Source organism: Coregonus clupeaformis, unplaced genomic scaffold (assembly GCF_020615455.1).
Source record: "Coregonus clupeaformis isolate EN_2021a unplaced genomic scaffold, ASM2061545v1 scaf0358, whole genome shotgun sequence".
Taxonomy (NCBI): Eukaryota; Metazoa; Chordata; class Actinopteri; order Salmoniformes; family Salmonidae; genus Coregonus; species Coregonus clupeaformis.
Window position 1 is genome coordinate 165,325 of NW_025533813.1, and position 144,179 is coordinate 309,503.

Below are 144,179 nucleotides of genomic sequence, written 5' to 3' on the forward strand. Positions count from 1 at the left end.
ATGGCCCCCCAGTTACCCAATCTGACAATTGCCACGTCTACTCCCGCTCCCCCTCTCCGACGGTCGACGTCGCCGGTCTACTAACCACCGGTCCTGGCAACCCATCATTATGCACACCTGGCAACCTTCATTACGTACACCTGCGCCTCATCATTAGGCACACCTGGACTTCATCACTTCCCTGATTACTCCCTCTTTATTTAGCCCCTGTTGTCATCAGTCCTTAGGTGTTATTGGTTTTCCTCTCACGTTCAGTACACATTCCATGTTTGTACTTTTGTATCTGTTCAGTATTAAAACTCACTTTCTGCACCTGATTTCTGACTCCCGGTGTATACGTTACAGAATAACACCTCCCAATATGGAAGCAGCAGAAGATTCAACCCTCTTCCAGACAGTTAACGAACAAGGTCATCTACTCCATCAACACCACGACCAGCTGGCAAGACTGGGTACGGCCATGGAGGAGGTCCTCCGCGTTCTCCACCGCCGAGGTTCTCCATACCCCTATCAGAGGTCCTCCAACCACAGGTTGTCACAGTGAGCCAGCCCCCCAGACTACCCAGCCGTCCACCCAGGTCAGCGATGCCCGACTGTCCCTTCCGGAGAAATATGCCACTACTCCATCGAAATGCTGTGGCGTCCTACTCCAGTGCTCCCTCTATTTCGTCTATCAGATGGGAGTCCCCACCACCGAGGGGTCCAAGGTTGCCACAGTCATTTCCCTGCTGACCGGAGGGGCGTTGGAGTGGGCTACTGCCGTCTGGGAGAGAAGAGGAGCCGGGTTCGTATTAGAGGTTAATGTATCTGTTCAGGGCGGTCTTCGACCATCCTCCTGAGGGCAGAGAGGGAGGTGAGTGACTTTTCCAGCTCCGGCAGGGTGCCCAGACCGCTGTGGAGTACGCCCTCACCACACTGTGGCGGCCTCCAGCGGATGGAATGAGCCGGCGCTCCGCACTCTATTCCGCAAGAATGGTCTGCGCAAGAAGGTCCAGACGGAGTTGGCATGTCGGGATGACAACATTTCCTTGGATGCTCTCATCTCGATGGCCATCTGTCTGGATAATCTTCTCTGGGAGGTTAGAAGTTTATGTCGCCACTCGCCTCCCTCCTTTGGCTGTCCTGAGGCAGAGCTTGAACCAATGGAGGTAGGGGCCACACACCTCTCCGCGTCGCTGGAGACAGCTGGGGCTCTGTTCCTATTGCGGCCAGGAGGGGCACCAGCTTCAGAGGTGTCCGGTGCGCCCTAACCCAGGGTCCACTAGAGCAGAGGGGCGGCCCGGTAACCTCCCGCTCCGCCTGCCCTGCCGGAAGCTGAGCCCCCGGTTTGTGGGGCCATTCAAAGTCCTAAGGGGGATCAATGAGGCTACTTACCGATTACAGCTCCCCACTAACTGCTGTATCTCAACCTCTTTTCACGTTTCCCTCCTCAGGCCGGTGGTTCCTGGTCCCCTGGCTGATGCCGTCCCCCTCTGCCTCCCCTGGACATCGAGGGAAGCCCCGCCTAAGCAGTCAGATCCCTCCTGGACTCCCGACGTCATGGGGGTTGGCTCCAGTACCTAGTGGACTGTGAGGGGTACGGTCCGGAGGAGCGGTTTAGGTTCCGGTAGACGACATTAAAGATCACAACATCATCCCAGTTCCGGACCGGCCCGCTCCTCACCCTCGGGGCCATCCTTCTGGCCGGCGTTGTCCTGTGGCTGGAGAGGGGGGGATACTGTCAAGTCTACTCCCGCTCCCCATCTCCGACGCTGGTTGGTTTCTTTATTTTGGGATATTAAAACAACAAAAAAGTTACTGTAAAAAATGACATCACTGCACCATAATAAAACAGTAGAATATGGACTGCACAGTTTTGCATATACTTTTATTTAAAGGGATAGTTCAAGACAAAATCTAAGTAATTCTAATTGAGTAATTATAGTATTTTCAAAAAGCATATTTATTATTTTTTTATATTACATTAAAAGCTGCAGTGCCTATTACCCATGATTGGATTAAATCCCGCCCAATGTCTATTGAGCAGCACTGGGGCTGTTGAATTTCACAGTAGCGTATTGGAAATCCTGGTCCTGTTTCTGGGGCTAAGACGGTGGGACGGTGGAGTACAGAGGCACTTCCTGGTTTCTGTGTTGGATGCTGGCGTAGGTAACGTCATCCTGCTCGTCTGTGATCGGTCTCTGTGCTGCAGTAGGGGCCATGGCCATGCCTGAGACGTTGGCATACACTGGATTATAGTCTCTCTGATGGGGAGAGAGGACAGACAACATGAGGGGTGAAGAATATATATTACCACAGTCATTGAGTCCATCTATACACAGATCACTGTAGTTCTCAGTCAGCTGATTCCAACAGACTCACCTGTCCATTCTCTACTGTGTCTCTCCTGTCTTGTGTGTCAAACGTGGATAATGGAGGCCTTCTTCATGTTTTGTGAATGAATTAATGAATTAATAAATCAATCAACAATCAATCAAGCAATATAAATATTTTCATTGATTATAAAACAGTATGTGAAAAAGGGTAAATTCTTCTCACTCACCTGAACCACATGAACCCAAGGAGACAGATTATGAGAATTAGAACAACAACTATGATTCCTACAATTGGATTCTTCAAAGACTTTGGTTCCCCAACAAATGTAACAGGAGAACGGAGATTCTCGTAGCCTTTTACAGCATACGAGTAGCTGCCTGCATCCTCACTGCTGATTTGGTCTAGGGAGAGGTAGTTATCTTGGGTGTTTGGGTTGGTGAGACGTTGTCTGTTCTTGTACCAGATGTAGGTGGGGTTGGAGTTGTCAGTTAGCGTACAGGTGGTGCTACAGGTCAGTGTCACCTTCCCTTCCTCTGTGGCAGGAGTCTCCTTCACCTGCAAGTCTGAAAAGGGCTAAATGAAGACAAAAGAGCACAATCATCTTCATTTCCACCAATAATATAATGATTTAGACTAGATTATATAATACTGTAATGGCAGAATTACCTGTGACATTCAGAGTTATTCCAGGGAAGCTGTATCTCATTTTACCTCAGTTGTTGTAAATCTAAACTTGTATTCAGCAAAGTCACTCTCTCTCTCAGGTCTGTGATTCTCAGGGTGGAGTTTTAGTCTGTAGTTGGATGGTACTTCAAACGACCTGCATACTCTGGGTCCTGGCTTAGATCAGCAGTAACTCCAGAATCCCATTTGTTGAACCAGGATACTTCTGTGACGTTATGCCAGCTGGGATGTCTATAAGTGCAGGTAACGTCCACTGTTGACCCCTTCAAGGAACAGATACTCTGATGGGTGTAAGTCACATTCAAACAGCTCTGATCATGAACACCTGAAAAAAAAAACGTATCTATCTGATCAATTCCTGAAACGATAATGACACTATTTTCAAGTGTTTTAGATGTATTGGACTGGTTCATTTAAAATGAATAAAGTATATAGACACATACAATGCATTCGGAAAGTATTCAGACCCTTTGACTTTTCCCACATTTTGTTACAGCCTCATTCTAAAATGGATAAAAAAATATATAATCATAAACGGTATAACAAGATAACATACCATCAGCCATTTTCTACCTTTTATATTATACCGTATAATTTCTACTAGTGTTACTATCCAAGAGTTCACAGATTTGTCTGTTTTTCCCCACATGTTCTACTATTGGTCCACAGGCCTTAATGGTTGATACTTAAGATGATTATTATAGGTGAGTCCAGACTACACTGTAGGAGCGAGAAAATCCTCATGGTCTTTTACAGTACAGGAGAAACTGTCTGCAGAGTAACGCCAGACCACTAGAGTATTACAGGAGTATTGTTGGGAAGTAGGGTCATGGAGATGTTGTCCGTTCTTGTAACAGATGTAGGTGGGGTTGGGGTTGTCGGTCAGAAGACAGGTGGTGCTACAGGTCAGTGTTCTCTACTTTTCCTCTGTGGAGGAAGACACCTTCACCTGCAGGTCTAATTGATTCTAATGAATTATTAGAATTAGATATTATATATTACCTGTGACAGTCAGAGTTGTTCCAGGAAGCTGTAACACCATTCTGAATACTGTGTTTTAAATCTGAACTTGTAGTCAGCTGATTCGCTCTCTCTCAGGTCTGTGATTCTCAGGGTGCAGTCTTTCTCTTTAGTCCCAAGGTACTCAGCACGACCTGCATACTCTGGCACTGAGCCCAGGATTTTAGGCGCCTCATTACATTTACATTACATTTTAGTCATTTAGCAGACGCTCTTATCCAGAGCGACTTACATGAGCAATTAGGGTTAAGTGCCTTGCTTAAGGGCACAGACAGATTTTTCACCTAGTCGGCTCGGGGATTAGAACCAGCGACCTTTCGGTTACTGGCACAACGCTCTTCCCACTAAGCTACCTGCCGCCCCATTACATTTATTTTAGATTTACCAGTTTGATTCTGAGACTACATGATTACTTGGATGTTGATATGTGCAGGGCAGTTCCACTGTTGAGCCCTTCATAGCACAGAAACTCTGATGGGCGTAAGTCACGTTGAAACAGTTCTGACACAGAACACCTAAAACAGTAGTAAGCGCATTACTTTATTCAATTAGGTTCTTCAATTATTATTGCACTAAACAAAAATAAACGCAACATACATCAATTTCTACGATTTTACTGAGTTACAGTTCATGTAAAAAAAATCTGTCAATTGAAATAAATGAATTAGGCCCTAATCTATGGATTTCACATGATTGGGAATACAAATATGCATCTGTTGGTCATAGATACCTTTAAAAAAAAGATAGTATCTGGTGTGATACAGCTCCGAACACCCCCACCCACCTCAACATACACCCCCACCCACCTCAACATACACCCCTGAATGATTTGGGTGCATCCCTAGAATATCTCATTTTTCCTCAAATGTTCAATCGTTCATTACTTACCACAAATCTAAGAGCATTGGATTGGTGGAGGCATGGGCTAGATTCCACCATATTTCTTATACCAGTCATTTCCTTTCAAACAGCGAGGAAGAGGCGAAGCAAGAGGGTTAACTGGGCCCAAAATCAGGCTTCTGGCTTATTTTTCAGAATACACATTTTATAACGATTAGCTTGATTGGAGTGTATTTGTAAAAGTAGAACACGTGACATCCCGGCAACTTTGGAAGCAAAAAAAAACACTATATGGGAGTAGTGCCTGGACGTCACAAGTTACCGCAAACGAAGTCATAAATCACGCCCATTTCTACCATTAGTCTTATTAAAATTAGATTTTAACCCTAACCACACTTCTAACTTTATGCCTAACCCTAAATAAATAAAAACACGATATAGACGTTTGACTTCGTGGCTGTGGTAACTAGTTGAAACACGCATATCTGCCCTCTCATTGGCTATAATGGTCCCACCTGATCTTGCCTCTTCCTGATTGCCTTCCATTCTAGAAGACATTTGTTTTCTTTGTTAGAGCGGCCACTTAAGTATCTTTGTCAAAGCGACTTACAGTCATGCGTGCATACATTTTTTTGTGTATGGGTGGTCCCGGGGATCGAACCCACTACCTTGGCGTTACAAGCGCCGTGCTCTACCAGCTGAGCTACAGAGGACTACAAATAATGTATCATGTGTTCGAAATCAGTTAAGGAATGTGAACACTTTGGGAGGAAGAAGAGATAATTAGGTCATAGGCACAGATTCCTAAACATTATATAGTAGTAGGCTACTTTGCTGAAGAAAAAAAAAATCCCAACAAGTTTTACAGTCAATTTTTCTTTTGTCCAGCCGTTTAAACCGAACACAGGAATGTGGAGGTTCAAAGATGATGAAAACTAGGCCTAGACATTTTATACAACACAGCAGGCCTATACTGTTAAAAACAGACTTACCCGATCCATTGTGGAAGCCATTGTTTCTTTGTATGACATGAAATGTTGTAGGCTACAGTACAGTTAGACTACATTGTTGTAGTGTTCAGATAATGACCAGGGAGTTGCCGAGAGAAAAATCGATCAAGGCTCCAATTGATGCGCCCTTAGACCAGAGCAATCAAACATCTATTTAAATATCAAAACATAATTAAGTTAGGACAAATAAACGTCTCATATAGCCTAATATTACTTCATAAAGTTCCTGGATAACATTTTACGTGATCTGTAAAAGTCGAGTAATGTCAAGAAAACGTTCAACAACACCCCATTTCACTAAGAATCCTGTTGTCTGCTATCGTCTACTTTAACCTGACAGCCACTTGGAACACATGCGCAAAAAATTGAGAATCTCAACAGCCTTATCTCTCTGGGAATTACTGGTTCCGGTCTTTCGCTGCTGCTATTATGGCAGCTGTTTTAGACTACCAGCGCGGATAGGACAAAGAGCTATTTATGCAAGTCTTTGCAATGGTTGCAGAAGTAATTCTCCGGTCAAAAAATAAACGTAAATCCAGTGGTGGACAAAGTACCCAATTGTCATACTTGAGTATAAGTAAAGATACCATAATAGAAAATGACTCAAGTAAAAGTGAAAGCCACCTAGTAAAATGTTACTTGAGTAAAAGTCTAAAAGTATTTGGTTTTAAATATACTTAAGTATCAAAAGTAAATGTAATTGCTCAAATATACTTAATTATTAAAAGTAAAAGTATGAATAATTAAAATGTCTTTATACTAAACAAATGTACGGATAGGCAGGGGCACACTCCAACACTAAGACATCATGTACAAACAAAACATTTGTGTTTAGTGAGTCCGCCAGATTAGAGGCAGTAGGGATGACTAGGGATATTCTCTTGATAAGTGTGTGAATTGAAACATTTTCTATCCTGCTAAGCATTCAAAATGTAACGAGTACTTTTGGGTGTCAGGGAAAATGTATGGAGTAAAAAGTACATCATTTTATTTAGGAATGTAGTGAAGTAAAAGTAAAAGTTGTCAAATATATAAATAGTTAAGTAAAGAACAGATACACAAAAAAAACTACTTAAGTCGTACTTTAAAGTATTTTTATTTAAGTACTTTACAACACTGCGTAAGTCTTTCTTCTAAACTAAACTACAGCCAAATATACTGTATTTATAACTAACCCCCTTCTGTCTATGTATATAACTTGTATACCATAAAATATAGATGTTATTTCAAAATAACAGTAAACATAATGCTTTATAGCTCCAATATAGCTAACGTTAGCTAGCTAATGACAAGCTCATCTCTGCTGCCTGGATGCTTTCACCTTTCTCTCATCTGGGTTTCTTGCTGCTAGCTACCACATGGACAAGCAGTAGCCTACTCCAGTAGTCAGACTACACCAATTACCAACATTTTATTTTTACACTACACAAATATTTGAGAACAGTCAGCCCTTGATTGCTAGCTAACGAACGTTGGTTAATCGTAACATTGACACTGTCTGTGTGCTGACTACAGGTTTAACTAACGTTAAAATGCAAATCAATTTATAAAAAAATTTAAATGCGTTTTTCTGGATTTTTTTGTTGTTATTCTGTCTCTCACTGTTCAAATAAACCTACCATTACAATTATAGACTGATCATTTCTTTGTCAGTGGGCAAACGTACAAAATCAGCAGGGGATCAAATACTTTTTCCCTCACTGTATACTGTTAAAAGGAAACCAGATTTACCGGATCCATCGTGGTAGCTATTGTTTCTTCAGCGTTTCTTACAAAGACAAGAAATGTGTAGGCTACAGTACGTTTACTTTGTTTTCACAGCATTCAGATAAGGATTAGGGGGTTGCCGGGTGAGAATTCCAGTTTCAAGGTGCAACTGATGCACCCCTAGACCAGAGCAATCAAACATCTATTTAAATATCAAAACTCAATTACATTATGACAACATAACATCTCACATCTCATGTAGGCTAATCCTATTTCAGAAAGTTCCTGGATAAGATTTGACCTGATCTATAAAAGTTGAGTAAAGTCAACAAAACGTTCAACAACACCCCTTTCACTAAGAATCCTTTTGTCTGCTATCTTCTACTTTTACCTGACAGCAACTTGGAACAGAGTTCTATTTTAGTCCAGATGTTCTCAAGGCTATTGTTGCATCTCCCTCCCTTCAGCCTTAGAAACATAAAGATACAAAACAACAAACACACTTTATAACTGGTGAAAAACTACATCTGATACTTCAATTAAGCAGGAAAAAAGCACTTATTAGAACAGATGTGTAGCACTGTAAGACACGTGTTTCTCTGTTGATTGTTTTAAACCTGTTTTATTCTCAGGACCATGACTATAACATTGAGTGTTGAGACACAGGGCAACAACATATCCTGGTCTCTTCTACATAATACAACTAAACACTTAAAAATGACATATATTTAAAAATGAATATGCAATCAGCAATGTAAAACAAAACAAGAAAACATGAAACCACATTCCAGATGTATGTTTTACAATGACATTTACATGCAAGCATGCGTTCGTCGTACCAAATCACCAATAAAAAAAGTAGAATGGTAAGGTATAAGATATTATCAAGTGTATTTCCAGAGTGAAGAGAGAGAAGTTTGGTAGGAGACCTTACTGGCCGTGAGAAAACAGAAGAGTGTGAGGTCTGTGGTTGACATGACCTATAAGTACTGATGGGCAGAGCTGGCTTCCTGCCCCCATGATGCCTCTTCCTGACAACCAACACATCATTCGCTTCACAATAAAAATGTGTGAACATCTTGTTGGAGCACACTTAATATACAATAAGGAAAGTTGAAAGATATTCCTATTAAAATACGTTAAAATAAATGCAACAACCTAATTTGACCACTCTAATAGGCTATTGGCTTCTGTACTTCCGTATGCACCATCACCTACACTAAAACCTGGTGAAGGGATTTACAATAAATATGTGAACATATCTTAGGAGAAAACTAATTATACAAGAGGCCTATGCTCCTTATAAAAAATAGATTATTATTATAGATTTAAAAAACAGAATTCATGTGATAATTAGCCGTTGTTGAGCAGATAATGGATTGAATTGATTGATCTATTGAATACACATAGTATTGTTGAAACATTATTCTACATTATACAATTATTTAATGGATAATAGGAGTTAATTAAATAAGATACAGCTCTGAATACCCCACACCCCACCACACACATACACACAGCACTCCTACTAAGAGACACTTGATACAAATGGATCCAGAGCTGCATATTATGCTACACAGGTTACCATGGTAATCAGACTTAGAAAACTGTTACATTTTCTATTGAAACTTTATTTAGGGATCTGGAACCGGTGCAGGAGAGGAGGGTGATAAAAGATGACATGTTTGTGCTTTCTGGTGTTTTTTCAGTGACCCTGAATGAGCAAAGATCTTTCCACATAGACAGGAGTAAGGTTTCTCTCCAGTGTGTGTGAGCTGGTGTGTAGTCAGGGTGAAATCTATCCACATCTATGTTGGTGTGTTGTCAGGTCTCCTGAATTCCTGAAACTCTTCCCACACTGATCACAGCTATAAGGCTTCTCTCCTGTGTGTATGCGTTGGTGTGCAGTCAGGGATCCTGAATGATTGAAGCTCTTCCCACACTGAACACAGCTATAAGGCTTCTCTCCTGTGTGTATGCGTTGGTGTGTAGTCAGTTCTCCTGAACGATTGAAGCTCTTCCCACACTGATCACAGCTATAAGGCTTCTCTCCTGTGTGTATGCGTTTGTGTATAGTCAGGGCTCCTGATTGATTGAAGCTCTTCCCACACTGAACACAGCTATAAGGCTTCTCTCCTGTGTGTATGCGTTGGTGTTTAATCAGGGATCCTGAATGACTGAAGCTCTTCCCACACTGATCACAGTTATAAGGCTTCTCTCCTGTGTGTATGCGTTGGTGTGTAGTCAGGGATCCTGAATGATTGAAGCTCTTCCCACACTGATCACAGCTATAAGGCTTCTCTCCTGTGTGTATGCATTGGTGTATATTCAGGTGTACTGATTGATTGAAACTCTTCCCACACTGATCACAGTTATAAGGCTTCTCTCCTGTGTGTATGTATTGGTGTGTAGTCAGGGATCCAGAATGATTGAAGCGCTTCCCACACTGATCACAGCTATAAGGCTTCTCTCCTGTGTGTATGCGTTTGTGTATAGTCAGGGCTCCTGATTGATTGAAGCTCTTCCCACACTGATCACAGTTATATGGCTTCTCTCCTGTGTGTATGCGTTGGTGTGTAGTCAGGTACAGTGAACGATTGAAGCTCTTCCCACACTGATCACAGCTATAAGGCTTCTCTCCTGTGTGTATGCGTTGGTGTGTAGTCAGGGATAGTGAACGATTGAAGCTCTTCCCACACTGAACACAGCTATAAGGCTTCTCTCCTGTGTGTATGCGTTGGTGTGCAGTCAGGGATCCTGAATGTTTGAAGCTCTTCCCACAATGATCACAGCTATACGGCTTCTCTCCTGTGTGTATGCGTTGGTGTGTAGTCAGGTCTCCTGAACGATTGAAGCTCTTCCCACACTGATCACAGCTATAAGGCTTCTCTCCTGTATGTATGCGCTGGTGTACAGTCAGGTTTCCTGATTTCCTGAAGCCCTTCCCACACTGATCACAGCTATAAGGCTTCTCTCCTGTGTGAATGAGTTGGTGTGTAGTCAGGGATCCTGATTGAGTGAAGCTCTTTCCACACTGATCACAGCTATAAGGCTTCTCTTCTGGGTGTATGCGTTGGTGTGTAATCAGGGATCCTGAATGGTTGAAGCTCTTCCCACACTGATCACAGCTATAAGGCTTCTCTCCTGTGTGTATGCGCTGGTGTGTAATCAGGGATCCTGATTGATTGAAGCTCTTCCCACACTGATCACAGCTATAAGGCTTCTCTCCTGTGTGTATGCGTTGGTGTATAATCAGGTTTCCTGAATGATGGAAGCTCTTCCCACACTGATCACAGCTATAAGGCTTCTCTCCTGTGTGTATGCGCTGGTGTGTCGTCAGGGATCCTGAACAATTGAAGCTCTTCCCACACTGATCACAGCGATAAGGCTTCTCTCCTGTGTGTATGCGTTGGTGTGTTCTCAGGGCTCCTGATTGATTGAAGCTCTTCCCACACTGATCACAGCTATAAGGCTTCTCTCCTGTGTGTATGCGTTGGTGTGTAATCAGGGATCCTGAATGATTGAAGCTCTTCCCACACTGATCACAGCTATAAGGTTTATTTTCTGTGTGTGTGAGTTGGTGTGTAGTCAGGTGTCCTGAGTTCCTGAAGCTCTTCCCACACTGATCACAGCTATAAGGCTTCTCTCCTGTGTGTATGCGTTGGTGTATAATCAGGTTTCCTGAATGATGGAAGCTCTTCCCACACTGATCACAGCTATAAGGCTTCTCTCCTGTGTGTATGCGCTGGTGTGTCGTCAGGGATCCTGAACAATTGAAGCTCTTCCCACACTGATCACAGCGATAAGGCTTCTCTCCTGTGTGTATGCGTTGGTGTGTTCTCAGGGCTCCTGATTGATTGAAGCTCTTCCCACACTGATCACAGCTATAAGGCTTCTCTCCTGTGTGAATCCGCTCGTGAATCATCAATTCCGTCTGTTTAGAAAAACTCTTCCCACAGCCAGAGCAGCGGTGGGGAGGTTTCTTCCCTATACGTCTCTGCTTGTGTTTAGTGAGACGTTCTGATCTGGAGTGACTCTTCTGGAGAGACGTCTTGTCAGAATCATGTTGTTGTTGAGCCTCCCGAGATGATAAGCCCTTCCCACTGAGAGAGCAATGGTTAGGGCTGTCCCCTGTGAAACAAAGATAATGAATAGCATGGACATCTGAAATCAGGCTACTTGATGGGACTTTGATAAATGCTGAAAATTGCCAATCAAAATAAACGTACTACCACAGCGACCACATTATTTTTGAGAAGCATATTTGTTTCCGAATTCGGACATGTCAACTATTTATAAGATGCATACTTTCACTTTTTCCAAACTCACTGCACTCGTGCTAGCACATGCACAGATTAAATATGCCTACATGAATCTGATTAAGGCGTTTACGTGTCCTAATAATTCTAAAGATTGCTCAGAAAACCAGGTGTTTTTAACAGCGTTGCTTGGATTGTCACCTTAAGCCAATTAAGATAAGCAGAGTAAGGTGTTTACATGACTAATAACATACTCAGCCTACTGCCATAACTAGTTTAATGTCCAATTATGAGTGTGCATGTAAACATACTCATTGTTGCTTTGACAGTCATTTCTGAAGATTATTATGAATGTGATTAATAATGAATTTACATCTGTCCCTCATTTTAAAGGTCAACCCCGTTACATGAACTGAACTCTCGTTTTAATATGTTGAAATTATTCCTTAAAAAATATGTTTGCAAAATAAACATTGAACATCTAATAGTCAAATCATAGAGTAAAAGCAGGTCAGCTGGTCCTAATCTTTGTCAATTTTATTCTGTTTTGTGGTGGAAAACTGTGCAAGTAAACCCTTTCACCCATACATAGACAATCTAGAAATGTTTTAACAAGTAAAACATTTTTGGAAGATTGCATTCAAAACAACCTTCCATTCCCTCTGTCACAAGCGGTTTTATGGCTGATTTAAAGGACTATTTCACCCATGTAATGCACTGGCTTTGTTGTTTTCAGCAGTCCCCTGTTACGTTCAACCATGTCACTTTATTTGGCACATAGCACTTAGTATAGTAATAGTTTTATTCAATGTCTTGAGATTGGAAAACATGTTTATGAAGTTGAACATGTGCTATTTATGGCCAAATGTTAATTAGGTGAACAACATTTGTATTTCTTTTACCATTTTACACTTTAAAAAATGGGTGGAACGACCCAGATATTTTCATCAATATATACAGTGGGGGAAAAAAGTATTTAGTCAGCCACCAATTGTGCAAGTTCTCCCACTTAAAAAGATGAGAGAGGCCTGTAATTTTTTTGCAGAAAATCACATTGTAGGATTTTTTATGAATTTATTTGCAAATTATGGTGGAAAATAAGTATTTGGTCACCTACAAACAAGCAAGATTTCTGGCTCTCACAGACCTGTAACTTCTTCTTTAAGAGGCTCCTCTGTCCTCCACTCGTTACCTGTATTAATGGCACCTGTTTGAACTTGTTATCAGTATAAAAGACACCTGTCCACAACCTCAAACAGTCACACTCCAAATTCCACTATGGCCAAGACCAAAGAGCTGTCAAAGGACACCAGAAACAAAATTGTAGACCTGCACCAGGCTGGGAAGACTGAATCTGCAATAGGTAAGCAGCTTGGTTTGAAGAAATCAACTGTTGGAGCAAATATTAGGAAATGGAAGACATACAAGACCACTGATAATCTCCCTCGATCTGGGGCTCCACTTAAGATCTCACCCTGTGGGGGTCAAAATGATCACAAGAACGGTGAGCAAAAATCCCAGAACCACACGGGGGGACCTAGTGAATGACCTGCAGAGAGCTGGGACCAAAGTAACAAAGCCTACCATCAGTAACACACTACGCCGCCAGGGACTCAAATCCTGCAGTGCCAGACGTGTCCCCCTGCTTAAGCCAGTACATGTCCAGGCCCGTCTGAAGTTTGCTAGAGTGCATTTGGATGATCCAGAAGAGGATTGGGAGAATGTCATATGGTCAGATGAAACCAAAATATAACTTTTTGGTAAAAACTAAACTCGTCGTGTTTGGAGGACAAAGAATGCTGAGTTGCATCCAAAGAACACCATACCTACTGTGAAGCATGGGGGTGGAAACATCATGCTTTGGGGCTGTTTTTCTGCAAAGGGACCAGGACGACTGATCCGTGTAAAGGAAAGAATGAATGGGACCATGTATCGTGAGATTTTGAGTGAAAACCTCCTTCCATCAGCAAGGGCATTGAAGATGAAACGTGGCTGGGTCTTTCAGCATGACAATGATCCCAAACACACCGCCCGGGCAACGAAGGAGTGGCTTCGTAAGAAGCATTTCAAGGTCCTGGAATGGCCTAGCCAGTCTCCCGATCTCAACCCAATAGAACATCTTTGGAGGGAGTTGAAAGTCCGTGTTGCCCAGCGACAGCCCCAAAACATCACTGCTCTAGAGGAGATCTGCATGGAGGAATGGGCCAAAATATCAGCAACAGTGTGTGAAAACCTTGTGAAGACTTACAGAAAACATTTGACCTGTGTCATTGCCAACAAAGGGTATATAACAAAGTATTGAGAAACATTTGTTATTGACCAAATACTTATTTTCGACCATAATTTGCAAATAAGCTCATTAAAAATCCTACAATGTGATTTTCTGGATTTGTTTTTCTCATTTTGTCTGTCATAGTTGACGTGTACCTATGATGAAAATTACAGGCCTCTCATCTTTTTAAGTGGGAGAACAACACAATCAAATCAAATCAAATTTTATTGGTCACATGCGCCGAATACAACAGGTGCAGACATTACAGTGAAATGCTTCCTTACAGCCCTTAACCAACAGTGCATTTATTTTAAACAAAAAAAGTAAGGATAAAACAACAACAAAAAAGTGTTGAGAAAAAAAGAGCAGAAGTAAAAATAAAGTGACAGTAGGGAGGCTATATATACAGGGGGGTACCGTTGCAGAGTCAATGTGCGGGGGCACCGGCTAGTTGAGGTAGTTGAGGTAGTATGTACATGTGGGTAGAGTTAAAGTGACTATGCATAAATACTTAGCAGAGTAGCAGCAGCGTAAAAAGGATGGGGTGGGGGGGCAGTGCAAATAGTCCGGGTAGCCATGATTAGCTGTTCAGGAGTCTTATGGCTTGGGGGTAGAAGCTGTTGAGAAGTCTTTTGGACCTAGACTTGGCACTCCGGTACCGCTTGCCGTGCGGTAGCAGAGAGAACAGTCTATGACTAGGGTGGCTGACTAAATACTTTTTTTCCCCACTGTATATTAAACCCTATAATGTAATTAATCAATGAATGACTAAAGCGCATAAAGATGGCAGACTTCTGATATGAAGTCATTGTTTTAGCACGAGTTTTGAAACTACGGTGCGCGACATTGTTCAATGTGGCAATAAATCAACACAATCTACTTTTTCGGTTTTTCAAACTGCTGTTGTCTTGAAGCTAAAATTGGGATCATGTTTACTGTGCTAATGACTAAACCAAAAAAACAGTAAAGGAGAGCAATGTACAATACAGTGAATTTAGCAAAATTAGGAATTTGTGGTAAGTACATGCGGGCCGCCATCTTTATGCACCTCCACTATTGTTACAGAAGCAGACTGTAGTGTAATCTACACACCATGGTTCTTACTTAATGAAATCAAATCTCCATCTTCCTTCTCTTCTCCTCCTCCTCTCTCACTTCCACTCTGCCCCGGTGTTTTCCTGCAGTCGACCAGACCCAGCAGTAAAGTGGTACCGGGAGGTGTTTGACCTGGGGACTCCTGGAGGTTGGAGGGGAACGGGCTACCTTTGTCCTGTTGGCCACAATAAACATTAAACAGTTTATCATTAAACCAAATATTTGATTAATTTAGTCTACACCTCTGATTGATTTGGGTGCATCCCTAGAATATCAAATTTTTCCTAAAATGTTCAATCGTTCACTACTTCCCACAAATCTAATAGCATTGGGTTGGTGGAGGCATGGGCTAGTCAGAGTTTCCACCATATTTCTTATACCAGTCATTTCCTTTCAAAACAGAGAGGAAGAGGCGACTTGTGGCTTATTTGATCGAATATAGGTTTCATAATGATTAGGTTGTTATGAGTGTACTGATAAAAGTAGGTCACGTGACATGCTGGAAACTTAACCCCCCCCCCAAAAAAAAATGTAATTTGAAACCTAACCTTAACCACACACCACAGTTCTAACCTTATGCCTGACCCTAACTTAAAATAAAAAAAGCACATTTTTGTTTTCATGAATTTCTACGATATACATTTTTGACTTTGTGTTTGTGGTAACTAGTGGAAACCGTTGTGCCTGTTGTTCACATGCGTGTCTGCCCTCTCATTGGCTAGAATGGTCCCACCTGATCTTGCCTCCTCCCAACTGCCTTTCATTTTTTAAGACATATATTTCATTGCCGTTACATATTAGAAAGCAATTAATTATTGGAACATGGGTTGTCTCACCCCACAAAAGGGGTTCTACAGAAAAGTTGGGAGCATGAACGTAGACAGAATAAAACCTTTAGATGGGTGGGTGATAAGCAGGCGAGGCAGATGGGATTGTATGGCAGGGACTTTAGCCCCACGGTACCTATCCCTGTGAGTCCACCATGGCTACTCCCACCTCCAGTAGTTGATTTACAAGTGTTGGAGAGAGCACGGAACGACAGGGATGGTGTTGATCCATGAGAGTTCTTTAAAAGGTGCCTGGAAACTGTAAAATCAAAAAAAATTGCCCATATATACAGATGGATCAAAAGACCCAAAGACAGGATCAGCCTTTGTTGAACAGAAAAGTGGGGTGGCTGTCAGGAGACGTATTACATTCCATTTCAAGGTCCTGGAGTGGCCTAGCCAGTCTCCAGATCTCAACCCCATAGAAAATCTTTGGAGGGAGTTGAAAGTCTGTGTTGCCCAGCGACAGCCCCAAAACATCACTGCTCTAGAGGAGATCTGCATGGAGGAATGGGCCAAAATACCAGCAACAGTGTGTGAAAACCTTGTGAAGACTTACAGAAAACGTTTGACCTGTGTCATTGCCAACAAAGGGTATATAACAAAGTATTGAGAAACTTTTGTTATTGACCAAATACTTATTTTCCACCATAATTTGCAAATAAATTCATAAAAATCCTACAATGTGATTTTCTGGATTTTTTTTCTCATTTTGTCTGTCATAGTTGACGTGTACCTATGATGAAAATTACAGGCCTCTCACATCTTTTTAAGTGGGAGAACTTGCACAATTGGTGGCTGACTAAATACTTTTTTCCCCCACTGTATATATTTTAAAGGCCTAGTTTCACCACATTAAAACGAGAGTTCAGTTCATGTAACAGGGTTGTGTTGTGGAAATTCTACCCATTAAGGAGAGATTTTTTTATTTCTTCAAACAATTATACTTTATTTACCAATTAATTACTGCAATAATGGAGCTGGTCGGACATGCACTTCTAAGGTGTACGCCAGAGAGCTGGAATGACACGAGGAGTACAGAAACCTTATCTAGGCAAGTCACCTTATGCAAGCATGTACAAAACTTGTGATCTTGGTGTGTGTATGTGCTGGACAATGAGACGAAACTGGGGTGCAGACTAACTGTGAAAAAGGTTGTCAAAACAACAGGAAATCTCCCCAGACATAGTTCCTCAATAGTAGATTAATGGCCCCTTGACCCGAGCAAGAAAGCGTCTTTCGCTGTCTGCCTAGATGATGTGGGGCTTGACACCCACACACACCAAGTTTGAACCTTTTGCTCAGCAACAGGCCTTAGCCAGGACAACAGCTTTATCATTAGAGCGCAGGATTTAACACTTTGCTCTGGTTTCAGTAGATTGAGAGGAACCGGTTCTTTCCCTTCTGACTAGCAGGAAAGCATAGGTCTCGCCTGTCAGCTCTTGGCTGTGCGCCCAGACATCATGTCCATACTTCCCTAAAACTAGGTTCCTATGCTACACATCCACAGAACAGTTAGAAACAGGCCCATACCCCTGCACACACAATCCCATCTCATATGATCTAGTTATATCAATCATCTCAGAATTAAGGCAGAAGCAATTAAGTTTAAAGAAAAAGCATGATAAAGGTTTAACATTCCCATCACAGTTTACCTTTGATACTACGTGTTACATAGGATTTGAGGATGAGTACATTCCATTTATTTATGTCACTGATGCGTGCCAGTAAGTCTGGGTGCCAAGAATTCTGGGGGGCCACTGCTGTTAATCTTAGAATGAGTACGTGATAGAATGTCCTGACTGGGGTGCAAACTGATACCATCGGGGTTGGGAGTGACACCCAATGATGGTTGGCAACTGTTTGTTAGAACTTGTTTACACTCAAGTATATAAACAGAGATCTCTGGGTCTATCATTCGGACAGCAAGACGCAACTTACTTGTATCTTGTTGTGTTGAATCCGGCACCGTATTATTAAATACCTTGTATCAAATCTCCATCTAAGTGTTTAGTTATATTAGTGCATCCTGAATTCCTTAATACCACAGAAACTCATCATATCAACCTTAAAATGAGGGACAGACGTAAATGAATTACTAATAACATTCATAATAATGTTCAGAAATGACTTTGTCAAAGCAACAAAATAACTAGTGCTTTACAATGAGTATGTTTACATACACACTCATAATTGGACATTAAACTGATTATGGCAGTAGGCTGAGTATGGCATTAGTCATGTAAACACCTTACTCTGCTTATCTTAATTGGCTTAAGGTGACAATCCAAGTAGCAGTTAAAAACACCTGCTTTTCTGAGCAATCTTTAGAATGATTAGGACATGTAAACTCTTTAATCAGAGTTATAGTGGTGTATTTAATCTGTACATGTGCTAGCATTAGCGGCGCAAGCGAACTTCTTTTGATCGAGTGCAGTGAGTTCAGAAAAACTGAAAGTATGCAGCTTAGAAATAGTTCTCACATACAAACTTTATATGTCCGAATTCTGAATTAAATATGCTTCTCAAAAATAATATGCCATTTAGCAGACGCTTTTATCCAAAGCGACTTACAGTCATGCGTGCATAATTATATATTTTTTGTGTATGGGTTGTCCCGGGGATCAAACCCACTACCTTGCCGTTTCTACCAGCTGAGCTACAGAGGACCAGAGGACTTCAACTGTATATGGAGTTACTAAAAGTAAATAACATAATCATTGACATTACAAATAACATGGTCCCTGCGGTAGTACGTTTATTTTGATTGTCAATGTTCTGCATTTATCAAAGTCCCATCAGGTAGCCTGATTTCAGATGTCCATGCTATTCAATATCTTTGTTTCACAGGGGACAGCCCTAACCGTTGCTATCTCAGTGAGAGGGGCTTATCATCTGGGGAGCCTCAACAACAACATGATGCTGACAAGACAGAGAAGAGTCTCCCCAGATCAGAACACCTCAAGAAACACCAGCAGAGACATATAGGGAAGAAACCTCACCACTGCTGCTTTGACTGTGGGAAGGGATTTGCTAAACAGAAGGAATTGATAATTCACCAGCGGATTCACACTGGAGAGAAACCATACTGCTGCTCTCTGTGTGGGAAGCGTTCCGCTGCACCTAAAACCTTAACTCTCAGAGAATTCATACAGGGGAGAAGCCTTACCCCTGCTTTAATTGTGGGAAGAGCTTCAGTCAATCAGGAGCCCTTACTGCACACCAACGCATACACACAGGAGAGAAGCCTTATAGCTGTGATCAGTGTGGGAAGAGCTTCAGGAGGTCAGGACACCTGACTACACACCAACTTATACACAGGAGAGAATACTTATAGCTGTGATCAGTGTGGGAAGAGCTTCAGGAAGTCAGGACACCTGACCACACACCAACGTATACCCACAGGTGAGAACCCTTATAGCTGTGTTCAGTGTGGAAATAGTTTTGCTCGAGATTCCACCCTGACAGCACACCAATGCATACACACTGGAGAGAAGACTTATAGCTGTCTATGTGGAAAGAGCTTTGCTCGTTCAGGGTCACTGATAAAACACCAGAAAGCACAAACCTGTATTCTTTCATCTCCCCCCTCTCAAGCACCGGTTCCAGATCCCTAAATAAACTTTCAAAAGAAAACATTTTGAAAAGAGTCATCTATCTCCCAACAGTTTACTAAGTCTGATTACCATGGTAACCTGTGTAGCATAATATGCAGCTCTGGATCTATATGTATCAAGCATCTCGGAGTAGGAGTGCTGTGTGTGTGTGGTGGGGTGGGGGTGTTCAGAGCTGTATCTAATTTCATTAACTCCTATTATCCATTAAATAATTGTATAATGTTTCAATAATACTAGGTGTGTATTCATGTATTCAACAGATCAATAAATTCAATCCATTATCTGCTCAACAACATCTGCTTATCACTTTAGTTATGTTTTTTTAAATCTATAATAATAATACATTTTTTATAAGGATCATAGGCCTCTTGTATAATTAGTTTGGTCCTAAAAGATGTTCACATATTTCTTGTAAATCCCTTCACCAGGTTTTAGTGTAGCTGATGGGACATACGGAAGTACAGAAGCCATAGGACTATTAGTGTGGTCAAATTATGATGTTGCATTTATTTGTAAATATATTAATTGGGATATCTTTCAACTTTCCTTATTGTATATTAAGTGTGCTCCAACAAGATGTTCACACATTTTCATTGTGAAGCGAAGGATGTGTTGGTTGTTAGGAAGAGGCATCATGGGGGCAGGAAGCCAGCTCTGCCCATCAGTACTTATAGGTCATGTCAACCACAGACCTCACACTCTTCTGTTTTCTCACGACTACTAAGGTCTCCTTCCAAACTTCTCTCTCTTCACTCTGGAAATACACTTGATAATATCTTATACCTTACTATTCCACATTTTATTGGTGATTTGTTAGAAGGAACGAATGCTTGCATGTAAATGTCATTGTAAAACATACATCTGGAATGTGGTTTCATGTTGTCTTGTTTTGTTTTACATTGCTGATTGCATATTCATTAGTTGTATTATGTAGAAGAGACCAGGATTTGATATGAATTAATGTATCCATGTGAATCTTATTGTAAAATGTTTTGTTTTGCATTGTTACTATTGTTATGAGTGGAGATCCCACCTACTGCTACTTTGTAGTTGATTGATGGATTACCTGCCAATCAGATGAGAGCAAAAACTCAACACTATATTTGTTTTGTTCTAGCATGTAATAAGAACATTTAATATATATATTTTTATGTTAATAACATGATACTGAGTTGCAGAAGTCCAGACGGGAGATGAGAAACGCCTGGATTAGGATCTGCTCCGCTTCCTGTGTGAAGTTGGATTGTACTTGTTATGACGAGTTTCTCTGGTATCGAGTACTTCAGGATGTAAGAGAATAGTTGAACACTTTAGATGGAGAGTTGATTCATGTTTATTTGATTGTTACAGTACTGGATTCAATGACAAGCGGTACGGGCGTAGCCTCTTGTCATCTGAATGACTTCCATAGAAAATCCCTCAGTTTATGATGCTCTCCAATCTACTTCTGTCCAACAGTTGCCAACCATTATTGAGTGTCCTACTACAATAGGATCCCCCTACATGGTATCATGTGGCATCCTAGCCAGGCCATTCCATCACGTACTCCTCCTAAGATTAGCAACAGTGGCCCCCAATCTATCTTGGCACACCGACCTTCTGGCCCCCCATCCGTGACCGACACAACACATGGCGTGTCCTTGTCCTCTGTCACTCACATACAGCTCATGATTTTACAGACATTAAGAAATCCTGTATCAAAAGTCGGGCTCCCGAGTGGCGCAGCGATCTAAGGCACTGCATCTCAGTGCTTGAGGTGTCACTACAGACCCCCTGGTTCGATTCCAGGCTGTATCACAACCGGCTGTGATTGGGAGTCCCATAGGGCGGCGCAAAATTGGCCCAGCGTCGTCCGGGTTTGGACGGTGTAGGCCGTCATTGTAAATAAGAATTTGTTCTTAACTGACTTGACTAGTTAAAATAAAGGTAAAATAAAAATATCAGTACTCTATGGAGCGAGTCACTGTTGAATTAATATTATGACCACACTGCTAACCTTATGCTTGACCCTAACATTAAAATCCAAAAAGCACATTTCTGTTTACATGAATTTCTACGATCTATATTTTTGACTTTGTGGTTGTGGTAACGACTGCCTTCCTTTTTTGAAGACATTTATTTTCATTGCCATTACATATTAAAAGGCAATCGCTGGCAAATAATTATTGGGTTAACTTACAGGAACATGGGGTGTGTCACCCCACAAAAAGGGTTCTACAGAAAAGTTGGGAGCATGAACATGGACAGAATAAAACCTTTGGATGGGTGGGTGATAAGCAGGCGAGGCAGATGGGATTGTATGGTAGGGACTTTAGCCCCACGGTACCTATCCCTGTGAGTCCACCATGGCTATTCCCACCTCCAGTAGTTGATTTACAAGTGCTAGAGTGAGTACGGAAAGACAGGGAGGGGGTTGATCCATGCGACTTCTTTAAAAAAACGACTGGAAATGGTAAATCTGTATTTTTTGGACATATATACAGATGGATCAAAAGACCCATGGACAGGTCGGACTGGATCAGCCTTTGTTAAACAGGAAAGTGGGGTGGCTGTCAGGAGACGTATTACATTCTACCTGTCTGTGTACATGGAAGAGCTGATGGCCGTACTGTTGGCCTTGCAGTGGGTGGAGGAAGTCAAGCCAGACAGTAGTTACAGTGGGGAGAACAAGTATTTGATACACTGCCGATTTTGCAGGTTTTCCTACTTACAAAGCATGTAGAGGTCTGTAATTTTTATCATACTGTGAGAGACGGAATCTAAAACAAAAATCCAGAAAATCACATTGTATAATTTTTAAGTAATTAATTTGCATTTTATTGCATGACATAAGTATTTGATCACCTACCAACCAGTAAGAATTCCGGCTCTCACAGACCTGTTAGTTTTTCTTTAAGAAGCCCTCCTGTTCTCCACTCATTACCTGTATTAACTGCACGTGTTTGAACTTGTTACCTGTATAAAAGACACCTGTCCACACACTCAATCAACCTCTCCACAATGGCCAAGACCAGAGAGCTGTGTAAGGGATAAATTTGTAGACCTGCACAAGGCTGTGATGGGCTACAGGACAATAGGCAAGCAGCTTGGTGAGAAGGCAACAACTGTTGGCGCAATTATTAGAAAATGGAAGAAGTTCAAGATGACGGTCAATCACCCTCGGTCTGGGGCTCCATGCAAGATCTCACCTCGTGGGGCATCAATGATCATGAGGAAGGTGAGGGATCAGCCCAGAACTACACGGCAGGACCTGGTCAATGACCTGAAAAGAGCTGGGACCACAGTCTCAAAGAAAACAATTTGTAACACACTACGCCGTCATGGATTAAAATCCTGCAGCGCACGCAAGGTCCCCCTGCTCAAGCCAGCGCATGTCCAGGCCCGTCTGAAGTTTGCCAATGACCATCTGGATGATCCAGAGGAGGAATGGGAGAAGGTCATGTGGTCTGATGAGACAAAAATATAGCTTTTTGGTCTAAACTCCACTCGCCGTGTTTGGAGGAAGAAGAAGGATGAGTACAACCCCAAGAACACCATCCCAACCGTGAAGCATGGAGGTGGAAACATCATTCTTTGGGGATGCTTTTCTGCAAAGAGGACAGGACGACTGCACCGTATTGAGGGGAGGATGGATGGGGCCATGTATCGCGAGATCTTGGCCAACAACCTCCTTCCCTCAGTAAGAGCATTGAAGATGGGTCGTGGCTGGGTCTTCCAGCATGACAACGACCCGAAACACACAGCCAGGGCAACTAAGGAGTGGCTCCGTAAGAAGCATCTCAAGGTCCTGGAGTGGCCTAGCCAGTCTCCAGACCTGAACCCAATAGAAAATCTTTGGAGGGAGCTGAAAGTCCGTATTGCCCAGCGACAGCCCCGAAACCTGAAGGATCTGGAGAAGGTCTGTATGGAGGAGTGGGCCAAAATCCCTGCTACAGTGTGTGCAAACCTGGTCAAGACCTACAGGAAACGTATGATCTCTGTAATTGCAAACAAAGGTTTCTGTACCAAATATTAAGTTCTGCTTTTCTGATGTATCAAATACTTACAGTGGGGTAAAAAAGTATTTAGTCAGCCACCAATTGTGCAAGTTCTCCCACTTAAAAAGATGAGAGAGGCCTGTAATTTTCATCATAGGTACACGTCAACTATGACAGACAAATTGAGAGAAAAAAATCCAGAAAATCACATTGTAGGATTTTTAATGAATTTATTTGCAAATGATGGTGGAAAATAAGTATTTGGTCACCTACAAACAAGCAAGATTTCTGGCTCTCACAGACCTGTAACTTCTTCTTTAAGAGGCTCCTCTGTCCTCCACTCGTTACCTGTATTAATGGCACCTGTTTGAACTTGTAATCAGTATAAAAGACACCTGTCCACAACCTCAAACAGTCACACTCCAAACTCCACTATGGCCAAGACCAAAGAGCTGTCAAAGGACACCAGAAACAAAATTGTAGACCTGCACCAGGCTGGGAAGACTGAATCTGCAATAGGTAAATCTGCAATTTGAATCTGCAGTTTTTGTGTTTTTCCTCTCCTTCTGCCCTAATCACAGGTGTCCTGTATGTTCCTGATTGGTGGTCGTTGGGGTGTCTGCTGATTGCTAAGGTGGACCAATCAGTGAACATTCCTCTGCATTGCACCACCTGTTTCTGGTTTTTCAATCACACATCCCATTGTTTAAAAGCCGGTCAGTTGTGTTTGTTAGGAGAGACTATTTCCTTATGTGAGTATGGATACTGTGGTGTTTTGTGTACTCACTCATTTGCTGGTTACTCTGTTTGGTAACTTTGTTTCTGGGAAAAGGGGAATTTAAGCAAGTTGCCCTTGGGTGTACATTACCCGTAGGAAGAAAACTGTCTAAAAACACTAGTTAGACCTGAGCGGACCACCCACTGTATTTTTGTATGATTAGCAGTAGCTTAGCGGTTCTTGAGGCAGGCAAGATCAGTTTAGTTTTTTTTTACACTATTGTTTCATTTCTTGGGTCCTGCTCAGCCCTTTTTCCCAAACCTTTACCGTGTGTTCAAAAATAAACCTTTTATGTTTGACGGTAGTTTATGGTTGTCGTGTAGTTTTAGTTTTCACTGTTCCATGTCACGCTTCTAATTCGCATGAATTATGTTACGGGTCTCATGTCCATCCACCCTAGACGTTTAAAGCCACGGGGTTCGTAACAGACCAAATACTTATTTTCCACCATAATTTGCAAATAAATTCATTAAAAATCTTACAATGTGATTTTCTGGAAAAAAAATTCTCATTTTGTCTGTCATAGTTGACGTGTACCTATGATAAATTACAGGCCTCTCATCTTTTTAAGTGGGAGAACTTGAAAAATTGGTGGCTGACTAAATACTTTTTTTCCCCACTGTATGTCATGCAATAAAATGAAAATCAATTACTTAAAAATCATACAATGTGATTTTCTGGATTTTTTTATAAAAATTACAGACCTCTACATGCTTTGTAAGTAGGAAAACCTGCCAAATCGTCAGTGTATCAAATACTTGTTCTCCCCACTGTATATGTTCTGACTCATGTACTGTGTTGATAAGCCTGCAATCATTTAGCTCACATAGCAGACAAGGCCTGCTATATGAGGGAATTTAAATTCATGCCCAGATGAGACAGCTGGGTGTCCATATAAGCTTTGCTTGGGTCCCGGCCCATGTGGGGGTGAAAGGGAATGAGGAAGTAGATATGCTAGCTAAACAGGCCCTTAGGATACAGGAGGTAGAGGTGCCAATGAGCAAGGCAGAGACTAAGGGAATGATATGGGCAGCGGTGGTGCAGAGATGGCAGGAACAGTGAAAGTGACACTAAGGGCAGGCATCTATTCATTGTTTACATTTTAGTCATTTAGCAGGCAATGTTATCTAGAGCGACTTACGGGAGCAATTAGGGTTAAGTTACTCAAAGGCACATTGATAGATTTTTCACCTAGTCGGCTCGGGTTACTGGCCCAACGCTCTAAACCGCTAGGCTACCTGCCGCCCCTATTCCAGGTACAGAGTAAAGTTGGGGAGGATGGTAGGAATGGACAGAAGAGAGAAGGCCATCCTTACAAGGCTAAGGGTGGGACACAGCCAGCTGAATAAGTCATTAAATGTGATAGGAAATCATCCAACAGGAATGTGTGATTACTGCCAGGAAACAGAGACAGTGGAGCATGTACTGATACAGTGTGGGCAGTATGATAGGGAAAGAGAGAGACTGATACAGTATGAGGGAGAAGGGGGTACAGGAATTGAGTTTGATGAGCATACTGAGTAGAACATCGTTACATACAGTCTCAAATATTTATATTTTTAAAGAGAAACGGGGATGTCATATAGGATTTTGTTCCTCGATCCCTGTCGCTGGCCCACACTCCAGTACAGTAGGTGGCATAATGCACCATAACGTTGGATGACAACCGCCGATAAACCCCACAGAAGATGTATTTTCATTGTGAGTGGCCACTTCCGAGTATCTGGTCATATAAAGGATAATCTGATTTTCAAATCAGTGGAGGTGAACAAGTGAACACTTTGGGAGGAAGGAGAGAGCATTAAGTTCTAGACACAGATTCCTACGCATGATATAGTAGTAGGTTACCTTGCTGAAGGAAAACAAATCCCAAGTTTTACAGTCTTTTTATTTTTTTTGTCCAGCCATTAACACGGAACAGAGGAATGTGGAGGTTCAAATATGAGAAAAACTAGGCATAGACATTTTATACAGCAGGCCTATACTGTTAGAAGGAAACCAGACTTACCGGATCCATTGGGGAATCCACATTTTCTTCAGCGTTTTTTCATCAGACATTCTGGCTCACACTGGCCATGCAGTAGCAAAATACACAGCTATCTCGATTTAAGAGCTCATTGCAGAGATATTAGAGAAAGGAGGATCTAGGAATCTCATTCGGCAATGAATGGAGGAACGTATAACGCCTCACCCAGTAGACTGTCGGACATTCGCGTTCACGTTGTCATGTTGGGTCACGCGGGTGCCAAACGAATCGTCACGCAATCCCTTCTCAGAGTCTGGGTATGAGTCTAGAAACCTGCATCTTTTCCTCCACACTAGATAATGTCACGATTCCAAAGCTATACGATATTACAGAGAACAAGTAAATTATCTCACATATCGGAAAATATTTGCAATGACAAACTCGTCTCCTTCTTCTTCTTCTTCAGTGGACATTAATGGTGGTTGGCATCCAATATCTTGCTTTACTGCCCCCAGCTGGACTATAGTATAAATACATGATTCTTTAGGGCCAGGCAGAAATTAACGCAATTACTGTATTTCCCGGGGGATTGCGTCATGCTTTTTCAAATTCAGTCAGGGGGAGAGTTTAGTTTTTTTTTTATTCCAGGGGAGGGTCATGTAATTTGTAATTGATTAAATGTCAGTATTTGTCACCGTTTTGGAAATTACGTTTTGAATTACCATCTTACAACTCTCTCTCTCTCTCAATTAAATTCAAGGGGCTTTATTGGCATGGGAAACATATGTTAACATTGCCAAAGCAAGTGAAATAGATAATTAACTAAAGTGAAATAAACAACAAAAATTAACAGTAAACACTCACAAAAGTTCAAAAAGATTAAAGATATTTCAAATGTCATATGTATATATACAGTGTTGTAACGATGTGCAAATGGTTAAAGCACAAAAGGGAAAATAAATAAACATAAATATGGGTTCTATATCGTGGAGCTCCGCCCCATAGGGGAGCTCTGCTCCTATTGGTTTACCCACTGTCCTAAGGCAGCATCAGCCTGAGACAAAATTATGCACACACCTGCAGCCAATAGGAGTACAGGTGTCCCTATAAGAGGGAATGCCTCCCCTCAATCAGCCCTCCCTTTATCTTCAGTGACTGGACTGGACTGAAGAAGCCACGAAGAGACGAAACGTCGTAGATTTCCAGTTCATCGACGTCGTCCTACAATGAGCACACCAGGAGATTTTCCACCCACAAAAGCTATTTTCAGAGCTCAATGCCGATGCTTCTCCATGGAGGCTGTGGACTCCCACGACTTATGTTTCGTGTGTTTGGGTTCACAGCACGCCAAGGAGGGCATCAGCAATCCCCCTAATTGCGCCTCCTGCGCCCTCCTTTCTTTAAAGGAGAGGAAGCAGCGCTGGCTGTTTTTTAGGGAGGATTTTCCTCTAGAGGACGTGCTGTCGGTGCTAGCCTCTGCTTCAGAGGCATCATCAGATGGCGCCGACTCAGGAGATTATGGGGAGGAGGCGGATATTCCGATGGAACAATACGACCCTCTGACCCACACGTTCAAGCCCCCCTTTCCCTGGGAGAGTGAGAGGGCTTGCAGTTCCCTAGGCGATGACGACACGGGCTCTGAGAGATCAGAAGCCCTGTCCTTCGCTGCAGCCTCTGCGTTCGGATTTTCCCGGACTCATTGAGAGGGCTGCCCGATGTTTGGAAATAGCGCTGCCCCCTATTCCCTCTGCACCGGAGGTGGATATGATGGAGGGCGGCCCCTATTCCCGGCCAAGGAGAGCGGCAGAGCCATTGGCTCCAGCAATGCCCTCACTGGCAAAATACGTTGAGGGCTCATGGGAGGCACCTTTGGCGGCGCGTTCGCCGGCCTAATCGTACCTCCCATTCACCGTCTCTCGTACCGGGTTCGAGTCCCTGGCCCTCTTCTAAGAAAGCCACCTTTGCCCGACGCAGAAGGACCGTCTCACAGCGCAGCTGTTAGAGAAGTCTTTTACGTTGGGAGCCCAAGCTGTAGCAGCAGCTAATAATATTGCCCCCCTAGCGGCCGCTCTGTCCCGTTTAACCACGGGTAAGACCGAGCTGGACTGGGAGGAGGTGGAGGAGGCGTCCAGAATTTCTGGCGCTATTCTCCACCTAACTCAGGCTTCGGCTGTCTGCGTGGGGAGGTCCATGGCCACTTCGGTGGTTGCGGAACGACACCTCTGGTTGTCATTGACGACCATGAAGGAAGCAAACAGGACGTCGCTTTTGAATGCCCCCCTCGCTGACGACGGACTCTTCGGAGTCGCCGTCAAGGAGGCGACGGAGCATTTTCAAAATGCGACGAGGAGAGGAAGCAGCTGGCCAGACACCTGCCACTGGCAGGGAGGTTAGGCCCTGCGCCCCAGAAGCCGTCCACCTCCACCGCCAGAGTAGACAAGGGTCTACTACGTGTCTGGCGCCAGACGGCGGCTACAGGCAGCAGGAGAGCGGGCCCCGCCCCCCCAGCAGCCACGGTGGCCCCGATGACGCAGTCGGCAAGGGAGGTTGTCAAGACGCCGACCTGGCAGCCTAAGGATGGCCACAAGAGACGGCGCACATGACGGGACGTGGGGGAGTGGATAGAAGACGGCGCAACGACAGTGTGGAACGTGCCCGCTATTCCCCCCCACCCTTCGGTTGAGGGGATGGGTGAAAATGTTGTTGTTGATGTGATATGTAATAAAGAGTTGGCTCCACCTGACTTTGTCAAAAAAGAGCCCCTTTTCCATAATACATCCGAGAGCGTTCGCCCTACCTCACTCTCTCTCTCTTACCACTCTGAGTGCCGCTCAGGAGTGTCTCACATAGCAGGCTGCAGCCTCAGTCAGATAATGACAGTATGACGCAACCGCCATTCGGGGATGGCTCAGACTAAGGCCAGTGCAGTTCAGACCCATGCTGTGTTCACGGAGGGCCGGAATACTACGGTTACGGGCGTAACCAACGTATCGGCGCCCCCGTTTCTCTCAGAACGCGCTGATGCTCACCACGCTGAGTGTAGTTCAGCCCACCAAGGGTGCAGAGCTGAGCACACACAGAAGGTGAATGTTAAGAAGGTATCAAGGCGCCGCCTTGGGTTACCTCATTGAGACCTCACATTACAGACTCCTAGGAGTACTGTAGTGAAGGGCACTCATAGCGAACTGCAGTCACAGCCAGATTCTGGAATGATGACGCAATCGCTTTCTGGGGATGGTGCTCTGTCGCAGGCTATAGCCTCGGTCAGTGCAGTTCAGACCCGCGCTGCGTTCACGGAGGGCCGGAATACTACGGTTACGGGTTTAACCAACGTATTGGCGCCCCCGTTTCTCTCAGAACGCGCTGATGTTTCCTCTCCCTTTCACGGGAGGCCCGCCTTGGGCTGTTCCACCACCTCAGTGCTGGGGAACAGCGGCGGCAAGGGCCATCGAGGAATACAGGTCCTTCCTACTGAATGTACCACAGCTTCGCGCTCACGCTTTCTCTGCATTGCTGGGAGTGGCGGCGAAGCTGTACCCTCTCACGCTGGCTACACCAGACGTTGGGTTATGCCATCCAATTCCATCGGACCCCGCCCCCATTCAGGGGAGTGGTGGAGACTGTGATGAAAACGCCCAAAAACGTGGCCGCTCTGGTGTCAGAGATTACGTAACCTTTGGTGAAGGAGGTGGTCACAGTAGTTCCCCAGGAGCAAAGGAACAAAGGGCTATATTCGCCCTACTTCCTGGTGCCCAAAAAGACAGGGGGAATGAGGCCGATATTGGATTCACGCATTCTCAACGAGAGCGTAACCAAACGGCCCTTCCGAATGCTCACGACAAAACGTCTACTGGAATGTGTCCAGAAAGGAGACTTTTGAACAAGCATAGACCTAAAGGACAAGTACTTTCATGTGCCGGTGCAACCGCGTCACAGAAAGTTTCTGCGATTCACCTTTTCAAGGGGTGGCGTACGAATACACGAGGATGCCATTCGGGTACGCCCTGGCACCTCGCACGTTTTCCAAGTGTGTGGAGGCGGCATTGGAACCGTTGCGTCGTCAGGGAATAAGGCTACTAGCCTACCTAGACGACCTACTGGTTCTCGCCCCGTCAGCAGAGCTGGCGTTCACTCACACGACACAGACAGTGATTCATCTCACACGTCTGGGGTTCGCTGTAAATTAGAAAAAGAGCGCGCCGTGGCCCAGTCATCAGATTGTCTACCTGGGGATACAGCTAGACACTGTAATGATGAGGGCTCGAATTTCGGACCCTCGAAGGGTAGCCTTGTTGCTAGCCCTGAGAAAGTGTCATCCGAATCACACGGTAATGGCGCTGTCAGTCATGTCACTCTTGGGTCTCATGTCATCAGCCCATTCCGTGGTTCCGCTGGGACTCCTGCGCATGCGCAGGATGCAGCGATGGTTCGCCCAACTAAGACTAGACCCAGTGCGTCAACATCATCGGTTGGTGGTGGTTCCTCTCTCGCTCAGTGCAGATCTGAACTATTGGAGAGACCCGCGCATTCTCACGCACGGAGTCCCGATAGGCAAAGTGTCCTCCTACATTCCAGTGTTTACAGATGCCGCTCTGACGGGATGGGGAGGGACATGTCAGACCCAAGCGATAGGAGGTGTGTGGCCTCCTTCGAGTCGCCACATCAACCTCTTGGAGTTGGAAACGGTTCGACTGGTTCTGACCCACTTCGCATCTACCCTTCGGGGTCGCGATGTGTTGGTCTGGTCAGACAACTGGACCACAGTAGCCCACATAAATCGCCAGGGAGAAGTCAGGTCTCCTGCTCTCCACCGGTCGGCAGAGGAATTGTGGCTGTGGGCTCATGAGCACCTTCGCTCATTGAGAGCAGCACACATTCCGGGCTACTTGAATGTAGGAGCAGACCTCATGTCTCGAGGGGGTCCTCGAGATGACGAGTGGCGTCTGCATCCGGACATTGTTCTCCAAATTTGGGAACAGTTCGGGAGAGCCGAGGTGGATTTATTCGCGTCACGCGTGAACGCGCATTGTCCCCTATGGTTCTCTCTGAGGGAACAGGACGAACCGCCACTGGGAAGGGACGCATTCGCGCACCACCCGTGGCCGAGAGTTCTTCTGTATGCATTCCCTCCGCTGTCCTGCATTCTCCCACTGTTAGCCATTGTTGGGCCACCTTGGCCAATTCCACATCGACGGAACGCATTGTTTCAGGCCGGGTGCTCGATAGGGCAATTGCCCATAATCGGCCAACCACTGAAGGCTTGGCTCCTGAGAGGGACAGGCTAGAGCGCTGTGGGTTATCTGATTCAGTAATCAGGACCATACAGGGTTCACGTGCCAGTTCCACTTCCAGGGTGTATGTTTTTTCACAGTGGTGCGTCACAGAGAATGTAAGCTGTCAGGTTGAGAGTGTTCTCTCTTTCCTGCAGTCTATGTTTGATAAGCAGCGATCGCACGCCACCATTAAGGTGTTTGCAGCGGCGATTTCAGCTTGTCACGAGGGGTTTGGCAGAGACACTTCTTATTGGGAACGCGGCGGCTTAGGCCAATGCCTAGAGCCACGCTTCCTCAGTGGGATTTGACTTTGGTACTCGAAGCGCTATGTAAGTCCCCGTTCGAGCCATTGAATCAAATACCCCTCAAGATGCTGTCTATGAAGACGGCACTGTTGCTCGCTTTGACTACGGCTAAGCGTGTTAGTGATTTGTGTGCTCTTTCGATGAGACCTGACTGCCTTGCCATTAATGGCGATCTGAGCAGAGCGGTGTTACGTCCTAACCCGGCATTTGTGCCGAAGGTTATTAAGAGCTCATATAGATCACAGACCATGGAGCTGTGGGCTTTTTCTCCCCCTCCTCATGGGGAGAGGAGTGAGGAAAGGCTCCATCGCCTGTGCCCAGTGCGTGCTTTGGCGTGTTACGTTGAGCGCACAGCAGCGATTAGGTCATCGCCTCAGCTGTTTGTGTGTCACGGTGCGGCTGCACTAGGTAGACCACTTTCAAAACAGTGCTTGTCTCATTGGCTTTGCGAAGGCATTGAGACAGCTTATGAGGCAGCGGGGCAACAATTGCCTCAGGGTATAAGAGCCCACTCCACTCGTAGAGTAGCGGCTTCTACTGCCCTTTTCAGAGGAACAGGGGTAGAGGATATCTGTGCAGCGGCGTCGTGGTCATCACCGTCTCCATTTATCCGTTTCTATCTCTTGGATATGTCTTCTAACTCTTTGGCGTCGTCTAGGGTAGGGTAGGGGAGGGAATGGCCGGCGGGGAGGGAATGGCCGGCAGGGAGGTAGCTCAGTTGTTAGAGCATGGCGTTTGCAACGCCAGGGTTGTGGGTTCGATTCCCACGGGGGGCCAGTATAAAAAATAAAATAAAAATGTATGCACTAACTGTAAGTCGCTCTGGATAAGAGCGTCTGCTAAATGACGTAAATGTAAATGTAAATGTCTGTATGTCTCACCAGCTACACTAAAACCTGGTGTTTCCAGTGTACTGTACTACAGCGCTCTCTACTGGCATCTCAACAACACAACAACCATCAATGTGACTCAAAAAGTATATTTTGCAACAGACAGGCACTTCCTGGTTTCTGTGGTGGATGCCGGTGTAGTGAACATTATCCTGTCCGCCTGTGTCCACTCTCTTTGCTGCAGAAGGGGTCTTGGCCTGATGTAGCCAGGTGGTAAACGCACATTGCTGTATTCATTTCTATCCACTGGCTCCAGGTCATCTATAAATCACTGCTAGGCAAATCCCCGCATTATCTTAGCTCATTGGTCACAATAGCAACACCCACCCGTAGTCTGCGCTCCAGCAGGTATATCTCACTGGTCATCCCCAAAGCCAACACCTCCTTTGGCCGCCATTCCTGCTAATAACTGGAACGAACTGCAAAAATCTCTGAAGCTGGAGACACTTATCTCCCTCACTAACTTTAAGCATCAGTTGTCAGAGCACCTTACCGATCACTGCACATGTACACAGCCCATCTGTAATTAGCCCACCGAACTACCTCATCCCCATATTGTTATTTATTTTGCTCATTTGCACCCCAGTATCTCTATTTGCACATCATCTGCACATCTATCACTCCAGTGTTAATACTAAATTGTAATTATTTTGCACTATGGCCTATTTATTGCCTTACCTCCATAACTTACTACATTTGCACACACTGTATATAGATTTTCTATTGTGTTATTGACTGTACGTTTTGTTTATCCCATATGTAACTCTGTGTTGTTGTTTTTTTATCGCACTGCTTTGCTTTATCTTGGCCAGGTCGCAGTTGTAAATGAGAACTTGTTCTCAACTGGCCTACCTGGTTAAATAAAGGTTAAATAATATTTTTATTTTTATGTCCATTTAAGAGATCAGTAAATAATGTGTAGAAGGTGTTATGGGATTGAGCCTGCACATTGTGTAAGAGTGAGAGCAAGCAACTACATTAAAGAGCTGTTGTAATCCATTATGGGTCAAATATTACTTTAGATGTATTACTTTAGGTAAATAATAAATTACTGTTGTACCGAAATATATCATATCTTGCATCATCTGCAATGTATAAGAGTTTGTCTTTTAATATTTATGCCAGATGGTCATGTTATCCTGTTGATAATTTAAGATTGACATGAGGATGTTAGCTTCTTGCTAGCTGAATACCAGTGCTCTCAGAACCACGTTGTGGAGAGATGGGGGTCTGGGTGAGATGAGGATCTACTGTTGCATGTGGGTTTTGGGTATACATTTACATTTTACATTTTAGTCATTTAGCAGACGCTCTTATCCAGAGCGACTTACAGGAGCAATTAGGGTTAAGTGCCTTGCTTAAGGGCACATCGACAGATTTTTCACCTAGTCGGCTCGGGGATTAGAACCAGCGACCTTTCGGTTACTGGCACAACGCTCTTACCCACTAAGCACCTGCCGCCCACGTGGACAGTGTGTTTGTAAGTATTCATATTGTATTTAATGACAATGGATTTTTGTTTTTCATGCACAATGTCATTTTGTTGATGGACATCTTGTACTCAGACATTTGAAACGTTAGAAAGTCTATTCTAACTGAACATTGTGGTCTTTGTATTTTCTTGTATTTTTGTTGTAGAAAGCAGAGCCACTGCCGTTTATGCATTTCACTTTGTACTTATTGTACTCATATTGTTTTTATGCACTTTACTAACAGATTTATTTCACTTGATGGTGATTTAGACTGAACTTTACTTCATGGTGACTTCACCTTGTGGTGATTTCCACCTTACATCATCCTTTCTTTAAATGTAAGCTTTGACAGAATAAACAACCCCAAATTAGTTTTGTGTCCTGTGCTGGGTTTACTTTCACCAGGCTACACAGATGTTGTTATACACAGGACTCAAGTCTCCCTAATGGGAGAGAGTCAAATAAAGTAATACCACAGTCATTAAGTCCATCTACCAGATGTAGGTGGAGTTGGGGTTGTCAGTCAGAGTACAGGTGGTGCTACAGACCACTGCAGTTCTCAGTCAACTGATTCCAGCAAACTCACCTGTCTAGGAGAGTGGAGATATTCAGGTCTTTCTACAGCACAGGAGTAGCTGCCTGCATCCTCACTGCTGACTGGGTCTAGGATCAGGTAGTTATACTAAGTCTTTGAGTTGGTAAAACGTTGTCCGTTCTTGTACCAGATGTAGGTGGTGTTGGGGTTGTCAGTCAGAGTACAGGTGGTGCTACAGGTTAATGCCACGCCCTGTCCCTCTTTCACAGATTTTTTTTAAAATTACGATACCTAGCACACAACATTACTATTCCTTTATTGGTCAAAAAATGTTTTACCCTGACTATAGAATTGAAACATGGGGCTGTCATACCTAGAATAATATGGTTTATGACTAAACAAATCAGCAAAAAATATATTTCAAGATGTCGTCAACCTTACTTACAGAGTGAAGTGAAGGGGGGAAGTCTTGTAGGATAAGTCAACTGACTGGCAGTGCAAGGAAAACACTAAATATATCAAATAAAATAAAATGTTATTTGTCACATGCGCCGAATACAACAGGTGTAGACCTTAACGTGAAATGCTTACTTACAAGCCCTTAACCAACACTGCAGTTCAAGAAATTGAGTGAAGAAAATACTTACTAAATAAACTGAAGTACCAAATAAAAAGTAACACATTAAAATAACGAGGCTATATACAGGGGTACAGGTACCGAGTCACTGTGCGGGGGTACAGGTTAGTCAAGGTAATTTGTACATGTAGGTAGGGGTAAAGTGACTATGCATAGATAATAAACAGCGAGTAGCAGCAGTGTAAACACCAAGAGGGGAAGGGGGGGTGTCAATGTAAATAGACTGGGTAACAAATCACCAATAAAAAGCAGAATGTTAAGGTATAACATATTATCAAGTGTATTTCCAGAGTGAAGAGAGAGAAGTTTGGTAGGAGACCTTACTGGCTGTGAGAAAACAGAAGAGTGTGAGGTCTGTGGTTGACATGACCTATAAGTACTGATGGGCAGAGCTGGCTTCCTGCCCCCATGATGCCTCTTCCTAACAACCAACACATAATTCGCTTCATAATAAAAATGTGTGAACATCTTTTGGAGCACACTTAATATACAATAAGGAAAGTTGAAAGATAGCACTATTAAAATCCTTTAAAATAAATGCAACAACATAATTTGACCACACTAATAGGCTATTGGCTTCTGTACTTCTGTATGTACAATCAGCTGCACTAAAACCTGGTGAAGGGATTTACGATAAATATGTGAACATCTTTTAGGAGCAAACAAATTATACAAGAGGCCTATGCTCCTTATAAAAAAATGATTGTTATAATAGATTTTAAAAATATATAATTGTGATAAGCAGAGGTTGTTGAGCAGAAAATTGATTTAATTTATTGATCAATTGAATGCATGAATACACACTTAGTATTGTTGAAAAATTATTCTACATTATACAATTACTTAATGGATAATAGGAGTTCAAGAAATAAGATACAGCTCTGAACACCCCAACCCCCCCCAAATGCATATTATGCTACACAGGTTACCATGGTAATCAAACTCAGTAAACTGTTAGAGAATGGGAGATGGATGACTCTTTAAAATATGTTTTCTATTGAAACTTTATTTAGGGTTCTTGAACCGTTGCCGGAGAGGAGGGAGATGAAAGAAAACATGTTTGTGCTTTCTGGTGTTTTTTCAGTGACCCTGAATGAGCAAAGCTCTTTCCACATTGACAGGAGAACGGTTTCTCTCCAGTGTGTGAGAGCTGGTGTATATCAGGCTGTGTGTATGCGTTGGTGTGTGCTCAGGGCTCCTGACTTCCTGAAGCTCTTCCCACACTGATCACAACTATAAGGCTTCTCTCCTGTGTGTATACGTTGGTGTGTGCTCAGGGCTCCTGAATTCCTGAAGCTCTTCCCACACTGATCACAACTATAAGGCTTCTCTCCTGTGTGTATACGTTGGTGTGTAATCAGGGACACTGATTGACTGAAGCTCTTCCCACACTGATCACAGCTATAAGGCTTCTCTCCTGTGTGTATACGTTGGTGTGTGCTCAGGGCTCCTGACTTCCTGAAGCTCTTCCCACACTGATCACAACTATAAGGCTTCTCTCCTGTGTGTATACGTTGGTGTGTAATCAGGGACACTGACTGACTGAAGCTCTTCCCACACTGATCACAGCTATAAGGCTTCTCTCCTGTGTGTATGCGCTGGTGTATAATCAGGTCTCCTGAATGATTGAAGCTCTTCCCACACTGATCACAGCTATAAGGCTTCTCTCCTGTGTGTATGCGCTGGTGTGTAGTAAGGTGTCCTGATTGATTGAAGCTCTTCCCACACTGATCACAGCTATAAGGCTTCTTCTCTCCTGTGTGTATGCGTTGGTGTGTAATCAGGGATCCTGAATGATTGAAGCTCATCCCACACTGACCACAGCTATAAGGCTTCTCTCCTGTGTGTATGCGTTGGTGTGTAGTCAGGTTTCCTGACTTCCTGAAACTCGTCCCACACTGATCACAGCTATAAGGCTTCTCTCCTGTGTGTATGCGTTGGTGTGCAGTCAGCGTGGAATCTCGAGCAAAACTCTTCCCACACTGATCACAGCTATAAGGCTTCTCTCCTGTGTGTATGCGTTGGTGTGTAGTCAGGGCTCCTGATTGATTGAAGCTCTTCCCACACTGATCACAGCTATAAGGCTTCTCTCCTGTGTGTATGCGTTGGTGTGTAGTCAGGTGTCCTGACTTCCTGAAGCTCTTCCCACACTGATCACAGCCATAAGGCTTCTCTCCTGTGTGTATGCGTTGGTGTGTAGTCAGGTGTCCTGACCTCCTGAAACTCATCCCACACTGATCACAGCTATAAGGCTTCTCTCTTGTGTGTATTCGTTGGTGTGTAGTCAGGTGTCCTGACATCCTGAAACTCTTCCCACAGTGATCACAGCTATAAGGCTTCTCTCCTGTGTGTATGCATTTGTGTGTAGTCTTGGCTCCTGATTGATTGAAGCATTTCCCACAATCAAAGCAGGGGTAAGGCCTCTCCCCTGTATGAATTATCTGGCGAGATTTTAAGGTTTTAGATGCAGCGAAACGATTCCCACGCGGAGAGCAGTGGTACGGTTTCTCTCCGGTGTGAATCCGCTGGTGAACTATCAATTCCTTCTGCTTAGCAAAACTCTTCCCACAGTCAGAGCAGCAGTGGTGAGGTTTCTTCCCTTTACGTCTCTGCTGATGTTTCTTGAGGTGTTCTGATCTGGAGAGACTGTTCTCTGTCTTGTCAGCATCGTGATGTTGTTGAAGCTCACCAGATGATAAGCCCCTGCCACTGAGAGGGCAACGATTAAGGCTGTCCCCTATGAACCAAAGACATTGAATAGTTAGGTTTTGCAAACATGGGTCCATAAACAGATGGGTCATTCCACAAAATGAATGCCTTTTGCATCCCTTTGATATTCTTTCAGTAGAAATTGTGCACCAATATTCAATTTGAAATCTCTGTTATATTAAATAAAGTGCCCTTTAATACAGAACACATGGAGAATTCAATTAATACGATTTTTTATATGAATAAAGACTTGCTAATGTGACAATTCTGCATTTTGAAAAGTCCCTCCATCAAGCCTGTGTAACTTCTAGAAAGATTTTAACCTACATAATGCAATCATTTCTCCAAGTTTTACCATCATTGAGTACGGTTACAAGTGCATAATAATACGATTAATTTAAATAGTCAATTGGTATAAGAATTTGATTTAAACGTTGACATGCTTTGAATGAAGAACAATTTTCCTAATAATCCTGTTTACATGGACACATCTGAAATCAGGCTACCTGATGGGACTTTGATAAATGCAAAAAATTGCCAATCAAAATAAACGTTCTACCACAGCCACCATGTATTTTTTTTAAGCATATTTAATTCTGAGTTTGGACAAATAAAGTTTGTATGTGAAATCTATTTCGAAGCTGCATATTTTCAGTTTTTCCAAACTCTATGCACTCGATCAAATGAAGGAAGCTTGCGCGGCTTGTGCTAGCACATGCACAGATTAAATACACAGCTATAACTCTGATTAAAGCGTTTACATGTCCTAATAATTCTAAACATTGCTCAGAAAACCAGGTGTCTTTAAGGCGTATGCTTACTTCGGTTATGACCTCACGGCAATTAAGATAAGCAGAGTAAGGTGTTTACATGACTAATGCTATACTCGGCCTACTGCCATAATCAGTTTAATATGAAATGATTAGTGTGCATGTAAAGCCCTAGTTATTTGGTTACTTTGACAGTCATTTCTAAACATTATTTATTTCATGTGATTAGTTATTAATTTACGCCTGTCCCCTCATGTTAAGGTCAACCCTGTTACATGAACTGAACACTTGTTTTAAACTGATCCCAAATTTTTTTTGCAAAATGCTTTTTTATTTAGTTGAACATGTGCTCTTTATGACAGAATGTTAAAATGAAGTGAAATCTTTCTTCTTTTTTACCACGTTACACTTCTCAAAATTGGGTGGAACGACCAGATATTTTCATCAATATATAATGAATCAATGAATTGTTACAGATGCAGACTGTAGTCTAATCCATACACCATGGTTCTTACTTAATGAAATCAAATCTCCATGTTCCTCTTCTCCTTCTCCTCTCTCAGTTCCACTCTGCCCCGGTGTTTTCCTGCAGTCGACTAGACCCAGCAGTAAAGTACCGGGAGACGGTCGACCTGGGGACTCCTGGAGGGTGGAGGGGACGGGCTAGCTTTGTCCTGTTGGCGGCAAGAAGTATTCTACATAGATTAACACTAAACCAAATATTTTATTAATTCAGTCTAAACCTCTGATTTGGGTGCATCCCTCGAATATCTAATTTTTCCGGAAATGTTCAATTGTTCACTACAACCCACAAATCTAAGAGCATTGGATTGGTGGAGGCATGGGCTAGTTTCCACCATATTTCTTATACCAGTCATTTCCTTTCAAACAGCGACTAAGAGGCAAAGCGAGAGGGATAACTGGGCCCAAAATCTGGTTTATGCCTTATTTGATCGAACATAAATTTCGTAACGATTAGGTTGTTAGGAGTGTATTGGTAAAAGTAGGACACCTGACATCCTGGCAACTTTGAGGGAGAAAAAACACGTATATGGGAGTAGTGCCTGGTCGTCACTAGTTACCACAAACAAAGGTATAAACCACGCCCATTACTACAATCTATTTTACTAAAATTAGATTATAACCATAACCTTAACCAAACTTCTAACTTCATGCCTAACACTAAATAAATACAAATACTATATATTCGTGGCTGTGGTAACTAGTGGAAACCCGATTATCTGCCCTCTCATTGGCTCATCTTGCCTCTTCCCCATTCCATTTTTGAAGACATTTATTTTCTTCGTTAGAGAGGCCACTTGAGTATCTGGTCAAATAATGGATAATGTGTTCGAAATCAGTGAAGGAATGTGAACACTTTGGGAGAAAGGAGAGATAATAAGGTCAGAGTCACAGATTCCTAAATATGATATAGTAGTAGGCTACTTTGTTGAAGGAAAAAAAATCCCAACAACCGTCAGGTTTTTTTTGTGCAGCCGTTTAAACCGAACACAGGAATGTGGAGGATCAAATTTGATGAAAACTAGACCTAGACATTTTATACAACACAGCAGGCCTATACTGTTAAAACCAGACTTACCCGATCCATTGTGGGAGCTACTGTTTCTTTGTATGACATTAAATGTTGTAGGCTACAGTACAGTTAGACTACTTTGTTGTAGTGTTCAGATAATGACTAGGTAGTTGCCGAGAGAAAATGACATTCTCAAGGCTGCAACGGATGCGCCCCTAGACTAGAGCAATCAAACATCAAAACTGAATTAAGTTAGGACAAAGAAACGTCTCATGTAGCCTAATCTTACTTCAGAAAGTTCCTGGATAACATTTTACGTGATCTATAAAAGTCGAGTAATGTCAAGAAAACGTTCAACAACACCCCCTTTCACTAAGAATCCTGTTGTCTGCTATCGTCTACTTTAACCTGACAGCTATTTGGAACACATGCACAAAGAGAGAGTATCTCAACAGGCCTATTTCTCCTGAGGGGGTGTCTGGGAATGACTGGTTCCGGTTATTCGCTGCTGCTATAATGGCAGCTGCTGTACACTACCAGTACAGATAGGACAACGAGCTATTTATACAAGTCTTTACAACGGGTGCATCCGTTTATTAATAAGTAATTCTACGGTCAAAAATAAACGTAAGTCTTTCTTCTAAAATAAGCTACAGCCAAATATACTGTATTTATAACTAACCCCCTTCTGTCTATGTATATAACTTGTATACAATAAAATAAAGTTGTTATTTCAAAATAACAGTAAACATAATGCTTTATAGCTACAATATAGCTAACGTTAGCTAGCTAATGACAAGCTCATCTCTGCTGCCTGGATGCTTTCACGTTTCTCTCGTCTGGATGTATTGCTGCTAGCTACCACATGGACAAGCAGTAGCCTACTGCAGTAGTCAGACTACACCAATTACCAATATTTTACTTTTACACTACACAAATATATGAGAACAGTCAGCCCTCGAATGCTAGCTAACTAACGTTAGCATTGACACTGTCTGTGTGCGGACTACAGGTTTGGAGGCCACTCTAAAGATTAACCCTCTATCCTGACACCTCTGGAGCAGTGCTGCAGGTAAAACATGGGTGCATGCAGTGACATGTACATCTTGGTGGGGTCAAAATAAATAACAAAGTGGGATGCATGTCAGCAAAGCCACAACACAACACTAAACAATACATTATTTGCACTATACCTGTGACAAACGGTGCCCACAAACTGTTAGGGCCTGCATAAAGCTGTCCCAACAGCAGAGTCCCAACACCTTACAACTGCTACACCTGGCTATCACGGAGCCTTGTCTGGCAGTGATAACAGTTCATTCAGCCTCATTTTCTGCCTTAAAAAAAACATAGCTGATATGGCCGACTTGACTTGCTTATACAAATGTGGTTTCTACTGACAAATGAGATGTACAAAATATGGCATAAGGGGGACGACAAGCGGATAAGAGGCAATCCGTAATTTTGATTAAGACATTAATGAGCTAGGATGGACGTAGTCAATATAACTATTTGTTCAGCACTTTTGAAATGTACAGTGACAGAATTCAGAACATGGGCCGTTCTTACAGTGTTCTCCCTGTACACAAAGTCAGAACCGTAGGATAAATAAAGAGGGCATATAAGCAGACAATGAAAGCTCTTACAATATTTGATTACATTTCCCAAAAACAGGTTATAGGCTACATGGGCACGCCAAGTCAGATCAGTAGGTGAAAATAGACCAAATTATTAGGGTGAGGCACATGGGCTACTAACAGCTTACTACACAACATACACTTAGTATTACTTTCTTAGCTACAGCATACATATCTCCCTGGCATATTACATCATTTATGCAGCAGCATATAATACATTTTTGGACTCACCTTGTTGTGTTTTGCTCACTTGAACAGGAAGGTGGCGCGGCGGTCCTTCGTGGGATTTTGCAGTTCCGAGTTAAGTTGTTTTGAGAGCGACAACAAATCATGCTTAATTGACAGCATGGCCAATGTTGAATGTTTCTAATCTTAGACTTGGGACCACACAGCCACTCCACTGAATAGCAGGTTAGTGATTGCTTTGCAATGCTTGCAGTTAGCCACTGATTCCTTCCAACTTGTGTAATGTTTATGTCCAATGGCCGATGAGCACCGATACGTTTTATCTATAATTTCTCTTCATTATTTCTCTTTCTATGACAAGGATTAAGAAGGATTTGCCAGTAGATTGTCGACTTGATTCATGATGATGACTGCTAGCTAAGATTTTGAAAGTATGATGTTGACATGATCAGTCCAATCAAAGCCACTGTAGATATAACGTGTTTTGACATCATTTTATCTGTGGCCAATGACCTTGAGCGTTCTTGGATGGGCACTTCTAATGTAACTCTATGGCAGCACCCAAGGGGCTTGAATTTGAGGTCTATGCTTAGACTTGGCGGTGATGTAGTGTCCCCATGAGTGACAGAACACTGAGCCAATCACGGCGCAACACTCCGTATTTTCTGCACTGCCTTACTTAAGAAAACAAAAAAGAGACCATGTTAGTATGCAGCTTTATTAACTCAATTATATATTTTACATTGTTTGCAAACTGATATTTAACACGTATTAATGCCAAAATAACATGCAAAACAGGCAAGCCCCCCCCCCCCCAAAAAAAAAATAAAACGTTTATTTTTGGGGGGGGTTAAAAATGTGGGGCTCAAAACAGGCTCTGCCCCACCTGCCCTGAATGACGGGTCACCACTGGGTGCATGATTAAGTTGTGTTATAATGAATATATATACTCATATGTATAGCAGCTAGAGGAAAGAACATGATAAATGTAAAATATAATTTATTCCTCTTCTTTCTCAACTTCCACTCCATTTCTCTCTCGCTCTCTTTCTCCCTCTAGGATTTGTCGCTCCACCCTCCTGCGTCTGTCTGTGTCTCCTCTCCCTGCTCCAGTACAGTCTGTGATGTCATGAGGGACTCTCTTTTCCATTATCCTCTATTCTCCATGGCCTCTCTCCGAGCTGCACCTCTCCGCCCTGGACCGTCGCCTAGCGACCGTGCTCAGAACTGTGAGCCGTTGCCAGGAAGGACAGTGTAGCCGCCATGGAGGCGAGGATGATGTCACTCATTATACGACCTTCGTTACACCTGTGACACATGCAGGGTACACTCTTAGAAAAAAGGGTTCTTTGGCAGTCCCCATAGGAGAACCCTTTTGGGTTATACATGGAACCCAAGAGGTTCTACCTGAAACCGAAAGGGGTTCTTCAAAGGTTTCTTCTATGGAGAAAGCCGAAGAACCCTTTAAGGTTCTAGATAGCACCATTTTTTTGTAAGAGTGTAGTGTTGCCACGCACACTTCACGACAACACTTCAACCGTCAAAAGAAATTGTCACGATGCATGACTATGTCGATTATGATTTGTGTGACTTCATTGCGTCAGCAATCCACAAGAGTGACACGATGACATTTGGAGTTCCTGGTATCATTTGTTTGGCTTCTAACTGTTAGAGAAGATAGCTGCATCCCAAATGTCAACCAACATTATATAGAGAGTAGGATGCCATTTCAGACAGACTATTTGTAGGTCTATTCTAGTCTGGTGAATGGATGTGATGTTTAAATCATTGTGTACATTTATTGTTAGGCCTCATTAAATAAAGCTGATTATATTGTGTTATTTAATACATGGAGCGTACTTAGTGAAATCAAGCCCAGCATATACTTTTGTTTAAAAAGGGATAGTTTCACCCAAAATCATTCTCATGATAAATATTGCATTTTGCAAAAAAATCTAAACAATTTCTATGTTTAATTGCTAGATGTGTATGAAGGCCAGATTCAGACTTCAGATATGCAGACTTAACACGGACAAGTCAATAAAACATGGACATTAGGCAATACTTTGGGACTTAAGTCGATGTTAAGTTCTCAAGTCTGAATCGTGTCTGACGTGAACAAAAGTGTGGGTTTATAGTCTTGTACATTCATGAAGTTACAGAAATTATTTCCCAGTTTGTTTTGCCATGACCCATCACACTCTACAACATTATGGGCAACAGTTTCCTCTTGCTAAAAACACACACAGAGCTAAAAAACAACCAGCGCAATGACCAGTTTGTAAAATTATCTTGTTCCCTTTGAGATATACAAAGCAAAGCTTTTAGCCACAGCTCAGTCTCAAGCCATGAGCCCGCAACCCATGTAGAAATGTTCCAAGCTCTATAGTATACTATATTAAACCCTATAGTAGACCCTATGGTATACTATATTAAACCTTACTGTAGACCCTATAGTATACTACACTGCTCAAAAAATAAAGGGAACACTTAAACAACACAATGTAACTCCAAGTCAATCACACTTCTGTGAAATCAAACTGTCCACTTAGGAAGCAACACTGATTGACAATACATTTCACATGCTGTTGTGCAAATGGAATAGACAACAGGTGGAAATTATAGGCAATTAGCAAGACACCCCCAATAAAGGACTGGTTTTGCAGGTGGTGACCACAGACCACTTCTCAGTTCCTATGCTTCCTGGCTGATGTTTTGGTCACTTTTGAATGCTGGCGGTGCTTTCACTCTAGTGGTAGCATGAGACGGAGTCTACAACCCACACAAGTGGCTCAGGTAGTGCAGCTCATCCAGGATGGCACATCAATGCGAGCTGTGGCAAGAAGGTTTGCTGTGTCTGTCAGCGTAGTGTCCAGAGCATGGAGGCGCTACCAGGAGACAGGCCAGTACATCAGGAGACGTGGAGGAGGCCGTAGGAGGGCAACAACCCAGCAGCAGGACTGCTACCTCCCATCTTTGTGCAAGGAGGAGCAGGAGGAGCACTGCCAGAGCCCTACAAAATGACCTCCAGCAGGCCACAAATGTGCATGTGTCTGCTCAAACGGTCAGAAACAGACTCCATGAGGGTGGTATGAGGGCCCGACGTCCACAGGTGGGGGTTGTGCTTACAGCCCAACACCGTGCAGGACGTTTGGCATTTGCCAGAGAACACCAAGATTGGCAAATTCGCCACTGGCACCCTGTGCTCTTCACAGATGAAAGCAGGTTCACACTGAGCACGTGACAGACGTGACAGAGTCTGGAGACACCGTGGAGAACGTTCTGCTGCCTGCAACATCCTCCAGCATGACCGGTTTGGCGGTGGGTCAGTCATGGTGTGGGGTGGCATTTCTTTGGGGGGCCGCACAGCCCTCCATGTGCTCGCCAGAGGTAGCCTGACTGCCATTAGGTACCGAGATGAGATCCTCAGACCCCTTGTGAGACCATATGCTGGTGCGGTTGGCCCTGGGTTCCTCCTAATGCAAGACAATGCTAGACCTCATTTGGCTGGAGTGTGTCAGCAGTTCCTGCAAGAGGAAGGCATTGATGCTATGGACTGGCCCGCCCATTCCCCAGACCTGAATCCAATTGAGCACATCTGGAACATCATGTCTCGCTCCATCCACCAACACCACGTTGCACCACAGACTGTCCAGGAGTTGGCGGATGCTTTAGTCCAGGTCTGGGAGGAGATCCCTCAGGAGACCATCCGCCACCTCATCAGGAGCATGCCCAGGCGTTGTAGGGAGGTCATACAGGCACGTGGAGGCCACACACTACTGAGCCTCATTTTGACTTGTTTTAAGGACATTACATCAAAGTTGGATCAGCCTGTAGTGTGGTTTTCCACTTTAATTTTGAGGGTGACTCCAAATCCAGACCTCCATGGGTTGATAAATTTGATTTCCATTGATAATTTTTGTGTGATTTTGTTGTCAGCACATTCAACTATGTAAAGAAAAAAGTATTTAATAAGATTATTTCATTCATTCAGATCTAGGATGTGTTATTTTAGTGTTCCCTTTATTTTTTTGAGCAGTGTACAGTGGGGAAAAAAGGATTTAGTCAGCCACCAATTGTGCAAGTTCTCCCACTTAAAAAGGTGAGAGAGGCCTGTAATTTTCATCATAGGTACACGTCAACTATGACAGACAAAATGAGAAAAAAAATCCAGAAAATCACATTGTAGGAATTTTAATGAATTTATTTGCAAATTATGGTGGAAAATAAGTACTTTTTTCCCCACTGTATATTAAACCCTATAGTATGGTCCCATGTAGCTCAGTTGGTAGAGCATGACGCTTGCAACGCCAGGGTTGTGGGTTCGATTCCCACGGGGGACCAGTATGAATAAAAACGTATGCACTCACTAACTGTAAGTTGCTCTGGATAAGAGCATCTGCTAAATGACTAAAAAAATGTATTAAAAAAATATTAGACCCTAAATTAAACCCTATAGTATACTATATTAAACCCTATATACTATAGTATATTATATTAATATTTTATTAAATATATTATATTAGTGGTAATAATAAAAAGTAAGAATAAAAATATGAAGACTTTTACTTCTATGCTGCCGACAACACAGCTTTTAAAGACAATTTCCCTGATTACAATCACATTCACGGTAAATGCTGCGAATGCCAGCTTAAGTGTTATTGCCTTTAAAATTCAACACCGCACCATAATGCAACTTTGATTGAATCCCAGGCAGAGTCATCTTATGTTCAGGTCTTCTGGTGTTCAGAGTGCATCCATAATGGAACCCTATTCCCTACATAATGCACTAGAGGGAACAAGGTACCATTTGGGATGCAAACAAGATCATCTTCTATTCAGGTCTGGTTGTAGTCTTCTTGGTTCTGGGTTTGTTGACTGTGCTATAGAGCACAGAGGGCTCCTCCTCAGCTTCTTGTGCCTGAGGTCTGTTATGAAAGGAGACGCAACATGTCATCATCAATCTTCACTTCTGGGGTCTCATTTTAAGTCATCATGTAGATGTTAATACATTTAAACCAAACAACTGCTGGTCTGCTTAACATACAAGTGTTGTATGCATTCCTAATTGTCAAGCACAAGTACCATTTCATTTAAAAATTCTCTGAGATGTTGTAATGGCTGGACTTGCTCACCGAGTGGCAGCCCTGGGGCGGTTGAATTTCATAGCATCATACTGGAAATCCTCATCCTCTTTCTGGGGTTGAGGCAGTTGGACAGGGGAGTACAGAGGCACTTCCTGGTTATTGGAGCAATAGAGGTGGACATTGGCGTAGTGAACTTCACCCTGCCCGTCTGTGCTGCATTAGGGGCCATGGACATGCCTGAGACATTGTCATACACTGGACTGAGTCTCCCTGGAGAGGAGAAACGACAGACAATAGAAGCATACCTTGGGACTATTCCATTGGTTCCATTGTGTCAGGCAAGATTAATCGAGCACTGATAAAAAGTTCTGAAATAAAACAAATACTTTTTGACCTAAACGCACCTGTCCATTCCCTGCTGTGTCCCTTGTGTCAGATTTGGAGTCTTTCTTCATGTTAAAAATGAATAAATAATGAATGAATCATAGAAAAACAATCAAGTTAGTAACAAATCAAAATGCGAAAGTGAAAGATGAGTCTTAGAAAGATGCTCACCTGAACCACATGAAGCCAGAGAGACAGAGGATGAGAACCACAACTACAATTCCTAAAGCTGCATTCTTCTGTTCTTCTGTATGTCCCATCAGCTGCACTAAAACCTGGTAAAGGGGTTTACAATAAATATGTCTAGATCTTTTTTGAGCAAATGTATTCTAGAAGAGGCCTCTGGTCCATATAAAAAACAACATATAAATAAAATTAGAAGCAGATGTTGTTGAGCAGATAATGGATTCATTTATTGATCTATTGAATACATTAACACACACCTAGTATTGTTGAAACATTACTCTACATTATACAATTATTTAATGGATAATAAATCACATTTTATTTGTCACATACACGTGTTTAGCAGATGTTATAGCGGGTGTAGCGAAATGCTTGTGCTTCTAGCTCCGACAGTGCAGTAATATCTAACAAGTAATATCGAACAATTTCACAACATATACCCAATACACACGAAACTAGTAAGGAATGGGATTTAGGAATATATACATATATGGACAAGCAATGAGTTAATTAAATAAGATACAGCCTGAATACCCCCCACCCACCTCAACATCCCCCTCTACACACAAAGGCTTCACTATGACATTTTCCATGAGGACATTTGGCCATTTAAACGACACGTGTGTGCTTTCTGGTGTTTTTTCAGTGACCCTGAATGAGCGAATACAGAAGTAAGGTTTCTCTCCAGCGCGTGAGAATGAATTGACTTTAATAAGCATATTGAGTAAAACATCGTTTGATACAGTCGCAAATAGTTATATTTTTTAAGAGAAACGGGGCTGGCTGATAGGATTCAGTTCCTCGATCGCTGTTGCTGCCCAATACTCCAGTACAGTAGGTGGCCTCATGCACCATAACGTTGGATGCCAACCGCCGATAAACCCCACAGAAGATGATCTATTTTCATTGTTAGGGTGGCCACTTGAGTATCTGGTCATATAATGGATAATCCCAACAAGTTTTACCGTCATGTTTTTTTGTCCAGCCATTTAAACCGAACAAAGAAATGTGGAGGAGCAAAAATGATGAAAACTAGGCCTAGACATTTTATACAGCACAGCAGACCTATACTGTTAAAAGGAAACCAGACACACCGGATCCATCGTGGAAGCTATCATTTCTTCAGCTTTTCTTACTCAGACAAGAAATGTGTAGGCTACAGTACAGTTACTATGTTGTCACAGTGTTCAGATAAGTATTAGGGGGTTGCCGGGAAAGCATTTCAGTCTCAAGGCTGCAACTGATGCACCCCTAGACCAGAGCAATCAAACATCTATTTAAATATCCAAGCTCAATTACATTATGACAACATAACGTCTCACATCTCATTTAACTGACTTCAGAAAGTTCCTGGATAAAATTTTACCTGATCTATAAAAGTCGAGTAAAGTCAACAAAACGTTCAACATCAACCCTTTCACTAAGAATCCTGTTGTCTGCTATCTTCTACTTTTACCTGACAGCAACTTGGAACAGAGTTCTATATTAGTCCAGATGTTCTCAAGGCTATTGTTGCATCTCCCCTCCCTTCAGCCTTAGAAACATAAAGATAGACAACAAACACACTTTATAACTGGTGAAAAACTACACCTGATACTTCAATTAAGCAGGAAAAAGCACTTATTATAACAGATGTGTAGCACTGTAAGACACGTGTTTCTCTGTTGATTGTTTTAAACCTGTTTGATCCTCAGGACCATGACTATAACATTGAGTGTTGGGACACAGGGCAACAACATATCCTGGTCTCTTCTACATAATACAATTAAACATTTAAAAAATACATATTTAAAAAATGAATATGCAATAAGCAATGAAAAACAAAACAAGAAAACATGAAACCACATAGCAGATGTGTGTTTTACAATTACATTTACATGCAAGCATTCGTTCCGCGTAACAAATCCCCAATAAAAAGTAGAATAGTAAGGTATAAGATATTATCAAGTGTATTTCCAGAGTGAAGAGAGAGAAGTTTGGTAGGAGACCTTACTGGCTGTGAGAAAACAGAAGAGTGTGAAGTCTGTGGTTGACATGACCTATAAGTACTGATGGGCAGAGCTGGCTTCCTGTCCCCATGATGCCTCTTCCTAACAACCAACACATAATTTGATTCACAATAAAAATGTGTGAACATCTTTTTGGAGAACACTTAATATACAATAAGGAAATTTGAAAGATATCCCAATTAAAATACGTTAAAATAAATGCAACAACATAATTTGACCACACTAATAGTCCTATGGCTTCTGTACTTCCGTATGTCCCATCAGCTACAATAAATGCTGGTGAAGGGATTTACAATAAATGTGTGAACATCTTTTAGGAGCAAACTAATTATACAAGAGGCCTATGCTCCTTAATTTTTTTAAATTATTATTAAAGTTTTTAAAAACGTTGACGTTGTTGAGCAGATAATATATTTAATTGATCGATCTATTGAATACATGAATACACACCTAGTATTGTTGAAACATTATTCTACATTATACAATTATTTAATGGATAATAGGAGTTAATGAAATAAGATACAGCTCTGAACATCCCCACCCCACCACACACACAGCACTCCCTACTCCTAGACGCTTGACACATATCGATCCAGAGCTTCATATTATGCTACAAAGGTTACCGTGGTAATCAAACTTAGTAAACTGTTAGAGAATGGGAGATAAATCACTCTTTACAAAATGTTTTCTATTGAAACTTTATTTAGGGATCAGGAACCGGTGCTGGAGAAGAAGGAGATGAAAGAAAACATGTTTGTGCTTTCTGGTGTGTTTTCAATGACCCTGAATGAGCAAAGCTCTTTCCACATAGACAGGAGTAAGGTTTCTCTCCAGTGTGTGTGAGCTGGTGTGTTGTCAGGTGTCCTGAAATCCTGAAACTCTTCCCACACTGATCACAGCTATAAGGCTTCTCTCCTGTGTGTATGCGCTGGTGTGTAATCAGGTCTCCTGATTGATTGAAGCTCTTCCCACACTGATCACAGCTATAAGGCTTCTCTCCTGTGTGTATGCGCTGGTGTATAGTCAGGTGTGCTGATTGATTGAAGCTCTTCCCACACTGATCACAGCTATAAGGCTTCTCTCCTGTGTGTATGCGTTGGTGTGTAGTCAGGGCTCCTGATTCGTTGAAGCTCTTCCCACACTGATCACAGCTATAAGGCTTCTCTCCTGTGTGTATGCGCTGGTGTTTAGTCAGGGTTCCTGAATGATTGAAGCTCTTCCCACACTGATCACAGCTATAAGGCTCTCTCTCCTGTGTGTATGCGCTGGTGTTTAGTCAGGGTTCCTGAATGATTGAAGCTCTTCCCACACTGATCACAGCTATAAGGCTTCTCTCCTGTGTGTATGCGCTGGTGTGTAATCAGGGCTCCTGATTGATTGAAGCTCTTCCCACACTGATCACAGCTATAAGGCTTCTCTCCTGTGTGTATGCGTTGGTGTTTAGTCAGGGTTCCTGAATGATTGAAGCTCTTCCCACACTGATCACAGCTATAAGGCTTCTCTCCTGTGTGTATGCGTTGGTGTGTAGTCAGGGCTCCTGATTCGTTGAAGCTCTTCCCACACTGATCACAGCTATAAGGCTTCTCTCCTGTGTGTATGCGCTGGTGTACAGTCAGGGCTCCTGAATAATTGAAGCTCTTCCCACACTGATCACAGCTATAAGGCTTCTCTCCTGTGTGTATGCGTTGGTGTGTAGTCAGGGCTCTGATTCGTTGAAGCTCTTCCCACACTGATCACAGCTATAAGGCTTCTCTCCTGTGTGTATGCGCTGGTGTACAGTCAGGGCTCCTGAATAATTGAAGCTTATCCCACACTGATCACAGCTATAAGGCTTCTCTGCAGTGTGAATCCCTCGTGAATCATCAATTCCGTCTGTTTAGAAAAACTCTTCCCACAGCCAGAGCAGCGGTGGGGAGGTTTCTTCCCTATAAGTCTCTGCTTGTGTTTAGTGAGACGTTCTGATCTGGAGAGACTCTTCTGGAGAGACGTCTTGTCAGCATTATGTTGTTGTTGAGGCTCCCCAGATGATAAGCCCCTCCCACTGAGAGAGCAATGGTTAGGGCTGTCCCCTGTGAAACAAAGATAATGAATAGCATGGACATCTGAAATCAGGCTACCTGATGGGACTTTGATAAATGCTGAAAATTGCCAATCAAAATAGACGTACTATCACAGCGACCATGTTATTTTTGATAAGCATATTTGATTCCAATTTCGGACATACAAAGTTTGTATGTGAAAACTATTTCTAAGCTGCATAATTTCAGTTTTTCTGAACTCACTGCACTCTCGCAAAAGAAGGAAGCTTGCGCTGCTCGTGCTAGCACATGAACAGATTAAATATGCCTACATGAATCTGATTAAGGCTGGTTTACGTGTCCTAATAATTCTAAAGATTGCTCAGAAAACCAGGTGTTTTTAACAGCGTTGCTTCGATTGTCACCTTAAGCCAATTAAGATAAGCAGAGTAAGGTGTTTACATGACTAATGCCCTACTCAGCCTACTGCCATAACTAGTTTAATGTCAAATTATGAGTGTGCATGTAAACATACTCATTGTAAAGCACTAGTTATTTTGTTGCTTTGACAAAGTCATTTCTGAAGATTATTATGAATGTGATTAGTAATTAATTTACGTCTGTCCCTCATTTTAAGGTCAACCCCGTTACATGAACTGAACTCTAATTTTAATATGTTGAAACTATTCCTTAAAAAATATGTTTGCAAAGAAACATTGAACATCTAATAGTCAAATCACAGAGTAAAAGCAGGTGAGCTGGTCCTAATCTTTGTCAATTTTATTCTGTTTTGTGGTGTAAAACTGTGCAAGTAAACCCCTTCACCCATACATAGACATGCTAGAAATGTTTTAACAAGTAAAACATTTTTGGAAGATTGCATTCAAAACAACCTTCCATTCCCTCTGTCACAAGCGGTTTTAGGGCTGATTTAAAGGACTATTTCACCCATGTAATGCACTGGCTTTGTTGTTTTCAGCAGTCCCCTGTTATGTTCAACCATGTCACTTTATTTGGCACATAGCACTTAGTATAGTAATAGTTTTATTCAATGTCTTGAGATTGGAAAACATGTTTATGAAGTTGAACATGTGCTATTTATGACCAAATGATAATTAGGTTAATGTTTTTTTTTCTTTTTTCTTTTACCATGTTACACTTTTAAAAATGGGTGGAACTACCCAGATTCTCATTAATATATAATTAATCAATTAATGACTAAAGTGCATAAAGATGGCAGACTTATGACATTAAGTCATTGTTTTAGCACTCTCCATTGAGTTTTGAAACTACGGTGCGCGACATTGTTCAATGTTCCAATAAATCAACACAATCTACTTTTTCAGTTTTCCAAATTGCCAGCGTCTTGAAGCTAAAATTGGGATCATGTTTACTGTGCTAATGACCATACCAAAAAAACTGTAAAGGAGAGCAATGTACAAAACAGTGAACTTAGCAAAAGGAGGAATTTGTGGTAAGTACATGCGGGCCGCCATCTTTATGCACCTCCGCTATTGTTACAGAAGCAGACTGTAGTGTAATCTACACACCATGGTTCTTACTTAATGAAATCAAATCTCCATCTTCCTCTTCTCCTCCTCCTCTCTCAGTTCCACTATGCCCCGGTGTTTTCCTGCAGTCGACCAGACCCAAAGCGGTTCCGGGAGGCGTTTGACCTGGGGACTCCGGGAGGGTGGAGGGGAACGGGCTAGCTTTGTCCTGTTGGCCACAATAAATATTAAACAGTTTATCATTAAACCAAACATTTGATTAATTTAGTCTACACCTCTGACTGATTTGGGAGCATCCCTAGAATATCTAATTCTTCCTGAAATGTTCAATCATTCACTACTTCCCACAAATCTAATAGCATTGGGTTGGTGGAGGCATGGGCTAGTCAAGAGTTTCCACCATATTTCTTATACCAGTCATTTCCTTTCAAAACAGAGAGGAAGAGGCGACTTGTGGCTTATTTGATCAAATATATGTTTCGTAATGATTAGGTTGTTACGAGTGTACTGATAAAAGTAGGTCACGTGACATGCTGGAAACTTTGTTGAACAGGAAAGTGGGGTGGCTGTCAGGAGACGTATTACAGACCACCTGGCTGTGTACATTTACATTTACATTTTAGTCATTTAGCAGACGCTCTTATCCAGAGCGACTTACAGTTAGTGAATATATTATTATTTTTCATACTGGCCCCCCGTGGGAATCGAACCCACAACCCTGACGTTGCAAACGCCATGCTCTATCAACTGAGCTACATCCCTGCCGGCCATTTCCTCCCCTACCCTGGACGACGCTGGGCCAATTGTGCGCCGCCCATGAGTCTCCCGGTCGCGGCCGGCTGCGACAGAGCCTGGATTCGAACCAGGATCTCTAGTGGCACAGCTAGCACTGCGATGCAGTGCCTTAGACCACTGCGCCACTCAGGAGACAAGGCAGAGCTAATGGCCGTACTGTTGGCCTTGCAGTGGGTGGAGGAAGTCAAGCCAGACAGAGTAGTTATATGTTCTGACTCATGTGCTGTGTTGATAAGTCTGCAATCATTTAGCTCACATAGCAGACAAGGCCTGCTAAATGAGGGAATTCAAATTCATGCCCGGGAGAGACAGATGGGTGTCCATATAAGCTTTGCTTGGGTCCCGGCCCATGTGGGGGTGGAAGGGAATGAGGAAGTAGATGTACTAGCTAAACAGGCCCTTAGGACACAGGAGGTGGAAGTGCCAATGAGCAAGGCAGAGGCTAAGGGAATTATATGGGCAGTGGTGGTGCAGGAACAGTGAAACAGTGACACTAAGGGCAGGCATCTATTCATTGTTTACATTTTAGTCATTTAGCAGGCAATGTTATCTAGAGTGACTTACAGGAGCAATTAGGGTTAAGTTGTTCAAAGGCACATTGACAGATTTTTCACCTAGTCGGCTCGGGTTACAGGCCCAACGCTCTAAACCACTAGGCTACCTGCCGCCCCTATTCCAGGTACAGAGTAAAGTAGGGAGGATGGTAGGAATGGACAGAAGAGAGGAGGCTATCCTTACAAGGCTAAGGGTGGGACACAGCCAGCTGAATAAGTCATTAAATGTGGTCCTCTGTAGCTCAGCTGGTAGAGCACGGTGCTTGTAACGCCAAGGTAGTGGGTTCGATCCCCGGGACCACCCATACACAAAAAATTTATGCACGCATGACTGTAAGTCGCTTTGGATAAAAGCATCTGCTAAATGGCATATTATTATTATTATATAGGAAAGCATCCACCAGGAAGGTGTGATTAATGCCAGGAAACAGAGAAAGTGGAGCATGTACTGATACAGTGTGGGCAGTATGATAGGGAGAGACTGAAACTGTATGACGGATATTGGGGTACAGGAATTGAGTTTGATAAGCATTCTGAGTAGAACATCGTTAGCTAGATACATTCTCAAATATTTACATTTTTTAAGAGAAACGGGGCTGTCATATAGGATTTAGTTCCTCGATCCCTGTTGCTGGCCCACACTCCAGTACAGTAGGTGGCATAATGCACCATAACGTTGGATGACAACCGCCGATAAACCCCACAGAAGATGTATTTTGTGGCCACTTCCGAGTATCTGGTCATATAATGGATAATCAGATTTTCAAATCAGTGGAGGTGAACACTTTGGGAGGAAGGAGAGATCATTAAGTACTAGACACAGATTCCTACACATGATATAGTAGTAGGTTACCTTGCTGAAGGTAAAAAAATTCCCTACAAGTTTTACGGTCTTTTTTTTGTTGCCCAGCCATTAACACGGAACAGAGGAATGTGGAGGATCAAATATGATAACAACTTGGCCTAGACATTTTATACAGCAGGCCTATACTGTTAAAAGGAAACCAGACTTACCAGATCCATTGGGGAAGCTATTGTTTCTTCATCAGACATTCTGGCTCACACTGGTCATGCAGTAGCAAAATACACAGCTATCTCGACTTAAGAACTCATTGCAGAGATATTAGAGAAAGGAGGATCTAGGAATCTCATTCGTCAATGAATGGAGGAACGTATAACGCCTCACCCAGTAGACTGTAGAACAATCGCGTTCACGTTGTCATGCTGGTTCACGCGGTTGCCAAACTAATCGTAACGGTTGCTAAGCTAATAGTCACATAATCCCTTCTCAGAGTCTGGGTATGAGTCCAGAAACCTGCATATTTTCCTCCAAACTAGTTACTGTCACGATTCCAAAGCTATACGATATTACAGAAAACAAGTAAATTATCACACATACCAGAAAAGATTTGCAATGACGAAATTCGTAAACTTCTTCTTCTTCAGTGGACGTTAATGGTGGTTGGCATCCAATATCTTGCATTACTGCCTCCAACTGGACTATAGTATAAATCCATCATACTTTAGCGACAGGCAGAAATGTATGCAATTACTGTATTTCCCGGGAAAGGGTCATGCTTTTTCAATTTCAGTCAGGGGGAAAGTTTAGTTGTTTTTTTGTCCAGGGGAGGGTCAAGTCATTTGTAATTGATTAAATGTCAGTATTTGTCACCATTTTGGAATTTACGTTTTGAATTACCATCTTACAACCCCCCTTCTCTCTCTCTCTCTCTCTCTCTCTCTCTCTTTTCTCCCTCTCAATTCAATTCAAGGGGCTTTATTGGCATGGGAAACATGTGTTAACATTTGCAAAGCAAGTGAATTAGATAATAAACAAAAGTGAAATAAACAAAAAAAGAAACAGTAAACATTACACTCACAGAAATTCCAAAAGATTAAAGACATTTCAGATGTCATATTATGTATATATACAGTGTTGTAACGATGTGCAAATGGTTAAAGTCCAAAAGTTCTTCACTGGGAGTTGCCCTTTTCTTGTGGGAACATTTCACAAATCTTGATGCTGTGATGACACACTATGGTATTTCACCCAGTAGATATGGGAGTTCATCAAAAATGGGTTTATTTTCGAATTCTTTGTGGATCTGTGTAATCTGAGGGAAATCTGTGTCTCTAATATGGTCATACATTTGGCAGGAGGTTAGGAAGTGCAGCTCAGTTTCCACCTCATTTTGTGGGCAGTGTGCACATAGCCTGTCTTCTCTTGAGAGCCAGGTCTGCCTACGGCGGCCATTCTCAATAGCAAGGCTATGCTCACTGAGTCTGTACATAGTCAAAGCTTTCCTTAATTTTGGGTCAGTCATAGTGGTCAGGTATTCTGCCACTGTGTATTCTCTGTTTAGGGCCAAATAGCATTCTAGTTTGCTCTGTGTTTTTGTTAATTCTTTCGAATTTGTCAAGTAATTATCTTTTAGTTTTCTCATGATTTGGTTGGGTCTAATTGTGTTGTTGTCCTGGGGCTCTGTGGGGTCTGTTTGTGTTTGTGAACAGAGCCCCAGGGCCAGCTTGCTTAGGGGACTTTTCTCCAGGTTCATGTCTCTGTAGGTGATGGCGTTGTTATGAAAGGTTTGGGAATCGCTTCCTTTTTAGGTGGTTATAGAATTTAACGGCTCTTTTCTGGATTTGGATAATTAGCAGGTATCGGCCTAATTCTGCTCTGCATGCATTATTTGGTGTTTTACATTGTACATGGAGGATATTTTTGCAGAATTCTGCATGCAGAGTCTCAATTTGGTGTTTGCCCCATTTTTGAATTCTTGGTTGGTGAGCAGACTCCAGACCTCACAACCATAAAGGGCAATGGGTTCTATAACTGATTCAAGTATTTTTTGCCAGATCCTAATTGGTATGTCGAATTTTATGTTCCTTTTGATGGCATAGAAGGCCCTTCTTGCCTTGTCTCTCAGATCATTCACAGCTTTGTGGAAGTTACCTGTGGCGCTGATGTTTAGGCCAAGGTATGTATAGTTTTCTGTGTGCTCTAGGGCAATGGTGTCTAGGTGGTATTTTGTATTTGTGGTCCTGGCGACTGGACCTTTTTTGGAACACCTATGCAGAATCTGTGCAGAAGATCTGTGCAGAAGATCTCTCTCTCTCTCTCCAACTCTTCCTCTCAATTAAATGTCAATTCAAAGGGCTTTATTGGTATGGGAAACATATGTTCACATTGCCAAAGCAAGTGAAATAGATAATAAACAAAAGTGAATTAAACATTAAGAAAATGAACAGTAAACATTAAAATTAGAAAAGTTCCAAAATAATAAAGACATTTCAAATGTCATATTATGTACAAAAGGGAAAATAAATCAACATAAATATGGGTTGTATCTTCTGTGCATTTTCTTTAGTTGTTGGTAACCAACTTTAAGGTGCAATACCGCCACCAACTGGACTGGAGTGTGGACCAGAGACAGTGAAGGTCTAAATCCTATCCAATATTCTCATCTCACTAAGGAAACGAAATACATCTTTAAATATTACATCCCCTGAAGATTTCCCAAGCAGTTCACTTAATCCTGACTCTTCAACCCCATTACTCCTCAAAACGAATAACAATCGCTCCCTTTCCCTCACATATTTCTGGCACTGTTCCACTGTCTCCAGCTCCTCCTGACAATGATCACACCTCCCAGTCTGATATTTCCCCACCAGTTTCAATGTACTATTGAGCCTTGTGTGTCCCAGTCTCAGCCTTGTGACTACACCTTCCTCTCTTCTCTCTCGGCCTGAGGACCTCCCTGCCCCCACCTTTTCCTGGATCTTATACACGTGTCTTCCCTTTCTCTCCTTGTTCCACAAGTCTTACCATTTGTTTTTAACCACTGTTCTTATTAACCCCTTGGCTTCTGCTTTACTGATTGATAATTCCATCTCAACATTACACACGTGCTGATTGTCAAGTCACTTTTACCCCCTACCTACATGTACATATTACCACAATTACCTAAACTACCTTGTACCCCTGCACATTGACTCGGTAAATAGCCTCGTTATTGTTATTTTATTGTGTTAATATTTTCCTTAGCTAATTTCTTTCTTACTTTTTAACTCTGCATTGTTGGGAAAGGGCTCGGCAGTTACATTGTATGTGCTTGTGATAAAATGTAAACTTAAATCACAGTTATTTATTTGAAACTATTGGTCCTCTGTGGCTAAATGATGCTCTCTGGTGTATTTTGAACATTGAGAGTGAGCTCCTGTGGTTGGATAAAATCATTTTAAAAAGAGGGAAGAAAATACATACTTTCTATTATATTGTTTTGCCTCTTGTGCTTGGGCCCAGCCCCTGACACACAATTGACCAGACACATTTACTTATTATGCAGTTTATTTGTTTATTTTTTCTTAATCAGTTACCCATCAAGGCATGGCCCCCCAGTTACCCATGTAGGCCTCCTACCTCTTCTCCTCCCCCAATCTGACGATTGCCACGTCTACTTCCGCTCCCCCTCTCCAACGCTCGACGTCGCCGGTCTACTAACCACCGGTCCTGGCAACCCATCATTACGCACACCTGGCAACCCTCATTACGTACACCTGTGCCTCATCATTAGGCACACCTGGACTTCATCACTTCCCTGATTACTTCCTTTTTATTTAGCCCTCTGTTGTCATCAGTCCTTAGGTGTTATTGGTTTTCCTCTCACGTTCAATACGCTTCCCATGTTTGTTCTTTTGTATCGGTTCAGTATTAAAACTCACCGTCTGCACCTGCTTTCTGACTCCCGGTGTATACGTTACAACGATTAGCAAAGCGGCAGCAAGCAGCAGCAGGCTGTTTACAATGAGAGTGGGCTCCTGAGTGCAAAGCTGTCATCCAGGCAAAGGGTGGCTACTTTGAAGAATCTCAAATATAAAATATATTTTGATTTGTTTAACACTTTTTTGGTTATTACATGATTCCATATGTGTTATTTCATAGTTTTGATGTCTTCACTATTATTCCACAATGTAGAAAATAGTTTCAATAAAGAAAAATCCTGGAATTAGTAGGTGTGTCTAAACTTTTGACTAGTACTGTGTATATGTGTAAATAGCTTTATTATTGTACATGTTTTGTTGCCTCTTTGGCCACCCACGGGCCTGGGCCCAGGGGCTTCAGCCCCGGTAAGGCCCTGCATTAATCCTGCCCTGATGGCGTCACACAATTATGCCAGGACCACAGCTCATGAAAAAAATCTATCTTCACAATAATTTAAGGGTTTCTTTGCAGTCTCTGTCCGCTGAAGAGAGTCTAGAGAAGTTAAATGGAATTTTGAAGTCGAAAGGAGATGGTTCCTCAATGTGGAAAAAAGTTAATGGATTAAATCGGGTTTTGGAGTAGTTTCTACCAACAGTCTCCTTTTTCTAGTGTTATGTTTATCCTAGGCTGCCTGTCATTTCATATTGTTAATTATTCCTAATAATTACTCTTTAGCTCTTGGAGTCCTGTCACGCCCTGGCTCTGGGGACTCTGTTATGTTGAGCCAGGGTGTGTAGAGTCTATGGTTTGTGTTTCTATGTTCAGGATCTAGTTCATTGTGTTTCTATGTTGGCCGGGGTGGTTCTCAATCAGAGGCAACGAGAATCAGCTGTTGCTTGTTGTCTCTGATTGGGAACCATACTTAGGCAGCCGTTTGGGCATTTGTGTTTGTGGGATCTTGTTCCGTGTAGGTTTGTGTATGACCGAGGACTTCACGTATCATTTTGTTGTTTTTGTTCGTGTGGTGAATCTAAATAAAAGTATGTTCGCTTATCACGCTGCGCATTGGTCCACTCCTTTCAACGATCGTGACAGAAGATCCCACCATAACTGGACCAAGCAGCGTGTTTTGAGCAAACGCCGGGTAGGGAGCTGGAGAAGTTGGCGATGGGCCAATGGTGGTCCTGGGAGGACATGTTCGAGGGCAGAGGACCATGGGCAAGGGTTAAAGCCCTGGAGAGAGAGGAGGTACGGCGCCAACAGTGTCGTCGTCGGACAGGCGAGAGGCAACCCCAATACATTTTTAGGGGGGCACATGGCATGGGCGACGGGGCTGCTGGAGGCAGATAAAGGGCGAGTTTGTGGACGAGGAGAGAAGGCCACCGGGTTACGGGAGCCATTGGTGATTAGAGGGAGGGAAAGTGTAGAGGCACGGCGAGAGGTACTGAAGTGTGTTGCCAGTCCGGTCCGGCCCGTTCCTGATCCCCGTATAAGGCCAGTGGTGTGTGTTCCCAGTGCGGTCCGGCCTGTTCCTGCCCCTCGCACCAAGCCTGTGATGCGCGTCGCCAGCCCGGTCCGGCCTGTTCCTGCCCCTCGCACCAAGCCTATGGTGCGCGTCGCCAGCCCGACCCGGCCTGTTCCTGCCCCTCGCACCAAGCCAATGGTGCGCGTCGCCAGCCCGACCCGGCCTGTTCCTGCCCCTCGCACCAAGCCAATGGTGCGCGTCGCCAGCCCGGCCCGTCCTGTTCCTGCCCCTCGCAGCAAGCCAATGGTGCGCGTTTCCAGCCCGGCCCGGCCTGTTCCTGCTCCCCGCACCAAGCCTGTGGTGCGCGCGTCGCCAGCCCGGCCCAGCCCATTCCTGCTTCCCGCACCAAGCCTGTGGTGCGCATCGTCAGCCCGGTCCGGCCCGTTCCTGCTCCCCGCACCAAGCCAGGGGTGCGGCGTGCGTCAGCCGGTCCGGCCCATTCCTGCTCCCCGCACCAAGCCTGTGGTGTGCGTCGTCAGCCCGGTCCGGCCCGTTCTGCTCCCCGCACCAAGCCAGGGGTGCGCGTGTCAGCCCGGTCCGGCCCATTCACTGCTTCCGCACCAAGCCTGGGGTGCGTGTCGTCAGTCCGGCACAGCCCGTGCCCGGTTCACCGGTGCCTGGTCAGGTACCGGTCAGCTGCTCCACACCGGAGCCTAAGCAATCCGCTCCACCGATGTCCAGTCCAGCTCCAGCCAGCGGGGCCAGACCAGACCAGGGGCACTACGGGGGGGTTATTAGAGGGTGGTGGTCACGCCCGGAGCCGGATCCACCTCCGAGGAGGAATGCCCACCCGGCCCTCCCCTGTTCGGTTTATGTTTGGCGCGGTCGCAGTCCGCGCCTTTGGGGGGGGGCACTGTCACACCCTGGCTCTGGGGACTCTGTTATGTTGAGCCAGGGTGTGTAGAGTCTATGTTTTGTGTTTCTATGTTCAGGATCTAGTTCATTGTGTTTCTATGTTGGCCGGGGTGGTTCTCAATCAGAGGCAACGAGAATCAGCTGTTGCTTGTTGTCTCTGATTGGGAACCACACTTAGGCAGCCGTTTGGGCATTTGTGTTTGTGGGATCTTGTTCCGTGTAGGTTTGTGTATGACCGAGGACTTCACGTATCGTTTTGTTGTTTTTGTTGTATTTGTAAAGTACCTATTAAAGTATGTACTCATATCACGCTGCGCCTTGGTTCACTCATTATGACAAGTCCCAGGAAAAGCAACACTTATTTTGAGCTTTTTTGTTTACTACTACAGCTTGGTCTTGCTTGCTGAATGTAAAATAAAGAAACCAAAAGAACTGTGGCATATTCATTCCGTTGATTCTGTTGCTAAATGTTTCTTAATCGGAAGCAAATGAGACGGGGAGGAACCTACCTGAATTTGTCCAATAGAAACTCTAATTTTGCTCTGTTTGCTGTTTGGTTATAAACGGTTTCAGTAATAAATAAGCCCCTGGCTGTGAATTTGAAAGGAAAGGGAGAGAGCGCGATGGTGTGATCAAAGTCCACCATATGAGTAGCCTGCAAATGTACCTTTCTGGACCTTGTAAACTGTGGAGAATAGACCCATAACTGATCCAAATGGTTGCATAATCAGGCTAAGGCTGTACGGTACTCCCTGTATAAAGCTCCATCTTGTGTATTTTATTCCTTTTGTGTTACTATTACATTTTCAACTCTTGGCTCATAAGCAAGCATTTCACGGTAACGTCTACACCAGTTGTATTTGGTGCATGTGACGAATACGATTTGATGCAGTTATTTCGTCATGAATTCAAAACAGGATGCTTAAGCAGTTATAGTCATTCTCTTTACCGTAATCCGAGGGCTAATATCAATACTATGCATGCCAGTCTCTCTTGGCTAAAAGTAAAGGAGAGTACAGCTACATGCACTAAATAATGCCATTATTGTGGATATAACAAAATGGCCGCTACTGACCAATCAGCATTCATTTGGGCGTGGTGTGGCAGATATACGCTTATAAATCAGACATGGATATTGATACACATGTTCCAAATACTGTCAAGACTCAACATATCTAAGCACATTCAGATCGACCACACGGTGGCGCTACAACAAGCACATATTTATATCTCTTGATCCGTTTGACTCAGAGTGATGGAATATGGCACACGTTCTCAGGGGTGTAAGTATAGTTACCTGTAGCATATTGTTCTTTTTGACGTAATGGGGCCACCCTCCAGAGGACCCGGGCCTCCCTTGAAGAGACCCAGGACTCCAACCACAATGGATACATGGATACGTGGCTGGCACACAATGTGAGGAACCCGGAGGAGAGGGTACTCCTTTGTCATTCGCAGTCGGGCCATGTAAATATCAGGCAGGAGCTGTGTCCAGTGACGGGATGCTCCACACATTTCAGCAGGCTGGACCGGCACATGGACTCACACATAGAGCTCAACAGAGCACAGAGGAGACAGGCTTTAGATGCGGTTAGGAGACGGCTGACAATGGAGCGGCTGGTAACGTTGAGAGCTTCGATCCCTGTCATCCCACTGGCGACCGACTTGGATATTGTGAAGGTTGCAAGGCAAGAAGAGGAGGAGGACTTTTAGATTCACCTCCTTTGGCAGAGGAAGAGGAGGACGTTGGCTTCAAAGTTTATTCCTGCAACTGCCAAGCGCCGATCCTGAGTGAGACCATCCAATTCATTAGAGGACCACCTGAAGCTGACCTTTGAGATTGCTTTTATACAGCTTTTTTATATTTGTACCTGTCTAAAGGGACTGTATTGTGGTTATTATAGACTAGTATCATCATTAGTCCTGTACCGGTGTATAGGGCCTGTATCGTGGTTATTATAGACTAGTATCATCATTAGTCCTGTACCGGTGTATAGGGCCTGTATAGTGGTTATTATAGACTAGTATCATCATTAGTCCTGTACCGGTGTATAGGGCCTGTATCGTGGTTATTATAGACTAGTATCATCATTAGGCCCGTACCGGTGTATAGGGCCTGTATCGTGGTTATTATAGACTAGTATCATCATTAGTCCTGTACCAGTGTATAGGGCCTGTATCGTGGTTATTATAGACTAGTATCATCATTAGTCCTGTACCGGTGTATAGGGCCTGTATTGTGGTTATTATAGACTAGTATCATCATTAGTCCTGTACCAGTGTATAGGGCCTGTATTGTGGTTATTATAGACTAGTATCATCATTAGTCCTGTACCGGTGTATAGGGCCTGTATCGTGGTTATTATAGTCTAGTATCATCATTAGTCCTGTACCGGTGTATAGGGCCTGTATTGTGGTTATTATAGACTAGTATCATCATTAGTCCTGTACCGGTGTATAGGGTCTGTATCGTGATTATTATAGACTAGTATCATCATTAGTCCTGTACCGGTGTATAGGGCCTGTATCGTGGTTATTATAGACTAGTATCATCATTAGTCCTGTACCGGTGTAAAGGGCCTGTATTGTGGTTATTATAGACTAGTATCATCATTAGTCCTGTACCGGTGTATAGGGTCTGTATTGTGGTTATTATAGACTAGTATCATCATTAGTCCTGTACCAGTGTATAGGGCCTGTATCGTGGTTATTATTACATTTTACATTTTAGTCATTTAGCAGACGCTCTTATCCAGAGCGACTTACAGTTAGTGAATACATTTTTTTTAAATACTGGCCCCCATGGGAAACTAACCCAAAAACCCTGGCGTTGCAAATGCCATGCTCTATCAACTGAGCTACATCCCCTGCCGGCCATTCCCTCCCCTACCTTGGACGACGAGCCAATGTGCGCCGCCCATGAGTCTCCCGGTCGCGGCCGGCTGCGACAGAGCCTGGATTCGAACCAGGATCTAGTGGCACAGTTAGCACTGCGATGCAGTGCCTTAGACCACTGCGCCACTCAGGACTAATATAGGCTAGCGTACCAGGAATGGTGAGGATAACTATGTCATGGTTATTTAGGCTAGCTTACCGGGAATGGTTAGGCTATCTATATTGTGGTTATTTAGGCTAGCGTACCGGGAATGGTTAGGCTAACTATAGCATGGTTATTATAGGCTAGCTTACCGGAAAGGCAGCTATAACTCTGAGGTAGATGCAGACGTCTCGCTCATTCAACTTCCGCATCTAGTTCAACATGCACTCAAGGGCTCCCCCTAGCGGGGCCGCCCAGGTGCGCTATGTGGTCAGTTTTGCAAGGGACGTCTCTGTGAGTGTCATGGCTAGCATTCTAGCTAACCATCCACTAGTGGATAAAAAAACTGTAGTTGTGGTTTTTTTGAGTCAGGTGTAGGGAGACCACTAGTGGATTAATAGACTGTAGTTGTGGTGTTTTGAGTCAGGTGTAGGGAGACCACTTGTGGATTAATGGACTGTAGTTGTGGTGTTTTGAGTCAGGTATGGAGTCTACAAGTGGATTAATAGACTGTAGTTGTGGTGTTTTGAGTCAGGTGTAGGAGACCACTAGTGGATTAATATACTGTAGTTGTGGTGTTTTGAGTCAGGTGTAGGGAGACCACTAGTGGATTAATAGACTGTAGTTGTGGTGTTTTGAGTCAGATGTAGAGAGAGCACTAGTGGATTAATATACTGTAGTTGTGGTGTTTTGAGTCAGGTGTAGGGTGACCACTAGTGGATTAATAGACTGTAGTTGTGGTGTTTTGAGTCAGGTGTAGGGGAGACCACTAGTGGATTAATAGACTGTAGTTGTGGTGTTTTGAGTCAGGTGTTGATTGACCACTAGTGGATTAATAGAATATAGTTGTGGTGTTTTGAGTCAGGTGTAGGGAGACCACTAGTGGATTAATAGACTGTAGTTGAGGTGTTTTGAGTCAGGTGTAGAGAGACCACTAGTGGATTAATAAAATAACTGCAGGATGAAAACAAGCCAACCAGATGACCTTTTCAGTTTTACTGAGTAACCCAGTGTGAATCATGTGTGTGGGGGTGTGTGTCTGTGCATGCACACGCATGTATGTTTGCGTTTGAGCAAACTGTGTTTCCATGTGTGTACTCTGTGTGTGTTAGGTTCAAGCTATGATAACTCACACTCCTCTTCTTTCAAGTGTTCCGACTGAAAATGTTTTGATGATGATGACGACGATGCTGGTTTGCGTGGTGTTGCAATGGTGTGAGTGTGTCCGGAGTGACCCAGCTCAAGCATGTGATGTCCTTTCCTATCTAAGGACAAGCCATGCTGAAACCAATGATATGAGATACTGATCCTTCTCTCTCAGGGTGTTAGGGTACAGGAGGATCCCTCCAGCTGTAGGGAGGTTGGTTGACGTGGTAACAGAGATCAACAACATCACCACAGACCACAAACTGACCTACTTTTATCCTATCCCAGGTATTCCTTAAAGAGGTGGGGTTTCAAGTGTCTCCGGAAGGTAGTGAGTGACTCCGCTGTCCTGGCGTCGTGAGGGAGCTTGTTCCACCATTGGGGGTGCCAGAGCAGCGAACAGTTTTGACTGGGCTGAGCGGGAACTGTGCTTCCGCAGAGGTAGGGGGCCAGCAGGCCAGAGGTGGATGAACGCCTAATGCCCTCGTTTGGGTGTAGGGACTGATCAGAGCCTGAAGGTACGGAGATGCCGTTCCCCTCACAGCCCGTAGGCAAGCACCATGGTCTTGTAGCAGATGCGGGCTTCAACTGGAAGCCAGTGGAGTGTGCGGAGGAGCGGGTTGATAACCATTACTATAAATGCTAAAAATCCAATCTTACTCATACATATATCACTTGTTGGCCTATCTCTCTGTGCTGGTACAGATCTACTACTCTCACCACTCCTCCCCCTTGACCCATCTTCCTCTACTTTCTTCACTGCCTCAGCATATGACAACTTCTGCACTACTCTTACCCTGGAAACCTCAACCTGCCTCTCTCGCACAGGACATTTCTGATCCCCAGCCCCATGGCCACCCCCTACATTTGGCACATAGCACTACTTTCCCCAATGCTCCACATTCCTTTGTCTCATGCCCTTCTGCACACTTCTCACACCTTGGAACCTCCCACCTACACACTGCTGCCACATGCCCATAAGTTTGAAACCTGTAACAACGTAATGTATTCGGCACATAAGCTCGTACAGGATAACTTATACAGTGCCTTGCGAAAGTATTCATCCCCTTGGCGTTTTTCTAAAATTGATTTTTATTTTGAGTTCATGTAATGGACATACACAAAATAGTCAAATTGGGGAAGTTTAATGAAAAAAATAACTTGTTTCAAAACATTCTAAAAAAATACAATACGGAAAAGTGGTGCGTGCATATGTATTCACCCCCTTTGCTATGAAGCCCCTAAATAAGATCTGGTGCAACCAATTACCTTCCGAAGTCACATAATTAGTTAACTAAAGTCCACCTGTGTGCAATCTAAGTGTCACATGATCTGTCACATGATCTCAGTACATATACACACCTGTTCTGAAAGGCCCCCAGAGTCTGCAACACCACTAAGCAAGGGGCACCACCAAGCAAGGCACCATGAAGAGCAAGGAGCTCTCCAAACAGGTCAGGGACAAAGTTGTGAAGAAGTACAGATCAGGGTTGGGTTATAAAAACATATCCGAAACTTTGAACATCCCACGGAGCACCATTAAATCCATTATTAAAAATGGAAAGAATATGGCACCACAACAAACCTGCCAAAACACACGAACCAGTGAATAGTTATGCACGCTCAAGTTTCTTTTTTTTTTTTTTTTTTTGTTTGTTTAACAATAAAAAATATTTTGCATCTTCAAAGTGGTAGGCATGTTGTGTAAATCAAATGATACAAACTCCCCAAAAATCAATTTTAATTCCAGGTTGTAAGGCAACAAAATAGGAAAAATGCCAAGGGGGTGAATTCTTTCCAAGCCACTGTATATCCTAACTTCAGTTTGTCGGGCAAAGACTCAACTTCAAAACTCAAAAGAACAGACAATGACTCTTCTGCTTCCCCACTCTCGCACCCTGTTTGTGTCGCACTCAAACGATGAGCATCACAAACACCGGGAATCTTCCCCTTCAGTTGGTCAACTTTTACATTTACTGCTACCCCAGTAATCACTCCTTTCAATGGTGCCCTTTTCTTGAGAGCGAAACAATTCACATTTCTTGCCCCCATTTGTTTAACTCAGAGCGCCTTCTCCTCTGACCAGCAGAAACACAAACAATTATCACTAGATCACTTCTGATTACCTCACCGATTCCACTGTACCCAAATCTGTTTTCACCCACCCCTGAAACCACAAACTGGATCAGCCAAAAGACAATGGTCCATTTTTTCCAAAAACTTTACTCTACTGTCACAGACTCACTCTTTATCCTGACCCTCGGTGCAAGCCTTGGGATCTGAGTACTTCACCACACCAACCACCTCCGATACTTCACCCTCATTCACTTCCATTTCTCCTCTGTCTTCAGCCCACTTTGCTTACATTTCCTACCATTCTTCTTTAACAAACCTTCTCCCTTTTCCGCCATTTTTAACCCACCAAGCTTACAATCTTCTTCCCTCTCCTCTTAGATCTCCTCTGCCTCTCTTTTTCCCTCCAATATACGTCTCCATGACAATACTGCACTTCTCCTGACATACATCTTGTTCTTGCTTTCTCAAGGGATGCCATTTACGCAGGCTCTCCAATCGAATCTTTGTCTAAAGTTAGCGACGTACTCCTCGCACCAGGGGAGTCTGGACGCTGCCTCAACCATATAGAGTTACTTTGTTGTCACAGTGTTCAGATAAGGATTAGGGGGTTGCCGGGAGAGAATTCCAGTCTCAAGGCTCCAATTGATGCACTCCTAGACCAGAGCAATCAAAAAACATATATTTAAATACCGCAGAATATGCAGACATTTCCTGGATAACATTTAGTGATCTGTAAAAGTCGAATAATGTCAAAATAACGTTAAACAACACCCCCTTTCACTAAGACTCCTGTTGTCTGCTATCATCTACTTTAACCTGACAGCCACTTGGAACAGATGAGCAAAGAGGAGTATCTCAACAGGCCTTTCTCTAGTGAGGGGATGTCTGGGAATTACTGGTTCCGGTTTTTTCACTGCCTATAATGGCAACTGCTGTAGCACTACCAGCACAGATATGACAAAGAGCTATTTATGCAAGTCTTTGCAACTTGTGAATCAAACCTAATTCAAAAGTAATTCCTGGTCAAAAAACTAAACTAAGCTACAGACAAATATACTGTACTTACTAACTAACCCCCTTTTATCAATGTATAGTAACTTGTATACAATAAAATAAACATGTAATTTCAAAATAACAGTAAACATAATGCTTTATAGCTACAATATAGCTAACGTTCGCTAGCTAATGACAAGCTCATCTCTCTGCTGCCTGGATGCTTTCACGTTTCTGTCTGGGTTTCTGCTGTTAGCTACCACATGGACAAGCAGTAGCCCTGCAGTAGTCAGACTACACTAATTACCAACATTTTATTTTTACACTGCACAAATATTTGAGAACAGTCAACCCTCGAATGTTAGCTAACTAACGTTACTTGATTGTAACATTGACACAATGTCTGTGTGCTGACTACAGAGTTTAACTAACGTTTTGGGGGGTTTTTCAGTTTTTCACACAAATGAATGAATAAATCATTTTAATAACTATCAAGTTAGTAACAAATAAAATGATAAAGTGAAAGATAAGTCTTAGAAAAGATGCTCACCTGAACCACATGAAGCCAGAGAGACAGAGGATGAGAACCACAACTACAATTCCTATAGCTGCATTCTTCTGTACTTATGTACAGTGAGGGAAAAAAGTATTTGATCCCTGCTGATTTTATACGTTTTCCCACTGACAAAGACAGATCAGTCTATAATTTTAATGGTAGGGTTTTTTTGAACAGTGAGAGACAGAATAACAACAACAAAATCCAGAAAAACACATGTCAAACATTTTAAAATTGATTTGCATTTTAATGAGGGAAATAAGCTTATTTGACCCCTCTGCAAAATATGACTTAGTACTTGGTGGCAAAACCCTTGTTGGCGTAACAGAGGTCAGACGTTTCTTGTAGTTGACCACCAGGTTTGTACACATCTCAGGAGGGATTTTGTCCCACCCCTCTTTGCAGATCTTCTCCAAGTCATTAAGGTTTCGAGCCTGATGTTTGGTAACTCGAACCTTCAGCTCCTCCACAGATTTTCTATGGGATTAAGGTCTGGAGACACTCCAGGACCCTAATGTGTCTTCTTGAGCCACTCCTTTGTTGCTGGCCGGGTGTTTTGGGTCATTGTCATGCTGGAATACACCATCCACAACCCATTTTCAATGCCCTGGCTGAGGGAAGGAGGCTTCTCACCCAGGTAGATTTGGACGGTATATGGCCCCGTCCATCGTCCCTTTGATGTGGTGAAGTTGTCCTATCTCCCTTAGCAGAAAAAACACCCCCAAAGCATAATGTTTCCACCTCCATGTTTGACGGTGGGGATGGTGTTCTTGGGGTCATATGCATTCCTCCTCCTCCAAACACGGCAAGTTGAGTTGATGCAAGCAAAGAGCTCGAATTTGGTCTCATCTGCACCACAACACTTTCACCCAGTTTTCCTCTGAATCATTCAGATGTTCATTGGAAAACTTCAGACGGGCCGTATGTGCTTTCTTGAGCAGGGGGACCTTCGGCGCTGCAGGATTTCATTCCTTCACGGCGTAGTGTGTTACCAATTGTTTTCTCTGGTGACTATGGTCCCAGCTGCCTTGAGATCATTGAACACAAGATCCTCCCTCTGTAGTTCTGGGCTGATTCTTCACCGTTCTCATGATCATTGCAACTCCACGAGGTGAGATCTTTCATGGAGCCCCAGGCTGGGGGAAATTTACAGGTCTTTGTGTTTCTCCATTTGCGAACAATCGTATCAACTGTTGTCACCTTCTCACCAAGCTGCTTGGCGATGGTCTTGTAGCCCATTCCAGCCGTAGGTCTACAACTTGTCCCTGACATCTTTGGAGAGCTCTTGGTCTTGGCCATGGGTAGAGAGTTTGGAATCTGATTGATTGATTGCTTCTGTGAAGAGTGTCTTATACAGGTAACAAGTGGAGAGTAGAGCACTCCCTTTAAGAGTGTGCTCCTAATATCAGTTCGTTACCTGTATAAATGATACCTTGAGCCAGAAATCTTTCTGATTTAGAAGGGGTCAAATACTTATTTCCCTCATTAAAATGCAAGATCAATTCATAACATTTTTGACATGCGTTTTTCTGGATTTTTTGTTGTTATTCGTATCTCACTGTTCAAATAAATACCCATTAAAATTATTGATTGATCATTTCTTTGTCAGTGGGCAAACGTACAAAATCAGCAGGGGGATCAAAATACCTTTCCCCTCACTGTATGGCCCATCAGCCACTAAAATCGGTAAAGGGTTTTACAATAAATATGTCTAGATCTTTTTGGAGCAAACTTATTCTAGAACAGGTCTCTGGTCCATATAAAAACAACATATTAATGAAGTGACAAACAGATGTTGTTGAGCAGATCATGGATTTCATTTAGTAATCAAATTAATACATCAGTACAACCCTAGTATTGGTGAAACATTGTGCAGTCAGGGCTCCTGACTGGAAGACCTTCCCACAATCAAAGCCGGGGTAAGACCTCTCCTGTAGATATCTCTCGAGATTTTATGGTTTCAGACGCATCGAACTCGTCCCACACTGAGAGCAGCAGTACGGTTTCTCTCCAATGTGTGAATCCACTTGGTAAATGATCAATTCCCTATGTTTAGCAAAACTCTTCGCACAGTCAAAAGAGAAGGTAGGTTTCTTTCCTGTACATCTCTGCTGGTGTTTATTGAAATGTTCCCATCTGGAGAGACTTTCTCTGTCTTGTCAGCATCGATGATGTTGTTGAGGCTCCCAGATGATAAGCCCCTCCCACTGAGAGAGCAACGTTAGGGCTCTCCCCTGTGAAACAAAGATATTGAATAGCATGGACATCCGAAATCAGGCTACCTGATGGGACTTTGATACATGCTGAAAATTGGCAAAAAAAAAACTTACTACCACAGTGACCATGTTATTTTTGAGAAGCATATTTGATTCAGAATTCGAATATAAAGTTTATATCGCGAAAACTTATTTCCCAAACTAACTGCACCTTTTATAGCAAAAGAAGGAAGCTTTGTCGGCTAGCACAGATTAAATAGCTCCATGAATCTTGATCAAGGCATTTAAGTGTCCTAATAATTCTAAAGATTGCTCAGAAAACCAGGTGGTTTAACAGGTTACATTCGATTGTCACCTTAAGTCAATTAAGATAAGTAGAGTAAGATGTTTACATGACTAATGCCATGCTCAACCTACTGCCATAATTGGTTTAATGCTCAAATTATGTGCATGTGTTGGATTCTCTAGGCTTGAAATATACCTATTCATGTTATCATACTAGAACTTATTGATTATGTTCCATTATAAGGAATGTATATGTTGGGATCAAGGAGGGAGGATAGGAACTAAGTGTATGTAAAGTTTCTTAGTGAGACAAGGGGGAGTGCAGAAAGTTTACATTCTGTCAAAACATGTTATTGTTCATTTCATGGCTCCTAAGGAGGGAGGCAAAGAGCAACAGTCTGGTTTCAGTCACTGAAGATTTCATGAATGTGATTTGTGATTCATTTACGTCTGTCCCTCATTCAAGGTCAATCCTATTACATGAACTGAACTCTTTAATATTTGTAACTATTCCTTAAAAAAACATGTTTTCAAAATAAACATTGAGCATATACAGTGGGGGGAAAAAGTATTTAGTCAGCCACCAATTGTGCAAGTTCTCCCACTTAAAAAGATGAGAGAGGCCTGTAATTTTCATCATAGGTACACGTCAACTGTGACAGACAAATGAGAAAAAAAAATCCAGAAAATAGCATTGTAGGATTTTTTATGAATCTTATTTGTAAACTATGGTGGAAAAATAAGTATTTGGTTATCTACAAACAAGCAAGATTTCTGGTCTCACAGACCTGTAACTTCTTCTTTAAGAGGCTCCTCTGTCCTCCACCCGTTACCTGTATTAATGGCACCTGTTTGAACTTGTTATCAGTATAAAAGACACCTGTCCACAACCTCAAACAGTCACACTCCAAACTCCACTATGGCCAAGACAAAAGAGCTGTCAAAGGACACCAGAAACTAAATTGTAGACCTGCACCAGGCTGGGAAGACTGAATCTGCAATAGGTAAGCAGCTTGGTTTGAAGAAATCAACTGTGGGAGCAATACTAGGAAATGGAAGACATACAAGACCACTGATAATCTCCCTCGATCGGGGCTCCACGCGAAGATCTCACTCCGTGGGGTCAAAATGATCAGCAAGAACGGTGAGCAAAAAATCCAGAACCACACAGGGGGGACCTAGTGAATGACCTGCAGAGAGCTGGGACCAAAGTAACAAAGCCTACCATCCGTAACACACTACGCCGCCAGGGACTCAAATCCTGCAGTGCCAGACGTAGTCCCCGTTAAGCCAGTACATGTCCAGGCCCGTCTGAAGTTTGCATAGAGTCGCATTTGGATGATCCAGAAGAGGGATTGGGAGAATGTCATATGGTCAGATGAAACCAAAATAGAACTTTTTGGTAAAAACTCAACTGGGTATTTGGAGGACAAAGAATGCGAGTTGCATCCAAAGAACACATACCTACTGTAAGCATGGGGGGTGGAAACATCATGCTTTGGGGCTGTTATTCTGCAAAGGGACCAGGACGACTGATTAGTGTAAAGGAAAGAATGAATGGGGCCAGATCGTGGAGATTTTTGAGTGAAAACCTCCTTCCATCAGCAAGGGCATTGAAGATGAAACGTGGCTGGGTCTTTCAGCATGACAATGATCCCAAACACACCGCCCATGGCAACGAAGGAGTGGCCTAAGAAGGCATTTCAGGTCCTGGAGTGGCCTAGCCAGTCTCCAGATCTCAACCCATAGAAAATCTCCCTTTGAGGGAGTTGAAAGTCTGTGTTGCCTAGCGACAGCCCCAAAACATCACTGCTCTAGAGGAGATCTGCATGGAGGAATGGGCCAAAATACCAGCAACAGGTGTGAAAACCTTGTGAAGACATACAGAAAACGTTTGACCTGTGTCATTTCCAAACAAAGGGTATATATGTTATATAGTAAGTATTGAGAAACTTTGTTATTGACCAAATACTTATTTTCCACCATAATTTGCAAATAAATTCATTAAAAATCCTACAATGTGATTTTTCCTGGATTTTTTTTCTCATTTTGTCTATCATAGTTGACGTGCTTTCTATGATGAAAATTACAGACCCTCTCATCTTTAAGTGGGAGAACTTGCACAATTGGTGGCTGACTAAATACTTTTTTTCCACTGCTAAGTCAAATCATAGAGTAAAAGCAGGTGAGCTGGATCCATATCTTTTTGTCAATTTACTGCTGTTTTGTGGTGGAAAACTGAGCAAGTCAACCCTTTCACCCATACAGACATGCCAGAAATGTTTTAACAATTACATTTTTGGTGAAGATTGCATTCAATTGCCACTCCCGTATTTCACAAAACAACCCGATTCCCCCTATCACAAGCAGTTTTATGGCTGATTAAAAAAACGATTTTACCCATGTAATCTGATGGTTGTGTTTTCAGTAGTCCCCTGTTATGTTCAACCATGTTACTTTATTTGGCACATAGGCACTTAGCTATAGTAAAAATGTTACTTCAATGTGCCTCGAGATGGGAAGACGTGTTTTTGTATGAAGTTCAACATGTGATTTTATTACAGAATGTTAAAATTACGTTGTTTTTTTTACCAAGTTACATTTTAAAAATGGGTGGAACTACCCAGATATTTTCATCAATATATAATTAATCCAATGAATGACTAAAGTGCATAAAGATGGCAGAATTCGGATGATTGGTTGTGCTTTCTTAAGTGCTTGACGTCACTCTGACCCTTAACAAAACCAAAACATGGCGGGTAATTTATCTTGCTTCAGATCTGAAACCAGTAGTTAACATCAACTTCAATTATAGTTAACATAAAATTAAAACACAAATCTGACATTACTGCTCCGTACAATAACATTGTCACCGAGGATGGCCTGCCAGTAGCTACAGTGTTTGATTCATATAATCTGTGTTTGTCGACGAAACAGCTTAGTTTTAGGAAGCGAAATGCTAATTGCGACGCTAGCTAACCGTCATGTGTTAGCCTAGACTCGGAGCTCATGTGGGGACATAACATAAGCTTCAGGAGTCTGCTTGGGTTGGATGTGATTCCACCATGGACAACAACTAACTGGCTGCTAGTTCATTTTTTCTGACAAATGCCCTTTTTCTTGTGGAAAACAGGTCACAAATCTTGCTGCTGTGATGGCACACTGTGGTATTTTACCCAATATACACTGCTCAAAAAAAAATAAAGGAAACACTTAAACAACACAATGTAACTCCAAGTCAATCACACTTCTGTGAAATCAAACTGTCCACTTAGGAAGCAACACTGATTGACAATACATTCACATGCTGTGTGCAAATGGAATAGACAACAGGGTGGAAATTATAGGCAATTAGCAAGACACCCCGCAAAAGGACTGGGTTTGCAGGTGTGGTGACCACAGACCACTTCTCAGTTCCTATGCTTCCTGGCTGATGTTTTGGTCACTTTTGAATGCTGGCGGTGCTTTCACTCTAGTGGTAGCATGAGACGGAGTCTACAACCCATACAAGTGGCTCAGGTAGTGCAGCTCATCCAGGATGGCACATCAATGCGAGCTGTGGCAAAGAAGGTTTGCTGTGTCTGTCAGCGTAGTGTCCAGAGCATGGAGGGCACTACCAGGAAACAGGCCAGAACATCAGAGACGTGGAGGAGGCCGTAGGAGCGGCAACAACCCAGCAGCAGGACTGCTTTACCTCCGCCTTTGTGCAAGGAGGGAGCAGGAGGAGCACTGCCAGAGCCCCACAAAATGACCTCCAGCAGGCCACAAATGTGCACGTGTCTGCTCAAACGATTAGAAACAGACTCCATGAGGGTGGTATGAGGGCCCGACGTCCCATAGGTGGGGGTTGTGCTTAGCAGCCCAACACCGTGCAGGATATTTGGCTTTTGCCAGAGAACACCAAGATTGGCAAATTCGCCACATTGGCGCCCTGTGCTCTTCACAGATGAAAGCAGGTTCACACGAGAACGTGACAGACGTGACAGAGTCTGGAGACGCGTGGAGAACGTTCTGCTGCCTGCAACATCCTCGCAGCATGACCGGTTTGGCGGTGGGTCAGTCATGGATGTGGGGTGGCATTTCTTTGGGGGGCCGCACAGCCTTCATGTGCTCGCCAGAGGTAGCCTGACTGGCATTAGGTACCGAGATGAGATCCTCAGACCCCCTTGTGAGACCATATGCTGGTCTGGTTGGCCCTGGGTTCCTCCTAATGCAAGACAATGCTAGACTCATGTGGCTGGAGTGTGTCAGCAGTTCCTGCAAGAGGAAGGCATTGATGCTATCAGGAATGGCCCGCCCGTTCCCAGACCTGAATCCAATTGAGCACATCTGGGACATCATATCTCGCTCCATCCACCCAACGCCAAGTATCCACCACAGACTGTCCAGGAGTTGGGATCGCTTTAGTCCAGGTCTGGGAGAAGATCCCTCAGGAGACCATCCGCCACCTCATCAGGAGCATGCCCGGAGGCATTGTAGGGGAGGTCACAGGCACGTGGAGGCCACACACACTACTGAGCCTCATTTTGACTTGTTTTGACATTACATCAAAGTCTGGATCAGCCTCGCAGTGTGGTTTTCCACTTTCTAATTTTTGAGGGTGACTCCAAATCCAGACCTCCATGGGTTGATACATTTGATTTCCATTGATAATTTTTTGTGTGATTTTGTTGTCAGCACATTCAAATATAAAGAAAAAGTATTTAATAAGATTATTTCATTAATTCAGATCTAGGATGTGTTATTTCTAGTAGTTCCCTTAATTTTTTTGAGCAGTGTATATGGAGTTTATCAAAATTGGGTTTGATTTCGATTTCTGTTGTGTGGGTCTGTGTAATCTGAATATGTCTCTCTAATATGGTCATTGCAGCTCAGTTTACACCTCCTTTTGTGGGAGGCATTGTACATAAGCCTGTATACCTCTTGAGAGCCGAGTCTCGCCTGACGGAAGCGGCCTTTCTCAATAGCAAGGCTATGCTCACTGAGTCTGTACATAGTCAAAGCTTTCCTTAAGTTTTGGTCAGTCACAGTGTGTGGTCTGTCTCTCTCTCTATTCTCTCTTCTTTCTTCTTCTCCGTGGATTTTATATGGTGGTTGGCAACCAACTTTAAGGTGCAGTACCACCACCAACTGAACTGGAGTGTGGACCAGAGACAGTAGGTCTAAATCCTGCCCAATATTCTTGTCTCCGTTAGGGAAACGAAATACGTAATCAAATACTATATCCCCAGAAGATTTCCCAGCAGTTCACTTAATCCTGGCTCTTCAACCCCATTACCCCATTTTGTTCCCACCAAAGCCCCATATACACCCACCACTGTGACCTGTACGCTCTTGTTAGCTGGTCCTCACTGTCACATATTGACGCCAAACCCACTGGCTCCAGGTCATCTATAAATCACTGCTAGGCAAATCCCCACCCTTATCTTAGCTCATTTGAGTCGCCATAGCAACACCCCACCCGTAGTATGCGCCCCTCCAGCAGGTATATCCCACTGGTGTCATCTCCAAAGCCAACACCTTTTGGCCGCCATTCTTCCAGTTCTCTTGCCACATGACTGGAACGAACAGCAAAAATCTGCAAGCTGGAGACTCTTATCTCCCCTCACTAACTTTCAGGCATCAGTTGTCAGGGAGCACACGATCACGCACCGCTTTACACAGCCAATCTGAAATTAGCCCACTCAACTCACCTAATCCCCATGTTGTTATTTATTTTGCTCATTTGCACCCCAGTATCTCTATTTGCACATCATCCCTTGCACATCATTATCCCCAGTGTTAATAATAAATTGCAATTATTTTACCTTACTATGCCTATTTATTGCCTTACCTATAACTACATTTGTACAACTGTATATATCTTTTCTGTTGTATTTTTGACTTTATGTTTTGTTTACCCCAGATGAAACTGTGTTGTTGTTTTTTTATCGTTCTTTTGCTTTTTCTTGGCCAGGTCGCAGTTGTAAATGAGAACTTGTTCTCAACTGTTATTCATTCCTCCTCAAAATGAAGTAACACAATCGTTTCCTTTCCCTCACATATTTCTGGACTGTTCCACTGTCTCCAGCTTCTCCTGACAATGATCACACATCCAGTAGGACATGTTTCCCACCAATTGCAATGTACTATTGAGCCATTGTGTGTCCCAGTCTCAATGCCTTGTGACTCACACTTTCCTCCCTTCTCTCTATTCCAGGAGACATATTGTTGGAAAGTAGGGTCATGGAGATGTTGTCCGTTCTTTGAACCAGATGTTGAGTGGGGTTGGGGGTTGTCGGTCAGAAGACAGGGTGGTGCTACAGGTGCAGCGTTCTCTATCTCTCTGTGAGGAAGACACCTTCACCTGCAGGTCTGAATGATTCTAATGAATTACCACAATTAGATATGATATATTACCTGTGACAGTCCAAGTTGTACCAGAAGGCTGTACCCACATTCGCATACTGTGTTTTAAATCTGAACTTGTACTCAGCTGAATCGGCTCTCTCTCAGGCCTGTGATTCTCAGGGTGCAGTCTTTCTCTTTAGTCCCAAGGTACTCTGCATGAACCTGTATTCTCGGCACCAGTCAGGATTTTGAGGGCACCTATTACATTTCTCTTGGATTTACCCAGTTTGTTCTGAGACAACATGAGGTACTTGGATGTTGATATGTGCAGGGCAGTTCCACTGTTGAGCCCTTCATAGCACAGATACTCTGATGGATGTAGTCACGTTGAAACAGTTCTGACACAGAACACCTAAAACAATAGTAGGCCATTCATTTATTCATTAGTTTCTTCAATTATTCTTGCACTCAACAAAAATATAAACACAACATGCAACCATTTCTAAGATTTTACTGAGTTACAGTTCATTCAAAGAAATCAGTCAATTGAAATAAATGAATTAGGCAATAATCTATGGATTTCATACATGATTGGGAAGACAGATAAGCATCATTGGTCACAGATACCTTCAAAAAAAGGTAGTAAGTATCTGGTGGAGACCACCATTTGCATTCATGCAGTGAAGTATCTCCTTCATGTAAGATAATGGATTTAATTTATTTTTGTATTGAATACGTGTCGTGGAAATTACCACCAGGGACTCAAAGCCAAAATTAAATGAATAATTATATATTATCAGCAAGCTGGAGAGGTTCCAACAAACTTCATGTGCACCATAGTAAACGTCAGTTGGGAGCTCTTTAGGCGGTCCCGTTCTAGTTCTCTTATATACTGCTTACAGACAAGATTATATTAGCATGATTTACATTATTTATTTCATTAATAATTAATTCATAATTAACAGTTGGTTTCTTCATATGACTGGCACCATCTCCTATCTTAACTTATAGAACATATTCTGCATTCCCAAAGTTAAGAGGGGTACATGACCGTCTCCCCTCAAATCTTTACCCAGCACCTACAGGAACCAATGATTGTATGGAGATAAGATGCACATTTCAAGGCTATTTTCCTCACACATTAATATACACCACTATTGTTGAAACATTATTCTAACATTATTTAATGGATAATAGGAAGTTAATGAAATTAGATACCGTTTGAAAAACCCCCACCCACCTCAACATCCCCACCCCACAACACTCCTACTCCAAGACTGATACTTGGATCCAGAGCTGCATTATGCTACACAAGTTACTATCATGGTAATCAGACTCAGTAAACTGTTAAGAGAATGGGAGATAGGAAACATATTGCAAAAGAGTCATGTATTTAAACTTTATTTAGGATCTGGAACCTGTGCCGGAGAGAGGGAGTTAAATCACAACACATTTATGCTTTCTGGTGTTTTTTTCAGTGACCCAGAATGACTGCAAAGCTCTTTCCACATAGACAGGAGTAAGGTTTCTCTCCAGTGTGCATGTTCGGTGTGTAATCAGGTAACCTGATTGATTGAAGCTCTTCCCACACTGACCAACAGCTATAAGGCTTCTCTCCTGTGTGTATGCGGTGTGTAGTCAGATGTCCTGAATTCCTGAACCCTCTTCCACACACTGATCACAGCTATAAGGCTACTCTGTGTGTATGCGTTGGGTGTAGTCAGAGTATTCTGATTTCTGAAGCTCTTCCCACAATGATCACAGCTAAGGCTTCTCTCCTGTGTGTGCGTTGGTGTGTAGTCAGGTGTCCTGATTTCTGAAGCTCTTTCCACACTGATCACAGCAATAAGGCTTCTCTCCTGTGGTGGACAAAGATGGTGTGTAGTCAGGTGTCCTGATTTCCTGAAGCTCTTCCCCACACTGATCACAGCTTACTGAGGCTTCTCTCCTGTGTGTATGCGTTGGTGTGTAGTCAGGTGTCCTGATTTCCTGAAGCTCCCCTTCCCACACTGATTACAGCTATAAGGCTTTCTCCTATGTGTATGTGCTTGTGTTTAGTAAAGGGATCCTGAATGACTGAAGCTCTTCACACCACTGATCACAGCTATAAGGCTTCTCTCCTGTGTGTAGGTTGGTGTGTAGTCAGTTGTCCTGAATCATTGAAGCCCTTCCCACACTGACTCGCAGCTATAAGGCTTCTCTCCTGTGTGTGCGTTGGTGTGTAGTCAGGTATCCTGATTGATTGAAGCTCTTCCCACACTGATACAGCTTATAAGGCTTCTCTCCTGTGTTTTGTATGCGTTGGTGTGTAGTTAGGTGTCCTGAATGAATGAAGCTCTTCACACACTGATCACAGCTATATGGCTTCTCTCCTGTGTATGCTTGGTGTATAGTCAGTTGTCCTGAATAAATGAAGCTCTTTCCCCACACCAATCACAGCTATAAGGCCTCTCTCCTGTGTATGCGTTGGTGTGTAGTAGGATGTCTGATTGATTGAAGCTCTTTCCACACCTGACGCAGCTATAAGGCTTCTCTCTGTGTGTAGCGTTGGTGTATAGTCAGGTGTCCTGATTGATTGAAGTTCACACTGATTCAAGCAGCTGTAAGGCTTCTCTCCGTGTGTATCCACTGGTATAGTCCAGGTCTCTGATTGATTCAAGCTCTTCCCACACTGATCACAGCAATAAGGCTTCTCTCCCCTGTAAGGCGCTGGTGTATAGTCAGGTCTCTTGATTTATTGATCTTCCCATATTGATCACAGCTTCTCAGAAAGCTCTACTCCAGGTGAATCCGGAATTATACATTTTCTCAGTTGAGCAAAAGTCTTCCCACAGTCAGAGCAGCGGTGGTGGGGTTTCTTCCATAAGTCTCTGCTGGTGTTTATTGGAGACGTTCTGATCTGGAGAGACTCTTCTGGAGAGACGTCTTGTCAGCATCATGTTGTTGTTGAGGCTCCCCAGAATGATGCCTCTCCCACTGAGAGAGCAGATGGTTACTGCCCTGTAGAAACAAAGATAATGAATAAAATGTACATCTGAAATCAGGCTGACCTGATGGGACTTAATAAATGGAAGAAAATTTTGCCAATCAAAATAAACGCACTATCACAGTTTGACCATGTTATTTTTTTGATAAGCATATTTGATTCCGATTTCGGTATATATAAAGTTTGTATGTGAAGAACTATTTCTAAGATCGTGCAACCAGTTTTCCCTGAACTCACTGCCCACTTAAGAGAAAATAAGGACGCTAGGTCTGTTGATCACAGATCAAATATGCCTCAATCTGATTAAGGCCGTTTATGTGTCTCTTAGTCAAAATCGAAAGTTGATGAGAAAAGGTGTTTTAAAGATGTACTTAAGCCAATTAAGATAAGCAGAGTAAGGTGTTTATATGACTAAAGCATACTTAGTCTATATAACTAGTTTAATGTAAATTATGAGTGTATATGTAAAATAAAATTGTCAAAGCACTAGTTATTTTGTTGTTTTGACAAAGTATTTTGAACATTATTATGAATGTTATTAGTGACATATTTAGACATATCTTCTCCCTCATTTTAAGGTAATAACGTAATGAATCAATCAGTTTTATGAAATATTATTTTGTTTTGCAAAGAAAAAAATTACAAATCAAGGTAAAGGCAGTGTTTGAGGGTTTAATCTTTTGTCAAATCTAGGTGTTGGGTGGAAAACTGAGCAAGAACCCCTTTACTGAAAAATTGACATGGTAGAAATATTTTTACAAAATATTGTGAATAGCTAAGGCATAAACCTAGCTTCATTATCCCCGTCATGAATTTATGTGATTTAAATGATATTTACAATGTAAACTAGGTTTGTGTTTTTAGTAGTCCCCCTGTTACGTAACATGGACACTTATATAGTATTTTAACCCTAGAAATGGGAAAATATGGTTTTTATGAGTGAATATGTGCTTTTTTATGACAGAACGCTAAAATTAGGTGTGAAATTGAAAAGTTGGATAAGTAACTCAAATTTGGAGTGGAATGACAGATATTTTCATCAATATATAATGAATCAATGAATTGTTAGGGAAGAGACTTTAGTTAACTATACACGCCATGGTTTGACTTAATGTAAATAAATGTACTTCCCTTCAGTTCACTCTGCCCCGGTGTTCTGCAGTAGACCAGCAGTAAAGTACAGGAGGCGGTCGACCTGGGGACTCCTGGAGGGTGTGAGGGGGACTGACTAGATTTGTTGTTGGAGGCAAGAAGATTCTAAAGATTAACATTAAAAATAATATTTTTATACATTTTGTTAAACGATGATTTGGGTGATCAATAGTTTTTACTGAAATGTTAATCGATCACTACAACCTCGTTATGAGATTGGATTGGTGGATAAGGTATGGGTAGTTCACCATAATTCTTATACCAGTCATTTGCAAAACACAGAGGATAGGAGAAGAGAGGGATAATAGGGTCAAAATCTGGCTTCTGGCTTATTTGATCAAATATAAATTTTGTAACGATTAGGTTGTTAGAGTGTATTGGGTAAAAAGTAGTATTGATATCCTCGGCAACTTTGAGAAGGAAACTTTGTGAGAAGTGCCTGGTTGTGCCCTAGTTATCACAAACAAAAGTCAAACCACGCCATTCTACAATTGATCTTATTAAAATGTGATCTTAACCTAACCCCTTAACCACACTTCTAACTTCTATGCCTTAACCCTAAATAAATAAAATACGATGTAGCAGAGCTTAATTTTAGCCGGATCCTTCCGGAACAGGACATCGAGGCACCTATCAGATTTGACTTCGTTTGTTCTGGCAACTATTTGCAGAGATCTGGTACCTCTCTGTAGCATGATTTATTAATTGTTAAGTCAAGTTGCCTCCTCGTTATTTCTCCCGTCCCCCAGAAAGACCATGTAAAAGCGGCCCGTGATCTTTCTGTGTAATCATCCTATCCTGCCACACTGATTCCAGACCTGCTCTCTTAATTGTACATAGAGGTTATGGGGATGGCCGGTGGGGTAAGTAACTGATCTTGACACAGGTGTTGCGTAGTGGTGGTCAGCTAGTGAAGAGGTCCCTACATATTCATGGGCGAAAATGTAGCCTAGGCTAGTTCGTCTCTCAACTCAGAATTTTGAATCTGGGAAAGCCAAATAAAAAACGGAATAAGAAAAGGCAATTGAGTTTGATTAAATTTTTGAAGTGCAAAAATCCAGAGAAAGATGGTGAATCGAACCCAGAACCAGCCAGAGAACTGTCAGTGCCTGAGGAGAGGGAGTGAGGGGCAAACTGTTCCTGGCATATGCCTTAGCTAGCAGCGCTAGCTAATCCCGCCAGTTCAGCATCACTCACCTCACGGGACAGGCATTTCTCCACTAGAGACGAGGGAGCTGGGGGTAGGGGATAGTTAATCCACCGACAAAGTGCTCGGAGCTGGTGCAATTTGCAAGTCAAGAACACCCAAACGTTAACCCCTGGTTGTCATTTATAATTCAAAGTTAGGCTAAAATGCAAAAAAGGTAGGAGCTTGGGTCTAGAAACGACTGGAGGGATTAATCCTAGCAAAAGAGTGGGTGGAATGTACAGTAATATCCCGCCTCAGACAAAGATAAAACAACAAAACAACAAAGAGACCACAGAAAAAAGGGTTTTTGAACAGCTCCAACCAAGGCACATTTGGTGGCAGAAAGCCTTGTAGAGACAAGGCTAAAAGAGGACACCCAGGTTCATAAAGTTAACACTAAAAATGAAAATCAGACACTAACAGCAGAGCTCCTCAGAACAGCCTTAGAAGGAGGCTAAAACGTCACAGCCACAGGCCCCGCTCATGGCTTTTGAGCAAGAAATGTACTCTCAGGAGTTAAATGGACTTGACATGGGGAGAGTCATTGTGGGAGGTTTTGAAAACTAAGGTAGGACTTTATTTTTTTATTTACAAACTTGTTCTGTGAAGGTAATCTGAATATGTCCCCTTCATATTATCACACTAGGCATGAGGCCTATATATTCCTGATAGTGTGTGTTCTGAGTAGCCTACATTCATTTATTTCATTTTGTGAAGTTATATTCTGATATTTGTTCTACAGCTACATGTTGATGTCTTGAAAATTATTTGAAATTTGGTATGTAAGCCCCACAGCTGAGTATGTGTGGATATGCATATCGGCCGGGTTTCCTGCAGTGTTGTCATAAAAATAGTTGCTGTACATGGATGTCTAGAAAATTAGCCTCTACATAAGACATTCTGACTTGTGTAAGCCCCGTAAGTATACCAACTATGGGCATACTGTAGTGACATTTAAAATGCTTTGAATTAATCAGACTTTGCAGAGTGTGCTGTCGGTTTCACCCAGTAGATAGTAGGACTGTAGGGGCTGTTTTACTCTTTCTGCTGGCTGCTACGTTGTGTTTGACCTTTCCCTCTCAATGTGTTCCGTACCTCAGAGCACCTCGGATAACTAACCCTCTCAAAGCTCCCAGGAAATACAAATTAAGCACTACAGATATAGACGTTTGACTTTGTGTGCTTCAACTAGTGGAAACACGCATATCTGCCCTCTCATTGGGCTAGTAATGAGTCCCACCTGATCTGCCTTCTTTGATGTATTTTGGAAGACATGTATTTTCTTTGAGGAGCGGCCACTTGAGTATCTGGTCAAAGAATGGATAATGTGTGAAATCAGTGAAGTGGATGTGAACATGTGAACACTTTGGGAGGAAAGGAGGAGATAATTAGAACAGTAGTCACAGATTCCTAAACATGAATAGTAGTAGGCTACTTTGTGGAAGTAAAAAAATTTAATCCCGGGTTACTTAGCGTCAGGGTTTTTTTCAACCAGTAAAACGAGCACAGGAATGTGGAGGATCAAGATGATGAAAATAAACCTATAAATTTTATACAGCACAGCAGACCTATAACGTTAAAACCAAGACTTACCCAATTCATTGGAATCACTGTTTTGCTTTGACATGTGAAATGTTGTCTCGGCAACAACTTGTACTAGATAGGCTGCTTTGTTTTCTTCTTCTTTAAGGTTTATGGTAGACTACACCTATTTTGCGGAATTGCTGCCACCTACTGTACGGTAGTGAACGAAAAACCATTGCGAAAGTGGGGGCCAGGGCCGGGGAAATACAGCGTCGCACAATACAAACATTTAATTCAATCCCCAAATGCCCCCACCCCTTCAGTGATAATCCAAATCTGGTCCCTAATAGGATCAGGGACTGTGTGGACGGAACAATATCGACAGGATTCCTTGTAATGCCTCTGCTGCCAAATCCCCCCAAAACGTTCTAGCTGCACTCACAATTGATGCCTATTTTCTCAGATTTCTTTCTTTGTTTGTACTGTGCATTTTAAATCCATGCAATAAACCAGAATAATTTTTGGTTTTATAAGTGGTGGAATACAGTACCTGTATGGGGGTCCTCCCAGAATTTGATGGGCATTTGACAGGTCATTTTAGACGCCTTTTCACACAATCCAACTAAGTTCCGTCCATTTAGAAAAAAAAATTAAGCAAAACATCAAGAAATACGTTTAGGTAAGTAATTAATAAGACTGAAACTAGATCAAAGGTAATTCAATAATAAGATTCTGTTAAACCTTTAACCAATCGACTAACAAATGAACAACTGCCTGAAAAAAATACAAAGACTTTTTGATTGTCTTTAAAGACGATCCTCTATATAAAATTTCTGCCAGTCTGATCAGCCAGCCGAGCCGCCTGCACGTCTAACCCACACCAGTCTAGTCATGAGCGCTACTCCAGAAGTCAACACAATTTCCATCCCATCTTGAATTGTTTCAATACTTGTGTAAAAAAAAGCTACTTCTGATGTTTTTATTTCGATAAATTAGCACAAAAAATTCTACAAACTGTTTCACTTCGTCATTATGGGGTATTGTGTGTAGATTGATGAGGGAAAAAATTGTATCCATTTTATGAATAAGGCTAACATAACAAATGTGAAAAGTCAGGGGGTTCTAAATACTTGGTCTGAAATAGGTTAGGCTACTATGGTGAGCGCAGGCATTGCACCTTCTCATTATGCAATGGGTATTGATTACCCATCATTTGCCTCTGCCTGCATCGTCCTCCTAAAGGTAGGCTATCCTATAGGACTACTTGAAAACATGTTGCTGTCATCATTCTTGCTGCTTCCAGTTCAGTAGCTCACTCAAGTAGATTAGGTGAACGTGGTGGCCTCAATAAATAGAGTAGGCTATAGCCTTCGCACGGAAGCACGGGTCAATGTTATCTTTGGAAGCAGCGTACTTCTTAATAGGCCTAAGTGATTAGGCTATAGTTTACTGTATTGCTAGAAAGTAGGCCTAAATATTGATCACCCATTATTTCTCCGTCTGAAAATCTTCCCACTCCTAGTGGGGGTAGGCTCTAAAAAATAGCTCAAGATAAAGTGCATATTGGCTGATATAGCCCTGTAAAAACATGGTGATCTATGGTAATTGAACCAATTTCTTACATTTTTTATGTTTTATTGCCGGTAGAGCGGATCATACGCCTAAAATAGGCATTACTGGACTAGAGGTTGGGTTTGGGACGTTCTCACAGTAGCGGGTTGTTGATGTGAAGCCCAGCAGGTGTGGGGGTGGGAACGATGAAGAAACCGGTGTGCACCATGACAGTGAAGCCTGTAACATTAGAGATTTTCCATATGTTTTCCGTCCATACCAGTGAAAGTTAGCGCCCCTGCAATCAATTATACAAAAAGTCCACCTTTTTAAATGTGCAACATCACTGCAAGGATCCTGTTGGTGAGTTACATTTAATGATGTTTCTAATCCAACTACCACCAATGGTCTTCAGCGTTACTTCCTTCTTCCATTCTCACCACCTCCGGATAGAGACATGCTGGACCCAGCCCCTTATTCTTGCCACCTGGGTCTCCTTCCTGCCCCTAACAGGGGCCACTTCGCAGAGTTCAATGGTGCATGCTCGCCACCACAATTTGCATCACTTCGCCTCAGCAGACGCACAATATGCCTCCCGTCCACATACACTTGACACACGTCCAAATAGTTTACAGTTATCCACACTGCAGGGGTTTGGGCATAAAGGCTCTTACAGGATATCTCACATAACCAATATTTCACGTACGAAGAGACTCTTCTTCAAAAGAACAAAATAATGGATGGAATGGTCTTCCCTCACTCCCATCACCATACGGAGTCGAGCCAGCGTGCATCAACCACACATCTGCCAACTTCTTCAGTTACATCCTTTGCACTCACTTCTAGAGCCACTTTCCTCAGGAATAACCCTTGATAGGTGCCCTGCTTCACCAGATCCCCACGGCTTCATTCCAATCCAATATCTTTTTCAGGTGCAAAGCACACTCCTTCTGCTCCTTGGACATATACAAACAAATTAAAAAAATGAATACATCTTGATATTTTCACGCGCTCCCCTCATCTAACACATCTACTGAATTTACCTTCCAGAGACTTCACAGATCAAATCCTAGGCATCTGGTCGTCCAAAACTATGGAGCCAGATAGCTGCCAGTTGAACGCGTGCGCATATCGTTAGGATCGTGCAAGAAAATCCATACATTAAGTGTTAGGATCGTATTAAAAAAAGCCATGAGTGAGACATAAAACATAACCGTGAAATTTCATCCGGTGAACACTTACAAACACCATGTTACGGGTCACGGACTAGCATTTCGAAGCTAGAACAAATCTTGTGTTAATTCTGGCGTACTAATAAACCTTTCAGAGTTTTGGCAGTTTCATCTCACCAACAAAAAAACATACACCAGCAGCCTGTAAGAGTGCCTCGCCAACAAACATAACACTGTATAAAAAGAATCCTGAAGTCAGGAAACCGGAAAGAGGTAGCAGCATGTTTTCCAATGAAGAAGTCTCCACTACGCTATTACTCCTCCAGTTTAGTTTACTTTACATTTTGGAATAGTGTGGTGTCAGAAAACTATGCTGAGATGCTGTGGAAAGCAAAAATTCCGGTGACATAGCCTGCTTACTTTGGTTATAAAGGTTTTATTTATATCCAAAGTATTCAAAATGATCAATTTACAGATATCTGCCGATATCTGGAGAAAACAACCCAAATCTGCAATATATTATTATTCTCCCCGTCCTCTGTTTTAACCCTTGTGTTCATCCTCTCTAGCGCCTAATCCTTCTGCGGTGTTCCCTACAGACCAATCCCAGGACTCCACTAAGACTTCTCTCGGCTTTAGGGTGCCCCTATAGAATACTCCCCAGATGCTCCCCTTAAGCTGAGTCAACATCCTCTACAAACCATGTTTGAAACCATTATGCAAAGTCATAAATTCATCCAGATACCACAGTAGCTAATGTAATGGATTTGTTTGCCAGTGCAAGTCTAGATAGAACTAAGCTGTATTATGCCTACAGCAAGTGAAGTTTCAGTCCGCTAGGTGTATCACTACAGCATGGGTATATTTCTGGGTGCAGCAGTGGACATCCCCATGCATGCACCTATCAGTATCGGAATGCTGATTGGTTAAATTCCACTTCTCAACTTCAGCGAGGTGTCTATTCCACAAGTTACCACCAGCTAAATCTATGACCTTCAAAATGCCTATTTAATATTTATTTATCGACTGTACAATCCACTGTCTCATCAACCAACTCCAGGCACTTTATAAACTATCTCACTGTAAAACGTTATTTCACATTTATTTTACACACTAACATTTACTTTTCAATAGCGGAGATTTGTATAAACATCTATCTCTCACCATATCTCTCGACGTTTGCAACATTTTTATTTCAATATTCAGTTCGATCTCCAGCTATCTCCCATAGTAATGTGTTGGGATCGGGGCGAGACAGACAGGCAGGCAGCATTTCTCAGCCAGTCTAAATCATTAATCAGCTGATATCATTTTTAAATGATATGATAAAAGATATATCAAATAAAGAAAAAAAAGTGAAAATCAAAACAAAGTGCAAGCTCTGGGTTTGCAGTCTTCTTTCCAGCTACAGTTTGAAGCGATTGTATTAGCTGTGTTGTTGGCTAGCTCCTCTGAACAACAGTGTCCTAAGAGTGAATAAATGTTCCTTCTAAGCCTCTTCGCTCCTTCTCATGGATTATCTAGATAAATGTCCACTGAAAACATTAAAAATACAAATGCAGCTACTTTGCTGATATTCTGGCTGCACTTTTTGTAAGCTGTAAGTTATGCCAAGTTGGTTAGCTAGCAAGCTTAAAAAGGAATAAGAATAGTTGGCTTAGCCAGTATGGCAATGGAACATTATAGAGCGAACGACTTGATGCGTTTGCCCTGTCGATTCGGTTGCTAGAGGCGAGTCTCTAGCACCGAGCCGATAAACTAACGACCAGCCCTTGGGTAGCTAGATTTGTGTTAGGGACTATATGCTTGCTGGAAGATGTAGTTAACGACTCGAAACTCTAGACAACTCTATGTCGGTGTCTGAAAACACCTGTTGCCAATATATCCATCCCAACAACGGCCACGGGCATTATCACTTAAATGACTAAGTCGATGCTGCACCATCCCATTATCTGAGCTCTATACATCATGACGTTAATCAAAACGTTAATTTTTTGATTAATTTATTCATACTATTTCATCCTTCCACAAGATATAGCTCTGTCTGCAATCATAGCCAGTAGTATATACCGAATTAAACCTATCATAATAACATGTTTAGAGAATCTAGAAATCTTACTGTATAAGTAGGAGTCTTTACCACTCTCAAATATTTTATTTTAGAGTATTTTGAAATTATTAATCACTCAAAATCTTGCCAAAGCATATTCTACTGTAGAATATGAATTTAAAATAATTTGACATGATTTATATATGAATCGGATTCATGAACATACCTGGGCCCCAAATTAACAAGGGAAAGGTTAAGCGTAGGCCAAGTCTACAAAACATTCCCACACTTTACAATAACTATGTTGCAGTGGTCTTAGGTAGTCTCGTATAGGCTATTCCCTCCATTGCATGACACTGCTGCCAGTTGAAGAGCTATCTCCATGCAGCAGCACAGCCTACTGCTCACCTTAGTAAAAAGCCACCCCTCCCAGCCTCCAGAAGATGCCCTTCTGGAGGCATGCAGCCATAGAGTCATTATATCCCTAATGTAGGCCTGTTTGCCTACTAGCCAAATAAAGTGCAGAGCATGCATGATGCTTACAACTCATCATTCCAACATATTTGAACATTTTAATTAATCCTTCATTCAGTTCAGTCAGTCAGTCAGTCATAGTATATCGCCCATTCTGTCATTTTGTCTGAGTTGCAATAGGAACTAAATCAAAGAGAATAGAGGCACAGTCTTATCCATTTTGGTTATTGAAATCCATGTGTGTATTCCAAAATTATCTAAATTCTCCGAAGTTCTTTAGCTATAATTTTTAATAATGCAATGTTTAATTTAGCCTAATAAAAAATATGCCTTCAACTTGTAGACATTGCAATTGAGGCTATCATTCTAGGTACTTGTGTCTTCCGGGATGATTTTAGAACTCTAGTGTGTGTTTTATGTCAGAGTGCTGTGTGTGTGGATGAGTGTAGGGGAATCAAAGCGCAGGAACCAGGATGGCTTCAGCAGACTTTAGTAATTCCAAAAACAGGTAAGTCAGCCACTGGCCACGGCGCGAACTGAATACAGCACAAACACAGTGCGGAAAACAAAAAAAAACGCCTTGCATAGTCTGCAAAATGCGAGCATTTGAAAACAAGCTCCCTCTACGTGGCAAGCTGCCCAACCAAATCACACTCCCGCATAACACCACAAGCCCAAACAAAACGAAACTAAATAGGGAACATAATCAAACTCAAACAAGGGACAGTGTTACAAAGAGACAAAACCAAGCAGACATGAAACATAGAGCGGTGGCAGCTAGTACTCCCGGAGACGGCGACCGCCCGAAGCCTGCCGAACAAGGAAGAGGAGCAGCCTCGGCGAAACGTGACAGTACCCCCTGCCGCTACCGGCTCCAGCCCGTGCGCCGACAGCGAGAGCTCGAGGGGCGACCCCGGACTGGCGCGCGGGGCGCATAGGATGACCCCGATGGAACTCGGTCAGCAGGGACTGGTCCAATCTGTCCCTCCTTGGCACCCAGCACCGCTCCTCCGGGGCCGTACCCCTCCCACTCCACGAGATATTGGGAGACCCCCCCATCCGCGTCTCGAATCAAGGATGGACCTCCACGGTGTGCGCCGGAGCCCCCTCCAATGTCCAACCGGGGCGGAGGAGTCTCCTCTAGCTCATACTCCTGGGTGGACCAGCTACCACCCGGCCTGAGGAGAGACACATGGAGCGAGGGGTTAATATTCCACTATAGTCAACATAGGCAGTTTCTAACCGTAACACACCTCAGTTCAACCTCCTCAGGACTTTATGGCTCCCACAAACCGCCGACCCAGCTTCCGGCAGGGCATGCGGAGGGGCAGGTATTCTGGTCGGGAGCCAGACTCGATCTCCAGGTGGCGTACACAGGCCCTGCTCCTCCGAGGTGGAATCGGGCGCTCTTTTTCCTGCCTACGGATTAAGGCCCGCTGCAGATGTGCGTGGGCCGCGTTCCATGTTTCCTCCGAGCGCCCCGTAGCCATTCATCCACCGCAGAGGCCTCGATCTGGCTCGTCGTGCCAAGGTGCCAAACGGTGGTACCCTACACACACACTGGAAAGGGGTTAGTTGGGTGGAGGAGTGGCGGAGAGAGTTCTGTGCCATTTCGGCCCACGGGGCGATATCTCGCCCACTCCTCCGGCCGGCCCTGCCGTAGGCCCTCAGAGAAACCTACCCACCTCCTGGATAACACGTTCAACCTGCCCAGTACTCTCCGGGTGGTAACCAGAGACAGGCTTAGCGAAAGCCCCGTTCCATAACGCTCTCCACACTCTGGAGGTGAACTGGGGGGCCTCGGTCCAGACACTATATCCTCGGGTACCCATGGCGGAAGACATGGGTAAACAGAGCCTCCAGCGGTCTGTAGGGCAGTGGGTAGATCCCGGCATGGGGAAGGAGGCTGACAGGCCCGATCCTACAACGACCAGGATGGTAGTATTCCCCTGTGAGGGGAAAGGTCGGTAACAAAATCCCCGAGGGTGGGACCAGAGTGCGTTGTGGAATAGGCAGGGGTTGTAGCTTACCCCTGGGCAAATGTCTAGGCGCCTTACACTGGCACACACCGAACAGGAGGAGACATAAATCCTCCCATCCCTAGCTAGCATTTGGCCACCAGTGCTCGTGCTAAGGCAGTGCACTGTCCGGCCGATACCTGGATAGGAAGGACGTTGAGCCCAGCAAATGAGGGTGGTCACAGCATTGCCTCGAGCGGAGCTTGCGTCCGAGGCCACCTGGACACTGGAGGACTTGGGTCGGGGCGCGCGCATGCGCCGCTCGGTCTCGCCATCAACCTCCCACACCACCCGGTGCAGCTCGGACCAGACTCTGGCCTAGTATGCGGCGTGGGCTCCGGACCTCCTCGCGTCATACCGCCGAGACCGAAGCATCTACCTTCCGTTCTAGGACTTAGGGATGTATGTGATTTTAAGCTTTACAAACCGGGCTAGAAACATAGTCCAGCCGGGCCTGGCGAGATTCAGTCTCCTAGCTGCCCGGATGTACTCCAGTTCACGATGGTCGGATTAGAATGAGGAAAGGGTGTTGAAGCCCCCTCGAGCCAGAAATCTGCCACACCTTTGGGGCTGTCACCACGGCTAACGGCTCCCCTGTCTCCTACGTCTATAGTGCTCGATCCGCTTGGATTATACAGAGCTTTCCCGGAATAAACGCACTGACGGAGTTGGTGGAGTGCCAAGCAGTTAAAGAAGGCTTCCTTCTGGCCTCTGGCCGCAGTCCACCTCTACCTGGAACGGTCAAAGAGGGTAGGATTCCTTCCCAACACCGCTGCCGAGCGACGCAGGTCCCTTCAGTCGCCCAAGCCTGTCCGCCTCAGCAGACCACCGCAAGCGCTTCCGGACCCCCTTTACCAGAGAGACGTTATAGGAGCTATGCCACCTGTCTCCCAGGAGCCCGGATAAACCTCCGGTAATAGTCAGCAAAACCCAAGAACTGTTGCACCACTCCTTCACAGTGATTTGGGGTCTACCAAGTGCGCACAGCTGACACCGGTCTACCTCCATCTTCACCTAGCGCAGACAACTGGTAACCCAGAAAGAGACCGACTTCTGGAAAAAACAGACATTTCTCTGCCTTGACATACGGGTCATGCTCCAACAGCCTCCCTCCGACCCTCGGTCGCACCAGGGCTACATGCTCTGCTTTCGGGTAGGACTGTACACCAGAATGTGTCGGTGTACCCAGGCTTCTCCCTGTCCCTGCATGTCCCGGAAAATCTCATCGGCAGAAGGGTTGGAAGACTGAGGGAGCATTCAGTAACTCTTTAGCATGACTAGATATTCGTGGTGTCCGGAAGTCGTGCTAAACGCCTTTGTCTTCCCATTCATACTTCCCTCTCTAATGCTTTTCCAGGTTATGTGCTCCCTACAGAGATCCAATTTTGAGAACTATGCTTTGCACCGTGCAGTGACTCCACGTCATAATGTCGCAATCAGAGGAAGTGGATAGCTGTGCTTCACGTGTCTGGATCGAGACCGCGGTAATCAATACCGCGCAGCCTCCATCCTTTCTTCAAAAACCGACGGGTGGAAGTGAGGCGGTGTGTCCCTGTCTCGGGGGCTCAGCGATGTACGTCTCCATTACTTCCTCTCCTCTTGAGACAAGGGATACTTATGGCACTGGAGTGCCCTACTGGAGAGTCTGGTCGCACAATCCCCCGTCTATGAAGGCGGCAGCTGCGCGGGCGCCCTAGTCTTACCATGTGGTTTAAATCCTCACACCAAAACGGTGCTGTGTGGGTCGGACTTTCCACGAGGTCGCCCCTTCAAAACACAACACGCCCCTCCTGCGACCAAATGCCCTTTAAGAGCTTTCTCTCTCCACTACCAAGTAGGGTCATGGGTCATCCAACAGGAAGGCAGCTACCGGATACACAGGAGAGTCAATCCCAGATAGAGCTGAATAGTCTCCTCATGACCCTCCTGCGCCATGTTTGAAGGGGCGCTGCTGGCCATCCTAATCCCAGCCCCAGACCCTACGCTATCTAGGGCATGAACGGGAAAGGCTTATCAACTGGAAGGAGAGAATCCCCTAACTCCCTATAAAACTGGATCTACAAAATTCCAGCTGCGCCTGGATCTACCATGCCTATATGCTGGGAACAGAGTGCAACCTGTGGAAAACAAACAGAGCAAGGTTAGGTGCACGACAGAAAGCTCTGGGGTGGGCGCCTACTACTGCGGGGGACCCCAATGCGTGACCTGCCTTCTCCTCCACCGGGGACCCTCCCCAACACCTGAAGGCGGGGTGTGCCTCCCACCACAGGTTAGTGGGCAGGGACGGCCCCCTCGGGTTCCTACTCCCTCCGTTCTAGCGCCAGCACCCCAGCTCCAAGGGCTCGGCTCGGAGGTGCTGGGAGTGGAATGGGCGAACCCCACCCGGGGACGTCCCACGGGTAAGCAAGCAGGGTATCAGCCCGAATGGGCTGTTCGAGCAAGTTGGTCAAGGTCAACGAGGTGTCCCTGCATGCCATCCTCCCGGAGGCTGCAACGGAAGTGGTCTATATGGGGCCCGCTCATTCCACCTGTATCGGCCGCTAGGAGTCCGGAATTCCAAGGCAAAGTCCTAAGGGCCCTCGCCCCTGTCGGGAGGCGAACAGAGACGCTCCCCACGCGCCTTCCCCTCTGGTGGATGGTCAAACACAGACGGAGGAGCTCCACTCGTGGAGGTAGTGGTAGCGCGTCCATTCTCTCCATTCGGCGTTGGCTCCACTCAACGCCTTGCCGGTGAGACAGGATGAGGGCTGAGACGCTCTCGTATCCCGGGCGTCGGGTGTGTGGCGAGCTCCACTTGCAGCAGGAACCCTTGACACCCGGCAGTGGACCGTCGTACGACCTCAGGAGGCGGAGAGCCAATCCCACTGGGTTCGGAGATGGGACAGGAGGAACCGATGGGGATGGTTCGGTGGGTGGGGTCGTGGGGTACCCCGCTGGTTTCCCATCGGTGGAGTGTTCATCGCCCCCTCCAGGGCATGACAGACCTGTTAAGGATCCGATCCTCCTGCCCACTTCCAAGACGTTCCTCCATACCTGCTGTTCGGCGCGGTCGCTCCTGCTGATTCCATGGAATGATGCGTGATTCTCTGTCAGAGTACTGGGATGATGTAGGAATCAAGCGCAGGAACCAGGATGACTTCAACAGACTTTAGTAATTCCAAAAACAGGTAAAGAGTCGCCAACCCAACCGTAGCGCGCGAAAATACGCACAAACACGGAAAGTCGGAAAACAAGAAAAGAAGCGCAAGCAGGAACTCCCGAAAATGACAATAAACGAGAGGAGAACAAACTCCTCTGTAAAAGGCAAGCTGAAAAATACAATCACGCATAACACCTGACCCAAACAAACGACTAAATAGGGAACATAATCAAACACAAACAAGGGACAGGTGTTACAAAGAGACCAAACCAAACGAACATGAAACATAGAACGGTGGCAGCTAGTACTCCGGAGACGACAACCGTCGAAGCCTGCCCGAACAGGAAGAGGAGCAGCCTCGGCGAAACCGTGACATTTTTTATAACCGTTTTTATTATAGGCCTCCCCTTAAAAGAAACCTAGCTCACAGGCCTCTAAATATAGCCTCTAAATACATTTTTAAACAAAATAGTTGAAGGCACATCAGGGGCTGATAGGGAAAACAGATCTGGCAATAAGAATAGGTTATAGATCGTTTCGACCATTTGGGACCCTTGGCTATTAAACTCAGGACAGGTTATAGCCAAGACTTAATCAATATTTAGTTTTGTCTCATTTATTGATATGGATATAGCCTCTGCGTGATGGGGTTGTGCAACGCAAAAGGCTATAACAAGCCTACATTCAGAGTGGAATTCTCAAATACAACAGTCAAAATGCCTAATATAAGGCCTACAGTCCCTGCTCCCAGATACTGGAAAGGTGTGATTCATTAGGTTACATGATTGCCATTCAATAACACACAACAGCATGGCATATTTAGATAGTGGAATAGGCCTAGCCTAAATCATATTTACTTTCTATTTTGCAGCTCAGGCTGTTATTCTGCACAAGGCTCTTCTATGCTTCATAGTATCATTCTCACACAAGTCCGTTTGCTTGGAAGGCCCAAGCCTCTATACTACGCCTCATCACAGAATCACTCACCCACTGAGGGAGTCAGGGGGAAGACCGCACACCTGGAATCATGGCAAGGATCCAGGAGCATTCCCACGATGCTGGCCAGCTTGGGAAGCGATGGATCGTGTTCTTCAGGTCGTCCAACGCCTGGAGAAGAGGAACCGATCTGTCGAGACCAGCTGGACAACCGGATCCAGCCACCTACATCACAGCACCCGGAGGGATCCAGATATCCACCTCGGGCATTCGATGGGACGCGGCCGTGTCAGGGATTCTTCTCCAACTGAGCTGTGTACTGCTCCAGTGTCAGACCGCCATCGATCGAGAGCAGGTGTCCGTCCTCATTTCCTGCCTCTCGGGAAAGCCCTGGAGTGGGCCAACGCGGTTTGGAGAGGAAGGAGGAGCCGTGTTGAGAACTCCAGGGATCGGCGGTTTTCAATCACCCGCCCAGGGTCGAGGCGGGTGAGCAGCTGGTCCACTTGAGGCGGGGGCCGGGGACAGTAGGTTCGCGCTGGAGTTCCGGATCCTGGCAGCAGGGTCTGGGTGGAAACCAGCAGGCCCTGATCAACCAGCTCCAGTGCCATCTACAGGAGGGTTTTCCAACGGGAGCTAGCCGCAGTGACACCAGTTTGTCTTTTTACCGAACTGGTGGACATGGCCATTCATCTGGACAACCTGCTGGCAACCAGACGACGTCCTGGGGAGGGCTGCCTTCCCGTCCGACCGACGCGGATCCAGAGCCCATGGAGCTGGGTGTTGCGTGAACAGAGAAGGAGGACCACGAGCGCGTGCCAATCGGAAGGCATTTCGAAGGGACATTCCACCACACGTTGTCGTCAGCGCTCTTTTGGGTCGGGAGGCGGCCGGCAGGGAACTCTCGCATCACCCCAGGATATTGAGCACCCACACTTGTTCAGAGCCCTCTGCTACGCAACTGTTAGCCATATCTTTCCTGATTACATGAGTTCCCGAAAGTGTAAGGCGCTAGTAGATTCAGGCGCAGCTGGAACTATGGATAAAACTTTTGCACGCCGCCAGGGCATTTCATTAGTTCCTATCCATTCCACGCCCCATCAGAGCATTTGATAGTCGACCATTAGGGTCCGGGTTGATAAAGGAAGTCAGGGTACCAGTCACCATGATCGCACAGGAGAGCATTGTGGCAGAGCAGTCACTTTTTCCATTGAGTTAAGGAAGACAGTGAAATTATACGTCGCCATGCTTGTTGATGATTAAGGATTAGTAAATGTTAACAATTTGTAAACTTTATTTTCCAAGAGAAAAGGGCTTTCATTATCTTTTTACAGATGTTCCCGTGTATGTGGTCTTGGGAAGGGTGTTATTACATTAGGCAGTTTGATAAGTATGAAGATATCCGGATTAGGTCATAAGAGGGAGCTAACAATGAAATAAGGCCTGGCCATTTTTGTTTGTTGTTTTACTGTATGATTTTTCAAATAACCACACACAACCCACCTATTATGATGGTTATATAGGGTTTTTGTTTTGCGAATTTTAGGGGGTTTTAAGGGGTTAGAGATGATACGTTTTCTGAGTGAGTTGTGGGTAAACACGTGATTTCTTTTTGAGAAGAAATGTAATGAGGACTTACTGTACACTTGGGATATAAAATGTAAGGAAATGTTTTGACTGTTGTTAATGATTAGTCTACTATAGAATTGAAATACCTTTTTGAAGTGTTTGAATGACCTCTGACCTCTGTCCTGACTTTCTAGTGTGATTTGATCACCCACACTGGAAACCGAGAGACATAGGATGAGGAATTTAAGGTAATTTATTACACCGGAGTTGAGGTCATTTATAATACTGATAATTATGAAGAAGTTTATAATTTGGCAATAGTCCATATCATTCGGACCATGACAAGGACAGAGTGAGAGAGCTAGTCCTGAATGAGGGACACCTGTCGCTAGTCAATTTTACTATTCCTTGAATTACCTTATGGGATACAATTAAGTTAAGGTATTATCAAAGGTTGTCATTTTAATTTCATTTTATTATTTTGGTTTAACAGGCAAGTGTTGGTGTTTTGTTTTTGAACGCATGAATCATTGCGAGTCATGTGTCCAAAGGGGAGTACTGGTCGATGGGGCTTTTTGGTAAATATGCAAACTGTATTAAGAATATGAGCAGTAGTAATTCATGTGTTATGAGTTAGATTAAATGTTTTAGGTGCAAGTTTATTTGTGGTAGGAGGCAGGGGTGTAGAGGAGGCCTGTCTCTGAAACTCGTGACATATAAGATGCTAGAATGAGCACTTCCTAATCTCAAGGCTTCCTGACTGATAAGAAGACAGGGTATAGTAGCATACGGTGTCTCACCTAACAATGTTCTTAAGACTTTCTTCCCACGGGTGAAGGCTTCTCCGCCCAACCTAGCAGGAGAATATGAGCCTTGTCTGCACCCTGGAGACGTAAAGGATTACAGAAATAAGAGATGGACAAACCCAAGGTGGGGAGGTCAGTACTAGGTGTTGCTGGCTACCTCGTTGAGGAAAGTAGCAGAGAGATACCTGCATCCATGTGTCCCACTGTAGGAGTGTTCCAAACCCAGAGGAGGAAGGATGGCACCGCCACTTGCGGAGTATTGTTTTTCTTTGTGTCTGTATCTGTATGTCTTTGCAGCAGTTACTCTCAACTTCCCTATTGGTATGCTGCTAGAAGGCACACTACAGAACGATGTTGATAAATGGAGAAGGAATCTGTATGATCCGAGACCCGTAGTGATGGAAGAAGGTTCATACCTAAAGGGACCCATACATCATCACCCAGGCTACACCAACGGCTGTACGGATAGAGGGGAGATCGACCTGGTATCATCTAAACCACTGCAACAGAGCCCACGAGGAAACCGATGACCTAGAGATGAGGGGAACTGAGGATGATGGAGCTGGCCAACAAGTACAATGGCAATGGGAATGCTACTGATGAGCTACGTGCTCTGGCTGATTCCCTCGCGGAGGGACAGACTTCCAAGAACATCCAAGAACTTCAAGATCTTCAGAATCACCTGACTTTCACACCATTCATTTATCTGTCTGTGGAGGCTTTCCCTGAACAGAAATTGAGGTCTAACTTCCGATCCTGTGAATCTGCGGTGTAGTTGATAGGGTGATAAGGGGAGTATATTAGAAATTGGTATTAAGAATAATTGGTAAAACATTAATAATTTGTCGTATAGTCAATGTTTATATGTATTTCTTGGATTGAAATAGAACTCAACTAAACTGTTACGTTCTGTCTTCTCTTGAGGTAAATAGAGATGGTGTCTTGATGCATAGCAGGGATAATTCGACCTAGAATGGTGTGAACCTAGAGATGTCGTAGCCGGCTGCGACCGGGAGACCCATGGGGCGGCGCACATGCCCAGTGTCGTCCAGGGTAGGGGAGGTGGGAATGGCCGGCAGGGATGTAGCTCAGTTGGTAGGCATGGCGTTTGCAACGCCAGGGTTGTGGGTTCGATTCCCGCGGGGGCCAGTATGAAAGAAAAAAATTATGTATGCACTCACTAACGTGTAAGTCGCTCTAGATAAGAGAGTGTCTGCTAAATAACTTAAATGTAAATGTAAAAAAAAATACCAAAAAAAAGCTAAACCGGCTGAAGATGAGCATCAGAGGCGTTGAAGACGTTCCTGCAGCACCACTTCTACTTGCATCCGGTCTACAACAGCCAATCGAAGCAATATACTGCTTTTTCTCTCATGCCTTTTTTTCTCGGGAGTGGGACAGAGTCCACGAGGAGTGAGATGGAGAGAGATCTGTTCAAATACAACATTTCTCATGTTGTTGGTATACTGATTGGCAAATGGACAATACAGAATGGGGGTAGAGATGGTAGCTGCTCAGATGAGACATTTAAGTTGGGACATTGTCATGGGCAATCCATTTTGCCAATGAAGCTGTCTGAAGAATATAATGAAGAGATGCCAGAAAGATTGAGTGGCGTGGAAGGAAGGGGGTGGTTAGCTGTGTCAATAATACATTTGGATTGATCTAAATTTGGTAATTTGGGTATGAGGTTGATGTAGGAGGTATATACACTGCTAAATTAATGTACTAAGAATGGATTGAGATAATGATCTGTAGTTATTCTCAGGATGAGGAAGGTCATACTAGAATTATGGATATTTATACTGTATGTTAATATAGGTGTACATTCTGACAGATCAAGTTCGGGGTTTTAATGATGATAGGACCAATGTGAATCACTAAGGATTGTCATTCTAAATTTGGTTGAGATAAGTAATTTGGTTTTGGTTATGATTTATAAGATGACTGAGTGATTTAAGTAAATTATTAGAATATATTAGTAACTAAAGATGTTGAAACTATTTTCAGCATGACTGGTATTGCTTGTATAATCGTGAGATAACTGTCTTAAATAGATATTATGGTTGAAACAGCGATACATTATTTTAATGTGTTAGGATACACTTACATAATTGTAATTATTTTGCACTATGGCCTATTTATTGCCCTTACCTCCATAACTTACTACATTTGCACACACTGTATATAGATTTTCAATTGTTTTATTGACTGTACGGTTTTGTTTATTCCATGTGTAACTGTGTTGTTGTTTTTACTCGCACTGCTTTGCTTTATCTTGGCCAGGTCGCAGTTGTAAATGAGAACTTGTTCTCAACTGGCTTACCTGGTTAAATAAAGTGAAATAAATAAATAAAAATTTAGAGTAGAAACTTTTGAAACTTACTGGTTGACAGTTATAAGGTTAATGCAAGGATTGTGCCTGATATTTTTTTTTACATTTAAGTCATTTAGCAGACGCTCTTATCCAGAGCGACTTACAGTTAGTGAGTGCATACTGTTGTGTATTGATATTCTAGTTTTGTCCCTTTAGGGCACCTGTAACCCCTTGCTTACCTACGTTGAAATGCTTGAATGTTCTTCCAGTGAAACGACAAAAACAATGCCCATGTTAGTTTCTACTCCCGTCTCATGTCCTGTCCTTATATTAGTTGTATAAGTAATACAGTGTATATATACAACAACACTAGCGACGAGGAAGAAACGTTCTCGAAGTTTGTACTCACTTCGTCTTAGACAGAAAGTCTGAGTTAAATTTGTTATTTATTTATTTTTCTCGCTGTAGAAAGACGCAAACATAACGTGGAGCTGAAGCTAGTCGAGTGATGCTAGCTAGCCTTTGATGTCTACGGCAACAGAGCCTCGAGGATAGGAAGAGTTTCGCTGCCAAGTGGAGAAAGTGAAGTCATCGTGAGTTAAAAGAAAGAAAAACAAACCGAAAATGTCTGCATTTGATTGGAAATATAGGAACATTTGATGAATCTGCGGAACAATGGAGTTCTTACACAGAACGTTTTGAGTACTTTGTGTTGGCAAATGGAATTAAAGCTGAAGTTCGTTGTGCCAACATTTTTTGACTGCTATCGGAGTGGAAAACATTCAATCTACTGTGCAGCCTAGTAACACCTGAAAAACCTGGTGATAAATCATATGATGAAATTGTAGCTACTTTAAAGGACATTATTCTCCAAAACCACTGATAATCGCAGAGAGATTCCGGTTTCATAAGAGAAATCAAGATCAGGGGGGAATCAATCTCACAGTTTGTGGCTGTATTGAAACAATTATCTGAACACTATGAATTTGGGCGATCAATGAGTGACACTATCGTGATAGGCTTTAGTGTGTGGCATGCAACAGCGAGGCAATTCAGAAACGCCTTTTGACTGAGAGTAACGTAACATTGCAGAGAGCAATAGAAGTGAGCAGTACGTCAATAGAAATGGGAAATAAAGACGCACAACAGCTAAGTGCATCGACCAAAGTCAGAATGTGTCTATGGGTTAAAAAACAAGGCAGGAGGTGGGGGCCATGCTATCGCTGTGGGAACCAGTCACCAAGCAGAGGGTGTTGGTGCAAAAACTTCAGAAGTTGTGGTAAAAGGGTCACATCGAACGTATAAGGCACGAAAAAACAAAAGACACAATCAAACAAAAGTACTGAACAAAGGCTTAGCCAGCCCTTCACAATCAAGAAGTACAAAATAAAGTACATAAAATGGAGCACACAGAGGATGAACAAAGTGATACCCTGTCTGAAGGGGAAGAATCTTTGCATGTTATGTCAATTTCAGACAATGGATAGTAAAGTACTTGGTGAGCCACGCTACGTGGATGGCAGTAAAGAGTTGGCCTGGCAAATGAGATCTTGCTGTCTGAGCTGTGTGCAAAAGGAGAAACTACATCAGCTCACCTGCGCCCAGATGGCACCGCTGAAAAATTATACATGTGGTGAGACTGTTCCAGGAGAGGGGCGGGATGATTGGTACAGTGGAGCTCAACAAACAGAAGGTGTAAAAGCTGACCCACTCTCATTGTGAAGGACGCAACCGTCCAGCGTTGCTGGGACGCACATGGCTGGAAAAGATCAAACTAAACTGGACAGGGGATTCCATGTGTTTGCAAAAGAGAACACAAACCTACAAAGGGGATATTGAGTGACGCGGATGTGTTCAAAGAAACTTGGCAGTAACATAACAGTTAAACTGATCATGAAAAACTGAGTGGTCAAGCCAAATATTTGCTTCAAAGCTAGGCCTGTCCCATGCATACAAACCAAATTAGCTAACAGACTAATGAGAGTGGAGAAACTGTTATTGATCCGTGAATGTTAGTGAATGGGCTACACCCGTTGTTCCAGTCACAAAAAAGATGGATCACTCAGACTCTGTGGTGATTTCAAAGTCACCATTAACCCAGTCTTGATGCTGAAAAATATCCACTACCCCTCATTGACGACCTCTTTTCTGGTTTAGCTGGAGGACAAAAATTCCAGTAAGATGACGTATGTCGGCCTATCTACGGGATTCATGTGGACCAAGAGTCTCAAAAAATTACAGCTGCACCATCGGGAGAGCATCCTGACTGGTTGCATCACCGCCTGGTATGGCAACTGCTTGGCCTCCGACCGCAAGGCACTACAGAAAGTAGTGTACGGCCCAGTACATCACCGGGACAAAGCTTCCTGCCATCCAGGACCTCTATACCAGGCGGTGTCAGAGGAAGGCCCTCAAAATTGTCAAAGACTCCAGCCACCCTAGTCATAGACTGTTCTCTCTGCTACCGACGCAAGCGGTACCGGAGTGCCAAGTCTAGGTCCAAAAGACTTCTCAACAGCTTCTACCCCAAGCCATAAGACTCTGAACAGCTAATCATGGCTACCGGACTATTTGCACTGCCCCCCACCCCATCCTTTTTACGCGCTGCTACTCTGTTAGGATTTATGCATAGTCACTTTAACTCACCCACATGTACATATTACCTCAACTACCTCAACTAGCCGGTGCCCCGCACATTGACTCTGCAATGGTACCCCCCCTGTACTATATAGCCTCACTGTCACTTTATTTTACTTCTGCTCTTTTTTTCTCAACACTTTTTTGTTTGTTGTTTTATTCTTACTTTTTTGTTTAAAATAAATGCACTATTGGTTCAGGGCTGTAAAGTAAGGCATTTCACTGTAATGTCTGCACCTGTTGTATCATGTGACCAATAAAATTTGATTTGATTTGATTTGATTTGAAGAACTGTTAACCATAGTGACTCACAAAGGACTGTACAGGTACCGGAGGCTTCCTTTGGAATCACCTCCAGATCCGGCCTTGTTTCAGAGAGCTATGGACCAGATACTGAGCGGGCTACTGGGGTCCAATGTTACCTCGATGATCTACTCATCACCGGCAAAGACGAGCAGGAGCACCTGAGAAACCTGATCGCTACACTACAGAGATTGAGGAGTACGGTCTGAGGGTCCGGAAGGACAAATGCAAGTTTTCCGGCCCTTTGTTGAGTACCTAGGCCACGTCATCGACAGCTCGGGGCTCCACAAGGCGCCATCGAGTTGAAGGCCGTTGCAGAAGCTCCATCCCCACAGAACGTGAGTCAGCTGAGATCATTCTTAGGACTACTGACATACTACGCAAAGTTTGTGCCAAACCTAGCTAACATGTTAAAGCCACTGTCACGCCCTGGCTCTGGGGACTAGGTTATGTTGAGCCAGGGTGTGTGATTCTATGTTTGTATATCTATGTTGGCCTGAGGACTCCCAATCAGAGCAACGAGTGTCAGCTGGTTGTCTCTGATTGGGATCCATATTTAACTGTCTGGCTTTTCACTTTGTGTTGTGGTTTCTTGTTCCATGTTTGGGTCAGTGTTACCGTGGACTTCACGAGTCGTTTCTTGTTTTGATTTGAGTTTTGTGCTTTAACTAATTAAAGTAAACATGTTCGTTCAACACGCTGCGCATTGGCTCTACTCACTCCTATGACGATCGTGACAGCCACTGCATGAGCTTTTGAACAAAGCCAAACAGTGGAAGTGGACAGACAGATGTGAGGAGGCCTTCAAGAAAGTGAAACAGCCTTAGCTCAGTCAGAGGTCCTAACCCACTTCAACCCCAACTTGCCATTACAGTTGGCATGTGATGCATCGCCTATGCCTTGGTGCGGTTGTCTCACACATCATGCCATCAGGTGAAGAAAGCTGCAATTGCTTGATCACGGACCTTAAGCAAAGCCGAGAGCAATAATGCACAGATAGAGCGTGAAGCACTCGCCATTGTGTTTGGAGTTAAGAAATGTTCTGTGCATAGACCCCTCACCTCCATATTTGGTCCCCACACCGGCATTCCGTCGCTTGCAGCCAGCTGCATGCAGCGATGGCGTTATTGTTATCTGCTCGCCTGTATGATATCAGGTACAGAAGGTCTGAGCAGCACTGCAATGCAGATGGCCTCTCAAGGCTTCCCTTACCTGTCGACTCCCAGGCTGAAATCTTCTACTTCACGGAAGTGATGAACGCCCCCAGTTACATCTGTCCAAGTGAAAAGTTCACCCACACTGATCCAGTGATGTCGAGGTCGTGGACATTGTCACTCGTGGAAAAGAAGGAGAGATGTCGGACAGCCTACAACCTTACCTAGTGAGGAGAAACGAGCTCACAGTTCAGTTTGGATGCTTGCTTATAGGGTTTTCGAGTCATTATACCACTGCCACTGAGAAGGCAGGAATGCTTGAAGAACTCCATTCAGGGCACTGTGGCATGGTGCGAATGAAGGAGATTACACGCAGCTACTTTTGGTGGCCAGGTCTGGATGCAGTCATGTTCTGCATGTCAAAAGATGAGGAACATGCCTCAGCTAGCGCCACTACACCCATGGGACTTCCCAGAGGAGCCTTGGCAGCGGGTCCACATAGACTATAGCAGGCCCACGGAGGATCTCGTATGTTCTTAGTCGTAGTTGACGCACACAGGCAAAGTTGGCCTGAGGTCACAGTGATGAAGAGCACCTCAGCGTAGAGAACCATCGAATAGCTACGTAAATTTTCAGTCGCCCGGCTTGCCAACACAACTCGTTAGTGATAATGCCCCCAACTGATGTCTGAAGAGTTCCGGTCATTCATTGAAGCAAATGGAATTCAACACATCAAGTCAGCGCCGTATCACCCCTGCAATGAACGGCCTCGCTGAAAGGTTTGTCAAACGATAAAGCAAGCTTTAAAATCATCACAAGGGAACGGCTCCCTCAATAGGCGTCTAAACACCTTCCTGTTAACCTACAGAAACACTCCCCACACTACAACCAAAGTGGCACCCGCGTCAGCCATGATGAAAAGACAGCTTCGCACGTGACTCGACCTCCTGAGACCTCCAAAGGCGAGACAGGTTGTACAGACGCAACAGAGAGCACAGGTGGAGAGACGGAGCAAAGCAAAAGACAGAAGCTTCATAGCTGGAGAGAGAGTTCTTGCTCGAAACTACTGCAAAGGTCCAAAGTGGATACCAGCCACAGTGGTTGCACAAACAGGGCCTGTGTCCTACACAGTTCACACACCGGAAAACATCATCTGGAGGAGACACGTGGATCAACTGTTGCCAGGAACCAACCTCAGAGATGACTCCCTGTCAGTGACAAAACAAGATCAGCTACTGGAGACCTACCATGACTACGAGCTATCACCTGAACATCCACTGCAGCAACCTACCAATGTGGAAAGTGCTCCAGACTCACCTGAACCAGCCAGAGTGCCTACTCAGGGTACTGTTGCACCCCAGTCTGAGCATACACCATCACCACTCAGACTCAGAGATAATGTGACTGTAGACTCCACCTGTACGTCGTCATTACCCTGCAAGAGAAAGACGACCCCCTGACAGGTTGACTATTTAGTTCAGACTAACCTCCGATATTGGGGCAGAATACACCCCAGGGTTAAGTCTGGGGACTGAGGCAGTCTACCCTCTATCCCTAGTTTAGAAAAATGTTATTCTGAAAAGTTCATTTCTTTACATTAAGAAAACAATAGGCAAAACAGTGAATATTTACTTTTTCCTTATGAGTCATCAAAAGTAAAGGGGGAGGAATATGTTGTGTATTGATATTCTAGTTTTGTCCCTTTAGGGCACCTGTATACCCCCCTTGCTTACCTACGTTGAAATGCTTGGAATGTTCTTCCTGTAGAAACGCATTAAAACAATGCCCATGTTAATTTATACTCCGTCTCATGTCCTGTCCTTATATTAGTTGTATAAGTAATACAATGTGCTATACAACACATACATTTTCATCATGCCTAAGCAATGCTGTTGGTTCATTGATTGTGAAGGGCGGCTAAGCCTACTAAGTGAATTTGTATTTGATTTTGAATAGGTATTTTTTATATTTTCATAATTAAAAGGCTGACACATTACCTTTAGCTACAGATTATCTCACCAGCCTGGGTTTCCATCTCCTCTCTCTCCTTCATTCCTCTCTCCAGCAGGCAGAGAGAGGGGCTGCAACAGTTTAATGAAATATGTTTAGTTGTGAAAACATCGATGTTCCCGAACAGATTTCACTTGGTTTTCCAAATTAAGCCACTGGGTAGCTGCAAGAACATAATTGAGAGCCCATGGTGGAATATCACCTGTCACACAGTGAGAGGCTGCATGCTCCTCAAACAGCGGTTGATGCATGGAGTGAAATAATTGATATCATGAACATGGTGATTATTAGGTTACCGTATTCACATATTAGTCACTATATACATTTGAAGTATTTGGAGGTATTGATATGGGACTATTAATTCCCAAAAGAGGGGGGATTGATGTGGATTTTACAGTGGTACATATCTCTGTTGCTAGGCAAGAACTTAATTGATTCCTATCATGGGGTTTGGTGTGTGTGACATAGGAATGTTTATGCTATTTTTATCTGATCTGACCTTGGGTTGAATTCCTCAATCCTAACTAATCCAAGGCTGTACTGATCTATCAGGGACTGAAACCAGAGTGTAATCCTTTGTATCTCTCCTCAGGCATATTGTGGGAACGGATTTAGTGTTGAACAGAGTTCAGACTAAACCTGGTACCTACTAACAGTCTTGGGTTTTCAAGCAACTGGGTCTGAAATGTCACTCATTGGACAATATGCAATTGATAATCGCATAGCATTGGATGCTATTACAGTAGATAAAGGGGGAATGTATGTGATTATAGGGGGAGATGCATGTTGTACATACTTGCCATCAGAATAGGAAGGTTTTTGTGAAGTTAACTAAAGCTATGGGAAATATTAGAGAAATACAGGATGGGATTAGTGATTACAGCTAGAGATGTAATTTAGAAATTGTCATGAATCAATGTATTTTCTGGGATGATGTCATGAGGTTAGTAATTCATTTGTATGTTTGGTTTGTTTGGTTTAAGTAATGTTATCTGTGGAATTTTACTTACAACAGAAAAAGAAAGAAAATGTGGGATTGATATTACGTCTTTTATACAGGATTAGTTAATGTTTGATATTGTGAGCTGCATAGATTTGGAGGATGACACATTCCATGTATTTATTTCTGTCACTGATGGGTGCCAGAAGGTATGCGTGCCAAGATAGCTGGGGGGGCCACTGGTGCTAATCTTAGAAGGAGTACGTGATGGAATATCCTGCAACACAATACCAATAGGGTGATCCTATTGTGGTGAGGAGTGACACTCAATAATGGTCGGGCAACTGTTGGATAGAATTAGCTTGCAAACAAGTATATAAGCTAAGAGATTTGCTTTGTTCAGGAGTTCAGATAGCAAATGGGCCACCCACGTGCCGTTTGCTATGTGAACCCGGCACGCGATATTAAATACTTTGCATCAAGTCTCCATGTAAGTGTTTATGTATCTCCTAGCATACTGAATTACTTGATGCCAGAGAAACTCATCATAACAGATGGTCATTCCTTGCATCCATAGCTCTGTATGAATTTGAGAGTTGTTACATTTCTCCAAGCCCGTTCTCAGCTTTTTACCAAAACAGATTTGGTTGGGCGCTTTGTTATTGTTTCAATTAAGGATTCTTGCTTTAATTGAGCCATCTATGTTTTCAATCTTAATTTATTCATCCCATCCACTATAACCACACATCAAATCAAGTTACTTGCTCAAAGCTGTTATTTTCAACTCCGAGAGGCCCATCCCCACCCCCACCAAGAATACCAGAATCAGAATTCGTAGAGGGAATTTGTTCCAAGACCTGAATGCTGCCTTTCAAGATGGGTGTGGTTCTGTAGAAGACTCCATTTTAGAGATAGAAATGGTTCCACCCAACGGGACCACAGAGAAAGGTGAGAACCATGGTGGAGTGCTGAGGGACGCCTTCAGTGAATACTGGGACAAATTCATGAGGAAGTGCACAAGTGGGACCACAATACAAATTTCCATGACAAGGCATGACATGAAGGACTCATGGGAAATTGTTGCAAAAGTGATGGTCCTTGGATATAACATGGTAGGCTACTTCCCTATAGTATTGGCCAAGCCATTTCTGCAACACTGTCTTGGAAAACAGATCAAATCTGAAGACCTCTTGGCAACATTTTTGCAGTCCATACCAAGTGAGGAAAGGGTAATCGTCGAACAGTCAATCCTAGATTACTCGACAGTTGCTGGAAGTGGATTTTCTTGAAGAACATGATGTCAAGATTCTGATCAATGAGATGAACTGGCAGAAGATGTTGCTTGAAGTTGCCCACAAATAAATCATTAAAGATCCTGCCTACATTGCTGAGTGCTGGAACGGCATACTGAAAAGGTTGAAGATGCCTCATGGGGGTTTGGATGAGGTGCTGGGGAGCCTCACACCAATAAGCAAGAGAGTTGCTGCAGCTGTTAAACACGATACCTTAACCAAGAGGGAACAAACGATCATGGACTTTTTTAAAGAAGTACATAGGCAACTGCTCAACCGACCGCCTAAAGCACTTTCTCCGATTTTGCACAGGTAACATCAATGTTGAACAATAATAATTAAGTTGCCCACCTCCTAGCGTGTGTATGTTTGATATTGCTTCTATGGAGGTTAAATGCAAATGTAATTGAGTGTTTCTTTGTTCTGTCTTAATTTCTTATACAGGTTGCAGACGTCCTTGTGTCTTCAGCCATTCACATCCGCTTTTGTTGAATCCAAGAGTGACTTTGTGAGAAGCCCCCAATCACACACCTGCGGATGTGTTTTTGAGATCCCCAACACCTACACATCATACCTTGAGATGTCAGAGGTATTCACCCAGGTCCTGGATTCCAACGTGTGGGTGATGGACATAATTTAAATGTAAGTGGGACATTTTCTCTCTCTCTCTCTCACACACACACACACAATGAACTTGCTCAAATCAATCATGTAGCATTAGGGGTTGAACTGTCAAAAGTGACCAGGGAGGATGGTAGTTATGTTATTGGGTAGCGGTGCACATGTATCTGTCTTGTTCCACCAGGCTACCTCACCCAACCCTTCCACCACAAGATATGTTGACAACACATTCAACAACTACATTCACAATGTTATGTTTTACCCTGTCTTACTTTCTTAAACAGGTGCAGATGTCCTTGTGTTGAGACCAAGAGTGACTTAGGAAGAAGCCCCCAGACTGCTGAAGAACACACATGCTGTACGATGTCCTCATTGTTGTCCTCATCCTGGACTTTTCTTTCAAACACACTGACATTGTTACAATTTCAATATCACAAAACACAAGTAGAATTGATGTTATAAGCAGTTTTTGGGAATGCATGTTTTTTACCTCCCTGCCCCTTCACCCAACATGCCCATCAAAACTACACCTACACAATATCAAAACTATTTTCACACATATAATAATATATTAAGTTGAGAATACTCTGAAGGTTGACAATGTTATCAATTGTGCAATTGTGACTGAAAAGGCTGATGAACAGCATGTCATTTTGGTCTATATGGAGCCAGGAAACAGAGCGTTTGTTCTGTTTTAGTTTTTTTCAAATCATAATTTCTAATTGAATACAGCCTAGATGTTTAGATTTCTATAGACAATCTGAAAGAAGAAACTGAGGTTTCTAATGCATCTACATTTGCCAAAAAACTATCAATAATTAGTGTAAGGGCTCTGTCTTCACTTCTTTTTTTAAACCGCGGTTCCACAGTGCGCACTTGCCACAAGTTGAGGTGGATCCGGTGTTGGAGTCAGGCGCAGGACACAGAAGCTCAGTCAAAACGACTTTACTAGGCAAACAGACAATACAAAATAACGGGCCTCGAACACTGGAGGCGAGCGATTACGCATACAGTGCGTAAATTAACCCTCGCTGTCCAGTGGGGCGGAGGAGTCTCTCTTATCTCATTGTCCTGGAGTGGACCAGCTACCACCGGCCTGAGGAGAGACACATGGAACGAGGGGTTAATGTGATAATCATTAGGCAGTTGTAACTTGTAGCAAACCTCGTTCAATCTCCTCAGGACTTTTAAATGGCCCCCACAAACCGCCGACCCAGCTTCCGGCAGGGCAGGCGAAGGGGCAGGTTTCGAGTCGAGAGCCAGACTCGATCTCCAGGTACGCATACTGGACCCTCACTGCGGTGGAGATCGGCGCTCGCCTTCTGCCGACGGATGGCCCGCTGCAGGTGGACGTGTGCAGCGTTCCACGTCTCCTCAGAGCGCCGAAACCACTCATCCACCGCAGGAGCCTCGATCTGGCTCTGATGCCATGGTGCCAGAACCGGCTGATACCCTAACACACACTGGAAAGGGGTCAGGTTAGTAGAGGAGTGGCGAAGAGAGTTCTGAGCCATCTCTGCCCAGGGAATATACCCCGACCACTCCTCCTGCCGGCCCTGGCAATAGGATCTCAGAAACCTACCCACATCCTGGTTCACTCTCTCCACCTGCCCATTACTCTCAGGGTGGAACCCCCGAGGTCAGGCTAACCGAGACCCCCCAAGCGTTCCATGAACGCCCTCCAGACTCTAGAGGTGAATTGGGGACCCCGATCAGACACTATATCCTCGGAACCCTGTAGTGCCGGAAGACGTGGGTAAACAAAGCCTCAGCAGTCTGTAGGGCAGTAGGGAGACCCGGCATTGGGATGAGACGACAGGCCTTAGAGAACCGATCCACAATGACCAGAATAGTGGTATTCCCCTGAGAGGGGGAAGGTCCGTAACAAATTCCACAGAGAGGTGAGACCACGGCCGTTGTGAAACGGGCAGGGGTTGTAACTTCCCCCTGGGAAGGTGTCTAGGTGCCTTACACTGAGCGCACACCGAGCAGGAGGAGACATAAACCCTCACGTCCCTAGCCAATGTTGGCCACCAGTACTTAACACTAAGGCAGTGCACTGTCCGGCCAATACCTGGATGTCCAGAGGAGGGTGACGTATGAGCCCAATAAATGAGACGATCACGGACCTCGAGCGGCACGTACGTCCGACCCACTGGACACTCTGGGGGAGTAGGGTCGGTGCGTAACGCCCGCTCAATTTCGCATCGACCTCCCATACCACCGGTGCCACCAGACAAGACTCCGGCAGTATGGGAGTGGGCTCAATGGACCTCTCCTCTGTGTCATACCGCCTGGACAGGGCGTCTGCCTTACCGTTCTGGGACCCTGGGATGTAGGTTATCTTAAACACAAACCGGGTCAGAAACATGTTCCACCTAGCCTGACGAGGGTTCAATCTCCTAGCTGCCCGGATGTACTCCAGGTTACGGTGATCAGTCAGAATGAGAAAAGGGTGTTGAGCCCCTCAAGCCAATGCCTCCACACCTTTAGAGCTTGAACCACGGCTAACAGCTCCCTGTCCCCTAGGTCATAATTACATTCAGCCGGGCTGAGCTTTTAGAATAAAGAGCGCAGGGATGGAGCTTAGGAGGCGTGCCTGAGCGTTGCGACAGTACTGCCTCAATCCCGGCCTCTGACGCGTCCACCTCTACCTGGATCGCTAAAGCGGGGTCCGGGTGCGCCAGCACCGGAGCCGAAGTGAACAGGTCCTTCCAGTTTACCAAACGCCCTGTCCGCTTCAGCCGACCACTGCAAACGCACCGGGCCCCCTTCAGCAGGGGAAGTAATGGGAGCTGCTACCTGTCCAAAACCTCCGGTAGTAATTGGCAAACCCCAAAAACTGCTGCACCTCTTTAACAGTGGTTGGGGTTTGCCAGTTACGCACGGCTGACACACGGTCAATCTCCATCTTCACCCCTGACGCGGACAACCGATGACCCAAGAAGGAGATGGACTCCTGGAAAAACAGACATTTCTCTGCCTTGACATACAAGTCATGCTCCAACAGCCTCCCCAACACTCGGCGCACCAGGGCTACATGCTCGGCTGTGTAGAAGAGTACACTAGGATGTTGTCAATGTACACTACCACACCCTGCCTATGCAGGTCCCGGAAGATTTTGTCCACAAATGATTGGAAGACTGAAGGAGCATTCATTAACCCGTATGGCATGACGAGATACTCATAATGACCTGAGGTGGTACTAAATGCCGTCTTCCATTCATCTCCCTCCCTAATGCGCACCAAGTTATAGGCGCTCCTGAGATCCAGTTTTGTGAAGAAACGCGCTCCGCGTAATGATTCAGTCATACTCGCAATCAGAGGAAGAGGGTACCTGTTTTTAACAGTGATCTGATTGAGACTATGATAATAAATACACGGGCGCAACCCTCCATCCTTCTTCTTCACAAAAAGAAACTCGAGGACGCAGGGGAAGTGGAGGACCGTATGTATCCTTGTCTCAGGGACTCGGCTATGTATGTCTCCATAGCCGCCGTCTCCTCTTGAGACAGAGGATACACATGGCTCCGCGGGGAGTGCCGCACCTGTCTGGAGGTTTATCGCACAATCTCCCTGTCTATGAGGTGGCAATCGCGTCGCCCTAGTCTTGCTGAACACGAGTGCCAAATCCTCATACTCAGGGGGAATGTGCATTGTGGGCACTTGGTTCGGACTCTCCACCGTGGTCGCCCCAACGGAAACACCTAAACATTGCCCAACACACTGGTCAGACCACTCCTTGAGAGCCCTCTGTTGCCACGAAATGGTGGGGTCATGGATGATTAACCAAGGAAGCCCCAGCACCACGGGATACGAGGAGAGTCGATCAGGTACAACTGAATGATCTCCTCATGACCCCCCTGCGTCTTCATCTTTAGTGGCGCTGTGACCACCCTAATCAACCCAGATCCCAACGGGCGGCTATCTAGGGCATGGACAGGGAAGGGTGCATCAACGGGCAGGAGGGGAATCCCTAACTTAATACAACATTTCCGATCAATAAAATTCCCAGCTGCGCCTGAATCGACTAGCGCCTTATGCTGGGAATGAGATGCAACCTGAGGAAATACCACAGGTATACACAAGTGAACAACAGAGAGCTCTGGGTGAGTGGGGCGCCTACTCACCTGGAATGACTCCCCAGTGCGTGACCTGTTGCCCCGACTCCCTGGAGACCCTCCCCAGCACCTAGCCGCAGTGTGTCCTCCACGGCCACAGTTGGTGCAGGGGACGGCCCTCCTCGGGCTCTCTCTCCTCCTCTCTCTAGCACCAGCACCCCGAGCTCCTAGGGCTAGGCTCTGAGATGCTGGGGGATGGAATGGACGGCCCCAACTCGGGACGTCCCGCGGGTGGCCAGCAGGGTATCCAGACGGATGGACATGTCCACCAGCTGGTCGAAGGATAGAGTGGTGTCCCTGCAGGCCAGCTCTCGTCGAACGTCCTCACATTCCACACCGCATCCACCGCTAGAGTCCGGAAATCCAGGGCGAACTCCTGTGCGCTCCTCTTCCCCCTGTCGGAGGTGGAACAGACGCTCCCCGCTGCTTTACCCTCAGGAGGGTGATCGAACACAGCCCTGAAGCGGCGGGGAGAACTCCGCGTAGCTGATGGAGGCGGCGTCTATTCCCCTCCATTCGGCGTTGGCCCACCCAACGCCTTGCCGGAGAGACAGGAGATGAGGGCGGAAACGTCTCGTATCCCGAGGGCGCCGGGTGTATGGTGGCCAGGTAGAGTTCCACCTGAAGGAGGAACCCCTGACACCCGGCTGCGGTGCCATCATACGCCCCTCGGGAGCGAGAGCCGAATCCCACTGGATTCCGGAGCTGGTCTGGTGGGGCTGGCCGATGGTGGTGGTAAGGTAGGAGGAGGTGTGGGCACGCCTCCCCTTTCCCATCGGCGCAGGGTGTTCATCACCTCTTGCATGGCGGAGCCGAGTTGCTGAATCCTGGCGTCCTGGCAGCTGACCCGATCCTCCAGCGGCTCGGTCGCCGCCGCTGCTCCTGCTGACTCCATAGTATAGGTGTGTGATTCTGTCACAAGCTGATGTGGATGCGGTGTTGGAGTCAGGCGCAGGACACAGAAGCTCAGTCAAAACGACTTTACTAGTCAAACAGACAATACAAAAATAACGGGCCTCGAACACTGGAGGCGAGCGATTACGCATACAGTGCGTAAATACACTATAAACACGAGAACAAATATAAACATCAACGGACAGGCGGACAATCACACACAACTGCAAACAAAACTAAAGGAAACGTATAGGTGACCTAATCAATACATAACACGAAACAGGTGCACTAACAAGACAAGACCAAACAAACATTGAGACATCAAGCGGTAGTAGCTAGTGCTCCGGGGACGACGAACGCCGAAGCCTGCCCGAGCAAGGAGGAGGAGCAGTCTCGGCGGAATTCGTGACAGCACTCGCCACTCAGGAGTAGCCTAGTTTGTAAAAACTGTGTAAAAAATGTGTTTTAGTCCAAAGTTTGTGTTCATGGGTTTACATTTTCATACACTAAAAGGGCAATTGACAACAAAAGTCAACATTGCTAATATTTTTTCTGAATATGTAGAAATATACTGTTACTTAAAGGCACAATTCATATCCATTGATTCTCAAATAATATGACTGGTAAATCCCTAGTATATTTCTGAGTGGTGAAGGGAGTAGAGGGAGAATGAAATATGCCTACAGTCTCAGTCAAGCATACCACCATGGACTCTCAGGGGTTTAAAAGTACTAACAGCTCTTCCCTTAGCGCGAGGTAGAGGTCAATGGCCATGTATGCATCCACAGGAACAGCAAGATTGTTCTCTGCCATGATGTAGGAGTACAGGGTGTGCACATCCTAATCACAAGCTATGTCATGACGGTGGTCACACTGGTCCTCGCAGCTGGTTATGTCCTTTTGTGACACACCACACAAGTAATCATGTGTATCATGCAACTCTGGAACTGTGTGCATGACATCGGGCCGACCATGGGGGACATTCTCGTTCTTTGAGGGGTGGATCAGGTGACTCTTCCAGGTCTCTTTGTAGCGTCCAATTCATCCATTTGAGGTAGAAAAAAATAATAATGAGGCATCATGAACATATCAAGCCCTACAAGTGCCAAAATAAGAAAACAAATATAGTTCTATTTCACCATAATGTGGGACTACCAGTAGCCTATCCTACATGTTTTTGCAGATGTTATCGCAGGTGCAGCGAAATGCTTGTGTTTCGAGCTCCAACAGTACAGTAATACCTAGCAATACACACAAATCCAAAGGGTCACCAGGGGCAGCATGTCCGCTCAACTCAGAGCTCATGAGAAGATTCTATACCTGTTGCTAGTTGGGGTTGGCATTGGCATTGCTAGTGTGTTGGCATGTGGAAGGCCTCATGGGCAAGAGACTGCTATGATATTGTTGCCATTCCCTGAACTTTAGGATTGTATAATAGATTATTGCAACTACTGCTCCAGATCTTGTGGTTCTGCTACAGGCCATAGAGAATAAACTGATAGGCCTATGTGACTGATACTCGGGGTGGGGTCTATTGATTGAACTTGAAGTTGGACGCTTGTGTGCCCCAAATTAGATCTTGGAATTCATATGGAAAACATGAAACATCTGAGGGAACGTAAAAAAATCAAGGGAATGGATAAAAAATCTGAGGGAACAGATAACAAATCAGAGGGAATGGATAAAAAATCTAAGAGAACTGATTCAAAAATCAGAGGGAATGGGAAAAAAATCAGAGGGAATTGGGAAAAAAATCTAAGAGAACTGATTCAAAAATCAGAGGGAATGGATAAAAAAATCGAAGAGAACTGATTTTTTAAAACGAGGGAACGGATTAGTCTGACAGTTTTTTTCCCTCTCCAACATGACCCCCTAAGGGGCTCCGTAGGGTCCTGACATGTTGTATGTTAAAAAGGTGGACTTTGTATCGTTTATTGCATTGATTGGTTAAAAAACTGCACAGTGCAAACAAATAAGAAATTTGAGAAAATAGGCATTGTTGTGACTTGTGAATGCTTGTGAGTGCAGCTGAAAGTTTTTTTGGGACACAGGGATTTTACAGCAGAGGCATTACAAGAAATCCTGTCGATATATGTTCTGTCCACACAAGCCCCTGAGCCTATGTAGGGTAGTGATTTGGATTATCACTGAAGGGGTTTGGCATTTTGGGATGAATAACATTTTTGTATTGTGTATGATGGTGCCCCCCACGCCCACCGCCTCCATTTCCCACAATGGATATTTAAATTTTTCTTTCACTGCCGGTACAGTAGGTGGCGGTAATAAGCCAATAGGTGTAGTTTGCCATAAAACCTTAAAGAAGAAGAAGACAAAGTAGCCTAACTGTACTGTTGTGGGCGACAACATTTCATGTCATACAAAGAAACAATAGCTTCCACAATGGATCGGGTAAGTCTGCTTTTAACAGTATAGGTGTGTTGTATAAAATGTATAGGCCTAGTTTTCGTCATCTTTGATCCTCCACATTCCTATGTTCGGTTTAAATGGCCGGATAAAAGAAAACAAGACGGTAAAAAATTTGTATTTTTTTACTTCAACAAAGTAGCCTACTACTATATAATGTTTAGGAATCTGTGACTATGACCTAAACATCTCTCCTTCCTCCCAAAGGGTGCACATGTTCACATCCCTTAACTGATTTCGAACACATTATCCATTATTTGACCAAATACTCAAGTGGCCGCTCTTACCAAGAAAACAAATGTTTTCAAAAATGGAAGGCAATCGGGAAGAGGCAAGATCATATGGGACCATTATAGCCAATGAGAGGGCAGATATGCGTGTTTCCACTAGTTACCACAATCACAAAGTCAAACGTCTATATCGTATTTTTATTTATTTAGGGTTAGGCTTAAAGTTAGAAGTGTGGTTAAGGTTTAAATCACATTTTAATAAGATCAATTGTAGAAATGGTGTGGTTTATGATTTTGTTTTTGGTAACTAGTGACGACCAGGCACTGCTCCCATACAAAGTTTATTTTTTCTCAAAGTTGCCGAGATGTCACGTGTCCTACTTTTACCAATACACTCCTAACAACCTAATCGTTACGACATTTATATTCAATCAAATAAGCCAGAAGCCAGATTTTGGGCCCAGTTATCCCTCTCTCTTTGCCTCTTCCTCGCTGTTTGAAAGGAAATGACTGGTATAAGAAGTATGGTGGAAACTAGCCCATGCCACCACCAACATAATGCTCTTAGATTTGTGGGTTGTAGTGAATGATTGAACATTTCAAGTAAAAGGAGATTTTCAAGGGATGCACCCAAATCAATCAGAGGTTTAGACTAAATTAATACAATATTTGGTTTAATGATGAACTGTTTAATACTTCTTGTGGCCAACAGGACAAAGCTAGCCCGTTCCCCTCCACCCTCCAGGAGTCCCCAGGTCAAAAGCCTCCTGGTACCGCTTTACTGCAGGGTCTGGTCGACTGCAGGAAAACACCGGGGCAGTGTGGAAGTGAGAGAGGAGGAGGAGAAGAGAAGGAAGATGGAGATTTGATTTCATTAAGTAAGAACCATGGTGTGTAGATTACACTACAGTCTGCTTCTGTAACAATAGTGGAGGTGCATAAAGATGGCGGCCCACATGTACCTACCATAAATTCCTAATTTTGCTAAGTTCACTGTATTGTACATTGCTTTCCTTTACTGTTTTTTTTGGTATGGTCATTAACACAGTAAACATGATCCCAATTTTAGCTTCAAGACGCTGGCAATATGAAAAACAAAAAAGTAGATTGTGCTCATTTATTGAAACATTGAACCATGTTGTGCACTGTAGTTTCATAACTCAGTGGATAGTGCTAAAACAATGACATCATATAAAAATTCTGCCATCTTTATACACTTTAGTCATTCAAAAAAGATATTTCACCTAATTTTAACATTCTGTCATTTTTATTTTATTTTATTTTTTTGTTTTTTTAGTCATTTAGCAGACGCTCTTATCCAGAGCGACTTACAGTTAGTGAATACATATTTTTTATACTGGCCCCCGTGGGAATCGAACCCACAACCCTGGCGTTGCAAACGCCATGCTCTATCAACTGAGCTACATCCCTGCCGGCCATTCCTCCCCTCCTCCCCTACCCATAAAGAGAACATGTTCAATTTAATAAAAACATGTTTTCCCATCTCAACACATTTAATACAAATATTACTATACTAAGTGCCTATGTGCCAAAAAAGTAACAGGGTTGACAGTAACAGGGGACTACTGAAAACAACAAAAACCATTGGATTCATTGGTAAAATAGTCCTTTAAATCAGCCATCAATTCACTTGTGACAGGAAGCTTGTTTTTTGCAACAGTTAGTGACAATGTAATGCGATCTTCAAACATTTGTATTTGTTAAAAGATTTCTTGCATGTCTATGTATGGGTAAATGGTTTGACTTGCTCAGTTTTCCACCACAAAACAGCTTAAGGTGACAATTGATGTAACGCTGTTAAAAACACCTGTTTTTCAGAGACATTTTTCAAATTAATCAGATTCATAGAGGCATATTTAATCTGCACATGTGCTAGCACGAGCAGCGCAAGTTTCCTTTATTTGCGCGAAAGTATGCATCTTAGAAATAGGTTTCACATACAAACTTTATATGTCCGAATTTGGAATCAAATATGCTTCTCAAAAATAACATGTGGTAGTAAACATTTTTAGATTCGCAATTTTCAGCATTTATCAAAGTCCCATCAGGTAGCCTGATTTCAGATGTACATGCTATTCAATATCTTTGTTTCACAGGGGATAGCCCTAACCATTGCTCTCTCAGTGGGAGGGGCTTATCATCTGGGGAGCCTCGACAACATCATGATGCTGACAAGACAGAGAAGAGTCTCTCCAGATCAGAACGTCTCAAACACCAGCAGAGATGTATAGGGAAGAATCCTCACCACTGCTGCTTTGACTGTGGGAAGAGTTCTACTAAACAGAGGGAATTTATCATTTACCAACGGATTCACACTGGAAAGAAACCGTACCGCTGCTCTCCGTGTGGGAAGCGTTTCGCTGCATCTAAAACCTTAAAATCTCAGAGAATTCATACAGGGGAGAGGCCTTACCCCTGCTTTGATTGTGGGAAGAGCTTCAGTCAATCAGGAGCCCTGACTAAACACCAACGCATACACACAGGAGAGAAGCCTTATAGCTGTGATCAGTGTGGGAAGATCTTCAATCAGTCAGGAAACCTGACTACACACCAGCGCATACACACAGGAGAGAAGCCTTATAGCTGTGATCAGTGTGGGAAGAGCTTTGCTCTATCCGGAAACCTGACTAAACACCAACGCATACACACAGGAGAGAAGCCTTATAGCTGTGATCAGTGTGGGAAGAGCTTCAATCAATCAGGAGACCTGACTAAACACCAACGCATACACACAGGAGAGAAGCCTTATAGCTGTGATCAGTGTGGGAAGAGCTTTGCTCTATCCGGTCACCTGACTACACACCAACGCATACACACAGGAGAGAAGCCTTATAGCTGCGATCAGTGTGGGAAGAGCTTCAATCAGTCAGGAGCCCTGACTACACACCAACACATACACACAGGAGAGAAGCCTTATAGCTGTGATCAGTGTGGGAAGAGCTTCAGGAAGTCAGGACACCTGACTACACACCAACGCATACACACAGGAGAGAAGCCTTATAGCTGTGATCAGTGTGGGAAGAGCTTCAATCTATCAGGAGACCTGACTTCACACCAACGCATACACACAGGAGAGAAGCCTTATATCTGTGATCAGTGTGGGAAAAGATTCAGTCAATCAAGGACCCTAACTACACACCAACACATACACACAGGAGAGAAGCGTTATAGCTGTGATCAGTGTGGGAAGAGCTTCAGGAAGTCAGGACACCTGACTACACACCAACGCATACACACAGGAGAGAAGCCTTATAGCTGTGATCAGTGTGGGAAGAGCTTTAATCAATCAGGAGCCCTGACTACACACCAACGCATACACACAGGAGAGAAGCCTTTATAGCTGTGATCAGTGTGGGAAGAGCTTTGCTCTATCTGGAAACCTGACTACACACCAACGCATACACACAGGAGAGAAGCCTTATAGCTGTGATCAGTGTGGGAAGATCTTCAATCAATCAGGAACCCTGAGCAAACACCGGCTCACACACACTGGAGAGAAACCGTACTCCTGTCTATGTGGAAAGAGCTTTGCTCTTTCAGTGTCACTGAAAAAAACACCAGAAAGCACAAACATGTTGTCTTTCATCTCCCTCCTCTCCGGCACCGGTTCCAGATCCCTAAATAAAGTTTCAATAGAAAACATCTGGTAAAGAGTCATCTATATCCCATTCTCTAACAGTTTACTAAGTCTGATTACCATGGTAACCTGTGTAGCATACAGGTTACCATCTGGATCCATATATATCAAGCGTCTCGGAGTAGGAGTGCTGTGTGTGTGTTGTGGGGTGGGGGTGTTCAGAGCTGTATCTTATTTCAAAAACTTCTATTATCCATTAAATAATGTAGAATAATGTTTCAACAATAGTAGGTGTATATTAATGTGTGAGGGAAATAGCCTTGAAATGTACATCTTGTCTCATACAATCATTGGTTCCTGTAGGTGCTGGGTAAAGATATGAGGGGGAGGCGGTCAGAACTTTTGGCAGAACGCCCAGAATATGTTCTATAAGTTAAGATAGGAGAAATGTGCAGGAACCAAATGTTAATTATGAATAATGTATAATGTAAATCATGCATATATAATTTCTGTGTAAGCAGTTTATAAGAGAACTAACGGGACTGCCCCGAAAGAGCTCCCGACCGATGTGTACTATGGTGCATTAAGTTTGTTGGAACTTCTCCAGCTTGCTGGTAATAAAGATGTATTCATTTAATTTTGACTTTGAGTCCCTGGTGGTAATTTCCACTAAACATGTATTCAATACAAAAATAAATTAAATCCATTATCTTACGTGAAGGAGATGTGTCGCCTGCATGAGGCAAATGGTGGTCACACCAGACACTGACTACCTTTTTTAAAGGTATCTGTGACCAACAGATGCATATCTGTATTCCCAATCATGTGAAATCCATAGATTAGGGCCTAATTCATTTATTTCAATTGACAGTTCTTTTTATTAACTGTAACTCAGTAAAATCTTAGAAATTGTTGCATGTTGCATTTATATTTTTGTTGAGTGCAATAGTTATTGAAGAAACAAATTGAATAAATGAATGGGCCTACTACTGTTTTAGGTGAACTGTTTCAACATGATTTACACCCATCAGAGTATCTGTGCTATAAAAATCTCAACAGTGGAACTGCCCTGCACATATCATATGTCCAAGAGAAATGTAATGAGGTGCCTAAAATCCTGAGCTCGGTGCCAGAGAATACAGGTTGTGCTGAGTACCTTGGGACTAAAGAGAGACTGCACCCTGAGAATCACAGTACCTGAGAGTACAAGTTCAGATTTAAAACACAGGATGCAGAATGGGGGTACAGCTTCCTGGAGCAACTCTTGACTGTCACAGGTAATATATCATATCTAATTGTAATAATTCATTAGAATCATTCAGACCTGCAGGTGAAGGTGTCTTCCTCCACAGAGGAAAAGTAGAGAACACTGACCTGTAGCACCACCTGTCTTCTGACCGACAACCCCAACCCCACCTACATCTGTAACAAGAACGGACAACATCTCCATGACCCTACTTCCCAACAATACTCCTGGAATAGAGAGAGAAGGGAGGAAAGTGTAGTCACAAGGCTGAGACTGGGACACACAAGGCTCAATAGTACATTGAAATTGGTGGTGAAACATCCGACTGGGAGGTGTGATCATTGTCAGGAGGAGCTGGAGACAGTAGAACAGTGCCAGAAATATGTGAGGGAAAGGGAGCGATTGTTATTCATTTTAAGGAGTAATGGGGTTGAAGAGCCAGGATTAAGTGAACTGCTGGATAAATCTTCAGAGGATGTGGTATTTAATTATGTATTTCGTTTCCTTAAGGAGACAAGAATATTGGGCAGGATTTAGTCCTTCACTGTCTCTGGTCCACGTTTGGAGGAAAAAAGGGGGAAGCTTGCAAGCCAAAGAACACCATCCCAACCGTGAAGCACGGGGGTGTCAGTATCATGCTGTGGGGGTGCTTTGCTGCAGGAGGGACTTGTGTACTTCACAAAATAGATGGCATCATGAGGAAGGAAAATTATGTGGATATATTGAAACAACATCTCAAGACATCAGTCAGAAAGTTAAAGCTTGGTCACAAATGGGTCTTCCAAATGGACAATGACCCCAAGCATACTTCCAAAGTTGTGGCAAAATGGCTTGACCTCAATCCTATAGAATATTTGTGGGCAGAACTGAAAAAATCGTGTGCGAGCAAGGAGGCCTACAAACCTGACTCAGTTACACCAGCTCTGTCAGGAGGAATGGGCCAAAATTCACCCAACTTATTGTGGGAAGCTTGTGGAAGGCTACCCGACACGTTTGACCCAAGTAAAACAATTTAAAGGCAATGCTACCAAATACTAATTGAGTGTATGTAAACTTCTGACCCACTGGGAATGTGATGAAAGAAATAAAAGCTGAAATAAATCATTCTCTCTACTATTATTCTGACATTTCACATGCTTAAAATAAAGTGGTGATCCTAACTGACCTAAGACAGGGAATGTTTACTAGGGTTAAATGTCAGGAATTGTGAAAAACTGAGTTTAAATGTATTTGGCTAAGATGTATGTAAACTTCCGACTTCAACTGTAGATTGCAAAATAGTTGGGAAGAGATTTTTGATGTACCGATTCCATGGCATAGTGTTTATGAATTGATACGCAAAACGACGACGGATTCAAAACTTAGAATTTTTCAATTTATATTATTATACAAAATTCTTGCTACCAATATAATGTTATTTATATGGGGGATACTATATTCCCAGCTCTGCAGATTTTACTGAGAAGAGACAGAATCATTAAATCATTTGTTTTTGGACACAGGTCCAGGAATGGCTGAAGGATTGCAATATTTACCTGGATCTAACCCTGCAGATAGCACTACTGGGTGATCTGAAAAGTCATAATCAATCGATCAATAATATAATAATACTTTTAGCAAAAAATGTGTACAGTCAATGTACAATCTGTAGAAACAATGAGAATAGAAGGGTTCAGAACCTTTGTGAAACATCACAGTACAGTTGAAAAATATATGGCAAATAGAAATCCAATATGGATGGTGTTAAGAGATAGATGGGAGGTGTTGAATGGAGATGAAGGATGGGACTAATAACAACTAACAACTAATAAAAAGATAACTAATGTAAAGCATACTGTGTCCATAATAAGTATATACAGTGGGGAGAACAAGTATTTGATACACTACCGATTTTGCAGGTTTTCCTACTTACAAAGCATGTAGAGGTCTGTAATTTTTATCATAGGTACGCTTCAACTGTGCGAGACGGAATCTAAAACAAAAATCCAGAAAATCACATTGTATGATTTTTAAGTAATTAATTTGCATTTTATTGCATGACATAAGTATTTGATACATCAGAAAAGCAGAACTTAATATTTGGTACAGAAACCTTTATTTGCAATTACAGAGATCATACGTTTCCTGTAGGTCTTGACCAGGTTTGCACACACTGCAGCAGGGATTTTGGCCCACTCCTCCATACAGACCTTCTCCAGATCCTTCAGGTTTCGGAGCTGTCGCTGGGCAATACGGACTTTCAGCTCCCCTCCAAAGATTTTCTATTGGGTTCAGGTCTGGAGACTGGCTAGGCCACTCCAGGATCTTGAGATGCTTCTTACGGAGCCACTCCTTAGTTGCCCTGGCTGTGTGTTTCGGGTCGTTGTCATGCTGGAAGACCCAGCCACGACCCATCTTCAATGCTCTTACTGAGGGAAGGAGGTTGTTTGCCAAGATCTCGCGATACATGGCCCCATCCATCCTCCCCTCAATACGGTGCAGTCGTCCTGTCCCCTTTGCAGAAAAGCATCCCCAAACAATGATGTTTCCACCTCCATGCTTCACAGTTGGGATGGTGTTCTTGGTGTTGTACTCATCTTTCTTCTTCCTCCAAACACGGCGAGTGGAGTTTAGACCAAAAGCTCTATTTTTATCTCATCAGACCACATGACCTTCTCCCATTCCTCCTCTGGATCATCCAGATGGTCATTGGCAAACTTCAGACGGGCCTGGACATGCGCTGGCTTGAGCAGGGGGACCTTGCGTGCGCTGCAGGATTTTAATCCATGACGGCGTAGTGTGTTACTAATGGTTTTCTTTGAGACTGTGGTCCCAGCTCTCTTCAGGTCATTGACCAGGTCCTGCCGTGTAGTTCTGGGCTGATCCCTCACCTTCCTCATGATCATTGATGCCCCATGAGGTGAGATCTTGCATGGAACCCCAGACCGAGGGTGATTGACCGTCATCTTGAACTTCTTCAATTTTCTAATAATTGCGCCAACAGTTGTTGCCTTCTCACCAAGCTGCTTGCCTATTGACCTGTAGCCCATCCCAGCCTTGTGCAGGTCTACAATCTTATCCCTGATGTCCTTACACAGCGCTCTGGTCTTGGCCATTGTGGAGAGGTTGGAGTCTGTTTGATTGAGTGTGTGGACAGGTGTCTTTTATACTGGTAACGAGTTCAAACAGGTGCAGTTAATACAGGTAATGAATGGAGAACAGGAGGGCTTCTTAAAGAAAAACTAACAGGTCTGTGAGAGCCGGAATTCTTACTGGTTGGTAGGTGATCAAATACTTATGTCATGCAATAAAATGCAAATTAATTACTTAAAAATCATACAATGTGATTTTCTGGATTTTTGTCTCTCACAGTTGAAGTGTACCTATGATAAAAATTACAGACCTCTACATGCTTTGTAAGTAGGAAAACCTGCAAAATCGGCAGTGTATCAAATACTTGTTCTCCCCACTGTAGGTTATAGGTTGAGAGCTTTGTGAAAGAGCACAGTTAGAAAGATATGGCATATAGAAGCATACCGGATAGACATCATGAAAATGATCGGAGAGGTTGAGGGTAGAGGAAGTTCAGGAGAAAAAAACTAACAAAATATAATTATTGTAAAATTGACTGTGTCCATAAAATGTATATAGTATGTATAAGCTGGAAGTAGAGGCCTAAGCATTGTTGTTCACTAGTTTACTCCAATTAGGGAAGGGGTGGTGGGGTTGGAAAGTAATAAAGGGAAATATTTTTTTTTTAAAGGATATGTTTATATATGTACAGTGGGGAAAAAAAGTATTTAGTAAGCCACCAATTGTGCAAGTTCTCCCACTTAAAAAGATGAGAGGCCTGTAATTTTCATCATAGGTACACGTCAACTATGACAGACAAAATGAGAAAAAAAATCCAGAGAATCACATTGTAGGATTTTTAATGAATTTATTTGCAAATTATGGTGGAAAATAAGTATTTGATCAATAACAAAAGTTTCTCAATACTTTGTTATATACCCTTTGTTGGCAATGACACAGGTCAAACGTTTTCTGTAAGTCTTCACAAGGTTTTCACACACTGTTGCTGGTATTTTGGCCCATTCCTCCATGCAGATCTCCTCTAGAGCAGTGATGTTTTGGGGGTGTCGCTGGGCAACACGGACTTTCAACTCCCTCCAAAGATTTTCTATGGGGTTGAGATCTGGAGACTGGCTAGGCCACTCCAGGACCTTGAAATGCTTCTTACGAAGCCACTCCTTCGTTGCCCGGGCGGTGTGTTTGAGATCATTGTCATGCTGAAAGACCCAGCCACGTTTCATCTTCAATGCCCTTGCTGATGGAAGGAGGTTTTCACTCAAAATCTCACGATACATGGCCCCATTCATTCTTTCCTTTACACGGATCAGTCGTCCTGTTCCCTTTGCAGAAAAACAGCCCCAAAGCATGATGTTTCCAACCCCATGCTTCACAGTAGGTATGGTGTTCTTTGGATGCAACTCAGCATTCTTTGTCCTCCAAACACGACGAGTTGAGTTTTTACCAAAAAGTTCTATTTTGGTTTCATCTGACCATATGACATTCTCCCAATCCTCTTCTGGATCATCCAAATGCACTCTAGCAAACTTCAGACGGGCCTGGACATGTACTGGCTTAAGCAGGGGGACACGTCTGGCACTGCAGGATTTTAGTCCCTGGCGGCATAGTGTGTTACTGATGGTAGGCTTTGTTACTTTGGTCCCAGCTCTCTGCAGGTCATTCACTAGGTCCCCCCGTGTGGTTCTGGGATTTTTGCTCACCGTTCTTGTGATCATTTTGACCCCACGGGGTGAGATCTTGCGTGGAGCCCCAGATCGAGGGAGATTATCAGTGGTCTTGTATGTCTTCCATTTCCTAATAATTGCTCCCACAGTTGATTTCTTCAAACCAAGCTGCTTACCTATTGCAGATTCAGTCTTCCCAGCCTGGTGCAGGTCTACAATTTTGTTTCTGGTGTCCTTTGACAGCTCTTTGGTCTTGGCCATAGTGGAGTTTGGAGTGTGACTGTTTGAGGTTGTGGACAGGTGTCTTTTATACTGATAACAAGTTCAAACAGGTGCCATTAATACAAGTAACGAGTGGAGGACAGAGGAGCCTCTTAAAGAAGAAGTTACAGGTCTGTGAGAGCCAGAAATCTTGCTTGTTTGTAGGTGACCAAATATTATATTTTCCACCATAATTTGCAAATAAATTCATTAAAATCCTACAATGTGATTTTCTGGAAAAAAAAATCTATGATGAAAATGACAGGCCTCTCTCATCTTTTTAAGTGGGAGAACTTGCACAATTGGTGGCTGACTAAATACTTTTTTCCCCCACTGTATGTGTATATGTATGTGTGTGTATATATATATATATATATATATATATATATATATATATATATATATATATACAGTGGGGAGAATAAGTATTTGATACACTGCCGATTTTGCAGGTTTTCCTACTTACGAAGCATGTAGAGGTCTGTAATTTTGATCATAGGTACACTTCTACTGTGAGAGACGGAATCTAAAACAAAAATCCAGAAAATCACATTGTATGATTTTTAAGTAATTAATTTGCATTTTATTGCATGACATAAGTATTTGATCACCTACCAACCAGTAAGAATTCCGGCTCTCACAGACCTGTTAGTTTTTCTTTAAGAAGCCCTCCTGTTCTCCACTCATTACCTGTATTAACTGCACCGGTTTGAACTCGTTACCTGTATAAAAGACACCTGTCCACACACTCAATCAAACAGACTCCAACCTCTCCACAATGGCCAAGACCAGAAAGCTGTGTAAGGACATCAGGGATAAAATTGTAGACCAGCACAAGGCTGGGATGGGCTACAGGACAATAGGCAAGCAGCTTGGTGAGAAGGCAACAACTGTTGGCGCAATTATTAGAAAATGGAAGAAGTTCAAGATGACGGTCAATCACCCTCGGTCTGGGGCTCCATGCAAGATCTCACCTCATGGGGCATCAATGATCATGAGGAAGGTGAGGGATCAGCCCAGAACTACACGGCAGGACCTGGTCAATGACCTGAAGAGAGCTGGGACCACAGTCTCAAAGAAAACCATTAGTAACACACTACGCCGTCATGGATTAAAGTCCTGCAGCGCACGCAAGGTCCCCATGCTCAAGCCAGCGCATGTCCAGGCTCGTCTGAAGTTTGCAAATGACCATCTGGATGATCCAGAGGAGGAATGGGAGAAGGTAATGTGGTCTGATGAGACAAAAATAGAGCTTTTTGGTCTAAACTCCACTCGCCGTGTTTGGAGGAAGAAGAAGGATGAGTACAACCCCAAGAACACCATCCCAACCGTGAAGCATGGAGGTGGAAACATCATTCTTTGGGGATGCTTTTCTGTAAAGGGGACAGGACGACTGCAGCGTATTGAGGGGAGGATGGATGGGGCCATGTATCGCGAGATCTTGGCCAACAACCTCCTTCCTCAGTAAGAGCATTGAAGATGGGTCGTGGCTGGGTCTTCCAGCATGACAAGGACCCGAAACACACAGCCAAGTCAACTAAGGAGTGGCTCCGTAAGAAGCATCGCAAGGTCCTGGAGTGGCCTAGCCAGTCTCCAGACCTGAACCCAATAGAAAATATTTGGAGGGAGCTGAAAGTCCGTATTGCCCAGCGACAGCCCCGAAACCTGAAGGATCTGGAGAAGGTCTGTGTGGAAGAGTGGGCCAAAATCCCTGCTGCAGTGTGTGCAAACCTGGTCAAGACCTACAGGAAACGTATGATCTCTGTAATTGCAAACAAAGGATTCTGTACCAAATATTCAGTTCTGCTTTTCTGATGTATCAAATACTTATGTCATGCAATAAAATGCAAATTAATTACTTAAAAATCATACAATGTGATTTTCTGGATTTTTGTTTTAGATTCCGTCTCTCGCAGTTGAAGTGTACCTATGATAAAAATTACAGACCTCTACATGCTTTGTAAGTAGGAAAACCTGCAAAATCGGCAGTGTATCAAATACTTGTTCTCCCCACTGTATATATATATATATATATATATATATTTGCGAGGGAAAAAAACATGGCGGATTAAAAGTGATGCAGACAATTACACTGATGGAAGTTACAATCTATCTGCAATATTAAAGCTATTCTACCACCCCCCCAAAAAAAAATTTATTATAATAATAATAATAATAATTAATAAGAACCCTATTCTATTGCATAAAAACAACCATTCGACGCATAAACAGTATTATAACATAATCTTGTAATTTCTCCACCACAGGATATACAATAAATATGTGAACATCTTTTAGGACCAAACTAATTATACAAGAGGCCTATGATCCTTATAAAAAATTGATTATTATTACAGTTTAAAGAAACAATGTGATAAGCAGACATTGTTGCGCAGATAATGGATTTAATTGATTGATCTATTGAATACATGAATACACACCTAGTATTGTAAAAACATTATAACATTATTTCATGGATAATAGGAGTTAATGAAATAAGATACAGCCCTGAACACCCCCACCCCACCACACACACAGCATCCAGAGTTGCATTTATGCTACATGTTAATCAGACTTAGTAAACTCTTAGAGAATAGGAGATAGATGACTCTTTACAAGATGTTTTCTATTGAAACTTTATTTAAAGATCTGGAACCAATGCCGGAGAGGAGGGGAGATGAAAGAACATGTTTGTGCTTTCTGGTGTTTTATCAGTGACCCTGAACAAGCAAAGCTCTTTCCACATAGACAGGAGTAAGGTTTCTCTCCAGGTGTGTGAGCTGGTGTGTAGTCAGGGTGAAATATTGAGAAAAACTCTTCCCAAACTGATCACAGCTATAAGGCTTCTCTCCAGTGTGAATCCGCTGGTGAATTATCAATCCTTTCTGTTTAGCAAAACTCATCCCACAGTCAAAGCAGCAGTTGTCAGGTTTATTCCCTATAAGTACTCTGCTGGTTTTTATTGAGACGTTCTGATCTGGAGAGACTCTTCTGGAGAGACGTCTTGTCAGCATCATGTTGTTGTTGAGGCTCCCCAGATGATAAGCCCCTTCCACTGAGAGAGCAATGGTTAGGGCTGTCCCCTGTGAAACAAAGATATTGAATAGCATGGACATCTGAAATCAGGCTACCTGATGGCACTTTGATGAATGCAGAAAATTCCTACCATGTTATTTTTATAGGCATATTTGATTCCGGAAATACAAAGTTTGAATGTGAAAACTATTTCTAAGATGCATACTTTGTTTTTCACTGCACTCGCGCAAAGAAGGAAGCTTGTGCTGCTCGTGCTAGCACATGCGCAGATTAAATACAGTGGCTTGTGAAAGTATTCGCCCCCTTTGTTGCCTTACAACCTGGAATTAAAATAGATTTTTTGGGGAGTTTGTATCATTTGATTTACACAACATTGATTTACACAACATTGATTTACACATCATTTGATTTACACAACATTGTTTGTTTCACAATCAAAATATTTTTGATTGTGAAACAAACAAGAAATAAGACAAAAAAACAGAAAACTTGAGCGTGCATAACTATTCACCCCCAAAAGTCAATACTTTGTAGAGCCACCTTTTGCAGCAATTACAGCTGCAAGTCTCTTGTGGTATGTCTCGATAAGGTTGGCACATCTAGCCACTGGGATTTTTGCCCATTCTTCAAGGCAAAACTGCTCCAGCTCCTTCAAGTTGGATGGGTTCCGCTGGTGTACAGCAATCTTTAAGTCATACCACAGATTCTCAATTGGATTGAGGTCTGGGCTTTGACTTGGCCATTCCAAGACATTTAAATATTTCCCCTTGAACCACTCGAGTGTTGCTTTAGCAGTATGCTTAGGGTCATTGTCCTGCTGGAAGGTGAACCTCCGTCACAGTCTCAAATCCCTTGAAGACTGAAACAGGTTTCCCTCAAGAATTTCCCTGTATTTAGCGCCATCCATCATTCCTTCAATTCTGGCCAGTTTCCCAGTCCCTGCCGATGAAAAACATGCCCACAGCATGATGCTGCCACCACCATGCTTCACTGTGGGGATGGTGTTCTCGGGGTGATGAGAGGTGTTGGGTTTGCACCAGACATAGCGTTTTCCTTGATGGCTAAAAAGCTCAATTTTAGTCTCATCTGACCAGAGTACCTTCTTCCATATGTTTGGGGAGTCTCCCACATGGCTTTTGGCGAACACTAAACGTGTTTGCTTATTTTATTCTTTAAGCAATGGCTTTTTTCTGGCCACTCTTCCGTAAAGCCCAGCTCTGTGGAGTGTACGGCTTAAAGTGGTCCTATGGACAGATACTCCAATTCTCCCGCTGTGGAGCTTTTGCAGCTCCTTCAGGGTTGTCTTTGGTCTCTTTGTTGCCTCTGTGATTAATGCCCTCCTTAACTGGTCCGTGAGTTTCGGTGGGCGGCCCTCTCTTGGCAGGTTTGTTGTGGTGCCATATTCTTTCAATTTTTTAATAATTGATTTAATGGTGCTCCGTGGGATGTTCAAAGTTTCGGATATTTCTTTATAACCCAACCCTGATCTGTACTTCTCACAACTTTGTCCCTGACCTGTTTGGAGAGCTCCTTGGTCTTCATGGTGCCGCTTGCTTGGTGGTGCCCCTTGCTTAGTAGTGTTGCAGACTCTGGGGCCTTTCAGAACAGGTGTATATATACTGAGATCATGTGAAACTTAGATTGCACACAGGTGGACTTTATTTAACTAATTATGTGACTTCTGAAGGTAATTGGTTGCACCAGATCTTATTTAGGGGCTTCATGGCAAAGGGGGTGAATACATATGCACGCACCACTTTTCCGTTATTATTTATTTTAAATTTTTTGAAATAAGTAATTTTTTTCATTTCACTTCACCAATTTGGACTATTTTGTGTATGTCCATTACATAAAATCCAAATAAAAATCCATTTAAATTACAGATTGTAATGCAACAATATAGGAAAAACGCCAAGGGGGATAAATACTTTTGCAAGGCACTGTATGCCTATATGAATCTGATGAAGGCGTTTACGTGTCCTAATAATTCTAAAGATTGCTCAGAAAAGCAGGTGTTTTTAACAGCGTTACTTGGATTGTCACTTTAAGCCAATTAAGATAAGCAGAGTAAGGTGTTTACATGACTAATAACATACTCAGCCTACTGCCATAACTAGTTTAATGTCCAATTATGAGTGTGCATGTAAACATACTCATTGTAAAGCACTAGTTATTTTGTTGCTTTGACAAAGTCATTTCTGAAGATTATTAAGAATGTGATTAGTGATTTATTTACATCTGTCCCTCATTTTAAGGTCAACCCTGTTACATGAACTGAACTCTCGTTTTAATATGGCGAAACTATTCCTTAAAAAAAATATGTTTCAAAAGAAACATTGAACATTTAATAATCAAATCATAGAGTAAAAGCAGGTGAGCGGGTTCTACTCTTTTTGTCAATTTACTGCTGTTTTGTGGTGGAAAACTGAGCATGTCAATCCTTTTACCCATACGTAGATATGCTAGACATGTTTCAACTATTACGATTTTTGTGAAGATTGCATTTAATTGACACTCCCTGTTACCCAAAACAACCTTCCATTCCCCCTGTCACAAGCTGTTTTATGGCTGATTTAAAGGACTATTTTATCCATGTAATCCAGTGTTTTTTTGTTTTCAGTAGTCCCCTGTTACTTTATTTGGTATATAGGCACTTACTACAAAAAAAAATGTATTCTGTGTCTTGAGATGGTAAAACATGTTTTTTATTAAGTTGAACATGTGGTCTTTATGAGAGAATGTTACAATTAGGCGAAACATTTTTTGGGACCAAGTTACACTTTTAAAAATGGATGGAACTACCCAGATATTTTCATCAATATATAATTAATCAATGAATGACTAAAGTGCATAAAGATGGCAGAATTCTGATATGATGTCATTGTTTCAGCACTATCCACTGAGTTATGAAACTACGGTGTGCGACATTGAACAATGTTCCAATAGATCAGTGCTTCTCAATTATTTTCTGTTACGCCCCCCCTAGGAAGAAGTAAACATTTCGCGCCCCCCAACTCTCTGCCGCAACTGTAAATAGTATAATTTGTCTATAAAATTGTTATAAGTACACCTCTGCATAACATTGTATCCTTATTAACATTAAAGAAAACAAAAAAGTAAAAAGAAAAATATAGATCAACTTACAACAAAGAATAACTTTATTAACATTGTTTTTTAGTCTGTAACAGAAAATACTAAAAGTGCATAAATTTGCCTGAAATTAAAAAAAAATTCAAACCTTATTTAAACTGTAATTTTTTTTTGACCATTTGATACTGAAAAAATACAATTAAATATAATCAATAAATAATAATACATTCAAATTGATCAGCAACATTAACTCAGGAGCACAATATATGAAACACTTCGACCTATAAAACAAAAATGAATAAAACAATTTGTGCTGATTATTATTATTTTTTAAATCAAAATGAGGAAGTCAGGATTAATGGCTACAATGACCACGTTTTGCAGTGCACAGCTTTTCGAAGCGGGGTTTGAAGCATGATACTGCAATTCTCAGCTCCTGCTCAATGTTTAGCTGGGACCTGTACTTGGTCTTCAGTGCAGCAACAGCAGAGAAGCCAGTCTCACAAAGATAAGATGTTGCAAAAGGAAGAAGAATGCCCATGGCCCTCTGCCCTATGAGTGGATACTGCCTCTCTACACTCAGCCAGAATTCACTCAGTGTCTGTGATGTGAACCTCAGTCTCAATGTGGAGTCAGACGTCATATCAATGAACTGGTCCTCCTCTGCAGAGCTGAAACCAGTTGGAGCTGGTGCATTGAAAGGATCTCTCACCCAGTCATATTGGGAACTGTTTTCAGGGAAGTACTTTTAAAGAATCCCATCAGTGATGAAATATGCTCCTTAATATATGGAATCACTGAGGTGGCATCATAGTCAGTAGTGTCAACAAATTCATGCAGGTTCTCGAATGAATCAGTATTTCCTTCATCAAGTCGCCTGCCCCACATTGCAAGCTTTCGAGTGAAAGAGCTGATCTTGTCTGTGACCTGAGGGAGGTGTTTATCTTTCCCTTGAAGCTGTAGATTTAGTTCATTTAGCTTTCCAAATATGTCACTCAGGTAGGCCAGTTTTGCCAGGAAGTTCTCATCACAACATTTTTCTGCGAGGTCATACTTGTGCTCCTGCTCCGAAAACATTCTTATCTGCTCTCTGAGCTCAAAAACTCGGGACAAGACTTTTCCTCGTGACAGCCACCTTGCTTCACTGTGAAACAGCACAGCTTGATGTTCAGCTCTCATCTCCTCACAGATAGCAGAGAAGACTCTTGTTTTTAGTGGTCTGGTCTTTATAAAATTGACTACACCTACAATGTCAGTCATAACCTCACTTAATTCAGAGAAAAGGTGCCTTGATGCCAGTGCTTCTCTGTGTATAACACAGTGTGTCCACTCAGCATTAAGTGAGGCCTTCTTGATGAGTGCCCGAAGTCCTTTTCTCATCCCTGCCATGGTCTGTGCACCATCACTGCAAACACCAATGCAGTTCTCCCACTTTAGCCCATTTTCAGTCAGGAAGCAGTCCAGCATTTTGAATAGCTCTTCAGCTGTGGCTCTGTCTCTGACATATTTACAAAAAAAGTAGATCCTCACACGGGGAGTTTGTCATGTCAAAACGTACATAAGCGATAAACAAACAGTCTTTGTTGCTGTCAGTTGCTTCATCGAACTGTAAGGCAAAACGTTTGTCTTTTGAGTTTATCTACCAGCTGATCTTTAAGATCGTTAGCAATGTCATTTATACGTCAGGCGACAGTGTCATTGGACAGAGGGATAGTTTTTATTTTTGCAGCACTTGCGTCATCCAGCATGACAGAGACCATGTCTAATGCTGCAGGCAGTATCAGCTCCTCTGCTATGGAGTGTTTTTTTTTGCACTGAGCAATTTGGTACGCCACCTTATATGATGCTAACAGTGCTCGCTGGTTTACTGAAGTAGCATTCACAAAGCAGGACGATTGTTTGCAATTTTCACCACGTTTTCGCTGAAAACTCAAGCGGCTTATCGGGTGTAATGTCTTTAAGTGACGCCTTAATTTATTTGGCTTCATGCTGTCCGCTGCCAACATTTTTAGACACAGTAAACATACCGGTCTTTCCTCGTCTCCCACCGTAGTCACAGTGAAGCCAAGCGCTACATACGCTTCATCATATTTCCCCGTCTTAGCTTTCGGGAGACTTACGTTTGTCTCAGTATCTCCGTCTCTCTCCGCCTTTCTTTTCATCCCTGTTGAATATTTTTCCATGGTGTCTCCTAAGGGTTTGTTATCTGCACTTCATATCTCCTGCTCTGTGCTGTGTGCTCTTGTTCGGTGCAAAAAACCTACTCCCTGCGGCAAAAAAGCATGTTCCCCGGGGTCACACGCGCCCCCGGCATCGCTCCGAGCCCCAGGGAGGCGCGCCCCACTATTTGAGAAGGACTGCAATAAATCAACACAATCTACTTTTTTCCGTTTTTCAAATGTCCGGTGTCTTGAAGCTAAAATTGGGATCATGTTTACTGTGCTAATGAACATACCAAAAAAACGTTGTGCCTGTTGTTCACATGCATATCTGCCCTCTCATTGGCTAGAATGGTCCCATCTCATCTTGCTCCTCCCAACTGCCTTTCATTTTTTAAGACATTTATTTTCATTGCCATTACATATTAGAAGGCAATGAATTATTGGAACATGGGTTGTCTCACCCAGTGGTGTAAAGCACTTAATAAAAATACTTGAAAGTACTACTTAAGTAGTTTTTTGGGGTATCTGTAGTTTACTATTAAATTTTTGACAACTTTTACTTTTACTTCACTACATTCCTAAATAAAATAATGCATTTTTACTCCATACATTTTCCCTGACACCCAAAAGTACTCATTACATTTTGAATGCTTAGAAGGACAGGAAAATGTCCTAATTCACACACTTATCAGGAGAACATCCCTGGTCATCCCTACTGCCCCTGATCTGGCAGACTCACTAAACACATGCTTTGTTTGTTAATGATGTCTGAGTGTTGGAGCATGCCCCTGGCTATCCGTAATTTAAAAAAACAAGACAATTATGAAGTCTGGTTTGCTTTATATAAGGAATTTTACATTTTTTATACTTTTACTTTTAATACTTAACTTTATTTGAGCAATTACATTTACTTTTGATACTTAAGTATATATACAACCAAATACTTTTACTCAAGTAGTATTTTACTGTGTTACTTTCACTTTTACTTAATTTTCTATTAAGGTATCTTTACTTTTACTCAAGTATGACAATTGGGTACTTTTTCCACCACTGGTCTCACCCACAAAAGGGGTGCTACAGAAAAGTTGGGAGCATGAACATGGACAGAATAAAACCTTTGGATGGGTGGCTGATAAGCAGGCGAGGCAGATGGGATTGTATGGCAGGGACTTTAGCCCCACAGTACCTATCCCTGTGAGTCCACCATGGCTATTCCCACCTCCAGTAGTTGATTTACAAGTCTTAGAGAGAGTACGGAAAGACAGGGAGGAGGTTAATCCATCTGTTGTTATTTAATAGGTGACTGGAAACTGGAAATCAGTATTTTTTGCCCATATATTCAGATGGATCAAAAGACCCAAAGACAAGTCAGACTGGATCAGCCTTTGTTGAACAGGAAAGTTGGGTGGCTGTTAGGAGACCTATTACAGAACACCTGGCTGTGTACATGGCAGAGCTGATGGCCGTACTGTTGGCCATGCAGTGGGTGGAGGAAGTCAAGCCAGACAGAGTAGTTATAGGTTCTGACTCATGTGCAGTGTTGATGAGTCTGCAATAATTTAGCTCACATAGCAGACAAGGCCTGCTATATGAGGGAATACAAATTCATGCCCGGGAAAGACAGATGGGTGTCCATATAAGCTTTGCTTGGGTCCCGGCCCATGTGAGGGTGGAAGGGAATGAGGAAGTAGATATGCTAGCTAAACAGGCCCTTAGGAGACAGGAGGTGGAGGTGCCAATAAGCAAGACAGAGGCTAAGGGAATGATATGGGCAGTGGTGGTGCAGAGATGGCAGGAACAGTGAAACAGTGGCACTAAGGGCAGGCATCTATTCATTGTTTACATTTTAGTCATTTAGCAGGCAATGTCATCTAGAGCGATTTACAGGAGAAATTAGGGTTAAGTTGCTCAAAGGCACGTTAACAGATTTTCCACCTAGTCGGCTCGGATTACTGGCCCAACGCTCTAAACCACTAGGGCTACCTGCCGCCCTATTCCAGGTACAGAGTAAAGTAGGGGAGGATGGTAGGAATGGACAGAAGAGAGGAGGCCATCCTTCAGTGGCGGCTCCTGAAAAAAATTCTCAGGGGGGGCAATTTTTCTGATGATTTAGGTGACCTACACACATTTTAAAAAAGATATGTCCAGCAACAACATGAAGACAGGGGGCAGCATATAAGTCAATACCAGAAGCATTTATTGACTGATCTCAAAAGTGTTGGCTTACCAGGGTTGGTGGAGCCCTCAGTTTCATCTTTGCCTCGCAAAGCTAACTCAAACACTCCGCAAAACTTCACACACTGGATTAGCCGGCTGAGGATGTGGCGGTTCTTGCTAATGTCGTAGTAAATATATTTGTTATAGTGAATATGGAATATGATATGTTGAGTAAAATGTTGTGCTAAGATCTATTTAGGTCAGGAGCTGGTTATAAGTTCTGTTCCTATCCAATAACAATGGACAAAAGGGTCCTATCTTGTCAGCCTTGTCAGTTTCAGTTCTCCAGTAAACTTGTGATTATCAACACTAACCTCATCGTTGTGGCGGCGGACAGCTAGCCTGTATCCCTCATCCAGTTGTGGCAATGTTCACTCTCCCCAAAGCAGACAATCTCAAACAGCTATCCATGTGGGTCTTTGACAGCTCATGTTTCTTAATCTTTCCTGAAAGATGGTGCATGTCCGTTACACACCAGTCGCTGTCCAAGCGGTGCTGTCTGCCGTGCCGCCTTCAGGGTGAAAGAGTAAGCAGGGGGTAGCAGAAGACTGCATTAGCTACATCGCAGCCTGCTAGCCAGGTTTTTCGTTCGTACCAATTTTTGGAAAATCCTCGGGTGTAGGACTTTCCGCCTTTAGTAGAAACCTGTTGAATTATTAAATTTGGTCTGGGAGGTCCTAATTGTTTCGTTGCCAATTTATCTTGATTTGTTCGCCGACAAAAAGGAACTTCTTTCAAAGAGACAATCGAGTTGCACTGAAGGCTAGCCATTTTCACAGTAGTAGTGAATTGATTGATGAGGCTACCCGCTCTTTTCTTAGTTACGTTCATGGTTACGTTACGTATGACGAAAGCGCGTAAGTGCAAGCCCTCAGAAACCCATAGAGATTGTATTGAAAGCTCTGATATTTGAAAAAAATAGATTTTACATTAGAGGCTATGAGAGACTTCTGGGCGATTTTCAACCTGACTGAAATCGCCCCAAAAAGGGGGCCATTTGAAGCACGACTTTAGCCTGATTGGACATTTAGTGGCACTGTGGCAGATCAGACGTCTAGATTACAACACTGATAACTACTGTTGCCGTGATATAATTGATTAGAAAAAAATCCCTTCCTTTTCCCGTTTGGCAGTGCGTCGCCCATATCGCCCTATTGAACACACCGCCCCTGCCATCCTTACAAGGCTAAGGGTGGGACACAGCCAGCTGAATAAGTCATTAAATGTGATAGGAAAGCATCCAACAGGAAGGTGTGATTACTGACAGGAAACAGAGACAGTGGAGCATGTACTGATACAGTGTGGGCAGTATGATAGGGAACGAGAGAGACTGATACAGTATTAGGGAGAAGGGGGTACAGGATTGAGTTCGATAAGCATACTGAGTAGATAGATATAGATACAGTAGCAAATATTTTGGTATCTTTTTAAAGAGAAACGGGGCTGGCATGTGGGATTTAGTTCCTCGATCCTTGTCTCTGGCCCACACTCCATTACAATAGGTGGTGTAATGCACCATAACGTTGGATAACAACCGCTGATAAACCCCCACAGAAGAATACGTATTTTCATTGTTAGAGTGGCCATTTGAGTATCTGGTCATAAATGGATCATCTGACTTTCAAATCAGTGGAGGTGAACAAGTGCACACTTTGTGATGAAGGAGAGATAATTAAGTAATAGACACAGATTCCTACACATGATAATGTAGTAGGTTACTTTACTGAAGGAAAAAAAAAAAAACTTTTACCGTCATGTTTTTTTTGGTCCAGCCATCAGCACAGAACACAGGAATGTGGTGGATCAAATATGATTAAAACTAGACCTAGACATTTTATATAGCACAGCAGGCCTATACTGTTAAAAGGAAACCAGACTTACTGGATCCATTGTGGAACCTATTGTTTCTTCATCAGACAACTTCTCTTGGACCAGAAATGTGTTGGCTACAGTAGAAGTTACTTTGTTTTAAGTGTTCACAAGGGGTGTGCCGGGAGTCTAAATGTTCTTTCAGTAGGAAGGGGGGCAATGACATGAATATTCATGAGACTCGACATAATCTGAGGGAAACAATTGTCTCTAGTATGGTCATACATTTGGCAGAAGGTTAGGAATTGCAGCTCAGTTTCCACCTCATTTTGTGGGCAGTGTGTACATAGCCTGTCTTCTCTTGAGAGCCAGGTCTGCCTATGGTGGCCTTTCTGAATAGCAAGGCTATGCTCACTGAGTCTGTACATAGTCAAAGCTTTCCTTAAGTTTGGGTCAGTCACAGTGGTCTCTCTCTCTCTCTCTCTCTCTCTCTCTTTGTGTCCCAGTCTCAGCCTTGTGACTACACTTTCCTCCCTTCTCTCTCTATTCCAGGAGTATTGTTGGGAAGTAGGGTCATGGAGATGTTGTCCGTTCTTGTTACAGATATAGGTGGGGTTGGGGTTGTCGGTCAGAAGACAGGTGGTGCTACAGGTTAGTGTTCTCTACTTTTCCTCTGTGGAGTAAGACACCTTCACCTGCAGGTCTGAATGATTCTAATGAATTATTACAATTAGATATTATATATTACCTGTGACAGTCAGTTGTACCAGGGAAGCTGTACCCACATTCTGCATACTGTGTTTTAAATCTGAACTTGTACTCAGCTGAATCGCTCTCTCTCAGGTCTGTGATTCTCAGGGTGAAGGCTTTCTCTTTAGTCCCAGGGTACTCAGCACGACCTGTATTCTCTGGCACCGAGCTCAGGATTTTACATTACATTTCTCTTGGATATACCAGTTTGGTTCTGATAGTACATGATAACTTGGATGTTGATATGTGCAGGGCAGTTCCACTGTTGAGCTTTTCATAGCACAGATACTCTGATTTCCCACAATCAAAGCAGATGTAAGGCCTCTCCCCTCTCTGATGAGATTTTGTTTTAGATGCAGCTAAACTCTTCCCACACTGAGAGCAGTGGTACGGTTTATCTCCGGTGTGAATCTGCTCGTGAATGATCAATTCCTTCTGTTTAGCTAAACTATTCCCACAGTCAGAACCGCAGTGGTGAGGTTTCTTCCCTATACGTCTCTGCTGGTGTTTCTTGAGGTGTTCTGATCTGGAGAGACTCTTCTCTTTCTTGTCAGCATCATGATGTTGTTGAGGTTCACCAAAAGATAAGCCCCTCCCACTGAGAGAGCAACGATTAGGGCTTTCCCCTGTTTAACAAAGACATTGAATAATTAAGTTTAGCAAATATGGGTCCATAAACAGATGTCTTTCCATGAATTGAATGCCTTTGTTATTTTTCCAGTAATAATTGTGCACCAATATTCAATATTAAATCTTTGTTTTATTAAATAAAGTGCCCTTTAATACAGAACACTTGGAGAATTCGATTAATCAGATTTTTTATATGAATTAAGACTTGCTAAAGTGACACAAATCAGCATTTTGACAGGTCCCTCCGTCAACCCTGTGTAACTTCTAGAAAGATTTTAATCCACCTAATACAATAATTTCTCAAAGTTTTACCATCATTGAGTACGGTTACATGCGCAGAATAATACGATTATTGTGAATAGTCAATTAGTATAAGAGTTTGATTTAAACGCTGACATGCTTTGAAAGAAGAACAATTTCTCCAATAATCCTGTTTACATTTGACTTTGATAAATGCAAAAAATTGCCAATCAAATTAAACGTTCTACCACAGCGACCATGTTATTTTTTTTTAAAGCATATTTGATTATGAGTTTGGACAAATAAAGTGTGTATGTGAAAACTATTTTTAAGCTGCATACTTTCAGTTTTTCTGAACTCGCTGCACGCGATCAAAAGAAGTTAGCTTGCGCCGCTTGTGCTAGCACATGTACAGATTAAATATACCGCTATAACTCTGATTAAAGCGTTTACATGTCCTAATAATTCTAAAGATTGCTCAGAAAACCAGGTGTTTTTAAAGGCGTATGCTTACTTCGGTTATGACCTCACACCAATTAAGATAAGCAGAGTACGGTGTTTACATGACTAATGCCATACTCAGCCTACTGCCATAATCAGTTTAATAGGAAATGATTAGTGTGCATGTAAAGCCTTAGTTATTTGGTTATTTTGACAGACATTTCTGAACATTATTTATTTCATGTGATTAATTTACATCTGTCCCTCATTTTAAGGTCAACCCTGTTACATGAACTGAACACTTGTTTTAATATGGTGAAACTGTTTCTTAATTGCAAAATAAACATTGAACATCTAATAGTCAAATCATGGAGTAAAAGCAGGTGAGCTGGTTCTACTCTTTTTGTAAATTCTCTGCTGTTTTGTGGTGGAAAACTGAGCATCTTACCCATTCATAGACATGCTAGAAATGTTTTAACAATAACTTTTTTTGTGAAGATTGTATTCAATTGCCACTCCCTATTGCACAAACCTAGCTCCCATAGCCAATGTAACAAGCGGTTTTATGGCTGATTTAAAGGACTATTTTACCCATGTAATCTGGTGGTTTTGTTGTTTTCAGCAGTCCCCTGTTACGGTCAACCCTGTTACTTTATTTGGCACTTAGGCACTTCCTATAGTATTTCTTTTTTATTGAACCCCTTCAGATGGGAAAACATGTTTTTATGAAGTTGAACAGGTGCTCTTTATGAAATAATGTTACAATTAGGTGAAATCAAACGGTTTCTTTGACATTGGGTGGAATTACCAGATATTTTCATCAAAATATAATGAATCAATGAATTGTTACAGAAGCAGACTGTAGTCTAATCCACACACCATGCTTCTTACTTAATGAAATCAAATCTCCATGTTCCTCTTCTCCTCGCTCAGTTCCACTCTGCCCCGGTGTTTTCCTGCAGTCGACCAGACCCAGCAGTAAAGTACCAGGAGGCGGTCGATCTAGGGACTCCTGGAGGGTGGAGGGGGACGGGCAAGATTTGTCCTGTTGGCGGCAATAAGTATTCTACATAGATTAACACTAAACCAAATATTTTATTAATTCAGTCTAAACCTCTGATTGATTTGGGTGCATCTGTAACCAACTTCACATATCCCCCCAGATGAAAGGCACACGGACACCCACACTTCAGGTTGACTCAGTTTTTATCTGCAATAAAAGATATCAAACAGTAATGACAGACATTGACAGGACGGTCACAGCCACACGTTCACTGGTTAGGTAGGACACAATATATATTTTAGATAGGAGCAACAGTAGTGATACATACCCTCAATGTGAAGTAATATTAATCCATAAATACAGAGCACAAGTACAACCCTTTTATATAAACCTTTTAAGGTAGTAAGAAAATAAACATTCACTTAATTTCAATAAGTCACCTGCTAGCAAATCACCTGTTGGCAATAGCTAGCGTGACTTTGTAGTGCAGTGACCAACGGTGCTAGTTAGCTCATCATTAACATGGCTAGCAAAGCCAGCAAAAAATTTGGTTAACTTGCTGAAATAGGTCTTCAATACATTAACGGCAAAATAAATATATACAGTTGAAGTCGGAAGTTTACAAACACTTAAGTTGGAGTCATTAAAACTCGTTTTTCAACCACTCCACAAATGTCTTGTTAACAAACTATAGTTTTGGCAAGTCGGTTAGGACATCTACTTTGTGCATGACACAAGTAATTTTTCCAACAATTGTTTACAGACAGATTTCACTTATAATTCACTGTGTCACAATTCCAGTGGGTCAGAAGTTTACATACACTAAGTTGACTGTGCCTTTAAAAAGCTTGGATAATTCCAGAAAATGATGTCATG

At 43.3% G+C, this 144,179-nt stretch overlaps 2 protein-coding genes, 1 long non-coding RNA gene and 1 pseudogene across 4 annotated transcripts; 2 read left to right on the top strand and 2 right to left on the bottom strand.

Annotated features, from left to right (window-relative positions):
- Window positions 1-9,375: 9,375 nt before the first annotated feature.
- Window positions 9,376-26,817, bottom strand: LOC123484559 (zinc finger protein 271-like). Its single transcript, XM_045215043.1, has 3 exons — window positions 26,411-26,817; window positions 15,213-15,378; window positions 9,376-11,708 (listed from the first exon to the last, which is right to left on the bottom strand). Exons 1-3 carry the CDS (start codon window positions 26,417-26,419, stop codon window positions 9,376-9,378), a joined length of 2,508 nt encoding a protein of 835 aa, XP_045070978.1. The 5' UTR covers window positions 26,420-26,817.
- Window positions 26,818-36,374: 9,557 nt separating this feature from the next.
- On the bottom strand, window positions 36,375-55,608 carry LOC121562726 (annotated as a pseudogene).
- On the top strand, window positions 40,932-43,689 carry LOC123484561. Of its 2 annotated transcripts, none has more exons than XR_006658579.1 (3): window positions 40,932-41,120; window positions 41,506-41,565; window positions 42,389-42,535. It is a non-coding gene; the product is annotated as an uncharacterized LOC123484561 (long non-coding RNA). The 2 variants fall into 2 exon arrangements; XR_006658578.1 differs by lacking the exon at window positions 42,389-42,535 and adding an exon at window positions 43,377-43,689 and having other exon boundaries at window positions 40,937-41,120.
- Window positions 55,609-117,755: 62,147 nt separating the features above from the next.
- On the top strand, window positions 117,756-121,448 carry LOC121559705 (zinc finger protein 501-like). The gene is made up of 3 exons (XM_045215046.1): window positions 117,756-117,842; window positions 118,800-118,977; window positions 120,205-121,448. Exons 1-3 carry the CDS (start codon window positions 117,804-117,806, stop codon window positions 121,446-121,448), a joined length of 1,461 nt encoding a protein of 486 aa, XP_045070981.1. The 5' UTR covers window positions 117,756-117,803.
- Window positions 121,449-144,179: the final 22,731 nt, after the last annotated feature.

Coding starts and splice junctions, on each gene's coding strand:
- LOC123484559 (XM_045215043.1), bottom strand. Junction 11,709..15,212: donor TGGAGATTTGATTTCATTAA/GTAAGAACCATG, acceptor TTTGTTTCACAG/GGGACAGCCCTAACCATTGC.
- LOC121559705 (XM_045215046.1), top strand. CDS start 117,804: ATGTCATACAAAGAAACAATAGCTTCCACAATGGATCGG. Junction 117,843..118,799: donor TAGCTTCCACAATGGATCGG/GTAAGTCTGCTT, acceptor TGTGGCCAACAG/GACAAAGCTAGCCCGTTCCC. Junction 118,978..120,204: donor TTCATTAAGTAAGAACCATG/GTGTGTAGATTA, acceptor TTTGTTTCACAG/GGGATAGCCCTAACCATTGC.